Genomic DNA, 141349 nt, shown 5'->3' with positions numbered 1-141349 from the left:
TAGATGGGAAATGCACTTTTCAGAAGGGTTAATGTGGCACTGGGGCACCTGTCAGGTCATTGACATGGTCTCTTCTGGGAGCAGAGAACGCAACACACTGTTGATACAAAGGGAGGTTTTATTTCTCAGTCTGGACACTAAGAACATGTCTAAAATGGCTGTTGGGGAAATCTACAAGTTTAAAAGCTTCAACTCTTCTCCAGGCTGCTCTTTCCCATAGCAGGAGCCTCACAGACAGCCTGCAGAGAGAGCGAGAGAGTCAGGAATGATGACAGACTACAGGTTGGGGAAGGTACTACATTTATAAACAGCAGGTCCTGCTGTAATGTCACATGCCATGATTGAGTTATGTCAAGGTTACAGAAGATGACCATGTTTTCAGAGTCAGAAGCCAAGGCATCAAATCGAAGGGTTGAGCCACAGGCTATACCAGTACAGTTAAAGTGATGCACCCTAGTGTTGAGGCAGTTATGCTGGTACCGGAGTCCTAGTCCTGGGATAGCTATTCCTATACGAGAAGGTAAATAAGCTCTACTGATATAAACACGTAGAACTACATCCACACTAGGGGTGGTACTGGGGACTACAGTGCTAAAAAGTCACACCCCTCACTGACCTAATTGCCCCAGTACAAGATCTGTACACAGACCAGGCCGTAGGGTCACATGTTACTTATACAAGAGGGCACTATTTTAGTGTGCACTATATAGCCCCAGAGAGCTTCTGACTCAAAAGCAACATCAGCCTGTTTCTAGTGGAGGAAAGTCCTCTAGGACACCATGCTTTCAGGAAGTGACACTAGTTCAGTAACATTCACTTTGGGCAGGGAGCAGCTTTGTTGGAGTCCACCCTCATTTGTGATCTTAATGTCCTAGAGTACAAGACATGCCCAAGATAGGAGGACAGTAAGACTCAGGGCTGACCCAGTACAGCAGGGACATACAGGCTCTTGTGATAAACTGGATGTTATGTCATGACCCTTCCCCACCTCCCAGACAGTTATAACAGTTTAGTCCCACTCCCATGGTGTCCTGGCCTCATACCATTTCTCCAGGAGTGACCCTTTGGAGTCCATGCTGCTGCTGAGGTGCTCACGGCCTGCATTTGCTGGTTTCCATCCCAGCCTCTCTCACCAAGACTGGACAATGAGACGGAAATGGAGAGGAGTTAGTACACATACACCAGGATGAGGAGTTAGCATGGCCCATGTCAGGCTGCCAGATAGTCCCTGCAGACAGCTCCCACATGCTTTCTGCATAGGACATGCCTGCATCACAGGACCCTGCCTCCATAGGCCCCATCCGCACTGCCACATGCACCTTAGTCCAGGTTATCCAGCTCTGAAAGGCCAGTTCTAAATAGGACCCCATGGCATTCGATTGGATCTGCCACCTGTGTGTGCTTGAGGGTTCCCCCTTCTGCCAGCTGGACTTTCCCTTAGGGAGTCCTGGCAGGGTCTCTCTATCCTGTTCCAAGTCAGCGTGCACTGGATTGTTTCCCCACAATACCCCTGGTAACAAGTAAGTCTTGTCCCAGGAGCAGGGGCAATGCCTTGGTTGTAAGCTGCCATGTACCTTCCCAATGCAGCCCACATGTGAGCTTGGACCTTCAGCCCAGGTGAACGATGGCCCCCTCCCACCTTGGCAAACAGCAGCTGTTCAGACACCTGCATGGATTTTACTCCTGGCCAGGAGGGTTTGTGTAGAACGTGCCCACAGTGTCTGGATCATGAGCTCTCTGGGGTATGAGCAGTCTTGGCTTGTTTGCCCAGCCCCTAGCACAGCGGGGTCCTGCTCCCCATCTGAGGTCCCCAGGTGCTACCACCACTTGAACCCTGCTTAGAAAGCACATTTACATTAACTGGCATACGTCAGCATTTCCTGCTGCCATGTGTTTAAACGGGGGAAGGAGCTGGACATGTTCCACTCACAAAGCAAGGATTTCAGGGTGAAGCAGCCAACAGCTGACTGCTCCTGCATATCCAGTCTTGCTTTGGAACTCAGCCTGTGTTCCCCTAGAGGGACATTTCACTTCCAGAAGAGCCCCCCACATCTCTGGTGTTCAGCTGTTTGACCCCCAAAGCTACAGTGTGGCTTCCATTCCATTGAACTCCGGATCCCCTGCCCCTAGTGCCCCTGTGCTGCCAGGATTCAAGAGCTTGCTAACTTGCCACGCTGCATTGTCCGAGGCCAGGTGTACACCGCCCCCCCCCCCCCCGAGCCATGTAGCTATACCGCCCTAGCCCCCCAGGTAGACAATGCTGTGTCGACAAGAGGGCTTCTGCCATCGACATAGCTACCGCCTCTCGGAGAGGTGGATTAGCTACACCCTCCCATCTTCACTAAAGCACTACAGCTGTAGCACTCTAAGTGAAGACAAGCCCTAAGCCATGAGAAGGGTTAAGGACCAAGGAGCCCCAATGCTCTCGGTTACATGGGTATAAGCTAGGAGAAGCTTCATGGATGTCTGTGAAATTGCTAATGGAATTTAATAGACTCTGGCCCAGACAGATGTTTTGGATCCTGATGGACCCAAAGGAGCAGAAATTGGGTTGGGCTTCCTCCCTCACGCACGAGGGGGTGTGTGGACAGGAACAGAGCAATGTATTTCAGACATGATTGCTGCCTCCTTCCCACTCATCACACCACTCACAGGCCTTTCTGCCTGGAGCCTTACTTGCCTTGGCAGGCTGCTCCCAGTCCTACCCAGCTGGAGCCGCCTTCTTCTCTGCAGCTGCCCCAGGACTTTTCCTTACCTATCACAGAGACCTGATTGGTGGGTCACATGACCCAGTCACATGACTTTCATTTTCCCCACTTGGGGAAAAACATGTCACAGATGGGGCCAAGACCTATGGGGCCAGCTGCCCTGTGACAGTGTTCACATTATCTGTGAGACCTGGGCACATCAGTTCTTTCCCACCCCTGCAAACTCAGGCAGGAGTCTCCAAGCAGTTCTCTTGGTGGCTCCATTTATGCCCAGCAGAACCATGTACTGGCCCAGTTCTGACCTCAGTTACACCTGCACAGCCTGACTAAGGGCTGCAGATTGCATGGGTGTAACATGAGCAGAAGCAGGCCCATTATAGCCTTGGGTATTGCAGGGATGTTTCTAGGGAAGTTCCGTTAGATTTCTGGTCACCCACCTAGAACGGCAGTATCCACGAGTGACTATTGCAGGAGTGCACAGAGCTGTTAGAGGGGCAAGAGCCCAGCTGGCCAGACAGTGTGGCCAGCCCCAAGCGTTAAACACAAACCAGCCTAAAAATCAGGCCGAAAAACCCCATGAAATCCTAGGAGTTGGTTTCTTTTTGCCTGCTGGTTACTGAGCATTTAGGCTTACACAGTCCATGTTTTCAACCTTTCCTCTCAACTAGCAGGGCTAGACACTTGTTGTAAATCACTCAGCTTCCCAGCCGCTGGGGCTTTACACACACAAAAAAAAAAAAAAGCCACCAAGGATCATGAGACTTGCAATAAAGTTATCCCAGTTAGCAGCACTGCCAGTGCCATAGCTCTTGTCACTAGTAGAGCTGGGACATTCACGCCAGTGAGGGACCCGGCCTGATCTGAGAAGACGTGAGAGGAGAGTTAGCTCTTACCTTTGACTTGTGCTTAAGGTGTGATTTGTCTTGGAGCCAAGAACAAAAGGAGAAGTAGCACCAGACTCATCTGCGTCTGAGGAGGAAAAGCTTAGTGTGAATGCACAATGAAAGGCTTCTGGACAGGTTTAAACACACCATGACTTTACACCCTTAGGCCTGGTCTACACTACGAGTTTAGGTCGACTTTAGCCACGTTAAATCGAATTTAGCCTGGACACGTTCACACGACGAAGCCCTTTCTTTCGACTTAAAGGGCCCTTTAAACTGGTTTCTTCACTCCACCTCCGACGAGGGGATTAGCGATAAAATCGGCCTTAGGGGGTCGGAATTGGGTTAGTGTGGACGGAATTCGACGTTATTGGCCTCCGGGAGCTATCCCACAGTGCTTCATTGTGACTGCTCTGAACAGCACTCTCAACTCAGATGCACTGGCCAGGTAGACAGGAAAAGCCCCGCGAACGTTTGAATTTCATTTCCTGTTTGCTGAGCGTGGAGAGCACAGGTGACCACGCAGAGCTCATCAGCACAGGTAACCGTGATGGAGTCCCAGGATCGCAAAAGAGCTCCAGCATGGACAGAACGGGAGGTACGGGATCTGCTCGCCATATGGGGAGATGAATCAGTGCTGGCTGAACTCCGAAGCAGTAAACGAAATGGCAAAATATTAGAAAAGGTCTCCAAGGCCATGAAGGACAGAGGCCATAACAGGGACGCACATCAGTGCCGCGTGAAAATTAAGGAGCTAAGGCAAGCCTACCACAAAGCCAGAGAAGCAAACGGAAGCTCCGGGGCTGAGCCGCAAACATGCCGCTTCTACGCGGAGCTGCATGCCATTCTAGGGGGTGCAGCCACCACTACCCCAACCGTGTGCTATGAGTCCCTCACTGGAGAAACACACAGGGAAGCGGGTTCGGGGTACGAGGAAGATGAGGATGAAGATAATGTAAATAGCTCACAGCAGCAAGGAAGCGGAGAAACCGGTTTCCCCAACAGCCAGGATATGTTTATCACCCTGGACCTGGAACCAGTAACCCCCGAACTCACCCAAGACCCTGTGGGCACACAGGGGACCTCTGGTGAGTGTACCTTTGTAAATATTACACATGGTTTAAAAGCAAGCGTGTTTAATGATTAATGATTAATTTGCCCTGGCAATCGCGGCCAGTACAGCTACTGGAAAAGTCTGTTAACGTGTATGGGGATGGAGCGGAAATCCTCCAGGGACATCTCCAGAAAGCTCTCCTTCATGTACTCCCAAAGCCTTTGCAAAAGGTTTCTGGGGAGGGCTGCCTTATCCCGTCCGCCATGGTAGGACACTTTATCACGCCAGGCCAGTAGCACGTAGTCTGGAATCATTGCATAACAAAGCATGGCAGCGTATGGTCCCGGTGTTTGCTGGCATGCAGACAACATCCATTCCTTATCGCTCTTTGTTATCCTCAGTAGAGTGATATCATTCACGGTCACCTGGTTGAAATGGGGCAATTTTCTTAAGGGGACATTCAGAGGTGCCCCTTCCTGCTCTGCTGAACAGAAATATTCCCCGCTGTTAGCCATGTGGTGGGGGGGAGGGGTGAAGTGGATCATCCCAGAGAATTGGGTGTGTGGGGGAGGGGAATTAGTTGGGTTTGTGCTGCACGTTAACCCTGAAACCGCAGCCCCTCCTTTTACATTGCAAACCCATTTTAAATGGCCAACCCAACGGGTGCTTGGTATGGTTAATGAGAGCAGTACTGTTTTAAAGCATCCCCACATGTTAACAAGGTTAAAAAAGCCAAAAGACTGTGTCTTACCATGGCTGCCTGCAAGCTGAAATCTGTGGCCTGGCACTGCGTGAGTGATCTCTCACACCAAACCGGCAGGTCCTCAATATAAGAGGAAAAATGCGACCTTGTAACGAAAGCACATGTGCTGTGTGATGTGAACAGCAAAATTTAACGTGAAAGAGTGTACCCATTGTTCTCTAAAATGTATCTTTTTTAACCACCTCTCCCTTCTCCTCCACCAGCTGCAAATCTTTCTCCTTCACAGAGGCTAGTGAATATTCAAAAGCGGAAGCGAAGGACGCGTGATGAAATGTTTACAGAACTACAGACTGCCTCCCACGCTGACAGAGCACAGCAGAATGCGTGGAGGCAGTCAATGACTGATTATAGAAAAGCCCAATATGAGCGAGAGGAGAGGTGGCGTGCTGAATCGCGGGCTGAAGATGAGAGGTGGCGTCAGCTTGCACACAGAAGGCAAGAGTCGATGCTCCGGCTGCTGGAGCATCAAACTGATATGCTCCAGCGTATGGTTGAGCTGCAGGAAAGGCAGCAGGAGCACAGACCGCCGCTACAGCCCCTGTGTAACCAACAGCCCTCCTCCCCAAGTCCCATTGCCTCCTCACCCAGACGCCCAAGAACACGGTGGGGGGGCCTCCGGCCACCCAGTCACTCCACCCTAGATGATTTCCCGAGCAATAAGTGTTAAAGTTTTAAAGTTTTAAACTGCAGTGTGTCCTTTTCCTTCCCTCCTCCCCCACCCATCCCGGGCTACCTTTGCAGTTATCCCCCTAGTTGTGTGATGAATTAATAAAGAATGCATGAATGTGAAGTAACAATGACTTTATTGCCTCTGCAAGTGGTGCTTGAAGGGGGGAGGGTAGGGGAGGGTGGGGTGGTTGGTTTACAGGGAAGTAGAGTTAACCGGGTGGGTGGGGGGGCGGAGATTTCATCAAGGAGAAACAAACAGAAGTTTCACACCGTAGCCTGGCCAGTCACAAAACTAGTTTTCAAAGCTTCTCTGATGCGCACCGCGCCCTGCTGTGCTCTTCTAACCGCCCTGGTGTCTGGCTGCGCGTAATCAGCGGCCAGGCGATTTGCCTCTACCTCCCACCCCACCATAAATGTCTCCCCCTTACTCTCACAGATATTGTGGAGCGCACAGCAAGCAGCAATAACAATGGGGATATTCTTTTCGCTAAGGTCTGAGCGAGTCAGTAAGCTGCGCCAGCGTGCTTTTAAACGCCCAAATGCACATTCCACCACCATTCGGCACTTGCTCAGCCTGTAGTTGAACAGGTCCTGACTCCTGTCCAGGCTGCCGGTGTACGGCTTCATGAGCCATGGCATTAACGGGTAGGCTGGGTCCCCAAGGATCACGATAGGCATTTCAACATCCCCAATGGTTATTTTCTGGTCCAGGAAGAAAGTCCCTTCCTCCAGCTTTCGAAACAGAACAGAGTGCCTGAAGACGCGAGCATCATGTACCCTTCCCGGCCAGCCCACGTTGATGTCGGTGAAACGTCCCTTGTGATCCACCAGGGCTTGCAGCAGCATTGAAAAGTACCCCTTGCGGTTTATGTACTCGGTGGCTTGGTGCTCCGGTGCCAAGATAGGGATATGGGTTCCATCTATCGCCCCACCACAGTTTGGGAATCCCATTGCAGCAAAGCCATCCACTATGGCCTGCACATTTCCCAGAGTCACTACCCTTGATATCACCAGGTCTCTCATTGCCCTGGCAACTTGGATCACAGCAGCCCCCACAGTCGATTTGCCCACTCCAAATTGATTCCCGACTGACCGGTAGCTGTCTGGCGTTGCAAGCTTCCACAGGGCTATCGCCACTCGCTTCTCAACTGTGAGGGCTGCTCTCATCCTGGTATTCTGGCGCTTCAGGGCAGGGGAAAGCAAGTCACAAAGTTCCATGAAAGTGCCCTTACGCATGCGAAAGTTTCGCAGCCACTGGGAATCGTCCCACACCTGCAGCACGATGCGGTCCCACCAGTCTGTGCTTGTTTCCCGGGCCCAGAATCGGCGTTCCACGGCATCAACCTGCCCCAGGAACACCATGATTTCCACATTGCTGGGGCCTGTGACTTGGTCTAGGTCCATGTCCATTTCCTCATCACTCTCGTCGCCGCGTTGCAATCGCCTCCTCCTTGGCTGGTCCTGGTTTTGCTTTGGCATGTCCTGGCTCTGCATATACTCCAGTACAATGCGCGTGGTGTTCATAGTGCTCATAATTGCTGCGGTGATCTGAGCGGGCTCCATGATCCCAGTGCTAGCTATGGCGTCTGGTCTGAAAAAAGGCGCGAAACTAGTATCTGAAGGACCAGGGGAAGGAGGGAGGGAGGGAGGGGCGAGTGACGACATGGCGTACAGGTACAGGGAATTAAAATCAAGAAAGGTGGCTGTGCATCAGGAAGAAACACAAACAACTGTCACACAGAATGCCCCCCCGCCCCCCAGAGATTGAACTCCTAAGCCTGGGTTTAGCAGGCCGTTGATTTGACGGAGGGAGGGGGGAAGGAAATGAATACAGAACAAATCTATTTTTTACATCTTAAGACGACGGTGCAGCATGACTGATAGCCCTCGGCATTTTCTGGGTGCTTGGCAGCAAATACTGGGCGCTTGGCAGTTAGCCTTCAGGCCTATTGCACGATCTGATACCCACTGCAGTATGATGATGATGGATACCAGTCATAATATACTATCTACTGCCAAAAGGCAAGGGGTTGCTGCTGTGTAGCAATGTAGCCCCACGTCTGCCAGCCCCATGTCTGCCAGCACCCAGATCGCCCTCGGCCTCTTCTGGGTGCTTAGCAGAAAATACTGGGCGCTTGGCAGAAAATAGCATACTACGACTGATAGCCATCATTGTCAAGACAGTTCGATAGGACAGAGCATGTCTGCCCAGGTGCCCATGATTGACAGCCACTGCTGTACGACGAGGACGGTTACCAGTCGTAATAAACCATCTACTGCCAAAAGGCAAAAGGTAAGGGTCTGGTGCAATGCAGCCCTACGGCTGCCAGCCCCACAGCTACCAGCACCCAGATCGCCGATGAAAGCTACCAGTCATGCTGCACCGTCTACCGCCAAAAGGCAGTTAGCTGCTGCTGCTGTGTAGCAATGCAGTCCCACGTCTGCCGGCACCCGGATGACATATGGTGACGGTGAGCTGAGCTGAGCGGGCTCCATGCTTGCCGTGGTATGTTGTCTGCACAGGTAACCCAGGTAAAAAGGCGCGAATCTATTGTCTGCCGTTGCTGTGACGGAGGGGGAGGGGGCCTGACGACATGTACCCAGAACCCCCCGCGGCACTGTTTTGCATCATTCGGGCATTGGGATCTCAACCCATAATTCCAATGGGCGCCGGAGACTGCGGGAACTGTGGGATAGCTACCCATAGTGCAATGCGCCAGAAGTCGACGCTAGCCTCGATACTGTGGACGCGGTCCGCCGACGTAATGCACTTAGAGCATTTTATGTGGGGACACACACAATCGGCTGTATACAACCAATTTCTATAAAACCGGCTTCTATTAATTTGATCTAATGTCGTAGTGTAGATATACCCATAGATAACATGAACTAGAGGCCATTGGCCCTGCTCTCTCTCCAGCCCACTTACTTGGAACAGATCCTGTTCCACAGTTCTCCTGAGCTGTGTTTCAGAAGGAAGATGCAACTCCATGCTCTGGGCATCCTAAGCCTCTAACTGCTAGAAGCTGGGAGTGGACCACTTGAAAGTTGCCCTGTTCTGTTCATTCTCTCTGAAGCAGCTGGCGCTGACCACAGTCAGAAGACCAGATACTGGACTAGATGGACCATTGGTGTGACCCAGTATGGCCATTCTTATGAATGCCCACTGTGCTAGCCCTGCTCCTGCTGCCCTCCCGAGTTATAAGGGGAATGGGAATGTAGAGCAACCAAAATGCCAGGGGTGCTAGCTGGTCTGTTGGAAGGGGTTCTCTCTTGGGATTTGGGAGCACTGCCAACACCCTAAATGGCTACATGCTCAGGCCCTCAGTAACAGGCTAGAGAAGTTTTATACCTGCACAACAGTTAAGCTTGCAATTGACAGGGCTGGGGCCTGGCACAGAGGGTTGGAGCAGGACATAGACTTGTTTGCAAGAGACTGACAAGGCTGACAACTCATGAGATGTTTGCAGTGTTGGTGTAGCAGTGTCCGTCCCCGGATGTGAGAGAAACAGGGGAGGGGAGGCGATATCTTTTAGTGGATCAATGTCAGTTGGTGAGAGAGGCAAGCTTTGGAACCACAAAGAGCTCTTCTTCAGGGCTGGGCAAGGTACTCAGAGCATCACAGCTAAACAAGGTGGAACAGATTGTTTAGAATATGTGCTAACTACTTATACTAAAGGACCATTCAAGGTGAAGTGACTTGTTAAAACCTCTGGGAAGGCAGCTGGGGGCGGGGGGAAATGTTAGTGGGTTACAGATTGTTGTAATAAGCCATAAATCCAGTGAGGAGTCCGGTGGCACCTTAAAGACCAGTGTTGACAAGGCTAAGTCAATCAGGGTGGATGTGATCCACTCCCAATAACTGATGCTGATCAGGTGGTTCCTCAGTTTCTTTGAGAGTGTGTGGCACAATCTCTCACCATAGTCTGTATTTGTGCGAGTTTTTTCCATGAAGTTTATGGATTTCCACTTCATACGGCTAAATTCAGTGCCTTGCATGGTGCCAAGTATCAGAGGGGTAGCCGTGTTTGTTTTTGTGGATACAGACTATGAGGAGTCCAGTGGCACCTTAAAGACTAACAGATTTATTTGGGCATAAGCTTTTGCACAGATAGACAGACAGACATCATCTTCCTCTCCAAGTGCAAACAGATGGACAACATACCAAATGGACTGAAGGTAAAAAATTCATTGCCATACTACACTGACTATGGTGAGAGATTGTGCCACACACTTTCAAAGAAACTGAGGAACCACCTGATCAGCATCAATTATTGGGAGTGGACCACATCCACCCTGATTGAATGGGCCTTGTCAACACTGGTTCTCCACTTGTGAGGTAACTCCCTTCTCTTCGTGTCAATATATTTATACCTGCATCTGTAATTTTCACTCTATGCATCTGAGGAAGGGGGGGGGTTATCCACAAAGGCTTATGCCCAAATAAATCATAGAATATCAGGGTTGGAAGGGACCTCAGGAGGTCATCTAGTCCAACCCCCTGCTCAAAGCAGGGCCAATCCCCAGACAGATTTTTGTCTCAGATCCCTAAATGGCCCCCCTCAATGATTGAGCTCACAACCCTGGGTTTAGCAGGCCAATGCTCAAACCACTAAGCTATCCCTCCCCCGCATCCTCTCTTAGTCTTTAAGGTGCCACTGGACTCCTCATTGTTTTTGGGGATACAGACTAACACAGCTACCCCCTGATACATAACTGTAGTGTGACTCTTCAGTTCATGATTTTTAGTATCTAGCAAAGTTAGGAATTTAAGCTCTCAGGCCTGTCTTTTGAAGGGTGTGTGCAGGTTTCCTTTGAGGATGGGGACTAAGGTCAGATACAGAGTGATGACTTTGTGAAAATTGTTCACCCCCAGCCGATAGGTGTTTTTGCCTTAACACTTTTCTGAGAGAGTTCATTTGAGAGCACAGTGATGGTCTGTCTGAGTTTGCCCCAATAACTCTGGGGGTATTTAGTGCACCAAGTGGTCTGATAGGCACATGTAAGACCCCTGCATCTTGAAAGATGGGCGGGGGGGGGAGGGGTTGATCACTGTAGCAGTGGAGATGTTTCTACAAGTTTTGCAGCTGTTGTTCCAGAAGGGCCTGGTGCTGCTTTGAGGTGGTGTGTTCTGTCTGTGAGGACCTTGGAGAGTTTGGGGGAGGCAGAAGGGGTTCAGGAAAGATCTCTTTCAGGAGGGGCTCCCTACCTGGTATGCATTGTACTTGATTGGGTTGCAGCATGGGTTGGCAGGTGACAACTAGGGGTGTGCGGTCAGAGGGGTGTTTTATTTCCATATTGAAGCAGGTTCTCTCAGGCTATTTGGGTGCCAAAAAAGTCTTATCTACAGCTAGACATTCATAGAATAGAATATCAGGGTTGGAAGGGACCTCAGGAGGTCATCTAGTCCAACCCCCTGTTCAAACCAGGACCAATTCCCAACTAAATCATCCCAGCCAGGGCTTTGTCAAGCCTGACCTTAAAAACCTCTAAGGAAGGAGATTCCACCACCTCCCTAGGTAACCCATTCCAGTGCTTCGCCACCCTCCTAGTGAAAAAGTTTTTCCTAATATCCAACCTAAACTTCCCGCACTGCAACTTGAGACCATTACTCCTTGTTCTGTCATCTGCTACCACTGAGAACAGTTTAGATCCATCCTCTTTGGAACCCCCTTTCAGGTAGTTGAAAGCAGCTATCAAATCCCCTCTCATTCTTCTCTTCTGCAGACTAAACAATCCCAGTTCCCTCAGCCTCTCCTCATAAGTCCTGTGCTCCAGCCTCCTAAGCATTTTTGTTGCCCTCCGCTGGACTCTTTCCAATTTTTCCACTTGTAGTGTGGGGCCCAAAACTGGACACAATACTCTAGATGAGGCCTCACCAATGTTGAATAGAGGGGAATGATCACGTCCCTCAATCTGCTGGCAATGCCCCTACTTATACAGCCCAAAATGCTGTTAGCCTTCTTGGCAACAAGGGCACACTGTTGACTCATATCCAGCTTCTCGTTCACTGTAACCCCTAGGTCCTTTTCTGCAGAACTGCTTCCTAGCCATTCGGTCCCTAGTCTGTAACAGTGAATGGGATTCTTCCGTCCTAAGTGCAGGACTCTGCACTTGTCCTTGTTGACCCTCAGATTTCTTTTGGCCCAATCCTCTAATTTGTCTAGGTCCCTCTGTATCCTATCCCTACCCTCCAGCGTATCTACCACTCCTCCCAGTTTAGTGTCATCTGCAAACTTGCTGAAAGTGCAGTCCATGCCATCCTCCAGATCATTAATGAAGATATTGAACAAAACCAGCCCCAGGACCGACCCTTTGGGCACTCCGCTTGAAACCGGCTGCCAACTAGACATGGAGCCATTGATCACTACCCGTTGAGCCCGACAATCTAGCCAGCTTTCTCCGATACTACAGAATATGCTTGAAGAAGCAAGTCCAGGATATACACCTTAACATACTCAAAACTGCCTACTCCAGAGAAGTAGCTCCAATCATGGAAGGGGACACCCAAATACCCCAAGAGAACCCGCTTCAATAGAGAAATAACCACCCCTTCCCCCAACTGCACACCCCTGCCACCTCACACTGGAATCCATATTTGGTTTCAAACAACTGGCATACAGAGCACACGTATAAAGTTTGCTGACGATACCAAGCTGGGAGGGGTTGCAAGTGCTTTGGAGGATACAATTAAAATTTAAAATGTGGACAAACTGGAGAAATGGTCTGAAGTAAATGGTAGTTTGAGTAGTGAGTTCTAAAATGCCTAACCTGTCCTTGCTGGAGTAATTATCACTATGGTAAATTTATCTAGATATCTATATCTATAAAGAGATTTTGTTTCTACTGGTGGTGCACATCCACACATACCTCAGTGCATATAACAAATTTATTCTGCACATGGATGGAAAATAATTAAGAGGTAACATTGCCTATGAGTAAAGCTGTGAGTTTGTCACAGAGGTCATGGATTCCGTGACTTTCCCTGACCTCCATGACTTCTGCAGCAGCCAGTGCAGCTGGCTCCGGGGCTGCCCGAGCAGCTCAGGCAACACCTGAGCCAGTCGCACCAGCCAATGCTGGGTCAGTCTTGGGCACCCCCACCCAACAGCAAGAGGAGCAGTTTGGGTGTGGGAGGCAGCTCAGGGCTGGGGCATGGGAGGGGATGAGGGCTCTGGGTGATGTTGCTGCTTCCAGGGAGCTCCCCCAAGGTAAACATGTCCCTCAGCTCCTAGCAGCTCTCATTGGCCACGGTTCTCCACCCTCCAGCGCTCCCAAGATTTAGTCAGGGGTATAGTACAAGTCACAGGCTAGGAATTTTCTCTCTTTTTTTTTTTTTTAAAATGGCCCATGACTTTTAGTAAAATACCTGCAACTAAAACCATAGCCTTACTTATAAGGGAAGATTGAAAAAAAAATTGGGTTTGTTTAGGCCAGAGAAGAAAAGACGAGGAGAGAGATAGATAACAGTTTTCACGTACATAAAAGATTGTTACAAGGGGACAGGGGGGGAGAAGAGGGAGGAGAAAATTGTCCTCTTTAACCTCTGAAGATAGGACAAGAAGCAATGGGCTTAAATAGCAGTAAGGGAGATTTAGGTTAGCCATGGGGCGGGGGGAAGCTTCCTGTCAGTGCAGTTAAGCACTGGAATAAAGTTGTCTAGTGATGTGGTGGAATCCCCGTCATTGGACATTCTTAAGAGCAGGTTAGACAAACACCTGTCAGGGATGGTCTAGATCAGGGGTGGCCAACCTTGGCTCTGGAGCCACATGCGGCTCTTCAGAAGTTAATATGCAGCTCCTTGTATAGGCGCTGACTTCTAACTTTGCTAGACACTAAAAATAAAAAATCATGGACTGAAGAGACACTGGATTTATGGTTTATTACAGTAATCGATAATCCACTAACTCCTCCCCCCAGCTGCAATCCCCCCCTATGACTGGAGGGGTGTTAACAGGCCACTTCACCATGAATGGTCCCTTGAAATGTGTTAACTACTTGTGCAAGAGCCAGCAGGAGGGCTCAGTCCTGCCCTGGAGGAGCCAGTGGTTGCTCTCACTGATTTTAGCAGCAGGGAGCTGGCCTTGTCCATGCTATGGGGCTTCAGGGAAGAGATGCCCACTGCTTTGGATAAGCCAGCAGGACCCCAGCACAGGAGAAACCTCAGCAGCTGGAGACAAAGTGCCACCATATTCATTAAACCTGCAGCCCCAGAGCCTTGATGTCAAATTCCAACACTATTGAAGCTGTGGGAGCTCAGCAGGAGCAAAGGGGGGGGTAAGCCTGTCAGTGCCCCCAAAATTCCCCAAGTGGAGACAGACACAGCCTTGTCAGCTACAGCTTGCTTTGGCCACAGTAGGATTTTGGTGTGTTAACCACACACTCACCTTGCTTAGAATTTAAATGTGGCAAGTATTGCATTATACAGCTTAGTTTAATAAACTAGTCAAGACAAAGCAGTTGTACTTTAGCATGTGCTAAACTGGTCGAGTGAAACCCTAGCCACCACAATCTAACACCAAACCTTTAATCCTATTTAAAAGCAAAAGCCCACAGCTGTCTAAACTGGGTTATCTACAGGTGGAGTTGACCAGAGTAGCTATTCTGGGATAGTGCCCAAATGAGGTGGGGGCTGTTTCAGAACAAAGCATGATTTTATTCCAGGATTACTTCACTTATGAAGCAAACGAATTACTCTGGAATTGAAGTCACCGATTCTGAAATACTCAGGGAATTGTCACTGAACATCAGTCAGCTTCCATGTGTAGACAAGGTATAGTAGTGACTGGTAAAGCTAAAGGAGCATGGTGTGTGGTTTCATGCTCTAAGGCCTGGTCTACACCTAGGTTGCTTCGGAGTGTGAAAAAATCCCATCCCATCCCCCCCCCCCCCCCCCCCCCGAGAGAGATGTAGCTAAGCCAACCTAAGCCCTGGTATAGACACCAGTGGGTCAATGGAAGAATTCTTCCACTGATCTAGCTGCCTCCTTGAGGGGGTGGATTAAACTTCAGTGACTGAAAAACTCCTTGCACTATTGCAGTAAGTACCTACACTATAGCACTTGTAGTGTAACCATAGCCAAGTCCTGTGAGGCATAGGTACCACATGCCAATGACATCAGAGACAACAGCTTCTTCACCAACACTCACCTGCCTCCCAGTCCTCTTGGCAGGGGGGACACTGCCAGGAGCTTGGGGTCTCTTTCAGTTCCTTCTTGGGACTGAAAGTCATTGATGTCCCTGCAAGCAGAGGAGACATGTTACAGGACTTGGAAGGAAGAGGAGAAGCAGGGTAGCTGGTCTAAGAGTGAAACATGGTTGTCTAAGTGGATCATGGCTCAGTTCTGTTAGCCAGAGGCCCAGCATTACAGGGGGTCAAAGGCCACATTTAACTGGAGATGCTCCTTAATTGGGGGAAGATTCTCTGAACTCTCCTCAGAGCCAGGCTCAGGTCAGACTGAAGTGTGTCCAGGGTCTCTGCTCTCCTGCACTGGCCCCAGCTCACTCCAGCCAGCTGGACAGCCTTTGTTCCCCAGAGCACAAGCTCACCCACCCTCAAGTTCCTGCCATGCACAGAATGGAGAAGCCTTTAAAAGCCAAACAGCTTGACAAGCTGAGAAGTGTTGGCTCCTACAACCCTAGTTGGGAAGACCAGAGAACTCTCCACAATCACCCTGACATTACACAATGGGGCCAATATGGTTCCACTGCTATAAACAGGGCTCACGCAGAGCTGATGCCATCAGCCCTTGTTACGGAGTGTGGGGGGACACAAGGCCCTGCACCCCCGGCTTCCTGCGATTCACCATGACTCTCAGCCAGCCAGTAAAGCAGAAGGTTTATTTAGACGATAGGAATACAGTCCAAGACAGGTCTTGCAGGCAGACAACAGGACCCCCTTCAGTTAGGTCCATCTTGGGGTCCCAGGGCGCCCCAGCCCCCTTGGGAGGTCAGAGCCCCGTCTGCCTCCCAGCCACATCACCAGCCAGCTCCTGAAACTCTGCCTTCAGCGACCCCTCCCACAGCCTTTGTTCAGTTTCCCGGGCAAAGGTGTCACCTGGCCTCTAACCCCTTCCTGGGTTCTCATGTTACATGCTCAGGTATTCTCCGTTGGTCAGTCTCCCATCCCCCAATGCAGACTATCCTAGCCACACTCCCCTGTCAGCATTCAAAGACCACATTAAGAACAGTCCCAGTTCGTCACATCTCTTCCCCCTTCGAGACCGAACTGAGCGGGGTCACTTTAGCCAGTGACCTGGGGAAGTTCGAACCTACCCCCGTTCCCATGGATGCCCCAGCATCCCTCCCATTCCTTGGTGAGAATTACACCAGGCCCCTCCAGTTTCACGCCCCCCCTTAGGTTGGGTGTGCTCGATGGCACTTGCAGTTCGCATGTGGGAAGGTTTATGCGGCCTGTGCCCTTTTCCCACCCCAATACCCCTGGGTTTCCAACTGGGCTGTGGTCTTCTCCCAGCGCTCCAGTCTGGAGGTCTGTGCTTCGGGCTCTCTTGGTTCAGAGCCCCCCTTTTAACCTTGGCCACCCTCCGGAAAGGCTCCTCTATGCTGGGCAAGGGTCCTAAAGCCGTTTTCTCCTTGTCCCGGGACTTCCTTCCCCTCTGACAGGGGTCACAGGATCGGCAGTACTGTCGGACAGTAACAAAGACCCCAGGCCAGTAAAAGCTCCGTAGCAGCCTCTGCTGTGTATGCCAGGTTCCCTGGTGCCCTGAGAGGGGGGTGTCATGGGCCCGGTACAGCAGCTGGCGGCGATACTTCTGGGGTACCACCAGCTGCCTCCTGATCCCCCCCGACTCCATTTTCCCTGGGGGAGCCCATTCTCAGTACAGGAACCCCTTCTCCCACAGGAACCTTTTCCAGCCACCTCTCCCCATGTTCTGTACCGCACTGAGGTTGGCCAGGTCCCTTATCTTCCGCAAGGAGGGATCTTTCTGCGCCTCGGCCTGGAACTCAGCAGCTGGGACAGGGATGGCCACCTGCTCTTTCTCGCCGGCTGGGTCTGAAGCTGCAGCCTCCCTGAGCCGTGTCCCTGGGTGTTCCCTCCCCACCAGGTTAGGGTCCTGCACCTCAGGCAAGGCACCCTCCCCAAGGCCAGGGCACAGTGCCCCCCGCCGGCTCTGACTCCGGGTCACAACCAGGGCACCCTGAGGGTTGCTTGGCCAGTCCTCCAGGTCCCCCCCCCCCCCCCCATCAACACCTCAGTGGGCAAATACGGGTGTACCCCCACGTCCTTGGGGCCCTCCTTGGCCCCCCACTTCAGGTGTACCCTCACCACGGGCACTTTGACTGGGGTCCCTCCCACTCCCGTCAGGGTCAGGTAGGTGTTGGGCACCACCTGATCTGGGGCCACCACCTCGGGCCGAGCCAGCGTCACCTCTGCGCCCGTATCCCAGTATCCATTGACCTTCCTCCCATCCACCTCCAGGGGAACAAGGTACTCTCTCCGGAGGGACAGCCCCGCACCCACCGTATAAACCAAAAACCCTGAGTCTGGAGCATCCAGCCCCCCAGAGGAGCTGGCCTGGAGCTCTCCTCCCTCCTTAGCAGGTGGTACTCTGCCAGCCCCCCTTCCCTGGGAATGCTGCCTCTCGCCCGGCTGGGTCTCTACCCAGTCAACCCTCTGTGGGTTCGGTCTGCTCAGTCTGTCCCTGAGCCTGGGGCACTGGGCCCGTATGTGGCCTCTTTGGCCACAGTGATGGCAGTCCATGTCCCATGGGTCCCCTTGAGTGGGTCGGATGGCCCTGACGCTGGATGTTCCCCTTTGATGGGGGTTTTCCATATTTTCCCACTGGGAGGTCCCATGGTGACTCTCTCTCTGCGTTGTGGTGGGACTGTTCCTTTGGGACTCCTCCCTGTTATCCCCTGACCGGCTCTTTACAAACTCATCAGCCAGCCGGCCTGCATGTCGCAGGTTCTCTGGTTTTTTGTCCCTCAACCACAGCCTCAGGTCGGATGGGCACCGCTCATACAGTTGCTCCAGTACCAGCAGTTTAACCAGGTCCTCCTTCGTCTGGGCCCCATCTGCCCACTTGCTGGCGTATCCCTCCATGCGGACGGCTAGTTGCAGATATGAGATCTCAGGGGTTTTATCCTGACTCCGGAACCTTTCCTGGTACATCTCAGGAGTCAGCCCAAACTCACGTAGCAGGGCCTTTTTGAACAGTTCGTAGTCCCCTTTCTCCGCCTCTTCCAGTTGGCGGTACAATGCCACGGCTTTGGGGTCCAGTAAGGGGGTGAGAACCCGGAGACTGTCCGCAGGATCAACCTGGTGCAGCTCGCAGGCCGTCTCAAAGGCATCCAGGAAGTCATCCATGTCCTCCCCCTCCTTACGTGGGGCCAGGATGCACTTATCAAAGCTCCGTGCAGTCTTGGGTCCCCCCTCACTCATCGCAGCCGGGATCTCGCGGCCCCTCAGCCTCGCCAGCTCGTTCATGGTGCCTCTGTTTCTCTTTCTCCTCCCGTTCATGCTGTCTCTGTTGTTCACGATCCTCCAGCTCTCTCAGTTTTAGCTCTCTCTCCTATTCCAGCCACTTCCGCTCCATGGATGCTGCGCGTCGCCGGGAGGATCCCCTGCTGGCTGGCGAGCTTCGCCAGGAGGATCTCCTGCTGGCCGGGGGGGGGTCACAGCGCCCTCGGTATTTGCTGGGCTCCTCCCCACCCTTCCCCTAGGCATAGGAAGGAGGGGTCTTGGGAAGCCCTCAGCAGCCGGCTGACCACTCCCAGCTGGGACAGACACTGGTGCCTGCGCTGCATCTGCCAGACTGCTTCCCTCAGAGACAGGGATCAGTTCATTTGAGCGATCTCCCTCCTCCAGCTGGGCAATGAGCTGTTCTTTGGTGAGCCTCCCACTGCGCAGCCCCCTCTGCTTGCACAGCTCCACCAGGTCGCTCTTAAGCCGCGTGGCATACATCTTTCTGCTGGCCACTCACAGGCCTGGGTGCTCACTGCTCCCCACAGTTTCCAGGGAGACCCCTAGTGTGCCAGCTCTTCTCGAGGTCACCACCTCTCTGCCAGGGTCGAGCTGCAGACTCCTCCGTCCCTGAGACCACTCGCTGCGATCCCCCCGGGGGGGGATCTTTTGTTACTGCAAAAGTCCTTCTCGCTGGTCACACACTCCCAGGGGTGATAACCGTCTCTCTCTGACTCTTCAGCATGCCTGGTCCCCGTCAATCCCCCTTCGTTTTACTGCTCCCCAGTCACTTACTGCAGGAAGCGCCGTCCACGGGGTGCAGTAGATCCCGCCGCTGCCACCAGTTGTTACGGAGTGTGGGGGGACACAAGGCCCTGCACCCCCGGCTTCCTGCGATTCACCATGACTCTCAGCCAGCCAGTAAAGCAGAAGGTTTATTTAAGACGATAGGAATACAGTCCAAGACAGGTCTTGCAGGCACAGACAACAGGACCCCCCTCAGTTAGGTCCATCTTGGGGTCCCAGGGCGCCCCAGCCCCCTTGGGAGGTCAGAGCCCCGTCTGCCTCCCAGCCACATCACCAGCCAGCTCCTGAAACTCTGCCTTCAGCAACCCCTCCCACAGCCTTTGTTCAGTTTCCCGGGCAAAGGTGTTACCTGGCCTCTAACCCCTTCCTGGGTTCTCATGTTACATGCTCAGGTATTCTCCGTTGGTCAGTCTCCCATCCCCCAATGCAGACTATCCTAGCCACACTCCCCTGTCAGCATTCAAAGACCACATTAAGAACAGTCCCAGTTCGTCACAGCCCTACAGGGCTCAGTACACACACTGATCTCCAGAGTTCTCATTACAGCTGTGGGGCCAGGTTCTCATCACAGCTGAGACAGGAAAACCAAGGAAATGTGAGTTTCCTGTCCGAAAGCAGGACAAAAAGTAAAAGCCACCACACAAAAACAAAAAACCCACCAAGTTTATCAGCTAGCCCCCCCTCCCCCACTTTGGTTCAACTGAAAGTGTTTTGTTTTTGACTATTTTGATTAACTACGATTAGTTTCAAACTGTCATTTTGAACCAGAAAACTGGATTTTCTTATTTCAAGAGAGTCAAAGAACGGGAGTAAGATTTTCCAAGTTGCAGTGTGTGTCAAAGCCCAAAGAACCCTTTCCCATGAGGTGTTCATGGAGATCAATGAAGCATTTTTGTCAGAAAACACTGAAGTTCCCCACTGGCTCTCCTCAGCACCTAGTTAGCCATTCAGCAGGGCCCAAACACCCTAAGCCTGGTGTTGGGCACTTCAGAAATGCTGGCCCCTAGTGCTCCGCTCTCTGGATGCAGGTTTGCAGGCCAGCCCCTCTCCCCCAGGAGATGTTAGGAGAGCTCCCGCCCCAAATGAGCAGACGGTAGAGACCAGGACTCTTCAGTGATGCCAGGTGACCTGCCCCCTGCTGTGCCAGGCAGTGAGCACACCCCCCAGCTAGCCATGAGGCTACTTCCTGAGCCAGCTGTTCATCTCCTGCAGGCTATGGGCACTGGGGAAGGAAAGGGATTTCTAGCCAGCTCCTGCAGAATCTGTCAATGAAGGAAGAGCAGCACAAGCCCAGCCTGTTCTATGCTGGGATGTCAGCCACTAGAGCAAACTCTGCATGTTCACAATTTATACCAGTGCAGCTAAGCCAGCACCTGCTGCTGCTGGTACAGAGGGATGTGCTGGGCGACAGCACTCAGCCTTGCTCAGACCAAGTGCACCTACAGTAGTTGTGATGAGTGCAGGGGATGCACACATGAACTACAGATTGCTCGGGGCTTGCGTTGGTGTCCAGAGCAAAATGCCCTAGAACAGACTCCCTTGCAGTCTCCCTAGGCTGGGACAGGTCAAGTCAGTCAGCAGGAGCAGGCATGTATTAAAGCAGGTGTGCTACCGCCAGCTCCCCCCACTCCCCCAAGCTTACCACTGAACAGCTCTGGCGCCCTGTTGTCTGTGCAGGTGGAGATGTGCAGCTGGAGCTCTCGCTTTGGGACTCTGTGGCGAGCATTGTAGGGGCACGTGGCCAGCTCTTTGGCTCTTTTCTTGTTATTCTGGAAGAGAAGCCACAAGATGCCACTATGCAAAGACAGCAGGGAGGTACCGTCATGGGTTCTGCTCACTGCTTCCACAGCTGCTTGTAGGGGGAGGCAGCTGAGAGGATCTCTAGGGATGCATCAGAGCCAGAAGGCTGGCGAGCTGGAAACAAATCATTGACTTGTCGAGTGCTTAATGAGAGAGCACCCCTCAGTAGGTCCACACGCTGCAGCTGGGAGCAAGCCTCCAGACTGGACAGAGACTTGAGCTAGTGGTGCTCGAAGTAGCACACTAAAAATAGTAGTGTGGACACGATAGCATGGACTGGTGCTTGGGCTCTCAAACCTCCAGAGTGAAGTGGGCTTAAGAGCCCAAGCCACACCATCCACATTGCTATTTTTAACTGTATTCGCTCAAGCCCCACTACTGTAAGCCCATCTACCTGGGCCGTGAGACTCTCCCCTAGCTGCTGCGTAGACATACCTGTATGTGCAGGAAACCTGGTGCATCTGCAGCAGTGCTGAATTTCTTGGGTTTGATTCTTGGTTGCTCCAGCCCAGGAGGAGGTGGGGAGCAGAACAGGGGGACTGTCTTCAGGCTACCTTAGCTCTTCCTAGACTTGGGCTGAGCCACTCCTGCCCTTGTTGCTGCAAATTAGAGCAACCTTTGGGCTGCTCTGACTTATGTGGCTCTACTTCTCACGGCCCTTGGGCAGCAGAGCATAGCTATAGCACAGATACTCTAGCTACACCCAATGCAGCCACAACCTGTCCCCTACGTCGGGGCATGGCACTGGGCTAGCTTGGAGCCTGCATCCAACCCAGGGAGGCCCCTCTGCAGGCTGTTGTCCCAGGAGACCATTTCCACACACTTCAGGTCCTTTTGTGCAGCCAGAGTATTCTAAAGGGACATTAGTGTAACCTCACTAAGGCACCAGGGCCCCTCAGTGACACAGGGCAGACTTGAATCCAAGCTGCCCTGAAGTTCAGGAGCTTTTGAAGCCTGGGTATCTCCAAGGGTTAACTCTGCAGTGAAGACGTAACTCAGGTGATCAGCATTTGGGCTGGCCTAGCTCAGGTGAACAGCCAGACCAGAGCCCTGCCCAAGTTGCTGAGGCCACACTCACTTATGCAAGGCTCTCAGACTTCAGGGGGGAGGGGGCACAGAGGAGGGGGAGGAGGTGTAGCTGCTGGCTCTCAGCTGGGCTGCTCTATGTTCCCCCCAGTGAATTGTGGGACAGCATTAGAGGACTATCAGGTTAAGTCTGGATCTTCAGTGCAGATTAGGCAGATTACCAAGAGAGGCAATCAGACTCTCGCCTACTCCAGCATGGGCCAAGAACCTCCACACATGGGCCAGAGGGTTTGTGTGGATGGACAGGAGCCAGGGTAGGGGCAACACCGGAGTTAAATGGGCAGTGAAAATAAGCCCCAAGTGTGAGTTTCACATAAATGTAGGTCTGGAAGGGACCTTGTAAAAGGGTTTGCGCCGGGGCTCGACCCTTCAGGACAGGAGGGGAGCCACACCGACTCCCTACTGCACAAATTAAACAGTCAGTTAGCTCAGGTCTCAGGCCCTCTGGTCCAGGGGGCTGAGTAAACCACAGTCAAAGAACCCAGGCCCTCTGGCGCAGGGCTGGGCGAGCAAGTAGTTTGGGGGCCCAGGCCCTCTGATGCAGGGGCTGAGCACAAGCAGTCAATAAGCTCAGGCCCTTGGATGCAGGGGCTGAGCACAAACAGTTAATTAGCTCAGGCCCTCTGGGGCAGGGGCTGAGCACACAAGTAGTCTATTAGCTCTCGCCCTGGGTCAGGGCGGAGCACAAACAAGCAATTAGCTCCGGCAGGTAAGGGGCTCAGGTTCCTACCTGATCGGTGGGTGAGGGGGAAGCCTGCCACCCGTGTGTAGGGGTGGCAGGGGGGGGACACAGGCCCACCCACTCCACTGTGTCCCAGCCCGGGGCCCTAGCAGCGATTAGTATCGCTGCCGGTCAGTGGGGTATCCTGACCGAAAACACACTGCCATGGGCTCACAGGCCTCTGTAGCCTGACTGGGGTCGGCTACCCCCGGGCTACTTCCATTATCCCCCTCGGGGCCTACCTCGTCCGTGGCACCGGGTGCGGTCCAGTCCATCAGTGGGGCCTCCTCTCAGCCGGGGCTTGGTGGCAGATCCGGTAGCTCCGTAGGGAAATCTGGCCACTGGCCCTCGGGCGGCTCCTCGGGATAACAGCAGGGCTGCAAGGGTTCTGGCGGGGCCTCCCCTTCAGGGTTGCTGTGGGGGAGTTCCACGGGCGCCTCCCAGCGACGGGAGCGGACGGGCTCCGGCGGCTCCTCCTCGTAATGAGCTCGGGGCAGCTCCGGCCAGCTAGGGCATCCACCTCGGGCCTCCGAGGTATCCTGGCGGGGAGCTCCCGACTGCACGTCTGCTCCCTGCGGTGGCCGGCGCCTGACTGAGCTCTGGCTGCCGGCCTTTATACTTCCTGTCCCGCCCCGTGACTTCCGGGGGGCGGGGACAGGCGGTGGTGGCTCCGCCCACTTGGGTGTTTGCGCCGGGGCTCCCTCTTCAGGACAGGAGGGGAGCCACACCGACTCACTACACACACCCCCCCTCAAGACTGGCTCCCGCGTACCGGGGCCAGGTCCGTCCAGTTCCCCTAGCCGGGACAGGAAGTCCGCGTTCGCATGGTCCTTGCCAGCCCGATGCTGCACGGTAAACGCATAGGGCTGCAAGGCCAGGTACCACCGCATGATGCGCGCGTTATTGTCTTTCATCCGCATCAGCCACCGGAGGGGGGCATGGTCCGTGACCAGAGTGAACGGGGCCCCGAGGAGGTAGAAGCGGAGAGCATCGCAGGCCCACTTCACGGCAAGAGCTTCTTTTTCTACGACCGCGTAATTCCTCTCCCGGGGGAACAGCTTCCTGCTGAGATATAGCACGGGGTGGTCCCTTCCGTCCACCTCTTGGGATAAGACTGCCCCCAATCCCACCTCGGAGGCGTCGGTCTGCAGGATGAACGGGCGATTAAAGTCCGGGCTGTATAGAACCGGCTCCTGGCAGAGGCACTTCTGAAGCGTCCGGAAGGCGGCCTCACACTCTGGGGTCCACTGTATCTGCCGGGGCCGGTCTTTAGTCAGGAGCCCAGTTAAGGGCGCCGCTATGGATGCGAACTGAGGAACAAACCGTCGATAGTAGCCAGCTAGGCCCAGGAATTGCCGAACGTGTCGTTTAGTCGTTGGGGTGGGGCAGTCCAGAAGGGCCTGGACCTTTCCCACAAGGGGTTTGACGCACCCACCCCCAACCGTATAGCCGAGATATGTGGTTTCCTTCCAGGCTATATGGCACTTCTTGGGGTTGGCGGTCAGGCCCGCTTGTCGCAGGGACCTCAGGACTGCCGCGACCCGGGGTAGATGGTCTTCCCAGCGGCGACTATAGATAACCACATCGTCAAGGTAGGCTGCCGCATAGTCCTGATGGGATTGTAGAAGATGGTCCATCAGTCGCTGGAAGGTGGCCGGGGCTCCATGGAGACCGAACGGCATCCGCGTAAACTGGTATAACCCAGTCGGGGTGGCAAAGGCGGTTTTCTCCTTCGAAGCCTCGTCGAGGGGGATTTGCCAATAGCCCTTGCTGAGGTCGAGGGTGGTAATAAACTGGGCCTCCCCCAGGCGGCCCAGTAACTCGTCTACGCAGGGCATCGGGTAGGCGTCGAAGCGGGAAACGGCGTTTACCCTCCGAAAGTCGATACAGAAGCGGCGGGTGCCATCTGGCTTGGGCACCAGGACCACCGGGCTGCGCCACTCGCTCTGGGATGGCTCAATGACGCCCAGAGCAAGCATGGCCCTTACCTCTTCCTCGACCTCTTCGCGCACCCGATATGGCAGAGGTCGGGTCGTCTCTCGAATCACCTTTCCAGGCTCGGTCAGGATCGAGTGCTTGACCAGGGACGTGTAACCCGGTACTGCGGTGAAAGTTTTTTTGAAGGCCTGCAGGAGGCAGCTGGCCTGTTTGAGTTGCTCCTCGGTAAGTGAGTCGCCTAGCAGGGGTAGCGGGTCGTCATCTGTTGAGGGCACACGGGGTCCCAGTTCCGGCTCGGGCGGGTATGGGTTAATTAAGAGGCCCTCCCGGTCATGCCACCGCTTCAGCAGGTTCACATGGTACCGTTGGGTCCCCTTACGTTTCTCCGGTTGCCGTACCTCATAGGTGACAGGACCCACCTTGCGCACCACGTCGTAAGGCCCTTGCCAGCGGGCTAGCAGTTTTGACTCACTAGACGGTAAGAGGAGCAGGACTCGGTCCCCGGGTTGAAACTCGCGGACTTGGGCCCCCTTGTTGTAATTCCGCTCCTGGCGCCCCTGTGCTGTCTTCAAGTTCTCACGTGCCAGGGCCCCGGCCTGGGTCAGGTACTCCTGTAACTGGAGGATGTACTTTAAGAGGCCCTGGGCGGGAGAGGCCAACTGCTCCCAAGTTTCTCGCATCAGGTCCAAGAGGCCCCGTGGTCTGCGCCCGTATAATAGTTCGAATGGGGAGAATTTCGTCGAGGCTTGCGGAACCTCCCGGACGGCTAACAATAGGGGCGGCAGGAACTGGTCCCAATGGCGGAGGTCCTCTGCTGGGAACTTCCGCAACATTCCCTTCAGAGTGCGGTTAAACCCCTCCACTAACCCGTCCATCTGCGGGTGGTAGACGGAGGTGCGGAGTTGTTTGATGCCGAGGAGGGCGCAGACCTGTTGCAACAATCGGGAGGTAAAGTTCGTTCCCTGGTCTGTGAGGATCTCTCTAGGCAGCCCTACCCGTGCAAAGATCTTTACCAACTCTCCCGCGATGGTCCGGGCGGTAATACTCCGCAGAGGGATGGCCTCCGGAAACCGGGAGGCATAGTCTACCAGCACCAAGATGTATTGAAACCCCGCGGCACTTTTCGGGAGCGGGCCCATGAGGTCCATAGCGACCCGCTCGAAGGGGGTTTCCATCAACAGCATAGGGACTAGGGGCGCTTTGGGTACCCCGGGCGGAGCGACCAACTGACAGTCGGGGCAGGAGGTGCAGTATTTCTTTACCTCCTGATAGACTCCCGGCCAGAAGAAACGCGACAGGATCCGGGCGAGGGTCTTCTCCTGCCCCAAGTGTCCGGCGGCCGGCACATCATGGGCCAGCTTCATTACGGCCCGCCGGTGACACAGGGGCACCAATAGTTGGGTCTGTGGTTCCCGGGTGTGGGGATCACGGTCTATGCGGTAGAGGCGGTCTCGGCGCAGCTCGAAATGGGGCCATTGGTTAGCTCGCTGGGGGTCCGTGATGCTCCCGTCCACTGCAGCGAGCTGCTCGTAGAAGGGGCTGAGGGTTGGGTCTTCACGTTGGTCCCGACAGAAGTCGGTGTTGAAGCGGGGTTGAGGGGCGGGCTCCGGCTGCCGCCGCGCCTCGTCTGTTCCGTTTACCTCAGTCTCCGCGACCTGCTTGGTGGCCTCGGGGGAAGACTCCAGCCGATCGGCCTCCAGGGCCGCTGTGGGACGAAGAACTTCCTCGAAGGCCGGCCAGTCCCGACCCAGGATCACGGGGTACACGAAGTGAGGAGCTACTCCGACCACCAGATTTCGGGTGACCCCCGCGATAGTCAGGGAGACCTGGGCACTGGGGTAGGGTCGGACGTCCCCGTGGATGCACTGTAAATAGATCCACCCCAGGCGGGCATCGCTCGGCGGTACTAGCTCCTTCCAGACCAGTGTCTGTCCACAGCCAGAGTCGATCAACGCCTGGGTAGTTCTCCCCCCAACGGCCGCCGGGACCGTCAGCTTGGGGTTCAGGGCTGGCCGGGCCCGATTTTGGCCCGCCCACACTTGTGCATAACTGCACTCCATTTCCGGACAGTCTCGCTGGAGGTGCCCCATCTTTCCACAGCCGAAACAGGGGCCGAGTTCAAGCCACCTGCTCCGGGGTCCCCCTCGACTCGGGCTCCGGGGGGGGCTCCGCCGAGCCCTCGGGGGCCCCTGGCCCGGGGCCGGTGGCCCTGTCCGAGGGGTCGACTCCGTGTGCCGGACGCAGGGCTCGCGGCGGGAGTCGGGTCGGGGTTCGGGGTGCCTCGGTTCGCTCGGGGGGTTCCCCTTTTCGCCGCGGGCGGGTTCGGATCCCGCGTTGGGGCGTCAGAAGGTGGGACCCACTGCATTTTCGGCGGCGAGGAAATCCTCCATCAGTGATACCGCGATGGCCAGCGTCGCGGGCCGGTGGCGGAGCACCCAGGCTCGTCCCCGGGAGGGTAGAGTGTGTATGAACTGTTCTAGTATAACCTGTTCGGTTACTTCCTCCGCCGTCCGGGTGTCGGGTTTCAGCCATTGCCGGCAGGCCTCTTTTAGGGCCTGGGCCACCAACCGTGGTCTGGCTCCGGGAGGGTAAGTTTGACTCCGGAACCGTTGTCGGAAGGTCTCCGGACTGACGTCGAGAGCGTCCAGTATGGCGGCCTTCACTTGGTCATAGTCCCGGGCTTCCTCTGCCGCCAATCCGCGGTAGGCCACCTGGGCTGCCCCGGTCAGATAGGGGGCCAAGAGGGTAGCCCATTGGTCTCTGGTCCACCCGGCGACGATGGCTACCCGCTCGAAAGTGACCAGGAAGGCCTCAGGGTCATCGTCCGGGCCCATCTTGGTCAAACGAAGGGGAGCAGACAAATGCGGCATCCCCGCAGCCTCCCCCGCTGGCCCCGTCACGGGGTGGGGGAGCGTAACCAGCAGCTGCTGCAGCTGGTTCCTCAACTGCTGGACCAACCGCTGTTGTTGCTCAAGCTGAGCCGTGTGTTGCTCCTGTTGGAGTTGGAGATGGGCGGCATCTCGCTGCTGCTGCTGGGCGAGCTGAGCGGCCTGCTGTTGCTGCTGCTGCAGTAGCTGGGCCGTCTGCTGCCGCTCCTGACTCTCCGTCAATAACTGGAATAAACGCTCCATATCCATTCCTTGGTGAAGCGGGGGGAGGGCAACGGCCACTCCCCATCTAGCCCCTTCTCACAGGGGCAGGGGCTCGCAGGCCCCACGTTGGGCGCCACGTGTAAAAGGGTTTGCGCCGGGGCTCGACCCTTCAGGACAGGAGGGGAGCCACACCGACTCCCTACTGCACGAATTAAACAGTCACTTAGCTCAGGCCCTCCGGTAGCAGGGGCTGAGCACAAGCAGTCAATAAGCTCAGGCCTTCGGTCGCAGGGGCTGAGCACAAGCAGTCAATAAGCTCAGGCCTTCTGTAGCAGGGGCTGAGCACAAGCAGTCAATAAGCTCAGGCCCTTTGCAGCAGGGGCTGAGCACACAAGTAGTCTATTAGCTCTGGCCCTGGGTCAGGGCGGAGCACAAACAGTCAATTTAGCTCAGGCCCTCTGGGGCAGGGACTGAGCAGGCAGGCAGTTTACGAGCTCCGGCCCTGGTTCAGGGCGGAGCACAAACAGGCAAGTAGCCCCGGCAGGTAAGGGGCTCAGGTTCCTACCTGATCGGTGGGTGAGGGGGAAGCCTGCCACCCGTGTGTAGGGGTGGCAGGGGGGGACACAGGCCCACCCACTCCACTGTGTCCCAGCCCGGGGCCCTAGCAGCGATTAGTGTCGCTGCCGGTCAGTGGGGTATCCTGACCGAAAACACACTGCCATGGGCTCACAGGCCTCTGTAGCCTGACTGGGGTCGGCTACCCCCGGGCTACTTCCATTATCCCCCTCGGGGCCTACCTCGTCCGTGGCACCGGGTGCGGTCCAGTCCATCAGTGGGGCCTCCTCTCAGCCGGGGCTTGGTGGCAGATCCGGTAGCTCCGTAGGGAAATCCGGCCACTGGCCCTCGGGCGGCTCCTTGGGATAACAGCAGGGCTGCAAGGGTTCTGGCGGGGCCTCCCCTTCAGGGTTGCTGTGGGGGAGTTCCACGGGCGCCTCCCAGCGACGGGAGCGGACGGGCTCCGGCGGCTCCTCCTCGTAATGAGCTCGGGGCAGCTCCGGCCAGCTAGGGCATCCACCTCGGGCCTCCGAGGTATCCTGGCGGGGAGCTCCCGACTGCACGTCTGCTCCCTGCGGTGGCCGGTGCCTGACTGAGCTCTGGCTGCTGGCCTTTATACTTCCTGTCCCGCCCCGTGACTTCCGGGGGGCGGGGACAGGCGGTGGTGGCTCCGCCCACTTGGGTGTTTGCGCCGGGGCTCCCTCTTCAGGACAGGAGGGGAGCCACACCGACTCACTACAGTCGTCAATAGGTTATCTAGTCCATCCCCTGCACAGAGTCAGGACCAAGTGTTATAAACACCTGGGATGGGCTAGATCTTAAAAGTCTCCCTAGATAATCCCTAAATCTCCCTTGCTGCAATATAAACCCATTATTTCTTGTTCTGTTGTCAGTGGATAAGGAGAACAATTTATCACTCTGCTCTTTATAGCAACTATTACCTACTTCAAGACCTATTGCCCCCCCCCCCGCCCCGCCTTCCTCCAGACTAAACAAACCCAGTTTTTTCAATCATTCCTTGTAGGTTATATTTTTTAGACCTTTAGTCACTTTTGTTGTTCTCCTCTGGACTGTCTCCCATTTGTCTACATCTTTCCTGGAGTGCAGGGCCTAGAACGGGACAATACTCCAGCTCGGGCCTTATTAGTGTTGAGTACAGGTGAAGAATTACGTCTTTTGTCTTGCTTACAACACTCCTGCCATTACATCCCAGAATAATGTAATACTATTGCAAAAAAAACCCCCCCCCCAAACATTGTGACTCATATTTAGTCTGTGATCCACTATAACCCCCAGATCCTTTTCTGCAGTACTCCTTCCTAGGCAGTCATTTCCCATTTTGTGTTTGCACTGGAGGCAGAGGAAAATAGTTTGCAGGGAACAGAGACAGGTGGCCATCTCCTCTCTGGGCACTTCAGACTCTGTCCCACTGCGTAGCTTGCTCTTCTTACCTCTCCGCATTTGACCAAGTGGTAGGGGAACCTGGAGGCTCGGATCTGGTGGTTTTTGTCATAGGGGCATGGGATGAGCCGCTCAGGATCCATCACACCTGCACAACAGAAGGCACACGATACACAGATAGTGAGGCCAGGAGGAGGGGTAGACTGCTAGGGGTGATGCCTTCAGCAGCTAGCACCCCCATATTGAAGGCCCAGTTCTCCCCTTCCACACACAGCTGATCCCAGCAGAGAGCAAAGGGGAGCCCCAGCACTGTTTATGTGGCGCTTGGGCTGTTTCTGTTCCCAGTGTTAGAAATTTGGCCAGAGGGTACAAGTGATGACCTCAGGCATGGCATGGCTGTGGCTTGGCCAGTAAGCTCTTAGCGTTTCAGTTGGCAGCACATGGAAGCAGGGAACTGTTAGTCCTCCAGTTAGAAACAGGCAAGAAATGGGGGGGGTGGGGTGTTATCAGGGTTAAAGTAGCACCCATTGTGCAGTGGGAACTTTCCTGACACTAGGACAGTCTCAGGTGATAGAGGGAAGGGGACACACATACACACACACACACACACACACACTCTTGAGGAAAACTGCAGGGGAAAACTGGGTCTTTAAGATAGACTTTAATGTGGATGGGATCAGGGCCTTGAGGGTAAGTTCAGGGAGATCACACCTGGTAACGGCCTCCTCCAAGCACTCAGAGACCATGAGATTTTAAAGAGTAATAAATGATAGGATCAGAGACTTTAAGGATCATGTTTTCAGATTTTATCTGCAACCACAATGCAAGCAGGGAAATGTGGGGAACTTTCCTGGCTGCTGCACTACCCCAGTGGAATCAGACAGCAAATGGATCTGAGTCCTCGCTCCCACTCCCTTTACCCAGATGCCCGCCTGACCTGAAGGCCTCCCTTTCTGCTCTCCCATGCAACAGAGTCCTCGTAACCCTGACAGAGCTGGGCCCAAGCTCCCTGGGAGGCTTCACCCCTAGTCTTGTCATGGTCTTTTAGGCCAGGGTGCCCCCCCTCCGGGGCGCTCTCTCCACACCAGCCACTTCCCTGGTTCAAACTGAATAGGATTTATTACACAGCAAGGAACAATAAGAAAAATAATGCAGAAATGGAAAGACGAAGACACAAGGACCCCACCCTGTGGCACAGGGACACCACAACCAGCCATCTCTGTGGCTTCAGGGAAGTTAACAGCCTGTTCCTCGCCCATCCCAGGCCTCCTCGCCAGGCCCTGGCTGCGCTGCAATGACACTGCGGGTAGACACTTGCTCTGGCGGTGGCCCTGCACCCTCAGGCTCTAGGGGGCAGGACCTTGCTCCCCGGCATCGCCCCCCGTTGGGGTCATGACCAGTGATGAGCTGCCAGAATGTTAATAACCAGTTCCCTACCGGGTCTTTGGCAGCACTTCGAAAACCCGGAGCGAGTGACGGACCCGCCGCCGAAGTGCTGCCAAAGACCCGGTAGGGAACCGGTTATTAAGTGCCACCCGGAGAGTACAAGTCCAAGAAGCCCCACCCTACCCACCCCCCCCAGGGCCCCACCCCCTACCCAACTTGCCCCGCTCCCTGTCCCATGACTGCCCTGACCCCATCCACCACCACCCCCGACAGACCCCCAGAACTCCCACGCCTACCCAACCCCCCTGTTCCCCATCCCCTGACCACCACCCCCAGAACCTCCGCCCCCTCCAACCGCTCCCTGCCCTTATCCAACCCCTCCTCCTGGCCCCGGCCCAGCCCCCTTACCATGCTGCTCAGGGCAGCGTGTATGGATGCTGCGCGGCTCGCTGGAGCTCGCAGCCCTACCCCCTTACCATGTGGCAGGAGCTGCCCAGGAGCAGTCCAGAGTGCTGGCGCCAGGCTCTGCGAGGGTGGGGGAGCCTCCCCAGCCGGGAGCTCAGGCGGGCTGGACAGGTCGGTCCCGTGGGCCCGAGTTTACTCACCCCTTTACCAACCGGTTCTAAACCGGCTTCTAAATTTAACAACCGGTTCGCGCAAACCAGCTCCAGCTCACTACTGGTCACGACCCACCTCCAAGTCCGGCCTGCGAGGCTTCGCGCCTGGGGGGGGGTGTTTCCCTGCGCTGGGCCTGCTGCCCCCTCGCTCTCCCCAGCCGCTCATCGCACCCAGCCCTGGTGTTACTGATGGCACAGCCGGCATCTGCAGCTCCCCCTGCCTTGCCTCTGGCCCAGCTCCGCCCACTGCTCTCCCCTTAGCTCCGCCCTGCGCTGGCTCAGGCAGCTCCAGCTCACACAGAGGACAGGACCCCAAGCTGGACTCCCTCATTGGCCCACCTGCCCTGTTAATCAGGCTGACCTAGAGCATTGGCCTCTCCCTATTGGTCTTGAGGACTGTCAGTCTCAGGATCTTGATTTCTCATTGGCCCTTCCCTTGGGTATTGGGAGAGGCCAACCCAGGAACCCCAATGAGGGGCCAGCTGCCCCCTTACAGCAAGGCTAGGCCTTAGGTAACTGAAGACCAGCAGCATCCTCCCAGTGTCACATCTCCAGGAGCTGGGGTGTTAGCTAGACACCAGGCTCCACAGATTCAAGGCAAGAGCCACAGGCCTTGGAAGCATTGCCCACCCGCCATGGGGACGGTGCAGGAGCTGGCAAAGAGCCGTCCCAGACACACCGGCAGGCGGGCAAGGCTGGGAGCATGGTTATCACCAAGAGATATTGACACTTCAGCTGGCACCCGGCTGGGGATCCAGACAGCTGTTGAAGCGCGAGGGCTTGTCTACACTACAAGGTCTATAGCAGTGGCTCTCAACCTGCAGCCCACTTGCAGCCCAATCAGCACAGAGAGCTGCAGCCCATAGGACCGCCTCAGGGCCATACAGGTAGTATTGGACGTGGCCCACATAAACACATTGTGGGCTGCATATGCAGCTCACAATAGGTTGAGAAGCACTGGTCTATAGTAGCGTAGCCACAGTGCTGTAATTATGCTGGCGTAACTTCATAGCTCAGGCCTGGTCTACACTACGAGTTTAGGTCGACTTTAGCAGCGTTAAATCGAATTAAGCCTGGACACGTTCACACGATGAAGCCCTTTCTTTCGACTTAAAGGGCCCTTTAAACCGGTTTCTTTACTCCACCTCCAACGAGGGGATTAGCGATAAAATCGGCCTTAGCCGGTCGGAATTGGGGTAGTGAGGACGGAATTCGACGTTATTGGCCTCTGGGAGCTATCCCACAGTGCTTCATTGTGACCGCTCTGGACAGCACTCTCAACTCAGATGCACTGACCAGGTAGACAGGAAAAGGCCTGCGAATGTTTGAATTTCATTTCCTGTTTGCTCAGCGTGGAGAGCACAGGTGACCACGCAGAGCTCATCAGCACAGGTAACCGTGATGGAGTCCCAGGATCGCAAAAGAGCTCCAGCATGGAAAGAACGGGAGGTACGGGATCTGCTCACCATATGGGGAGATGAATCAGTGCTAGCTGAACTCCGAAGCAGTAAACAAAATGGCAAAATATTAGAAAAGGTCTCCAAGGCCATGAAGGACAGAGGCCATAACAGGGACGCACAGCAGTGCCGCGTGAAAATTAAGGAGCTACGGCAAGCCTACCACAAAGCCAGAGAAGCAAACGGAAGGTCCGGGGCAGAGCGGCAAACATGCCGCTTCTACGCGGAGCTGCATGCCATTCTAGGGGGTGCAGCCACCACTACCCCAACCGTGTGCTATGACTCCCTCACTGGAGAAACACACAGGGAAGCGGGTTTGGGGTACGAGGAAGATGAGGATGGAGATAATGTAGATAGCTCACAGCAGCAAGGTAGCGGAGAAACCGGTTTCCCCAACAGCCAGGATATGTTTATCACCCTGGACCTGGAACCAGTAACCCCCGAACTCACCCAAGGCGTGCTCCCAGACCCTGAGGGCACACAGGTGACCTGTGGTGAGTGTACCTTTGTAAATATTACACATGGTTTAAAAGCAAGCGTGTTTAATGATTAATGATTAATTTGCCCTGGCAATCGCGGCCAGTACAGCTACTGGAAAAGTCTGTTAACGTGTATGGGGATGGAGCGGAAATCCTCCAGGGACATCTCCAGAAAGCTCTCCTTCATGTACTCCCAAAGCCTTTGCAAAAGGTTTCTGGGGAGGGCTGCCTTATCCCGTCCGCCATGGTAGGACACTTTACCACGCCAGGCCAGTAGCACGTAGTCTGGAATCATTGCATAACAAAGCATGGCAGCGTATGGTCCCGGTGTTTGCTGGCATGCAGACAACATCCATTCCTTATTGCTCTTTGTTATCCTCAGGAGAGTGATATCATTCACGGTCACCTGGTTGAAATGGGGTGATTTTATTAAGGGGACACTCCGAGGTGCCCGTTCCTGCTCTGCTGAACAGAAATGTTCCCTGCTGTTAGCCACGCGGTGGGGGGAGGGGTGAAGTGATCATCCCAGAGAATTGGGTGTGGGGGGGAGGGGGGGTTAGTTGGGTTTGTGCTGCATGTTAACCCGGAAACCGCAGCCCCTCCTTTTACATTGCAAACCCATTTTAAATGGCCAACCCAATGGGTGCTTGATATGGGAAATGAGGGCGCTGCTGTTTGAAACCATTCCCACATGTTAAGAAGGTTAAAAAGCCAAAAGACTGTGGCTTACCATGGCTGCCTGCAAGCCGAAATCTGTTGCCTGGCACTGTGTGAGTGATCTCTCACACCAAACCTGCAGGCCCTCAATATAAGAGGAAAAATGCGACCTTGTAACGAAAGCACATGTGCTGTGTAATGTGAACAGCAAAATTTAACGTGAAAGAGTGTACCCATTGTTCTCTAAAATGTGTCTTTTTTAACCACCTCTCCCTTCTCCTCCACCAGCTGCAAATGTTTCTCCTTCAGAGAGGCTAGTGAAGATTAGAAAGAGAAAACGGAGGACGCGGGACGATATGTTCACGGAGCTCCAGATGTCCTCCCACGCTGACAGAGCACAGCAGAATGCGTGGAGGCAGTCAATGTCAGACTACAGAAAAGCACAATATGAACGAGAGGAGAGGTGGCGGGCTGAATCGTGGGATGAATAGAGCAAGTTGCGGGCTGAAGATGATAGGTGGCGTCAGCTTGCAGACAGAAGGCAAGAGTCGATGCTCCGGCTGCTGGAGCATCAAACGGATATGCTCCAGCGTATGGTTGAGCTGCAGGAAAGGCAGCAGGAGCAGAGACCGCCGCTACAGCCCCTGTGTAACCAACAGCCCTCCTCCCCAAGTTCCATAGCCTCCTCACCCAGACGCCCAAGAACACGGTGGGGGGGCCTCCGGCCACCCAGTCACTCCACCCCAGATGATTGCCTGAGCATCAGAAGGCTAGCCTTCAATAAGAGTTAAAGTTTTAAACTGCAGTGTGTCCTTTTCCTTCCCTCCTCCCCCACCCATCCCGGGCTACCTTGGCAATTATCCCCCTAGTTGTGTGATGAATTAATAAAGAATGCATGAATGTGAAGTAACAATGACTTTATTGCCTCTGCAAGCGGTGCTCGAAGGGGGGAGGGGAGGGGAGGGGAGGGTGGGGTGGTTGATTTACAGGGAAGTAGAGTGAACCGGGTGGGGGGGGGGGCGGAGGGTTCATCAAGGAGAAACAAAAACAGAAGTTTCAGACCATAGCCTGGCCAGTCACAAAACTCGTTTTCAAAGCTTCTCTGATGCGCACCGCGCCCTGCTGTGCTCCTCTACGCGCAGCCAGACACCAGGGCGGTTAATCAGCGGCCAGGCGATTTGCCTCAACCTCCCACCCCGCCATAAATGTCTCCCCCTTACTCTCACAGATATTGTGGAGCGCACAGCAAGCAGCAATAACAATGGGGATATTCTTTTCGCTGAGGTCTGAGCGAGTCAGTAAGCTGCGCCAGCGCGCTTTTAAACGTCCAAATGCACATTCCCCCACCATTCGGCACTTGCTCAGCCTGTAGTTGAACAGGTCCTGACTCCTGTCCAGGCTGCCTGTGTACGGCTTCATGAGCCACGGCATTAAGGGGTAGGCTGGGTCCCCAAGGATCACGATAGGCATTTCAACATCCCCAACGGTTACTTTCTGGTCCAGGAAGAAAGTCCTTTCCTCCAGCTTTCGAAACAGAGCAGAATGCCTGAAGACGCGAGCATCATGTACCTTTCCCGGCCATCCCACGATGATGAAACGTCCCTTGTGATCCACCAGGGCTTGCAGCAGCATTGAAAAGTACCCCTTGTGGTTTATGTACTTGGTGGCTTGGTGCTCCGGTGCCAAGATAGGGATGTGTGTTCTGTCTATGGCCCCACCACAGTTTGGGAATCCCATTGCAGCAAAGCCATCCACTATGGCCTGCATGTTTCCCAGAGTCACTACCCTTGATATCACCAGGTCTTTCATTGCCCTGGCAACTTGGATCACAGCAGCCCCCACAGTAGATTTGCCCACTCCAAATTGATTCCCGACTGACCGGTAGCTGTCTGGCGTTGCAAGCTTCCACAGGGCTATCGCCACTCGCTTCTCAACTGTGAGGGCTGCTCTCATCCTGGTATTCTGGCGCTTCAGGGCAGGGGAAAGCAAGTCACAAAGTTCCATGAAAGTGCCCTTACGCATGCGAAAGTTTCGCAGCCACTGGGAATCGTCCCACACCTGCAGCACGATGCGGTCCCACCAGTCTGTGCTTGTTTCCCGGGCCCAGAATCGGCGTTCCACGGCATGAACCTGCCCCAGTAACACCATGATTTCCACATTGCTGGGGCCTGTGCCTTGTGAGAGGTCTATGTCCATGTCAATTTCCTCATCACTCTCGTCGCCGCGCTGCAATCGCCTCCTCGGCTGGTCCTGGTTTTGCTTTGGCATGTCCTGGCTCTGCATATACTCCAGTACAATGCGCGTGGTGTTCATAGTGCTCATAATTGCAGCGGTGATCTGAGCGGGCTCCATGATCCCAGTGCTAGCTATGGCGCCTGGTCTGAAAAAAGGCACGAAACTAGTATCTGACGGACCAGGGGAAGGAGGGAGGGAGGGGCGAGTGACAACATGGCGTACAGGTACAGGGAATTAAAATCAACAAAGGTGGCTGTGCATCAGGGAGAAACACAAACAACTGTCACACAGAATGGCCCCCCCCCCAAAGATTGAACTCAAAACCCTGGGTTTAGCAGGCCGTTGATTTCACGGAGGGAGGGGGAAGCTAATGAATACAGAACAAATCTATTTTTTACATCTTAAGCTGGCAGCCGACGGTGCAGCATGACTGATAGCCACTGCAGTACGATGACGATGGACACCAATCATAATATACCATCTTCTACCAAAAGGCAAGGGGCTGCTGCTGTGTAGCAATGCAGCCCCACGTCGGCCAGCCCCACGTCTGCCAGCACCCAGATCGCCCTCACCCTCTTCTGGGTGCTTAGCAGAAAATACTGGGCGCTTGGCAGAAAATAGCATACTACGACTGATAGCCATCATCGTCAAGACAGTTCAATAGGACTGAGCATGTCTGCCCAGGTGCCTCTGATCGAACCACTATATGACGACGACGGATACCAGTCGTAATATACCATCTACTGCCTAAAGGCAAAAGGCAAGGGGCTAGTGCAATGCAGCCCTACGGCTGCCAGCCCCTCAGCTACCAGTCATGATGCACCGTCTACCGCCAAAAGGCAGTTAGCTGCTGCTGCTGTGTAGCAATGCAGTACCACGTCTGCCGGCACCCAGATGACATATGGGGACGGTGAGCTGAGCTGAGCGGGCTCCATGCTTGGCGTGGTATGTTGTCTGCACAGGTAACCCAGGTAAAAAGGCACGAATCTATTGTCTGCCGTTGCTCTGACGGAGGGGGAGGGGCCTGATGACATGTACCCAGAACCCCCCGCGACACTGTTTTGCATCATTCAGGCATTGGGATCTCAACCCATAATTCCAATGGGCGGCGGAGACTGCGGGAACTGTGGGATAGCTACCCATAGTGCAATGCTCCGGAAGTCGACGCTAGCCTCGGTACTGTGGACGCGGTCCGCCGACTAGAGCACTTAGAGCATTTTATGTGGGGACACACAATCGGCTGTATACAACCGATTTCTATAAAACCAGCTTCTATAAAGTCGACCTAATTTCATAGTGTAGACATACCCTCAAAAACAGCCTACGCTGTGAGAAGGGCTCCTCCTGTCACTGCAGGAAAGCCACCTCCTCCAGCACTTTCGCTGCTGTTTTAAGTGTAGGCCACGCCTCAGTCTCCAGTCTGTCTCCAAGTGGAGAGTGTTTACAGAGTGCTAAGTGCTGCTTTCTGCATGGTAAGGACTCCTGAGTATTCTTCAGAGACACGGGGTGGGGCTCAGCCCTAACGTGTACTAAGGTTACCATATTTCAGCAAGCAAAAAAGAGGACGGGAGGAGCCCCACCCTAGCCCCGCCCCTCCCACTTCCCACCCCCCTCAGAACCCCCAACCCTCCCCCCGTTTCTTGTCCCCTGACTGCCCCCTCCTGGGACCCCTGCCCCTAACTGCCCCCCAGGACTCCACGCCCTACCTAAGCCTCCCTGCCTCTTGTCCCCTGATGCCCCCTCCTGAGACCCTCCCCCCATCCTAACTGGCCCCCTAGGACCCTACCTGTACCCTGATTGCCCCAACCCTTATCCACACCCCCACCCCCACAGACCCCTGGGACTCCCATGCCCCATCCAACCACTCCCCACCCCCTGACAGCCCCCCCCCAGAACTCCCGACCCATCTAAACCCCTCTGCTCCCTGTCCCCTGACTGCTCCAATCCCTCTCCCCACCCCTGACAGCCCCCCCAGAACTCCCAACCCCCCCCCCTCGCTCCTTGTCCCCTGACTGCCCCCTCCTGGGACCCCTGCTCCTAACTGCCCTCCAGAACCCCACCCCCTACCTAAGCCTCCCTGTTCCTTATCCCCTAACTGCCCCCTCCTAAGACCCCCCCTAACTGCCCCCCAGGACCCTACCCCCTACCTGTACCCTGACTGCCCAAAACCTTCTCCACCCCCCCCAAAAGCCCCCCCCGAACTCCCAACCCCCCCCCCCCCCATCTCTTGACTGCCCCCTCCAAAATCTCCCTGCCCCTTCTCCTGCCCCCTGGCCCCCTTACCCTGCCGCTCAGAACATGGTGTTGGGCTCAGTGCGGAGCCGGACACGTGGCTGCGCTCCCCAGCGCAACACACAACCCGGTCCCACCCCACCCAGTGCTGCCAGAGCGGGGCGCTGGGCAGCAGGGGAGGAGGAGCTGCCGAGGCCCGATGCAAACAGCCCGGCAGGCCGGCCGGCTCAGAATGCGGGGGGGGGGGGGGGGGGGGGGGACGGACGGGGGACGGACGGGGAGGAGGAGCTCTACAGCTGCTCCGGAGTCCAGCCCGGCAAGCTGCGGGGGAAGGGCTCTGGCTGCCAGAGCCCCATGCGAGTGGCTGAATTTCCTGCAGCCCTCCCAGCCGTGCCTCGCTCTGCATGGGGGGGAAATCCCGGACATTTTTAGTGATTTACAAATTCCCCCCCGGACGCTATTTTTAACACAAAAAGCAGGACATGTCTGGGTAAATCCGGACGAATGGTAACCCTACGTGTATGCAAAGCACCAAGAGAACTTTGCTCCATTTGAGCAGTGTTGCTTGGCTACACTGGGAAGCTGACTGGCAGGACTAGTCTAGTGTTATACCATTATAGCTATGCCTGTCAATGCCCATCCTGGGCTAGTGGCATTTCACAGCCACTTCACCTCAATGCCGGCCTGCAATGGCACAAGGGGCCAGGCAAGGCAGATCAGGTCCCCAGTGCCTTACAGCAGTGGTTCTCAACCAGGGGAACAGACCCTTTGGGGGGGCCACCAGCAGGTTTCGGGGGGGGGCACCAAGCAGGGGCAGCATTAGGCTTGCCGGCACCCAGAAAGCCAAAGCTCCACTGCATGAGGCTGAAGCCAGGGGCTCCAAGCCCCACCAACAGGGGCTGAAGCCTGAGCAACTTCGCTTCATGGGACCCCCTGTGGCATGGGGCCCTGGGCAGTTGCCTGCTTGCTAAGCCCTAATGCTGGTCCTGGCTTTTATATGTAGAAAAACTGCAGGCTGTGGAGTTTTTAATAGGATGTTGTGGGAGCCTCAGAAAGAAAAGGTTGAGAACTGGTGAGGCCACGTCTGGAGTATTGCGTCCTGTTTTAGGCCCCCCCACTACACAAAGGATGTGAACAAATTGGAGAGAGTCCAGCAGAGGGCAACAAAAATTATTAGGGGGCTGGGGTACATGATTTATGAGGAGAGGCTGAGGGAACTGGGCTTATTTAATCTGCAGAAGAGAAGAGTGAGGGGGATTTATTTGATAACAGCCTTCAACTACCTGAAGGGAGGATTCCAAAGAGGATAGAGCTAGACTGTTCTCAGTGGCGGCAGATGACAGAACAAGGAGCAATGGTCTCAAGTTGCAGTGCGGGAGGTCTAGGATGGATATTAGGAAAAAACTATTTCCTAGGAGGATGGTGAAGCACTACTAGAATGGGTTACCTAGGGAGGTGGTGGAATCTTTAAGGCCTGGCTTGACAAAGCCCTGGCTGGGATGATTTAGTTGGGGTTGGTCCTGCTTTGAGCAGGGGGTTGGACTAGATGGCCTCCTGAGGTCCCTTCCAACCCTGATATGCTATGAACTCCTGCCTTACAGGGTCAGCACAAGGACCTGGCTCATAGAGCTAAGAAGCCCAGCACACATACTGCAGCATTACAGCGAGGAAATGGGGACAGCATTGCACTGCTGTTGCCAAGCACCAAGCACTTTGAGCTGCATAGTGTTTTGGCTCAGTAGAAAAGCTAGGTATTGCGGTTATCACAGCTTCAACAGGCTAAGGGGGCTAGAAAGCCTCCCACTGAATATTTTATAAGAGCCTTTGCTAGCTCTCTACCCCCCTTCCCAGGATCTCAACTCAAGCTGCAATGCTACTCAGTTCAGAAGCTTGGGCTGCCTTTAGATTTTTCCAACTCCCACCTCCAGTTTTCGCAGGAGGAGGTTTCCACAGCAGCTACTTCCCCTCCCAGCCCCTAACCCTCTGAGTAAAGAGAGACCAGCATTGGAGCTAGAAACCAGATACCTGATTAGGGAATCCCAGAGACACAATCTCTTTAAGTGTCTTTCAGGCTAATTTTAAGCACCAAACCCTGATTTTACTCCACCATAACTCTTCCCACAGAGTCTTGTCTGTACTCACCACCTCACAGAAAGTCCTTCTCTGGAAGTTGTGTCCTCCCAGCCACTCCTGCTCTGCTCATTAAGCAGTGTTCAGCTCCTTTTATAGGCCACTTATTTAGCACAGGTGAGGGCAAATTCCTACCTTATCTCTCAGATAAAATCCTCCCTTCAATCTATTCCCAAGTATGAAAACAAGCTCCCCCCGGTGGTGGCTATGGCTGGCTTATATGGCTCCTTACGTGGCTCAGACTGGGGGTCACTGTGCAATGATGGGGCCCTGCCATTCCCATGGAATCAAGGCCAAACAGTTGCATGGTTTAAGTTCTGGAACTGGGTGCAGGTGTCACTGAGGGCCTGGCCAATGGCAAAGGAGCTTTCAGAATGCTCAGTGACATCATCCTACAGGAGCTGACGCAGACAACACAGGGGGGATCCTTAATGCTAGCTTGGGCTGGGGCCTGGGTGCTCCCCTCGTTCAGTAGGGCTGTACTGGGTCAGTGCCTGGATGGGAGACTCCTGATGGCGCTGAGGACTCTGGAGCTGGTGGTTTCCCTAGAGAGCTCTGGTGGGTGCCATGCTGGGAACACTTGCAATTGTGATAGATTCCAAGGGAATGCAAGTCAATCCTGGGATCCTGGCTATTGACAATCTGGCTCCCTACTGCCTCTTGGGCTCAGCAAGTGAGTCAAGCAGGCAGCGATGCCCATGGCCTGGGACTCGGGAGTTCTCAGACCTGGCTTCTATTCCCTGGCCTGCTGTGTGACTTAGGCAAGTTGCTTGCCCTGTTTCCCCACCCACCCTGTGTCTGTCCTGTCCATTCAGACTGTGAAGCCCCTGGAGCAGGGACATCTCTTGCTCTGTGTCTGTGCAGCGCCTGGCATGACAGGGCCCTAATCTCAGTTGGGCCCCTAGGTGTTCTTGTGATGTACATCATGATCAACTGGCCAGTAAGCCACTGTGTGTGGTGGTCTTGATGGTGGGAGGTGCTAGAGAGTCAGCGCTGGAGGCTCATTCATCTCCTTATCTCCCAACACGCAAATGGCAATGGAAGATTCTCGCACTGCCCCGCAAACAGCTCAGCTCGGTCCTCACCTCTTTCCTGGCACTGCCAGCCAGGCGGCCAGTTAGGGCCCGTGGCAAAGTGCAGATATTCTGATGGCACTCTCACTGAAGGACTATCCGGATATGTGGACTCTCTACTCAGACCTTACACCACCAGCACTCCCAGCTACTTCCGTGACACCACTGATTTCCTGAGAAAACTACAATGCATTGGTGATCTTCCAGAAAACACCATCCTAGCCACCATGGATGTGGAGGCTCTCTACACAAACATCCCACACACAGATGGAATACAAGCTGTCAGGAACAGTATCCCTGATGATGACACAGCACAACTGGTTGCTGAGCTCTGTGACTTTATCCTCACACACAATTATTTCAAATTTGGTGACAATATATACCTCCAGACCAGTGGCACCGCTATGGGCACCCGCATGGCCCCACAATATGCCAACATTTGTATGGCTGACCTGGAACAACGCTTCCTCAGCTCTCGTCTACTCACGCCCCTTCTCTACCTATGGTACATTGATGACATCTTCATCATCTGGACCCATGGGAAGGAGACTCTGGAAGAATTCCACCACATCAAAAACAACTTCAGGACCAAACTTCAAAGAGAAACTGCTGAGCTTCAGTTCATTTGCAAATTTGACACCATCAGCTCAGGATTAAACAAAGACTGTGTATGGCTAGCCAACTACAAAAGCAGTTTCTCCTCCCTTGGTGTTCACACCTCAACTGCTAGAAGAGGGCCTCACCCTCCCTGATTGAACTAACCTCGTTATCTCCAGACTGATTCTTGCCTGCATATTTATACCTGCCTCTGGAAATTTCCATTACATGCGTCTGACGAAGTGGGTATTCACCCACGAAAGCTTATGCTTCAATACATCTGTTAGTCTATAAGGTGCCACAGGACTCTTTGTTGCTTGTAATATTTTTGTGACTCCTACCTGTACTGTGGTTTCCCTCTGTACTTTGCGTTGCTACCCAGTGGATGCAAAAGAGTTAAGTCACTGTCTGGGGTGGGAGGATGGGTCCTTAAAGAACTGGTGGGAACCCATCCCTAACAACAGAGAATCTGAAAAGACAATAGAAGCCCCAAGTACTGAACAGTTGACACTACAGTGTGAGAAGTTGCCAGGCTCTGCCTGAAGACAAAGGACTAACTCCACTAAGAGGTGGAGGAAGGGAATCCGAGCTGGCTTTTGGAAGAGGCTGGCTTGCTCTCACCTGGGTCGAACGGAGTGAGATAGAGAGCCAGAATCAGAACTGGCGTCCTGAGCACTTGGCTGGTGGATTGCTCTGGCTTGGCCAGATGGACTCTGTCTTTAACTTTATTTCTCTCTGCTGACCTAAGGACTTCCCATGCTGGGTTCCAGTTCACTAAAAAACCCTGCTCTGTTTTGAAAGGCTGCTGGTGGTGCTTCAAATCCTCCCTGAGGGCGCTGTGCCCTGAAGCGGACAATGTCAGTACAAGCCTCCGGCAGGGGTCTGGCTTGGCTGTTTTCTCTGTGGGGAGCCAAGGAGAGAGACAAGGATTGAGTTCTCGAGTTGTGGAAGCCATGGGCTTGGCCCTGTGGAACTACCAGGGTCACTCCCAAGGGACAGGTTACAGGCCGGCCATAGACCCTGTGGATCCGCAACAGGGCCACTAGGAATTAGACTGATCCCCACCCTCAAAGCAATGACTTTCTGCGGCTGTGGGGCTGCTCACATTATGAGAGGGAGCTGTCTGGTAGGAGCAGGTTAAGATCCCAGGCTAGAGCATGGTGTTCTAACCTGATTAGGCCTCATCCACAGGCCGTTGTCCTAGCAGAGGGGGTGCTCTTGAAGCAGTGAGGTAGGCCTCAGAACCTGCACAAGAGGCCATAACCCTCCACGAGGCCAGTCAGTTCCCCCGGAAGCATTTGTTCCTGGGAGAGTTTCCCTCTTTAGCCAGCTCACGGGCAGCTCTCCCATCCATCCCACAGACTGGAAACATCTTGCCCCTGGGTTCCCTGCAGGGCCGGTTCTAGGTTTTTGGCCGCCCCAAGCAAAAAATTTTTTGGCTGCCCTGGGTTCTCTATTCCCCCCTCCCACCCGCACCCCCCGCCACCCCAGCCCTGGGCTCCCCCCCACCAGTGATGACTCTGCCTGCTCCCCCCTCACCTCCAGCCGGTCCGGCGCTGGCAGGGTCGGGGTAAGCAGCGGGGCTCCCGGGCCGCGTCTCAGCCCAGGGTCCCTCCATCCAGGGCTCCCGCCTCCAGGACTGGCCGGGACCTGGGAGGGCAGAGCCGGGGGACCGCCCCCACAGAGGGCTGAGGAGCCGGGGCAGGGTAGCCCCAGAGGCAGCGGAGCCCCGGAGAGCGGGATGCGGGCCCCGCACGGCAGCGCCCAGCCCTCTATGGCCCCGCTGCTGCTGCTTCTGGCCGCCCTGCCACAGTCCCTGGGTGGCTTGGGCCGCTTCGCCCAGCCCCGGCTGCAGCGCTGGGGGCGGCCGCCCTGTGGCACCTGCAGGCGGCTCCGTGTGCCCCGTGGGGTGTCCCCCAGCCTGAGTGTCCCCCGCTCGAAGCCTGCCCGGCCCAGCCACAAAGTGTGGGCGCTGCTCCCCCGCGGCGTGAACCGCAGCGGCTACAGGGCGCCCCCCCCGCGCGCACGACATGCTTCTGCTGCCAGGGCCGGCTCTAGGCGTTTGCTGCCGGAAGCACACAAAAAAAAATGGCCAGAATGTTGCCCTTGAAAATGTGCTGCCCCAAGCACGTGCTTGGTTTGCTGGTGCCTAGAGCCGGCCCTGGTTCCCTGGCTCCATTGTGTCTGTAGTGTGGTGGATGGACCCTTGTCTACCATCCTTCATTTGGAAGGGTTCCAGGTTTCCCAAAGTGCGGGAGCGCCCCTTGCTGGGGGGCAAAGCAGGAGCTAGAGGGCGCCGGGAGGTGTCACAATTGTTCCCTAGAATCTCTGCTGTCATTTAAAAACACCGGTCTCTGGCTGTTACGGTTGCAGAGGAAATTGTCAAAAGATGACTCAAGAGATGCAGCACCGGCTGCCTGAGTTCGGGTGACTAGAGGGAGCTGTCCTGACAGGGGCCTCTGACTTTCCAACGCCTGAAGCCATAGCTGGGAAAGGTGTGAACTGCCCCATCATCTCATTGTGGGCTCACCCAAAGGCCAGTGCTGGGACTTTGAATGTCAGCACTGTTAACTATTTCAGTGCTGGTCAAATCATGGGAGAAGGGAGTGGGAAGCTTTGATTACCAAGATTGCACTAACGAGGAGTCCTTGTGGCACCTTAGAGACTAACAAATTTATTTGGGCATAAGCTTTCGTGGCCTAGAATCTTATGTCCAAATAAATCTGTTAGTCTCAAAGGTGCCACCGGACTCCTTGTTGTTTTTGCTGATACAGACTAACACGGCTACCCCTCTGAAACCTGTCAAGATTGCACTGTTGTCCCTGTGGAGCAGCTCCTTGTGAGTCGGCTCTTAGTGCTACATGGCAGAGCTGGCGCGTTTGGGTCTGCGATCCCCTGGGGGAACTCCCACAGGTTTCACAGGTTTGGGGGAAATGGGCCATTGAAACAGCTGCCTCAGCGCCACAAGGCGCCCTGGTCCATAGCTTGGAGCTGCCATGGGCTCAGATCCAGTAGAAGAGCAGGATGCCTTGTGCTTTATCAGTTGTCTTGTCTTGTCTAGAGGCCATACTGTGCTGGGCTCTGCACACTGAGCTGGGCAAATATTTTGTCTCAAAGAGTAAATTCAGAGAAAAATGCATTTTTGGGGACAGAACCAAGACTATTTGGCAAACTCAGCCTGAATTCGCAAATAGTTTTGGTTGGGAAAACAATGGAAAATGTCAAAATATTTCATTCAGTGTTGTCAGTTCTCCATTTTGATAAGAAAAGCAAAAAAAAGTTGTTTTGGTTTGAAATGAACCAAAAATATTTTTTCGGATTTTTCGGTTTGCCACCGAAGAAATCAATGTCTCGCTGAACTCAGCCTGCGTGCACGTGCACGTTCTCTCACACACTTAGCAAAACTGCTGCCTGTGTTAAAACCTCCAGCCTTGCAAATCGTGCCAAGGGGTTTCTAAAAGCTCCTAGTGGGAGAACCGTGAACACATCCCATTTGGAAGCCAGTACCCACAGAGGCAGTGACTGTAGTGACCCCTTATACTGCCCCCCAGCAGCTCCACTCCTGCGCCCGGAGCTGCTCAGAGATGTCAAGGTTGCTCACATCATCCAATCTGCCCTCCTGCAGACAGGCCAGAGAGACGCTCACAGAATCACCACAAGCAGGGTTGTCCATGCCGATCCAGCCTAGGCCCGGCCTGCTGGTTCTGGGTTCTCTTAGCACAGCACAGGCCAGGTTGGATCTGACACCTCAATGTTCTGGCTCGAGGAAACATCTTACGTCCCTCTAGTGGCTCAAGAGGTGACGTGTGTCGAACTGGGTTCATGATGCATGGATTATGAAGCACCCCAGGCCCTGGGGTATTTAGAGCTGGGGGTTTGGTTTGGCCCATTGGAAGACTGTGGGGCAACAGTTGAATCTGAGTTTGGGTTTTGAACTCTTAGATTCTAAGGCTAGAAGGGAACATTGTGATCATCTACCTCATCTGACCTCCTGCATAGCACAAAATACCTACAACAGAACTAGCAGAAAAACATCCTATCTTGATTTAAAAATTGTCAGTGAAGAAGAATCTACCACGCCGCTTGGTAAATTGTTACTATGATTAATTACTCTCACCGTTAAAGATGTACACCTTATTTCCAGTCTGAATTTGTCTAGTTTCACCTTCCAGCCACTGGATCGTGTCAGACCTTTCTCTGCTAGATTGACGAAACCATTATTAAATATTTGTTTTCTATGTAGATGCATATAGACTGTAATCAAGTCACCCCTTAGCCGTCTTTTTATTAAGCTAAATAGATTGAGCTCCTGTAGTCTATCATTATAAGGCAGGTTTTCCAATCCTTTAATCATTCTTGTGGCTCTTCTCTGAACCTTCCAATTTATCAACATCCTTCTTGAATTGTGGACACCAGCACTCAGCATGGTATTTCAGCTGTGATCACAGCAGAGACAAATACAGAGCTACAATATCCTCTCCTCCTACATGAGATCCCCCTGTTTGTGCATCCCATGATCACATTAGCTCTTTTGGCCACAGAGTCACACTGGGAGCTCATGTAACTCATGTTCACCTGATTATCCACCTTGACCCCACATCTTTTTTCAGAGGCCCTGCTTCCCAGGATAGAGTCCCCCATCGTGTAAGTGTGGCCGACATTCTTTGTTCCCAGATGTATACATTTACATTTAGTTGCATTAAAACTCATATTGTTTGTTTGCACCGGTCACCAAAAGATCTAGATCGCTCTGTATCAGTGACCTGTCCTTTTCATTATTTACCACTATTATTATTTTGTTATTCATCATTGTTATAATTTACTTACCGTTATTGACCATTATTTAATGTGTGCCATGTTGCTTTTATATTGTTCTACTTTTTGACCAAAATGTCATGGGCATCAAGTCAAATGTCTTTCAGAAGTGTAAGTCTGTTACAGCAACACTATTACCTTAATCAACCAACCTTGTAATCTCATCAAAAAAGCTATCAAGTTAGTTTGACAGGATCTGTTTTCCATAAACCCATGCTGATTTGCATTAATTACATAACCCTCCTTTAGTTCGTTATTAATTGAGTCCTGTATCAGCCGCTCATGGCCCTGGTTCTCTGTGGCCTTGTACTTCAAGCCATCATCCAGGGCCAGGGCCAGGGCCATGCCACATGGGTGTCATGCATAGCCAGATCAGGGCAGGGGCACCAGAATGGGGGGCGGGGTGAACGACCAAGAGGCCTGTCCTGTCCACTTTTCACCAGGGGCCTGGCCCTCTGCTCCTCCTCTTCCCCCCAAGGCCCCGCCTCCCAGCCAGGTCAGAAGCAGAGCCCAGCCCAGGGAGCCTGGGCAACTGTGGGGAGCTGTGGACCCTTCACTTGCCCTGGGTAGGGGGCCCAGGGGGTGGGGACACAGGCTGAGGACTGCTCTCAGGCAGGTGGAGGGGTCTGGGTTCCCTGGCCCAGCCCAGCTCTGGATTCTGGCTTGGCGGGGGGCAGGGCTTTGGGAAAGAGAATGGGTGGGGCCACAAAGGAGGGGGGGCCTCATGCCCTCCCACTTCTAGGCAGAATCCGTCGCCCCTGGATCAGGGTGTTGGTGTTTTCACTTGTTTTGCACTGGTGTGAATGGCAGGGGGCATTGAGGAGCGAGCCCTGCACCCCTGGGTCCGGCTCAGGCCCCGCTCAGCCAAGAGCTGACGGCGAATGTTCAGGGGACGTCACACAGCCGGGGTTTGGCAAGAGCAGAGCAGACTGTTGCTCCGTGTGATGGGGTTGCCGCAGTTCACGGAGGCCCTGCTGAGGCCCCGCCCTTGAGCCCAGCCCAGGAAGCCACGGCCCAAAAGGGGAAGCTGCTGTCAGCGCTTGGGGAAGTGTCAGTGTGGAGTGAAGCTCTGCGGTGGCTTCGAGTGCCTGGACCAATCAGATGGTGGGATCGCTGCCGTCTTCCTCCCCCCCCCACCCCCCCACAGTCAAAGAGGAAGCACCAGTTGAAGGAGCGGCAGCAACGCAGCCCCATCTCCCCCCGCGCAGACGTGCCATTTTGGTGACTTGGTGCCTGTCAGGTGTGTAGCCGTTGGGAGGCCTGGTCTTCTCCCTCCAGCGGGTTATTGGGTGCGGAGCGGGGGCGAGATCTCACCTGGAGAGATGTCTCTGCCCTCCATCTATCAGCACAAGTTCGCGGAGAAGCTGACGATCCTCAATGACAGGGGGAAGGGCGTCCTCATCCGCATGTACAACATCAAGAAGGTGGGTGCGGTCGACCTGCGGGGCGGGGGAGGATGAGTTTGCATCAGTCTTACCTTTGGCTTGATTGGGAAAGGATGGTTCTTCAGTGAGTAGAGTAGGGGGCTGGGTGCCAGCATGCCTTCATTCCTGGTCCATGGAGGAGAGTGGGGTCTAGTGGTTAGAGCAGGGGGGCGTGGGAGCCAGGATGCCTGGGTTCTAATCCTGGCCTAGGGAGGAGAGTGCGGTCTAGTGGTTAGAACAGACGGCATGGGAGCCAGGATGCCTGGGCTCTACTCCTGGTCCAGGGAGGAGAGTGGGGTCTAGTGGTTAGAACAGGGGGCGTGGGAGCCAGGATGCCTGGGTTCTACTCCTGGCCCAGCGAGGAGAGTGGGGTCTAACAGTTAGACCAGGAAGAGGTGATCAGGAGTCCCAGTGCTGCCAGACATATTCTAGGACTTAGGGGAAGTTGATTTCTTTCACTCTCCCATGGGCTAACAGCTCCTTCGGGGCAGCTGTGAGGGTTCATTCCTGAGGTGCCCGGGAAGGGAGGGGGATTCAGATTGGGGTTCAGTTGAGAATTCAAGGCCAATGCAGGGCGAAGGTTCAGGCTCAAACCCACTGAGTTGCTCTCTGAGATTTTGGTCCCAGCTGGTGGAAACCTCAGGAGACTGACTGCTTCCAGGAGGGCCCACCCCTTGGGCTCATATCTCCTGCGAGCCACACCCAGTGCACAGCCCGGAGGCAGGCTCCTCTGGCTATAGATCCTGCTGCAAGGGCCGAGGCAGGGGCAGGAGCTGTGACTCCCAATCCCCAGGGATCCCAGCTCAGTGTCTGACCTGCCCAGAGCACGGACAGGCAATCAGTGAACTCACCCCGAAGCCCGGCTTGGCTGTTCCCTGAACCCTTTCCTCAGGGCCGCCCAGAGGATTCAGGGGCCCTGGGGCAAAGCAATTTCGGGGGCCCCTTACATTAAAAAAAGTTGCAATACTGTAGAATACTATATTCTCGTGGGGGCCCCTGTTGGGCCCAGGGCCTGGGGCAAATTGCCTCACTTGCCCCCCCCTTTGGGCAGCCCTGCCTCTCCTTGTGGGCTGCCCCATCCTATGCTCGGCTGGTGGCTCCAGCAGTTTCTTGGGTTCCTCAAGATTGTAACATGCTGATCAGACACCCACATTCCCCCTCCCACCCAGCAATGGATGGAGGCAAAAATCCTAGCTTGTGCTGGAGCTGGGAGCATGGGCCTAGCAGACTGCAGCGGTGGGAGACAGGACTCCTGGTTCTCTCCCAGGCTCTGCCCCTGACTGGCTGTCGTCCCCCCCCCACACACACACACACACTGTGCCTCAGTTTCCCCAGACGGATCCAGCTTTCTTAAGTGCCTGAGGATCCTTGTTGGATGATGAATGTTGGACATTACTGGGGCAGTGATCAGGGTGGGGGTTAGCATGGGGGAGGGGGCCTTCTCTCTCGGCTTGGGGGGTCACCTGATCTGGCTGTTGCTAGGTTGCTGCAGTTAGACTGGGTAATGTGCCAGTGCCCTGGGGGTCAGCACCCAGCTGGGGCAAGAGGCTGCTGCAGGGGTAGGCAACCTTTCAGAAGTGGTGTGCCGAGTCTTCATTTATTCACTCTAATTTAAGGTTTTGCGTGCCAGTAATACATTTTAACGTTTTTAGAAGGTCTCTTTCTATAAGTCTATAATATATAACTAAACTATTGTTGTATGTAAAGTAAATAAGGTTTTTAAAATGCTTAAGAAGTTTCATTTAAAACTAAATTAAAATGCAGAGCCCCCGGACCGGTGGCCAGGACCAGGGCAGTGTGAGTGCCACTGAAAATCAGCTCGCGTGCCGCCTTCGGCACGCGTGCCATAGGTTGCCTACCCCTGGGCTGCTGGGTAGAGGCTGGAGGTGTTCCAGCCACAACCGGAAACAGCTGCCGCCTGCCCCCTTCCTGGTGGGACTGGTTGGCAGCTTCCTCTTTCCCAGCTGGGCCTGGTGATAGCATCCCCTGTGCACGGATCATGGCCCGTCCTGCTCCAATTCGGGACTGTTTTCCCCAGGGCTCCCTGCTGGGCCTCCCGGAGCTGGGGGGAGGAGTTCCTGCCCTTTGTTTACACAGATTGAGTTAACCCACTGATCCTGAACTCATGGTGTGCCACAGCAGCAGGAGAGCCCTACCAGGCCTGAAAGCTCTCACAGGGGACTCTTCCATCGCTGCTTGCCGTACGTCAGGGGTAGCCAATCGACAGACTGCAAGCCACATCTGGACCACCAGACGCTTTTGAACCGAGCCCAAAATCTTATTTACTTATTGTTATCACTATTATTATTTTTTATTCGTTTCTCTGGAGTCTGGACCTTGACCAAGAATTTTGGACCTTGACAAAAAATAATTGACTACCCCTGCAGTACATGGTCTATGCCACACAGTTGAGCAGCTCTGTTTCAACCCAGGAGAGGGCAGTGATGAACAGACACCCCAGCCAGCTCCTTCCATTAGCCAACCTATGGAAAGTTAAATGGCATCATGAGTTCACCGGGCCCAGTCCCTGCATCCACCCACTGTGAGGGGCTGTAGGCCAGGGGCACCATTTAAGATTTTTTTGTTGAGGGAGGGGGGCAACTTTAACTATGATGCCAGGGGCTACTTAGGCACCTGAAAACTCTAGTTCTTTTGCAGATTAATTTAGAAATTAGCTGACAGCAGCACTGTATCTAATTCCCATATAAAGAAAGAAAACTAAATAACTATTAGATCCACTAGGCTCTAATACAGAGGTGGGCAAACTACGGCCCGTGGGACCCTCCTGCTCGGCCCCTCAGCTCCTGGCCTGGGAGGCTAGCCCCTAGCCCCTCCCCTGCTGTTCCCCCTCCCCCACAGCCTCAGTGCGCCGGCGGCCGGGCAGCGCAGCTGTAGAGCCCGGCCTGACCCGGCTCTGTGCTGTGCTGTGGCGTGGCTGGCTCCAGCCCGGCGGTGCAGCTGTAGCACCGCCAGCTACCGGTGCTCCAGGCAGCGCGTTAAGCGGGCAGGGAGCGGGGGGGTGAGGTGGATAGAGGGCAGGGGAGTTTGGGGTGTGGATAGGAGTCAGGGTGGTCAGAGGGCAGGGAACAGGGGGGTTAAATGGGTGCAGGGGTCCTGGGGGGCAGTAAGGAAGGAGTGGGGGTTGGATGGGGCGGCGGGGGCAGTCAGGGGTGGGGATTCCGGGGGCGGTCAGGGAGCGGGGAGTGGTGGATAGGGCAGGGGTCCCGGGGGGGGGCCCCATTAGGGAACAGGGGGGTTGGATGGGGCAGTAGTCCTGGGGGGGGCCATCAGGGGCGAGAAGCAGGGGGCGGGGGATAGGGGACAGGGGCCGGGTCATGCCTGGCTGTTTGGGGAGGCACAGCCTCCCCTAACCGGCCCTCCATACAATTTCTGAAACCCGATGCGTCCCTCAGGCCAAAAAGTTTGCCTGCCCCTGCTCTAATACTAACATGTTCCAACATCTTGTGTCAAGACACTGGTTAGCTTTAAAATTTTAATGTATATTCTTATTCTTGAATACAACAATTTAAACAATTGTAGAAAAATCTAGATTACTTCCTATCACTTTTTTGTAGTTCGCCAAGCTTGGTTAACCTTTTAACCTTTGGAAACATCCTACTAGGGCAAGGCCCTGTGAATTTATACTGCACCCACCTTGGGGTGACACTTTCAAGTCACTTTCACAGTATTGCCAACCCCAAATGTTCAAAACTCATGAATCAGGCTCACCAAAATAAAGAGATTGGCTTTAAAATCATGAGATTATGTAAAAATAATAGCGGTGTTCTTTTTATTTGCCTTCTGCTTTTTGAGCCTTTAGGGTGCACTGGGGTCATATTTCGAAGCTTTCTCCACAGCCATGGGGGCTAGAAACTTCATTTTTCTTTAACAAAGAAGACTGAAATCATCACATATTCACTTAACTTGAAGAACTGGGGCTTTAAGGAAAACAATAATTATCATGACACTTATGACAAAATCATGAGAGTTGGCAACCCTGCTTTCACTTCTGTTTAAAAGCTAGTTACTTTCCAGAAGGCCCTTAAACACAACACTACAATGACTGAGTTGCAGTTTTCACAGGAGAATATAAAAAACTAGAGCTGTCAAGCAATTAAAAAAATTAATCGCAATTAATCACGCTGTTAATAATAGAATACCATTTATTTAAATATTTGTGGAATTTTTCTACATTTTCAAATATACTGATTTCGGTTACAACACAGAATGTAAAGTGTACAGTGCTCACTTTATATTTATTTTTATTACAAATATTTTCACTGTAAAAAAGAAACAAGAAATAGTATTTCATTTAACCTAATACAAGTACTTGAGTGCAATCTCTTTATTGTGAAAGTTGAACTTACAAATGTAGAATTATGTACAAAAAAAACCCTGCACTCAAAAAACAAAACAATGTAAAACTTTAGAGCCTACAAATCGGCTCAGTCCTACTTCTTGTTCAGCCAATCAGTAAGACAAACAAATTTATTTACATTTACGGGAGATACTGCTGCCCGCTTCTTATTTACAATGTCACCTGAAAGTGAGAACAGGCGTTCACATGGCACAGTTATAGCCGGCGTCACAAGATATTTACATGCCAGATGCTGTGACGATGCAGTTCTGGCGGAACCCAACTGAGAGTGCCAACTCAGGAAAAATTGCTCAAACAGGGCAATTACAGCTCAAGGCTGGGGTTTTTCCACCTCTAAGGCAAACCAAACCAGCCAGACTAAGAGGACTTCGGTCTCACCCCACTGTCTAACCGCAAGTCTCACAAGCAATTTCCTTAGACACTCCAGTTTCCCAGTATCACCACCAGTACCACTCGTTATGGGGACAAATGGTTATGAAAACCAATAGCCCAGTAAAAGAAAAAAAAGGTTCTCCTGATCCCAAAGGACCAAGCCCCAGACCCAGGTCAATATACAAATCAGATCTTACCCACAAATCACGCTGTTGCCAATCCTTTAGAATCTAAAATCTAAAGGTTTATTGATAAATGAAAAAGATAGAGATGAGAGCTAGAATTGGTTAAATGGAATCAATTACATACAGTAATGGCAAAGTTCTTGGTTCAGGCTTGCAGCAGTGATAGAATAAACTGCAGGTTCAAATCAAGTCTCTGGAATACATCCCCCGCTAGGATGGGTCATTCAGTCCTTTGTTCAAAGTTTCAGCTTGTAGCAAAGTCCTTCCAGAGGTAAGAAGCAGGATTGAAGACAAAATGGAGATGAGGCATCAGCCTTATATAGTCTTTTCCAGGTGTAAGAACACCTCTTTGTTCTTACTGTGGAAAATTACAGCAAAATGGAGCCTGGAGTCACATGGGCCAGTCCCTGCATACTTTGCTGAGTCTGAAGGCATATTTGGCTTCTCTCAATGAGTCCATTGTATAGCTGATGGTCCTTAATGGGCCATCAAGCAGGCTAGGCAGAGCTAATCCCAGCTTGTCTGGGATGTCACCCAGAAGCATAGCATAAGTTTGCCATACAGACAGTATAGAGCCAATATTCATAACTTCAACTACAAAACTGATACACACATATAGACAGCATAATCATAACCAGTAAACCATAACCTTGTCTTAGACACCCCATTTGACCCCCTTTATAGAAGATTTGGGTGCCACTACAGGACCTTGGTTGCAACAATGATCTATATGGTCCCAGTTTATGTCAATAACGTCACAGATGCGCTAAAGATTTATCCACCATTCGAGAGGCAGGGACGGCTCCAGGCACCAGCCGAGCAAGCTCGTGCTTGGGGCGGCAGATTCCCTCCAATCCTAGGGTGGCACGGCCGCCCTTTTTTCCCTTTTTTTTTTTGGTTTGCCGCTCCGGACGCCCTGTAGGGGGCGGTGGCGTGGAGGAAGGGAGCGCCCTGCTGGGAGTAGGCTGCACGCTCCGTCTACCCCAGCCGGTGCCAGGTCTGCAGCAAGCCCAGCAGCCCACGTCCTTCCCTCCCCGCCGACCTTCAATTCACCTGCAGGCGGGAGCGGCGTGGAGCCCTCCCAGCAGGCGGCGCGGCGGGAGGGGCCGAGTGGCGAGCGCCCCGGCTGAAGGAAGCCCTGGCCACCCCCCTTCTCTCTCTTCCCCCACGCTCCCCCCCCCATCCGCTAGCTGGGGCGCGCACTCCGCTGCCCGGGGCACGTCTGCAGCGCAGGGAGTCCCGCTAGCCAGCGCGGCCGGGGGAGGGAACCGTGAGCCGCCAAGTAAGTGGCACCGACAGTTTGCACCCTGGCTCCGGTCGCCCTGCACGTTTTTTGTTTTTTTGTTGCTTCGCCGCTCCGGCCGCCCTGCAGGGGTTTTTTTTTTTGCTTGGAGTGGCAAAAAAGCCAGAGCCAGCCCTGTCGAGAGGACATGCATCCATGCTGATGACTGGTTCTGCTCAATAACGACCCAAAGCAGTGCAGACCCACGTATGTTCATTTTCATCATCTGAGTCAGATGCCACCAGCAGAAGGTTGATTTTCTTTTTTGGAGGTTCGGGTTCTGTAGTTTCCGCATGTGAGTGTTGTTCTTTTAAGACTCCTGATCGCATGTTCCACACCTCATCCCTCTCCGATTTTGGAAGGCAATTTAGATTCTTAAACTTTGGGTCGAGTGCTGTAGCTATCTTTAGAAATCTCACATTGGTACCTTCTTTGCGTTTTGTCAAATCTGCAGCTAAAGTGTTCTTAAAATGAACAATATGTGCTGGGTCATCATCCGAGACTGCTATAACACAAAATATATGGCAGAATGCGGGTAAAACAGCAGGAGACATATAATTCTCCCCCAGGGAGTTGAGTCACAAATTTAATTAATGCATTCTTTTTTTAGCAAGCATCATCAGCATGGAAGCATGTCCTCTGGAATGGTGGCCGAAGCATGAAGGGGCATATGAATGTTTAGCATATCTGGCACTTAAATACCTTGCAAGGCCAGCTACAAAAGTGCCATGCGAACACCTGTTCTCACTTTCAGGTGACATTGTAAATAAGAAGCGGGCAGCAGTATCTCCTGTAAATGTAAACAAATTTGTTTGTCTTACCGATTGGCTGAACAAGAAGTAGGACTGAGCCCACTTGTAGGCTCTAAAGATTTACATTGTTTTGTTTTTGAGTGCAGTTATGTAACAAAAAAATCTACATTTGTAAGTTGCACTTTCATGGTAAAGAAACCAAAACAATCTGGTGTGTGACACCTACTGAGCAACATACAAAACAATCTAGTGTGTCACACTCACTGACCACCATACCAAAACAATCTAGTGTGTAACACTCACTGAGCACCCTACCAAAACAACCCAGTGTGTGACATCCCCTGAGGAGTATACCAGAAAAATCCAGTGTGTGACACCCACTGAGCACCCTTCCAAAACAATCCATTGTGTGACACCCAAGTAGGGTGACCAGATGTCCCGTTTTTAAAGGAACAGTCCCGTTTTTTGGGACTTTTTCTTATATAGGCGCCTATTACCCCTCACCCTCTGCCCCGTTTTTTCACAGTTGCTATCTGGTCACCCTACACCTATGGAGCCCCCAACCAAAATAATCCAGTGTGTGACTGTCACGGAGTCCCCGGGCGATGCTCTGGAACTGCTCCCCACAAAGCCAGTCAGGACTTTGGGGAGCCTCCTCTCCCTCGGAGCAGACCGTCTTCAGGGCAAGAAGCTCACATGGCTTCACCTCCTGGGTCTCTCCTGGGAGCATTCAGCATATGCCCCTCCGTGCGCTTCCCACAGCGAGTCCGCCCCGGCGGGGTCCTAGGGAAGCCAAAAGGTTCTGCACCCCCCACTTCGCAGTCAGATGTGACTCTCAGCCAGCCAGTAAAACAGAGGTTTATTAGATGACAGGAACACGGTCTAAAACAGAGCTTGTAGGTACAGCGGCGAACGGGACCCCTCGGCCGGGTCCATTATGGGGTTCAGAGAGCCAGATACCCACGTTTGCCCTCACTCCTCGTCCCCAGCCAGCTCCAACTCTGAAACCCCCTCCAGCCCCTCCTTCTCCCGGCTTTGTCTCTTTCCTGGGCCAGGAGGTCACCTGATCTCTTTGTTCACCTTTAGCTTTGTTCACCTTTCCCCACCACCTAGAGACTTAAGAAATGCATAGGGGAAACTGAGGCACTCACACAGTATTCAGAGGAAACATTAAGAACAGTCCCACTTTGTCACAGTGACATCCACTGAGCACCCTACCTTAACAGTCCAGTGTGTGACATTCACTCAGCACCCTGCCCTAACAATCCAATGTCTGACCCCCAATGAGCACCCTACCTTAACAGTCCAGTGGGTGACAACCACTGAGCACCCAACCCTAACAATCCAGTATGTGACACCCACTGAGCACCCTACCAAAACATTCACAGATTGAGACAATCTGAGACCTTTTCAAAGCTATCCACCCTGGATCTTTCAAAAGGAAAGTCAGTGGATCCATTTACAACAGAAAATTTCTGGCTGTTAGGAACTGAAACTTCCTTGATTAACTCACTTGCACATAGGGTGACCAGATGTCCCGACTTTATAGGGACAGTCCCGATTTTGGGGTCTTTTTCTTATATAGGCTCCTATTACCCCCCCACCCCCGTCCCGATTTTTCACACTTGCTGTCTGGTCACCCTACTTGCACACCATTCAGTTGTAGCAAGCTGCTTGTACAGTTTACCATGAGGACTCCTTTCCCTAGCGGCTTTTCTAAGCAACAATTCATCCCTCACAGAAATTCTGCCTTTACCCTCTTCACCTAGGGCTTGCTCGCTAAAGGAACACTTTCCTGAGCAACAACAGACTCTTTCTGGGTCTCACTTACATCCAGGATCACCTCTGGCTCATCAGGTGGATTTCTACACAATCCCCTTTCAGGCCAACGGCTAGATTTCATAGTCAAAAGGTTAGAAGCATTCTCCTTCCCTTTGCCACACACAAGTTCAGGAATCTTTTTCTTCTTGCTACAAGTTTCCAAACTGTCAGTAGGTAACACAATCAAATCACCTTTATGCTCTTCTTGTACCCTGGCTAGGATATCACCCTGATCAGACAGTGTTGTTACATCCTTTTCCAACCACACACTGGCAACAGGCAAAATACAAGCACCAGAATTGTCTGATCTCTGGGATTTTGCTAAGACACTAACTGGATGCAACCTAGTTACAGTGCCATTCTCCCTAGCAGACACAAACTTAGGACCATTCCCTTCCCGGGCTTTAGTTGAATCCAGAACGAACTCTGAGACAACTGCATTACCCTCAACCATCACAGGCTGAAAGGCATCTTCTGTCTACTTCACAGATGAAGAGCTGGACACACATTCTCCTTTACCAGACACACAGCTTGGGATCTCATTTCCCTTCTCCCAGCACACAGGGCTGTTCACAGACAACTGCCTGGAGACCAGCATAGCTTCCTCCATAGGCAAGTCATTACCCCCAACAGACACAGGCACATTTCCTTCACTGTCACAATTCTCCACACAGGTAACAGGTAAGGTATAAGGACACTCATTTCCCACTATCCTTGCCTTCCCAAACTGCTGACTAGACAAAGCCATCAGCTCACAAGGCTGCCTAGGCTCCTCCAAAATCTTGTCCTCCTCTTCCTTGTCTTGATCTAATTCCAGATTTATCTCTGAGACATTAGATAGACATTCAGAAACTTCATTCACAGCTAAACAGCTACTTTCCAAAGACAAACTTTTGGAGAAAACCTCCATAGACACAACCTTAGGATTAATCCTCTCCTGTGCATGGTTTATGTTAACTTGACTGAACACAGCTTTAATATCATTCCCAATCATAAGATCCTTAGGGATTGTGTTTTTCACTCCCACAATCATGATGCCCTCAAATCCCTTCCATTTAAGGTGGATTTTAGCCAAAGGCACCCTGACAAAATACTCAGAGAAGGCTATAACTGTTACACTTTCACCTGGCAAATAATCTTCCTTCCTGACAAGACTTGCTTTAACCAGAGTAATAGCTGCTGCGGTGTCCCTCCATGCCATACACCTTACTCCATTCACTTCTGCACTGCTAATAAACTCTGCATTATTTTCCCCATATTTAGCTTTAAGGTCAAATTCTTCAGAGACAATAGAAACAGCATTTGCACACAGGGCACCAGCGCTGGGCTCTGTGTGGCTTGCCTGTGAGTTTATAATAACAGGATTAGCATTTACCGTGGCATTTGGGGTTGCTGGTTTTGGACTGCCCTTCAGGGTCGGGCAATCTGGTCTCATGTGGCCAAGCACACCACAGTGATAGCATTTAACCTGTTTATTCTTGGGGTGAGAGCTTCTGCCCTCTGGGCCCCCATGAGTTCCCTTAGAAGAGTCAGGGCCAGTTTTACTTTTAAATCCTTCCCTCCTCTTGAACTGGGGAGAATGGTGATTAATTTTTCCCTGGGGTTTATACCCTTCTCGAGCCCTGTTTTGGGCATAGGCATCTGCAACCTCTGCAGCCTGTAGAACTGACTCAGGGTCCCTATCACACACAGCTGCTCTCAATGGTCAGGCACAATATCTAAGAACTGTTCCAAAGTTATTAAATCCAGCAGTTTTTCAAAACTCCTATGCGCCTTTGCTCCCACAACCCACTTTTTAACAAAACCCATCAGCTTATGAGCACATTCTACAAAAGAACAATCATTAGACGTTTTAAACTTTCTAAACTTAACCCTGTAAGAATCAGGAGTAACCTTGAACCGCCTTAACACAGAATCTTTAAACCGCTCATAATCCAAGGCTTCTTGTTCCCCCAGTTCATTAAATACCTCCCTGGCTTTTCCAGTCAGTCTGGTCAGCAGGACAGGCATTCGCTGATCATCGGGGATCTGGTAGAGATTGCAGAGGCATTCAAAGGTAGACAAAAACTCCTCTATATCCTCAGTATCATTGTAAATGGGACACATCCTCATCCAGTTTTTCTCGTGGCGGTGGGGAAGTGGAGCACCAGGCGGTGGTGACTTTCTCTGCTCTTCCAATACTAATAGCTGAAGCCTGGCCGTTTCCTGTTGCATCTGTTGAGCTCTATTCTTCCTTTCATCAGCTTCTTTTTCTAATTCAGCTATCTTTTGCTTTTCCAGCAATAGAAGATCTGCTAGCTTCTGTTCATGCTCAAATTGCAGTTTACTTGTTGCCTTTTGCACTCTAATTTTTTCTGCATCTTCTGTAGCCTCAGGTAAGGGCTGTGCTCCTGCCTCCTGATCACTGGCCATTAACAGATCTCTCAGTTCTTGATTTGTAGCTTTCTTTCTAAAGCTTATCCCTTTCTCTGAACACAAATCTTCCAGGGCTTTTTTGTCAAGACCCTCATATGCTCTTTGCTCACCTATTGCAACTGCTCTTTAACCAACCAAACTCTCAATACCAAAATTTGGATAGTGTGGGGTTCTGACCCAAAGCTTAATTGACCTAGTTCTGTGGATCCTTGCACGACTACGCCACTGTGACGATGCTGCCTGTGGGAACCAGCTGAGGTCACTCAATTAGGGAGAACTTAGGGTTACCATACATCCGGATTTCCCTGGACATGTCCGGCTTTTTGGTCCTCAAATCCCCGTCCGGGGGGAATTTCCAAAAAGCCGAACATGTCCGGGAAAATAGGGAGGCATAAGCCAGGGTCTGCCTGGCCCCAGCACGACCCGTCGGGTCCGCAGCCCAGCCGCCTCGGCTACATTGTAGCGAGCTCGGGGGGGGGGGCGCAGCTGCAGAAGGTGGCGGAGGGGCCGCTGCTGCCCCCGCAGGCCGGGCGGACCGCACACCCCAGCCGAGCCCGCAGGACCACGGGGAGGCGGGCCCAGCCAGCGGCTCGGGCTTCCCTCGCGAGCGGGGACCCCCGGCCACTGGGGGACCCTTCCTGCGGCCCCGTCGCTCCGCGAGGCTCGGAACCTGGCACTGCGGGAGCTGTTTCCAGCGGGGACAGACAGGCCGGGGAACGTGCTCGGCGGCGGCAGGAAGGAGGCTGCGGCGCGGGGCAGGGAGTGCGGCATGTGCCGGGGCTGCAGGGACCCGCGCCACCCCGGTCACCGCTGAGCGTCCGAAGCCCCCGCCAGGCAGAGGCTGCCGGGTGAGCGGGGGAGCAGGGCAGGCGGGGGGGGGGGGTGCAGAGGCTGCAGGGCGAGGAGGAGCAGGGCAGGCAGGGGCATAGAGGCTACAGGGGCAGGGGCGCAGGGGCAGGGCAGGCGGGGGGCGCAGAGGCTACAGGGGCGGGGGGGTGCAGGGGCTGCAGGGCAAGAGGGGAGCAGGGGTCACAGAGGCTGCAGGGGCGGGGGGGTGCAGAGGCTGCAGGGCGAGTGGGGAGCAGGGAAGCACTTAGCAACCCCCAACCAAGATCAGAGCGGGAGGGAGGAGGGGGAATGTGGGGTTCTCAGAGGAGGAGGAAGAGTTGGGGCAGGGACTTTGGGGAAGGGGTTGGAATGGGGGCAGGGAAGGGGCGGGGCCAGGGGTGGGGAAGGGGCGGAGTTGGGGCAGGGCCAGGGCCCCTGTGGAGTGTCCTCTTTTTTCAGTGTTGAAATATGGTAACCCTAGGAGAACTGCAAACAAAACGGGGCAGACAAACCCCAAAAGCTGGTGGATATTCCAATACTTAGATTTACCAAGCCAGCACTAAACAGCTCCTGTATTACTACCTCACTGGTTACTCAGAAGTCCAAACAACGCAGTTCCCTTAAAATGCCCAGCCTCAGGCCTCCATCCAGACACACATGCCAGATAAGATTTTCAGTAATCATCATCATATCTCATCATATAAAAGAAAAGGTTCTTCCAATCCCAAAGGATCAGTCACACACCCAGGTCCAATTATAACTTAGATCTTACCCAAAATACACTCTTATAGCCAATTCTTAGTAACTAAGCTAAAATTTATTAAAAAAGAAAAGAGAGAGAGTATTGGTTAAAAGATCAATATACATACAGACTTGAATTCAATTCTTGAGGTTCAGATACATAGCAGAGGTGAGCTTGTAGTTGCCAAAAGTCCTTTTAGATATAGTCCATAGGTTATAGTCCAATGTCCATATTCAGGGTGACTCCAGTCAGTGACTGGGGATCTCAATCCTTATGGCTTAAGGTTTCCCCCTCTTGAAACTCAAAGCAGATCTGAGATGAAGAAGGATCATGTCCCAGAGTTTTTATACATTTCCTGCAGTCTTTTGGCCTTAGAAAACAATAGGCTTAACTTTCCTTCTCCTAAACATCATGGGAATTAGCACAGGATAATTTATCCATTAAACAGTTCAGATACAGGTTACCACAACCTTCAAAGAGACATATAGACAATAATACTATTTCCCTCAAGTGTCTTCCTAAATGTTAATACTCCTTTTTGATCTTTGACTCAAAGCTATAGCAATAGACAAGACTTGTTTGCTTACATCACAAGACCTGAGCAAACATCTACCCTTCTGTCTCTAACACTGCAGGCTTGCATGTTAAAGCTCTATGCATTTACATATCTTCCTAACCAGTCTCTAAAGTTCCACGATGGGTCAGGTCAGTCTGTGAGTTAACTCTTTCTGGCCCTGTCGCCTTTCAATGAGATATTATATTACACTCACAACGTCACAGGTGCTCAGTGGCTGTCACAGCCAGGATTGTTTTGGTAGGGAGCTCAGTTGGTCTCACACACTGGATTGTTTTGGTAGCGTACTCAGGGGGTGTCACACACTGGATTGTTTTGGTAGCGTACTCAGGGGGTGTCACACACTGGATTGTTTTGGTAGCGTACTCAGGGGGTGTCACACACTGGATTGTTTTGGTAGCGTACTCAGGGGGTGTCACACACTGGATTGTTTTGGTAGGGAGCTCAGTTGGTCTCACACACTGGATTGTTTTGGTAGCGTACTCAGGGGGTGTCACACACTGGATTGTTTTGGTAGGGTGCTCAGTGGGTGTCACATCCTGGATTGTTTTGGTAGGGTGCTCAGTGGGCGTCACACACTGGAATTTGCGGTAGGGTGCTCAGTGGGTGTCTCACACTGGATTCTTATTGTAGGGTGCTGAGTGGGTGTCACACACTGGATGGTTTTGGTAGGGAGCTCAGTTGGTCTCACACACTGGATTGTTTTGGTAGCGTACTCAGGGGGTGTCACACACTGGATTGTTTTGGTAGGGAGCTCAGTTGGTCTCACACACTGGATTGTTTTGGTAGCGTACTCAGGGGGTGTCACACACTGGATTGTTTTGGTAGGGTGCTCAGTGGGTGTCACATCCTGGATTGTTTTGGTAGGGTGCTCAGTGGGCGTCACACACTGGAATTTGCGGTAGGGTGCTCAGTGGGTGTCTCACACTGGATTCTTATTGTAGGGTGCTGAGTGGGTGTCACACACTGGATGGTTTTGATAGGGTGCTCAATGGGTGTCTCACACTGGATTGTTAGGGTAGGTGCCCAGTGGGTGGCACACACTGGATGTTTTGGTAGAGTGCTCAGTGGGTGTCACAAACTGGATTGTTTTGGGAAGGGTGCTCACAGGGTGTCACACACTATATTGTTTTGGTAAACTCCTCAGGGAGTGCCACACACTGGATTGTTAGGGTAAGGTGCTGAGTGGGTGTCACATACTGGATTGTTTTGGTAGGGTGGTAAGTGGGCGTCACACACAGCACTACAGTACTTGTATGAGGTGAATTGAAAAATACTATTTTTTAAATCATTTTTACAGTGCAAATATTTGTAATAAAAATAATAATATAAAGTGAGCACTGTACACTTTGTATTCTGTGTTGTAATTGAAATCAATATATTTGAAAATATAGGAAAACATCCAAAAATATTTAATAAATTTCAATTGGTATTCTATGATTGTTTAACAGTGTGATTAAAACTGTTTTACAGTTTTAGGCACCCAAAGAGGAAGCTACGCATCTAGTGGGGTTTACAAAGCACCAAACCTAGGTGCTTTTGAGAATCCCACGAGGTGCCTAATACCTTTGAAAATTTGCCCTTTAGTCTATGTGTGCCTCAGTGCCCCACCTGTACAATGGGGATAACAGCACTGCTCGACCTCAGTGAGGCTGTGAGAAGAAAGAGGTTAGACATTGTGAGGCACTCAGATACTATGGTGATGGGGCCACATAAGTACCACAGGTAGAGTGGGAACTTCTCTATACCGCTGCTATCCCTTCCCTGGGTATTGGCCCCTTATTTTCACCTACACCCTCAAATCTACCCCTTTTCTGAATGTAACCTTGGCTTAGAGGGCTTGGCTGTATGTCTTCTGAGTCCCCTGTTCTCTCTTCATAGAATCATAGAAGATCAGGGTTGGAAGGGACCTCAGGAGGTCATCTAGTCCAACCCCCTGCTCAAAGCAGGACCAATCCCCAACTAAATCATCCCAGCCAGGGATTTGTCAAGCCTGATCTTAAAAACCTCTAAGGAAGGAGATTCCACCACTTCCCTAGGTAACCCATTCCAGTGCTTCACCACCCTCCTAGTGAAATAGTGTTTCCTAATATCCACCCTTGACCTCTCCCACTGCAACTTGAGACCATTACTCCTTGTTCTGTCATCTGCCACCGCTGAGAACAGCCAAGCTCCATCCTCTTTGGAACCCCTCTTCAGGTAGTTGAAGGCTGCTCTCAAATCCCCCCTCACTCTTCTCTTCTGCAGACTAAATAACCCCAGTTCCCTCAGCCTCTCCTCATAAGTCATGTGCCCCAACCCCCTAATCATTTTCGTTGCCCTCCTCTGGACTCTCTGCAATTTGTTCCAACCCCCCTCCCCCATCTAAGGACTTCCAGATCCTTAATTTAATTACCAGCCCTTTCTTATCTTAATCACTCTGCCTCTGTTTGTAAACAGAATCCTGACGCCCTGCCCCAGGGGCACAGGCTGGGAGCAGCAGGTCTCCTCTGCCAACTCACATTCCACACTCATGCTGTGCAGTTAAGAGCACACCTCCTGTCCGAAACTGTCCCTCCTTACTAAAAAAATAACAGGAGTACTTGTGGCACCTTAGAGACTAACAAATTTATTAGAGCATAAGCTTTCGTGGGCTACAACCCACTTCTTCGGATGCATATACGAAAGCTTATGCTCTAATAAATTTGTTAGTCTCTAAGGTGCCACAAGTACTCCTGTTATTTTTGCGGATACAGACTAACACGGCTGCTACTCTGAAACCTGTCCCTCCTTACTGGCGCCCCTGCGGCAAGCCAGGGTCGAGGGGCATTGACAGAGCTGGAGGGGAGGGTAGGGAGGAGCCCAGGGCTGGGATAGCAGGAGCTGTGGGTGCTCATTGAGGAGCACCACTATTGGGCAAGGGATAGATTTCTCTGGCAGTCAGGTGGTGCCTGTTTGGGTGAGTGCAGGACAGTTCTGACTGTGGACAGCAGGAGCCCCTGGAGCTGTCCCTGCCCTGCCTGGAGGCTCATCCCTGCTGACACCCTGGGGCTTTCTCTGTTACAGACGTGCTCAGACCCCAGGTCCAAACCCCCCTTCTTCACCGAGAAGACCATGGAGCCGTCCATCAAATACATCAACAAGAAATTCCCAAATGTGGATGCACGGAGCAGCACGGTGAGCAGACTCCCTCAGCCAAAGGCTCAGCCCCTGCCCCATAGTACAGCTCCCACTTAGATCAGTACAAGCTTCCTGCCCTGACACGGCACTCAGATACATACAGCCTCCCCCCCGCCAGCGTGGTGCTCAGACCTCTACAGGCACCCCCTCACGCTGGCACGGTGCTTGGATCCATATAGCCCCCACCCCCGCCGGCGCGGTGCTCGGATCTGTACAGGTCCCCCCTGCTGGCGCAGTGCTCAGATCTGTACAGGTCCCCCTCCCTCCCGCTGGCACAGTTCTCAGATCCATACAGCCCCACCACTGCCGGCACGGTGCTCGGATCTGTACAGGTCCCCCCTGCTGGTGCGGTGCTTGGATCTGTACAGGTCCCCCCTCCTCCCTACCGGTGCAGTGCTTGGATCCGCACAGCACCACCCCGGCATGGGGGCTCTCAACCCAACTCCAGCTTGAAGGCTGCAGATGCCCAGGGGTGAGTGCGCCAGGGCAGCTGCGTCCAGCCCTGCGTGTGTCAGTGATTTCTGTCCCCAGCGGTGACGGGTTGGGTAGCTGGTGCCGTGGCAGGGCTCTGCATTCTCAGCCGCACGGCTGGCTCCTCTCATGGCCAGTCAGGGTGAAATCTGCTCCCCTTGTCTGCCCTTTGCTTCAGCAACACCTGGGCCCGGTGCACAAGGAGAAGGCAGAGATCATCAAAGTGCTCAATAGCTACTACCAGTCCTTTGTGGACGTGATGGAGTTCCGGGTGAGTACCTGCAGGGGGCCCCACAGCCCTGGGGAGACGGTGGGTGTCGGCCAATGGCTGGGAGCATGGAGGCTCCACGCCATGCCTCCTGGCTGCACTCACTGGTCCTGCTGGGAGACCGGGCTGAGCCAGCGGCGCAGCCAGAACTGCTCCAGCCCCTTGGGAGTGGTGCGATCTGCCAGGCCAGGGCCTGCCCCAGCCAGGCTCCCTCAGAACCCACTTGCCTGGAGGGGCCCAGGCAAGCCCCCGCCCAACATCCCCCCACTTGGCTGAAACTGGCCAGGCTTCTGCACCTGTCCCAGGTGGCTCAGCTCTGGGGAGACAGGTGGGGCCCCACAGGTGGTGCGAAGCAGAGACTGCTCAGAGCTGGAAGTGCACTGGGGTCTGGCCAGGAGGCAGAGAGGAGCTGGCGGGTGGGGCCAGCGGCAGAGAGGAGCCCTCGGCCGGCTGGCGGGCAGGCCGAGAGGAGCAAGTAGTGGGTGGGGGGAGCCAGCGGCTGGCAGGGTCTTGGGGCGCAGAACAAGCGGAGCAGGCCGGGGTCCCTTCTGAGCATGGGCCCGGCTCCATGGCGCCACTGTAAACCCGGGACTGAGGGGGGTAAATCTGTTGAAGACTGTTGGATGCCCAGATGCTGTGGTCATGGGCACACGTGGGGGGATGCTGGACCCAGCTCTCACCTGCTTTACACCAATCTGAGTCGCTTCATGATGGATGGAGCAGGTGCTGCTTAAACCTGCTGCCTGTGTCACGGAGGCTGCGGGGGCTGTGGCCGGCCCCATGGCCCTAGCTTCCATGTGAGCGCTTCCCCATGGCTCATTCCCTGCACCCTGGGCACCAGTTACACCAGGGCCCGTTGCTCCTGGAGCAGAAGGGGGGTGTTGGGGAGACTCTTTACCCTACTGTAAGTGCCAAATCTTGGGTGAGGAAGCCACCTGCCCTCCTTAGCGTACCCAGGGCTTGTACGTGTGTAGCGGAGCCCTCTGCCCCTACTGACACAGCCCTCGGTCCTGGAATGGCGGGCCCGGTGTGGGGCTGAGGCCTGGGGGAGGGCGAATCACAGCTGGGGGCTCTGAGCCCCTGACTCTTAGGTGCGACTGACACAGCTTCCCTTGGCAGGACCATGTGTACGAGCTGCTGAACACCATCGATGCCAGCCAGTGCTACTTCGACATTGTGAGTCCCGGGCAGGGCCCCTGGCTGCAGCACGTGGGCAGGGGCACAGCAGGCTGTGGGGGAGGTGCATGGACAGGGGGCTGCAAGGGGCGGTGCGTGGGCACGGCACAGCAGGCTGTGGAGGAGGTGCGTGGGCAGGGGGTTGCAAGGGGCAGTGCGTGGATAGGGGCACAGCAGGCTGCGGGGGAGGTGCATGGACAGGGGGCTGCAAGGGGTGGTGTGTGGGCAGGGCACAGCAGGCTGTGGGGATGGTGCGTGGGCAGGGGGCTGCAAGGGGCGGTGCGTGGGCAGGGCACACAGCAGGCTGCGGGGGCGGTGCATGGACAGGGGGCTGCAAGGGGCGGTGCGTGGATAGGGGCACAGCAGGCTGCGGGGGCGGTGCATGGACAGGGGGCTGCAAGGGGCGGTGCGTGGGCAGGGGCACAGCGGGGGACAGACTGCTGGGGTGTCTGCTTCCCTGGGGAGGCAGGAAGATTGTGGGAATGATGCACTGGGCTGGGAGTCAGGGGATCTGGCTTTGAGTCCCAACTCAGCCACAGATCCCTGGTGTGACCTCTGGCTAGATCCTCAGGTGCTTGGCTAGGCACTGCCCCCAACGGTGCCACCAGCACCTGCCATCCCTTCTCAGTCTCTCTGTGCCCCAGCTGCCCACTGGCAAAGTAGGGATAATCCTGAGGGTAAGTTACCAGAGGCACGGCTGGCCTCTCGCTGTGTCCATGCAGCACTTGGGGCCCCGATCTCCGGTGGGCCCGTAATGCACCGACCACCGTCCCACCCTTTGGGGGCTGCTGTTCTCCCAGGAATGTCGCCCAATACCGACAGCCAGCAGGGCTGTGTGCAAGGAGCAGCCTGGGGGGTGCTGGGCTGGGGGCGAGTCCCCACTGCGTGCCTGGGTTTGCAGCTCTCCTCTCTGCAGGACCCTCCATCTCCATGCGCTGCAGACAACAGTGCGATTGCATTGCAGGGCTCATCCCCTCCAGCAGGGGGCAGCACACACATGCCCCCCCCCTTGCACATGCAGACACACACAGAGCAGGGCTCATCCCCTCCAGCAGGGGGCAGCGCTTGCACATACACACACACTGTTGCTCCTGGTCACTGACACCCCCCACTACGCTGCCCCCCCCAGCATGTGAACTACGACCTCACCAAGAACTACCTGGACCTGGTGGTGACCTACACGTCTGTCATCCTGTTGCTGTCGCGCATCGAGGACCGCAAAGCCCTGATTGGGATGTACAACTGTGCCCATGAGATGATCCAGGGCAGCGGGTGAGAGGGAACTGGAGGGAGGGGACTGAGGGGGGTTATGCAGGAGAGGGTGGTTCACACAGTGCTGGGCCGGGCCACGGGATGAGTTAACCAGTGGGACTCCCTGCTGCAGGGTATGCGTGGGTCAGAGGGCTCCAGGGGGCAGTGTATAAATCCCAGAGGTAGCGCCCGTGTGGAGGAGTGAGGGGCACTGGCAGAGCCTGCAAGGTCATTTGCCATGAGGTGCATGACCCGGGCATTGCACTGCTGTTTAGTGAGGGGTGCACAACACAGGCAGTGGGGGGCAGTTTGCCATGACGGCATGAACCAAATCTCTGCCCTTGCTGTCCCCGTGCAGCGACCCCAGCTATGCCCGGCTGGCACAGATGGTGCTGGAGTACGACACCCCACTCAAGAAACTCACAGAGGAGTTCGGGCCTCACACCAAGGTGAGTGACACTGGCGATGGGCTGTGTTCGGGGGGGGAGGGGCGGCTGGCACCATCAGTGATAACCACTGGGCACAGCGAGGGGCTGTGGGGAGGGGGCGGCTGGCACTAGTGACAACCACTGGGCTCAGCGAGGGGTTGTGGACCACGGGGAGGGGATGGCTGGCACTAGTGATAACCACTGGGCACAGCGAGGGGCTGTGGACTGGGGGGAGGGGGTGGCTGGCACTAGTGATATCTGCTGTTCCCTGTGCATGAGAGCAGAGTCTGGGCCACATGCATGGTCCTGTGAGAGGGTGCCCCCCGCCCACCCCTCACCCCTGGCCTTTTCAATGGGCCCCTGCCCCACAAGCCCCCTCCTTTCCGCAACCTGATACGGCTCCGCGCCCTGCAGCTGATTCGTTCTGAACCGTGCCTAGGGAACGACTCTACATGCTCGTGCTGCACACATTTCACTTCCTCACCCTTGTGCCCCTCCCCGATACCAAGTGGCCGGACGAGGAACCCCGGTGGGCCAACCTGTACTCCACCTTGGTCCCTCGGCCCGCTGGGGACATCGGTTGGCCACTCCTTCATGGAGCCGTGAGCACAGGCGTGTACCTGGTGCGGTTCGCCCCCATCCTGACGCCTGTCCATTTTGCAGCGTGAGGGAGACCCTGACGCCCACCTATCTGGAATGCACCAGGTTGCAGCCCCTTTTCCGGCTCTTCCAGAACCCCCTGCTGAGGTTCTGGCTGCAGTTTTCCCCACACCTCTTCATATACACACACCCTGTCCGCAGCCCCACGAAGTCACGAGACCTCCTCAGCAACCTCCTCCTGGTGCTGGCCAAAGTGCCCGTCTACAACACCAGGAGGAGGATGCTAGACGAGGGGGTGCTCTGCGACTGTGGGTCCTATTTCCGTTCCTCCCTTGTCTCACGCATCCGGGCAGAATTCCTATAGATAGTGTCTGCTGGCTCCCTAGACACCTTTGAGGAGCAGTGGGCGCTGTCCGGGGTACTCTCCTCGGTGTTTCCCCCTCTGGATCCCTGAACCTATGACCCTGTGATGGGCTCCCTAGGGTGCAGCTTGGGACTGTGGGACTGCTGTGCCCCCTTTGCTCTCTGCAGCCTGGGAGGTATAGAAAGTCATGCCTCCCCCCTTAGGTTACTGCAGGAGGGTTGGTCACTGACTAACTCAAAGGCAGTTTGTGTTATAGTTCTCTTGGCATCCAGCCATCAAGGCCATGAGGTGGCGTGCCTCAGTTTCCCCATTCACACAGCAAACCAGGTTTGTTATGGTTTCTCTGCTGTGATAAGCTTTAAATCTGTTTACAGGTATTAACTGAGAACTAGCGTTACCATAAGGCAGGGGTGGCCAACCTGAGCCTGAGAAGGAGCCAGAATTTACCAATGTACATTGCCAAAGAGCCACAGTAATACATCAGGAGCCCCTGATCAGCCCGCCCCCTCCTCCCAGTGCCTCCCACCCACCAGCAGCCCAACCGATCAGCGCCTCCCCATCAGCTGTTTCATGGCATGCAGGAGGCTCTGGGGGTGAGCGGGGAGGAGTGAGGGCACTGCAGGCTGAGGGGAGGGGGCGGGAAGGGATGGAGTGGGAGCAGGGCCTGTGGCAGAGCCAGGGGTTGAGCAGTGAGTACCCCCCGGCACATTGAAATGTTGGCGCCTGTAGCTCCAGCCCCAGAGTCCGTGCCTATACAAGGAGCCGCATATTAACTTCTGAAGAGCCGCATGTGGCTCCGGAGCCACAGGTTGGCCACCCGTGCCATAAGCTTTAATGTCAGTAAACAAAATTCTTATCCCAAAACTTAACATTAATACCAATTTTTTGTTATCACAGATGGGTGTTTACAAGTATCTTTATGATACCACGCCCTCTGTTCAGATAGTGTAGTTTGAGATTAGTTTGTTCATTACCCAGGGTGTCCTTTGACTCTCTCCCATGTAGTCACTGGCTTTTCTTTCCCTCCAGCGTTCCCCTCTGTGTGGGCTCTTAATTTAATCACGTTTCTGGGATTTTGATATCTCAGAGTCTGGGCAGATAAGGGTCCAGGTGGATCCTACACACTGGCTGACCCTTTGGGGGGCTACCTCCCAACCCCAGGACTGTACACTATGCAAAAAATTCAGTTTCCTTTTTGGAGTTACCCAGTGTTTCCCCCTTCCAGCACTGAATCCTTCTCTGCCCCCTAGAGGGCTGTGATCTGTGCTCTCTGGGCTAGGTGTGTTTACCCTTTGATCAGATGCACCTTTTCCCAGCAGCTTTCCCATAACTGCTCCCTGTCTCTCACCAGCCTGGCGGAAAACACCCCCTTCTCTGTCAGTGGGGTCATTTGCACTCTCACAAACTACCACCTGGCAATTTCCTGGTCTCAACTCCTCTGCTGTCACAGGCGTTGGAGCTGCATCTTGGTTTAAAGAGATAGTTACGTTTCAAACACGTATCAGAAATAGCATCCTGAAAAACTGGGACCTGGATTGGGGTATGCTCTGCCACCCCTTTCTCTGCCCCTGAGAAGTCAGCTGTGTGACTGCTCCCCTCCAGGAGGTCAGTTACACAGTTCCTTCTCAAAACCTGGGTCACAGGCTGAGTGCCTGGGTGCACAGATACTGACTCAGCCATTCTGTCCTGGGCATCCTCTCCCAAGTGACCAGTGAGGAAACATTCCTGTACTCCCACTATTCCTTCCCCAGTCTCCTCCTCTGGGCCCCCTCCCAAGACACATTTCTCTGTGCTCCCTAGGAAGGGGTCTCCTCCCTTGTTCAGCTGCAAAACTCTGCCAGCTAACAACTGGGACAGTTTCCTTAATCACTGACAACACCTCTCCTGCCCCTGCACCTGAGGGGATGTTGTCTTCTGCTGGAAAGGAGCTAGTCTCTGGCCCTCCCATACTTGGAAGCACCCTGCTTCCCTGTGTTACAGAGCCACCGGAATCCTCACCCACCTCAGTAGTTTCGGAGATCCCTGCCCCTTCTCTGGGCTCTCCTCTGGGACACATTTCTCTATGCTCCCTAGAGCCGGGTTTGCCTCTGGTTCAGCTGCGACCTGCTGGCAGCTAACAACCTGGATAGTTCTCTCATGGCAGGCATTACACCCCCATCCCTTCCTGAGGTGGTGTTTCCTCCAGCTGCAGAGCAGGAGTTGGTCTCAACCACCCTCCCCCCTGGAAGCATGTGGCTTCCCCCTGCTGCAGAGGAATCAAGGAGACTCTCTCCCATTCTCTCAGCAGTTCCCGAGACCTTACCCTTTCCCTCAGGGGTCCCAGCATAAAATTCCTTCTTGCTGCAGGCAAATACCTTAACCTTAACACAGAAAAAATCATTACCAAGAAGCAGGTCGACTAGGAGGTGTTTCACTACCCCCACTGTCAAAACACTTTCCAAATCTTCCCACACCACATGTATTTTAGCTAGTGGTACGAGGAATCTGCTTTCGCCCACCCCCACAATCTCTGCCATTTCATCAGGTAACATACTGGCCTTTGGGACCACACTCTGCTTAACCAGAGAGATCTGGGCCCCTGTATCCCTCTGCCCCAAGTACTCCCTGCCATTAATTTCGATAACCTTAACATGCTCCATTTCTGGTTCTGCAGAGGCTAACCTCACAAAACCAATATGATAGGTTCCAATTGCTTGGGGGGTTTCTCTGTTGAGGACAGCAGAACTAACATGAGCTATTAGTTGCCTCCTTCCTCCTAGCACAGGGCATTTATTTCTCAGATGCTCATTGGACTTGTATTGATAGCATCTTTTGGGCTGTTCTGCTTTTACAGGATGTTTGGGACAAGGGTTAGAGGAATGGTTTGGGGGAGGTGAGTACTTGGCCTCCCAGCCACCCTCCCTCTTGCTAGGGATAAAATGGGATCTTCCCTTCCCACCAGCTTTAAACACCCTCTTTCAGTGGTTTGTTTTCAATAGACACCTGGGTCCGTTCAAAGGCATCAGCAAGAGACGTCATCTCATTCACAGACTTTACATCTTTGTCCCATAGACACTGCTTTACATCAGCCTAGGAAATGCTCTTGAGCAACCAGATCCAACTTTCCCTCAAAGCTTGTAACACCTTTGCCCCTCACCCACTTTCCCCATCAAATCTTTCATTTTGTTCTCATATTCCCCATTACTCATACCAATATCCCTCTTAACATTCCTAAATTTAACTCTATATGTTTCAGAGGTGTGTTTTTAAATTTACAATAGTCTAAAGCATCCTCAATAGGCATTTCATTGAATACATTTAGAGCTTTACCAGTTAATTTTGCAATCAGGGTAGGAACTCTCTTGGCATCAGGGATCTCATGCACTGCACACAGCCTTTCCATAGTGCTCAGATATTCAGCAGTATTGTCTTCCTCATTGTATTCAGGACATAAATGGTCCCAATTGGGGATTTTTGGAGTGATGGGAATTGCTGGGGCTGGTGGGTTCTGGTTCTGCTTCTCTAGCAGGTTCAGTTGGTGTTTTCGCTCTCTCTCTCTTTCTTCCCGCTCTCTTTCCCTTTCTTCCTACTCTCTTTCTCCCTTTCTTCCCACTTCTCCTTTACCTCCAGTTCTTTCAGGTCCAGTAGTCTCTGGTGCTCCCTCTCCTTTTCTGCAACCTGCAGCTTCAAAAGCTCCACCTTTGCAATCGTTTCACTGCTTTCACTCATTTTCCTGATTTTCTGTCCCTACTTCCCTCGCCCAAAATAAGCAAACAGAAAATAACAAACCGGTAGCCTCCTCCTGACGCTCCTTAGCCACCACACTTAAAGCCTTCACTTAAAATCTTTACACCAGTGTATGAAGTGCAAATCTTGCTCAGTACAACAAGCTGTGCATTTCACCCTGCTCGCTGCGCCACTGTGATGGAATCCCCGGGGTGCAGCCTGGGACCGTGGGACCATGGTGCCCCCTTAACTCTCTCCAGCCTGGGCTGTCTCTCACAATGCCTTGTTAGTGACCAACAGCAAACCCCTCCAGGTGCTGGTATCACTCAGCACAACAGCATGTGGAGCCCCACACCCAGCTAGATTGCATGGGTGCTCCCAGAGCCACTCACGAATTACACAGAGAAAGGCACCAGAGCCAAATCCCCACAGCTCCCAGCACTGTACCCCAGGAGAGAGGCTGGGGACAGGTATTTGTACCTGATGGCATGGGCCCCTTTTGAGGGCCTGAAACACCAATTGCACCTCCTCCTCTCTCCACTGTGGAATATCAGAGCTAATCTTGATTCTATTAAGAGTCTAGTTACAGGCTGCTGAGCTGAATTCACCTTGGGCCAATGGTGCACTAGCACTGGGGCTCCCCCTACTACAAGCTGCATTCACTAAAGAGCTGAAATCACTGAGTGCTTTGTTAAGTAGTGGGGGGGCCTGAATTTTTTTTTGGGGGGGGGGAGGGATAGCTCAGTGGTTTGAGCATTGGCCTGCTAAACCCAGAGTTGAGTTCAATCCTTGAGGGGGCCATTTAGGGATCTGGGGCAAAAATCTGTCTGGGGATTGGTCCTGCTTTGAGCAGGGGGTTGGACTAGATGACCTCCTGAGGTCCCTTCCAACCCTGACATTCTATGATTGAATAATTCTATGATTGAATATACCGTCTTGCACTGCTCAAGATGGGCAGTGCAGATTTATTAATTGGTTCACCACTTCATCAATGGAAAGTGGACATACACCAGCCTTTGTCAAAACTTGAGCAGATTTGCCCCACGCTTCATACAAACTCACTGGTAAAGATAAACAATTAAACATATTTATTGACTGTAAAAGGTAGCTTTTGAGTGATATTGAGTGATAGGCAAAAAGTCAGAGTTAGTCACCAAAAGAAAAGAAAATGTAAACACGCAGTCTAAACTCTCAACCCTATTAGACTGGGCAACATCTAGCTTAAGCAGTTTTTCTCACCTCACTGGATATTGCAGTCCATAGTCAGGGGCGGCTCTAGGCACCAGCAAAGCAAGCAGTACTTGGGGCAGCCCATTTGCAGGGGCAGCAGCCGGCAGGGAGCCAGCATGGGAGCTGAGAACCAACAGGGGGCCCTGAGAGCTGTAGTTCCTTGGTTAGCTCCCTGCCTATAGAGCCAGCCCTGGAGCAGGGAAAGAACTACATTTCCCAGCATTCCCTTGGCAGTGATCAACAGGAAAGGGAGGGGGAGGGAGTGAGGTATTTGAGCCATACTGCAGCTTGCTGTGAATGGAGAGCTTACTGCTAGAACGGGGTGGCACTGTGAACGGGGAACAAGTGTGCCCAAGGAGTAGAAGGCTTTGCCCCAGAGATCCCCTTCAGAAGACATCCCCAGCCTGGATTAGGGATACTGGTGTGACCTCACCTTGCAGCCCACAAAGAAAGAATTGGGTGGACTAAATGGACAGTGCCCCTCTCTATCTGAAGCCTAGCAAGGGAGGTATGTGGATCCCACTAGAATTTAAAATGAAAAGTAAGGGAGGGGAGGCTCTGGACCTGGGCAGCTTTAGATACAGTACCAGGCACGTAGGAGGATTTCCACTTCTGAGCCATGGAAGCAGAAATTGACTTTTCCTTTCCAGATATAGCTAATATTCAGAAAGGGAATCTAGCACCTGCCTTCCAGATTTGAACACCTCAAAATTCAGGAGTGCTCAAGCTCAATTTGGGCAGCTGTTACTTCATTTCTCCCAAATGAAATATACTGATCCACTGTAACTTGCTGTAGAAAAAGTAGGATAAAATTGAGCAAGAAATGCTTCCCAGTGGTTCTTAGGACTGGAATTGCTATTTTCAACAGCTATTGCCTTTTTTTTTCTTTTTTTTTTTTAGTTTTATTTGTTTAAAAGGAAGACAGTGATATTGCATTGGCAAATTCCCCATAGAAAGAAAGAATGGAACAAAAGAATAATAAAGGCACCTCAACTTTTCCTCATTTCTGTTAGTCTTAAAGGTGCCACAGGACCCTCTGTTTCATTTATGGAGGACAGTCTTATAATATGCATCCAGATATCCTCCAATCACACAAGCTGAAAATTGTTCCACTTTACTGAGTTCTGTAACCATATGGGAACCAATCCTGTCTGTGTTCTGTGCACATCTAAAATTCCTGCTGAATGTGAGGAAGAAGGGTGCAGTTGGCAGGGGAGAGCCCAGGGCTGGGGCGGCAGGGGGTGCGCGTGGAGGGGGGAGAGCCCAGGGCTGGGGTGGCAGGGGGTGCGGGTTGGGGGGGGAGAGCCCAGGGCTGGGGTGGCAGGGGGTGTGGGTGGGGGGGGGGAGAGCCCAGGGCTGGGGCAGGTGGCGGGGGGGAGAGCCCAGGGCTGGGGCGGCAGAGGGCTGCGGGGGGTAGACCAGGGCTGGGGTTGGGGGCAGCCAAACATTTTTTTGCTTGGGGTGGCAAAAAACCTAGAGCCAGCCCTGTCCATAGTATACAGATTTCCCCCTTGAAATCTGGGCCAGTCCCCTCAGTTGGAGTCTGCAGAGTGTCCTTGATGCTTGCAGCGTAGGTGGGTGAAGGAGAAAGGCCCAGTATGTCTGTTTTATACCCTCTGTCTACTCTATCTGTCCACTCTGTCTGTTTTATACCCTCAGTCCATGTGCTCGGGGAGCACAAGTCCAGGCATGTCTGGGGGCATTGCTGAGTCTCCAGGCAAGGTTGAGCAATTCCCCTGGTGTGGCCTCGTGCAGGTGAATCATTGCATTGTAGCTCCCTTGCTGGACAATGGTGGTTGATTGACACCCCGCCCAGGCATTGGTTACTTTCCTTGCTGTTGCTTCTGGGGAGCTACTGTCTGGTTGATTCCCTAACTTACAGCATGTTTTAGTGACCACCATACAACACAATTCTCATAACTTCATATGCATTAATGATACACGTATATGGATAGAGAAATGACTTTCAGCAGATCCTAACCTTTCCCCTGATACCTTACAAGGTGTGCTTTATACGATTATATGAAAATGAGGAATATGGGAGTTACAGGACCTTTAGATCCGGACGGGCTTGTGCCCACCCGCCACCTGGAATTCAATAAGGCACAGCCGGCATGCAGTTGTGCCAGCCTGGCCTGGTGTGCATGTGTGCTTACACTGATGGTGCGTGTGAGGGGCCGGACGCTGCTTGTGGGGCAATGTGTGCGAAACTGGAGGTGTGGTATGGACAGCTCCCGGCTCGCTCCAGATTCGCAGCCAGGGGCAGCTGAGATCTGAACCTGCCTCAGCAGGCCTGGCCCCGCATCCAACCCCAAACCTAGCTCCACATAATGCTTTATGCCTGGCCCCAGGCCCCCTATGGTGCTATCCTCACCTGAGAGCAGCACATGGTTACGGGTCCATTCCTGGCTCCCGGCCTTCCTGCTATAAGGCTGTGTAGTTGTAGCTGTAGCTGTTGTATTGCTGCTGCTGCCCCTGCTAACTGCTCCCTGCCCCCCTCCAGGCCGTGATCAGCGCCCTCCTGTCTCTCCATTTCCTCTTTGCCCGGAGGAACCAGTCGGCCGAGCAGTGGCGCAGCGACCAGCTCCTGAGCCTGATCAGCAACGCGGCCACCATGCTGAGCCCGGCCAGCTCGGACGTCGTGAGTCTGGCCTTCTGGGGCCTGGGGGCCGTCGGGAGGGGCCCTGAGCGCAGAGCTCAGGGGGGTGTTGCCCGCAGGACACCATACGATGGCTCTGCCTGCAGCCGGCTCGCCCAGCTGAGGGGATCCCAGGGGGCTGGGGCAGACCCCAACCCCTTGTCCAGCAGCGTAGGGACTTCCAGCATGCATGGCCGATCCCTGTCCGTGGGGAGCCGGGGGCAGGCCGCCATGCCAGGGTGCCTCTTGGTGCCCGTGACGACGGGGCTGGGAGCCACCAGGTCCTGCTTGCTACAGCCGGGCTCATGCCAAGATCCGGACGGGCAGCCATTCAGGTAGGACCCGGTGATCCCAAGTGCTGGGCCATGGGGGCTGGGGATGGGAGGGCAGGGGCTGGGCCAGCTCACAGGGCCGAGGCGGCTGTGAGGGTCGAGAGCCAGGACAGCAGCTCTGCCCCAGTGCCCGTTCCCGGTGGGGAGTGGCTGGGAAGGGCCATGGAGAGCAATACTGAGGAATGGCCCCTCTCTCCCCAGATGGCCTGCGAGTACCTGTCACTGGAGGTGATCGAGCGCTGGATACTGAGTGAGTCACGCTGCACCTGGCAGGAAGGGCCCTCTGGGGGGGCCCATCCCCCACCTGGCATCCACCCCTCCCCATATGCACCCACCCCTCCCCATCCCCATCCTCACCCATCCCTCCACCTACCCACCCCATACACACCCACCCCTCCCTATCCCCATACACACCCACCTATCCCCATACTCACCCATCCCTACCAATCCCCATATGCACCCACCCATCCCCATACACACCCACCTCTCCCCATCCCCATACGCACCCACCCACACAGCCATCCCCATCCTCACCCATCCCCATCCTCACCCATCCCTCCACCTACCCACCCCATACACACCCACCCCTCCCTATCCCCATACACACCCACCTATCCCCATACACTCCCATCCCTACCAATCCCCATATGCACCCACCCATCCCCATACACACCCACCCCTCCCCATCCCCATACGCACCCACCCACACAGCCATCCCCATACGCACCCATCCCTCCACCCACCCACCCCATACACACTCACCCCTCCCCATCCCCATCCTCACCCATCCCTCCACCTACCCACCCCATACACACCCACCCCTCCCTATCCCCATACTCACCCATCCCTACCAATCCCCATATGCACCCACCCATCCCCATACACACCCACCCCTCCCCATCCCCATGACCAGACCTCTCTGGCTTCAAGATTAGGCTTGATAAATTTATGGAGGGAATGGTTTGATGGGATAACGTGATTTTAGTCAATTAGGCATTAACGTGCCATCGCGGGTAAAATGAGGGTCCGGCTGTAGAATCTTGCCTATATGCTCGGGGTTCTACTGATCGCCATATTTGGGGTCGGGAAGGAATTTTCCTCCAAGGTAGATTGGCAGAGGCCCTGGAGGTTTTTCGCCTTCCTCCGCAGCATAGAGCAGGGGTCACAGGCTGGAGGATTCTGTTGTGGGTGGGTCAGCTTTTGTGGCCTGCATCATGCGGGAGGTCAGACTAGATGACCATATTGGTCCCTTCTGACCTTAAAGTCTATGAGTCTATGAGTCTATACGCACCCACCCACACAGCCATCCCCATCCGCACCCATCCCTCCCCATCCGCACCCACCCCTCCCCATACACACCCACCCCTGCACCCACCCATTCCCATACACACCCACCCCTCCCCCTCCCCATATGCACCCATACGTACCCACCCCTCCCCATCCCCATATGTACCCATCCCTCCCGTTCCCCATGAGCACCCACCTCTCCACCCACGCATCCCTATCTATCCATCCATCCATCCACCCACCCACCAACCAGTAGAATCCAAGGGAAAGTCTCCACTGATATTAATGCCCCCCCCATCTGTCTAGGGGTCTCTCTCTCTCCCAGTGCTCATGCCCTGCCCAGTGACTCACAGGCTGGTGCTTTCTGCCCCCTTCACAGTACAAGGCCCCCAGTGTGGTGGGCAGGCAGTTGGCAGGGAAGGGTTAACACTCATCACATCACCTGCCTGGTCCTGGGGGATCAGGCAGGTCCCACCTCTCTGAAAGTCACAAGCACCAGAGACCAGAGAGAGCCCAGCCCGCCCAGGAACCCAGCCTGGGAGCCCAGCCCAGCCAGGAGCCTGGCCCCGGAGCCCTGCCCAGCCCTGGTCATTACCTCACACTAGCAGCCCCAATCTGGGGCCTCAGTGCTGGGGATTGCTGCCCCGTTTGGCCCAGCAGTACCCGCGTCTGCTGACTTCTGGATGCCTGGCAGTGCCTGCTCGCCCCCTGGTGATGGGAGGGGGCAGGATGGAGAGTTGAGGTTGGCAGCTCCTCTGTGCCCCTTGCACCCCTGACATTCCCCTCGCTGCGCCCCTTCCCCTCCTTCTGTACCCTTGTGACCTTCACCCCTGCCACCTCCTCCCCATGCCCTGCCACCTACTATATCCATGCCATGCCCCACCCCGGGGCCCCTCGTCCCCTGCCGCCCCACCCTCAGTGCCCCTCATCCCTGCTGCTTCCTCCGTGTGCCCTGCCATGCACCTGCCACCCCACCCCCTGTGCCCCTGCCCCCTGCTGCCCCACCCCCTGTGCCCCTCACCTCTGCCGCCTCCTCCCTGTGCCCCCTGCCACCTACTGTATCCCTGCCATGCCCTATCCCGGGGCCCCTCGCCCCCTGTAGCCCCAGCCCCTGTGCCCCTCATCCCTGCTGCCTGCTCCTGGTGCCCTGCCACCTACTGTATCCCTGCCATGCCCCACCCCGGGGCCCCTCACCCCCTTCAGCCCCTCTGCCCCTCGCTCCTGCTGCCCCAGCCCCTGTGCCCCTCGCTCCTGCCACCTCTTCCCCTGACCTGCCACATTCTGCATCCCTGCCATGCCCCTGTGCCCCTTGCCCCCTGCTGCCCCACCCCCTGTGTTCCTCACCTCCCTGCTGTGCCCCTGACCCCTCCCCTCTGCCCCTCCCTGCAGTTGGCTTCCTCCTGTGCCACGGCTGCCTGAGCGCGAACCCGCAGTGCCTGGAGCTGTGGAAGCTGGGCCTGCAGGGCTCGCTCTACATCAGCCTCATCCGCGACGACGCCCTGCAGATCCACAAGGTCACCGAGGAGTTCTTCGGCAGTCTGAAAGGGTAACGGGGCGCTGGGGGGGCAGCAGGTGGGGGGTGCTGACATGGGTGGGGGCTGGCATGGGCATGGAGGGTGGCTGCTGGGGCAAGGCAGGTGGGGGGTGGAAGGCAGGTGGCAGGGGGGCGTCTGGCAGGAAGGCGGAGGATAGCTGCTGAGGGCAGGGCAGCGGCAGGGACGCAGAGGGCGGGGGCAGCTGGTGGGAGTGGGTGGCTGGTGGAGGTTGGAGGGGGATCCCCACCAGACCCAGGGGAAGGGCAGGGAGGGCCCAAAGTGACTAGTACAGTGTCCCGGATCCCAGGATCGGTGCCACACCCCAGCTTTGGGACAGGCCCTTGGAGGGACCCCTTTAATGTGCTGGACTCCCAGGGGGTCTCACTTCCTTCAGGGCAGCCATGGGGCCTCACAGCCTCCTGAGACTGACCCTCGGGGCTCCAGCCCTCCTGCCCCACCCGGGAGCTCTGCTCAGCAACTCCCTGAGCCAGGCTCCTGGTGCCGCCGGGTCCCCTCCTCAGGGCCGGACACCCCTCCCCCGCTTCCCCCAGCCCAGCTGTGTCCCCTGGAGCCCAGCACTGGAGTCCTCAGCAGAGCGACCTGAAGGGGAAAGCACAGGCCGACCTGGCCAGGCCGGGGCCCCCGGGAGCCCCTTTTTCAGGCCTTGTGTCTCCCTCTCTGACTTCCTCCCTTCCTCAGCTCCCAGGGGCTGGGGGTTCCTTCCAGCAGCCAACACTCAGGCACCCACCTACCCCCACCCAGGCCTGCTCTCCGGGGGGGCTGGTCCTCCCACTGGGCGCTGGGCACGAGGTGTCACTGTCCTGGTGACTGGGTTTTCCATTGAGATGGGTCAGCCTCAGCTAGACTTTTAGTGACCCATTCAGGGTCAGCTAGCCAGGCGAGCCTCCCTCCCCGCCCCATCCCTTAGCCAGCCCGAATGCAAACTTAACCCTTGTCCCCCTCACAGGGTAGCAATGCACAGTCTGGGGGAAACTGAGGCATGTGCAGGTGTCATAAAAATATCACAGAAAATTCCCACTTTGTCACATGCAGCGAAGTCTGTGCTGGAGTCCAGTGGGTCGGGGACGGGAGGGGGCTGAGCTGCGCTGGGAGCTGTGCCAGGGCTCTGCTTCAGGGGGCTGCACTGGGGGCTGTGCTAGGGCTGTGCCGGAGCTTGGGGCTGGCTGGGGGCTGCCCTGGTGATCAGCACTCACTCTCGTCCCCTCCGCAGGTATGGGAAGAGGGTGGCTGATATCAAGGAGTGCAAGGAGCATGCTGTGGCGCACAGGTACAGGCTGCCTGGGCCTCGAGCCCTCCCATCCCCAACCGCACCTGGGTCCTGGGTCATCCACGGGGACGGGGTTTAGTGCCCGTGGTGGGGAGGTCCCCTTGGCACTGGCCAGTGCCCATTGCAGTGTGGGCAGGGCAGGCTTCCAACACGCCTCTGGTAACACGCGGCACCTTGTGCTGCTCCAGTCCTGCCCCACCGCCCTACCAGTGCCCTGAGTCCCACCCCGCAGCCCCTGCTACCGCATCCCTGGGCTCCTCCCCCACTGCCCTACCAGTGCCCCCAGTCCCGACCCGCGGCCCCTGCTATCCCAGCCCTGGGCTCCCCCCACCACTGCCCTACCACTGCCCCCAGTCCCGACCCACAGCCCCTGCTATCCCAGCCCTGGGCTCCCCCCACCACTGCCCTACCACTGCCCCCAGTCCCGACCCACAGCCCCTGCTATCCCAGCCCTGGGCTCCCCCCCTGCTCTGCCAGTGCTCCTCAATCCCGACCCATGGCCCTTGCTATCCCAGCCCCACACTGGTTTCAGGGATGTGAGATATTTGCCCCTCATTACTCCCCTGATGCGGCTGCCCCATGCAACCCCCCTGCATGGCCCTCCTGTAGCTGCATCCACAGTGGAGTGAGCAGCCTTAGACTCCCTGGTGCTGGGCCGGGCTGTGGGGTGGGCATGGGACTGGGGTGGGGGTGGGCAGTGCAGTGTCCAGCTCAATCACCTGCTCCCCCTTGCACAGTGGCCAGTTGCACCGGAACCGGCGGGCTTTCCTACGCAACGCAGTGCGGGAGCTGGAGGCGCTGCTGAGCGACCAGCCCGGGCTGCTGGGCCCCAAGGTGAGGGGGCGGGGAAGGGCTGGAAGGGGAGTGAGTGTGTCTGTGTGCATGCGTGTGAACATGTATGGTCACTGTGGTGCCATGTGTTTTTATGTCCAGTGTCCCTCTGCCCCACATCCTGCCTGTCACACTGACAGGGAGTGCTCCGGTCTCTGCCCTGCAGTCCCAGGACCGGGTGGACAAGGGGTCTCACCCAATGGTTTGACCTTGCAGTGCTCCTCCAGCTCCAGCCGTTCCAGATGGCTGGCGAGTCTCCCGCTTGTGATGGGGACAGAGCACACAGCGTGCTCCCTCTCATCTCTTGTTCAGTCCCAGTCGTGTCTGAGCCCCAGGCCCTCGGCCAAGACCTCCCCTGGGGTTCCTTTGTCTTGGGTAGGCTCAAGGGTGCATCTTCCCTTTACAGCGAGGCAGCGGGCTCAGCCCCGGGCTGTCTCCGGCCCTGTGATAGGTTTCCTCCCTCACGGGTTCAGAGCCTAATAGCCCACACGTCCCACAGCTCGGACATCATTTCCCGTACCAAGGTCTGACAGTACCAGGACAATCAGCTAGTTCTTAGCTCTCGACAGATCCCTCCTCGTCCCTCTGCAGTGTCATAGGGAGGAAATGGTCAGACACAGACGTAATCTACCCGCCAGGGTACGTGTGGGCCTGCCTGTGTTGCGGGGCCATGCTGTGAGGTTTGTTTCCTCTCCGTTGTCCCTGTGAAGTGATTCCCCCCATCCCAGGTAGCCCTGAACGACCCCTTGCCCCCTGGCTGCCCGTGGGGAGCGGTTATTTGGCTCTGATGGCCCCTCCCCCATTTGCTGTCTGGTTTGTGGTGGTGCCTGTGAGCCCCAGGTGCCCGGCATGCAGCCAGGCCAGAGCCGTCCCTGTCTGGAGCTGACCTCACTGATCTCTGCCCTGCCAGGCTCTCTGCGTCTTCATGGCGCTCTCCTTGTGCCGTGACGAGGTGAACTGGCTGGTGCGTCATGCTGAGCATGTCACCAAGACCAAGACCCCTGAGGACTACGTCGACAGGTCAGGGCAGGGCCAGGCTTGCAGGAGGCGGGGTGGGCACTGGGGGGATGGGGTCTGGGGTGTCCTGGGCAAGGGGTGGTGGTCCAAGGTGAGGTCTGGTTGTCGGGGGTGGGGTGGGGGTGGGGACAGGCTTTGGGGTGGTCTGGATCTTGGGGGCGGGCCAGACCCTGGGTGGGTCTGGTTCTGGGGGTGACAGGCCCTGGTGGATCTGACTGTTGGGGGCAGGACAGTCCCTGGGTGAGTCTGGCTATTGGGGCTGGGGGATCCTGAGGGCGCCTGGCTCTGCTGGGGGGGACAGGCACTGGGCAGGTCTGGCTCTGGGGAGGGGAGGCAGTGGGGGTGTGTGTCTGGCTCTTGGGGGGTAGGCACTGGGGGGGGCTGGCTCTTGGAGGGGGAGACAGACACTGTTTGCTGTGAAACATGGGAGGCCGTGTGGGCCCCATGCTGAGTGGGGTGCACTGAACCCATGGGCCCCCTGGGCAGAAGAGAAGGTCAGGGTCTCCGCTCAGGGCCCGGCAGCGTGGGGGCGTTGGTTTGGGGGTAGGAAATGGAACCAAGTGACATGGCAGCAATTTGTGGCTCTGGTGACAATCCTGTGCCCAATTCAGCCGGCAGCGCGTGTCCCATACCCCAGCACAGGTGTACAAAGGGGGCGCGGCTGCTGCAAGGCCCAAGCGGCACCCGCTCTGCCTGGCGCGGCCTGACGGGACACGGGCCAAGAGCGAGCGAGGGAAGATGGGAAATGACCCCTGCGGGGAAGGGGAGACGCTGTGGATCCTACCCTGGGGGTTGGGGAGTTGGCAGCCCCAGCACCGCAGGCCAGACGGCTGCCAGGAGAGCTAAAGCAACTCCCTGTAGCATTGGAAAATACTCTAGCGAAACACTGCAGGAGCTCCGCGGATTATCTTCACAAAGAGCAGGTCAAAGGGCGACTAGATCACGGTCCCTAGTACCTGCAGCTGGGGAAACTGAAAATGGTGCATGGAGGCTCCTCAGTCTAGCAGACAAACGTCTGACGTGCTCCAGCAGCCGGTAGCTGAAGCTAGAAACATTCAGGCTAGAAATAATGAAATCTTTGGAGCAGGTTACCCAGGGGCGCGGGGGGTTCTCCACCACTGGCAATTTCGAAAAGGTCTACTCGAGTTCGAACAGGAATGAACTCGGGGAAGTCCTGTGGCCTGCGCTATGCAGGAGCTCAGACTCAGTGGTCAGAGGGGTCCCTTCTGGGTGTGGAATCTAGAGGGGAAGGTGACGTGCGCTTGGCTGGTGGGTTGGTCAGCACTTGCCTGGACACTTGTGTGGGGGCGTGGCAGGAGTCCCGTGGCACCATGCTGGGCACGGGGCTGCCCTGGGTACCCTGTTTCCAGCTGGAGCTGTCAGATTCGGATCCAGCCCTGCCCACCCCCAGGCGCGGCGATATGGGGGGAGGGTTGTGGGATTGGTTCCCCAGTGACTCTTGGCAGCAGGAGCCCGGGTGCAGCACTGTCTCCCTCAGAGGAGCCTGACCCAGCCCCGTGTCACCCCTGCAGTCACATCGCCGAGCTGCTCTTCCTCATGGAGCAGCTGCGTACCCTGGTGCACAGGCATGGCCCAGTGATCCAGCGCTACCACGTCCAGTACCTGGCTCGCTTCGATGCCCTGCTGCTCAGCGATATCATCCAGGTACGGTACCCGGGGGGAAGGGCTCTGAGCTGCAGCCAGGACCCTGACAGTGAGACACGCAACCCTGGGAGGGGAAAATTCCCTGGGGTGTAGGAGCCCTGCACTAGCCAGCCCCATCTCTGGGCAGGAACACTGCCATCGCCATGGGCTCTCCGCACCCCAGAATGCGCCTGCCCAGCTGCCTGCGAGAAGCCCCACTAAGCTGTGCCCGTCTCTTTCAGAATCTGACCGTCTGCCCCGAGGAGGAGTCCATCATCATGTCGTCCTTCGTCAGCACCCTGTCGTCTCTCACCCTGAAACAAGGTACGCAGGTGCCCCCACGGCTCCCTGCTGTGCCCGGAGCAGCAGGTCCCTCCATGGGGTGTGCAGGCCACAGCTCCAGCCCAGAACATAAGAATGGCCATACTGGGTCAGACCAAAGGTCCATGGAGCCCAGTATCCTGGCTTCCGACAGTGGCCAATGCCAGGTGCTCTAGAGGGAATGTACAGAACAGGTAATCACCAAGTGATCCATCCCCTGTCACCCATTCCCAGGTTCTGACATACAGAGGCTAGGGACACCGTCCCTGTCCATCCTGTCTAATAGCCATTGATGGACCTGTCCTCCATGAACTTATCTAGTTCTTTTTTTAACCCTGTTATAGTCTTGGCCTTCACAACATCCTCTGGCAAGGAGTTCCACAGGTTGACCGTGCGTTGTGTGAAGAAATACTTCCTTTTGTTTGTTTTAAATTTCTGCCTATTAATTTCATTTGGTGACCCCTAGTTCTTGTGTTATGAGATGGAGTAAATAACACTTCCTTATTTACTTTCTCCACAGCGGTCATGATTTTATAGACCTCTATCGTATCCCCCCTTAGTCATCTCTTTTCCAAGCTGAAAAGTCCCAGTCTTATTAATCGCGCCTCATATGGAAGCTGTTCCATACCCCTAATCATTTTTGTTGCCCTTTCCTGTACTCTTTCCAATTCCAATATATCTTTTTTGAGATGGGGTGACCACACCTGCATGCAGTGTTCAAGGTGTGGGTGTACCATGGATTTATATAGAGACAATATGATATTTTATGTCTTATTATCTATCCCTTTCTTAATGATTCTCAACATTCTGTTAGCTTTTTTGACTGCCACTGGCGCTGCACATTGAGTGGATCATTCAAATGAGTGGGAAAGTGGGCAGCCCGGATGCCTGGGTTCACCACCCCCTCCGAGGCCCTGTCTCTGCCCCTGCCGCTGGGGGGCAGGAACACAGAAAGTAGGGTTGCCAATTTTGGTTGGATGCATTCCTGGAGATTTCATCACATGACATAATCTTTAATTAAAGATTAATCTTTAATTCTTGGAGACTACAGGCACATCCTGGAGGGTTGGCAACCCTAGCACAGAGGGGAGAGCCCCCCCCGCCCATGGGGCCACTGCCACCTCTCTAAAGCTGCTTCTCTTTCCTGCAGTGGACAAAAAGGAGAAGTTCGACTTCTCGGGGCTTCGCCTGGACTGGTTCCGGCTGCAGGTAATTCCCCCGCCAGATGTTTGCATCCCCATTAAGGGCTGGGCATCTGCCAGGGCGCACACACCCCACCCAGCCCCCTGCCAGGCACACACCAGCAATACTTCCCCTGCCCAGCCCACTGCCAGGCCTGCACCAACAACCCCTCCCCTGGCCAGATCCCTGCCAAGCCTGCAGCAGCAACCCCTCCCCTCCCCTGCTCAGCCCCCTGACAGACTGCAACCGGCAACCCCTGACCTCCCGCACCCAACCCAGCCCTCCCGGTTTGGCTGAGAGTCTCCCGGAATCGGGCTCCATCTCCGGGAGGCAACTGAACCAATCCGGGAGATTTTAGGCCGCTAAAGTCCGGTCGGCTGCGCAGTGGGGCTAAGGCAGGCTCCTTACCTACCCTGGCTCCGTGCTGCTCCTGGAAGCGGCTGGCATGTCCCTGTGTCCCCTAGGCGGAGGCGGGGCCAGGGGGTCTCTGCGCGCTGCCCCCGCCCTGAGCAGCAACTCTGCAGCTCCCATTGGCTGGGAACAGGGAACAATGGGAGCTGTAGGGTTGGTGTCTGCAGGCAGTGGCAGCGCACAGAGCCACCTGGCTGCCCCTGAGCCTAGGAGCTGCTGCCGGACATGCCACCACTTCCAGGAGCCACACAAGGTAAGTGCTGCCCGGCCGGAGCCTGTACCCCGCACCCTCTCCTGCACCCTAACCCCCTACCCCAGCCCCCTCCCACACCCAAACTCCCTCCAAGAGCCCACACCCCCTCCTGCATCCCAAACCCTGCCCCAGGCTCAGCACGAAGCCCCCTCCCACACTCTGAACCCTCGGCCCCACCCTCCAGCCCAAAGCCCACACCCACTCCCGCACCCCAACCCCCTGCCTCAGCCCGGTGAAAGTGAGTGAGGGTGAGGGAGAGCGAGCGATGGGGGGGAGGGGGGCGCGGCTGGAGTGAATGGGGACAGGCCTCGGAGAAGGGGTGGGGCAGGGGATGGGGCAAAAGCGTTTGGGTTTGTGCGACTAGACAGTTGGCAACCCTACCCCCCGCCACATCCACATCAGCTCTGCTCCATTTCTGTTCATTAACTAGGGCCATGGCCTGGCTCTGGGCTCCCCTGCCCTGGGAGCAGCCCCTACCCAGCCACAGGCCCATGGGGAAGACAGCTGGGAGTGGGAGCTGGTGGAACCACTCCTGGCGGGGCTTGACCCCGGAGCCGGCAGCACCAAGCGCACAGCACCCTGCCCTTGCAGCTAACAGAGTCGCTCTGCTTGACTGGGGGAGCCGCAGGGCTGATGGTGGAGGAGGGGTGATGTGGTTGCCCCAAGCCCTGGGGCTGGGCTCTTTCTCACCCTCTTCTCTGCCTCCCCTAGGCTTACACCAGTGTGGCCAAGGCCCCCATGCAGCTGCGCGAGAGCCCGGATGTGGGCCGTGTGATGAACCTCATCATGTTCCACTCCAAGATGCTGGACTCACTGGAGGAGTTGGTAGTGGAGACTTCGGACCTGTCGGCCTTGTGGTGTGTATGCGCAGCGCCCGGCGCAGGCAGGCCAGCACTGCCTGGGGCTGGTGCTGGGCCTGCCTCAACCCCATCAGTGCCTCAGTTTCCCCGTCGCACCATGTGGTGCGGGAGAGGATCTGCTGCCCTCGGAACCGTGGTGTGAGGCCTGTTTGCTGACTTTTCTGGGCAGGGGTCGCTCTGGGGGCACTGGACAGTCAGGTGGCGGGTGGGGAGAGTTGGTGCAGCTAGACCAACAGCGTTGCTAAGGCCTGGCTTCTGGCCCTGTGGTCGGCCCATTCAGACCCACGCCCCCCAGAACCTGGCTCTGATCCAGGGTATGAGGGACTGAGGTGGCAGCTGCAGAGGGCACAGCAGCCAGTGGGATCCAGGCCTCTGAGCGGGACATGAAGGGGCTGGGGTGATGCTGCTCACATGGAATCACATGCACACACACACAAACACAGAATCACACACACACACAAACATAGAATCACACACACAAACACGGAATCTCACACACATGGAATCACACATACACACAAACACAGAATCACACACACACAAACACGGAATCTCACACACATGGAATCACACACATACACACAAACACGGAATCATACACACACACAGACATACAAACACAGAATCATACGCACATACCTACATGGAAAAGCATGTGCACACTCACACAAACACGGAATCACATGCACATGCATACATATATAAACATAGAATCACATGTACACGGAATCACACACACACACAAACATGGAATCACACGCACATGGAATCACACACATACACACAAACACGGAATCACACACACAGAGACATACAAACACAGAATCATGGAACACACCTACATGGAAAGGCAGATGCATGCGCACACAAACATGGAATCACACGCACATGGAATCACAGACATACACACAAATACAGAATCTCACACACACAGAATCACATGCAAACACCTACATGGAAGAGCACATGTACACGCACACAAACATGGAATCACATGTACATGGACTCGCGCATACATACACAAACACAGAATCACATGTACACGGAATCACACACATACACACACACCTACATGGAGAGACATGTGTGCACACAGACTCTCCCTGCCCCACCTGCGCTGATGTGTCCTTCTACCCCAACAGTTTCTACGTCCGCCCCTTTGAGAAGCTGTTTGCTCTGACCATGGAGGAGCCGGCCATGCTGCGCTTCACCATCGCCTTCCCGCTCGTCTGCAGCCACTTTGCCCACTGCACCCACTCCATGTGTCCAGAGGAGGTGCGTGCCACTGTAGCTGGGGGGGTGGGGGGGTGGGGAGGTAATGCATGAGGAGGGGCACCGCCTGGGAAGAGCCTGGGGGCATGCATGGTGATGCATGGGGGAGGTGGGGGGGCATGCATGGGGATTGGGGGGGGCATGGGAACACGGGTGGCAATATAAAGGGGAAGAGAACCCCCTGTGGGAGGGCCGGGGGCGTGCATGATGATCCATGTGGGGAGAACTGTGGGGGAGGAGGGGTGGGCAGGCATGCATGCAGATTCGTGGGTGAGGAGCAGGCGGGGGACACACAGGACAATGCATGGGGGAGGGGCAGGGTTGCCTCCCCGATGGGGTAAGAAGCTCAGTGGCTGGCGTCTGAGATCTGTGGCTGGAAGGTGCCAGGTGGGGGGGCAGAGCCGTGAGCCATCCCTGGCCTCTCTCCGCAGTATCCCCACCTGAAGAGCTGCAGCCTGGGTCTGTGCAACAACTTCCTAGAGGAGATCGCCAAGCAGGCTGCCAACTGCATCATGGACGCGTGTGCCGAGCAGCGCAAACTCAGTGAGCAGGTGAGGGGTGTGGCACGGTGCCCGGGGGATCTGCCAGTGTGGGGGCCCCTCTGTGAGCAGGTGAGGGGTGTGGCCCGGTGCCGGGGGGTGCCCGGGGGATCTGCCAGTGTGGGGGCCCCTCTGTGAGCAGGTGAGGGGTGTGGCCCGGTGCCGGGGGGTGCCCGGGGGATCTGCCAATGTGGGGGCCCCTCTGTGAGCAGGTGAGGGGTGTGGCCCGGTGCCGGGGGGTGCCCGGGGGATCTGCCAATGTGGGGGCCCCTCTGTGAGCAGGTGAGGGGTGTGGCCCGGTGCCGGGGGGTGCCCGGGGGATCTGCCAGTGTGGGGGCCCCTCTGTGAGCAGGTGAGGGGTGTGGCCCGGTGCCGGGGGGTGCCCGGGGGATCTGCCAGTGTGGGGGCCCCTCTGTGAGCAGGTGAGGGGTGTGGCACAGTGCTGGGGGGTGCCCGGGGGATCTGCCAGTGTGGGGGACCCTCTGTGAGCAGGTGAGGGGTGTGGCCCGGTGCCGGGGGGTGCCCGGGGGATCTGCCAGTGTGGGGGCCCCTCTGTGAGCAGGTGAAGGGTGCAGCATGGTGTCGGGGGGTCCCCTCCCCGGGGCAGCCGCCAGACTGGGGGTACGGGGGCCCCTCTGCGAGCAGGTGAGGGGCGTGGCATGGTGCTGGGGGGTGCCTGGGGCAGCTGCCAGCCTGGGGCCACTTTGTGAGCAGGTGAGGGGCATGGGCATGGTGCTGGGGGGTGCCTGGGGGATCTGCCAGACTGGGGGCACGTCAGTGAGCAAGGGAGGGTTATGGGGCGTGGCATGGCACTGGGTGGGGTGCCGGGGGAGCTTCCAGCCTGGGGTTCGGTGGGCAGGTGAGGGGCACAGGGTGTGGCATGGTCCTGGGTGGGGTACCTTGTTGAGGCGCCAGCTGAGTGCACAGCAGCAGTCGCATGTACCAGGATTGCTCACCATCCACGCGCTGACTGAAGGCTGTGGCCGGCCCCCCGCAGGCTGCTCTCCAGGCTGGCAAAGCCCCATGGGGCTGCTTGGTGCTGGGGGCTCTGGAGATGGCCGTGGGTGGAGTCGTGTAGCCTTCCCAGGGAACCCGATGGCTACTTGCTGAGCCCTGGCGGCGTTGGGGGGTGGGCATCAGTGTGGCCAGCGGCTCCGTGGCAAGGAGAGCCAGATGCCAGGCAGGCGGGATTCGCCCTGGGGCACAGCCGTGCTGTCAGAGTCCGGGGTGTATCCTGCACCAGGACTGGGGTGTGGGGGGAGGGGACCCTATGTGCGTCTGGGGGGCCGCCAAATCCTGGCCCACCAAGCCCCCAGCTCCTCCCTCGCTCAGTGCCCCTGTCTCTATCTCCTGGGAAGCTGCTGCCCAAACACTGCGCCTCCACCATCAGCAAGGCCCGGAACAAGAAGGCCCAGAAGCAGCCCCCCAAGAAGGGGGAGCCGGAGCGGGACAAGCCGGGGGCCGAGAGCCAGAGGAAGGACCGGATCGTGGTGACCAAGTAAGCCCACAGCACGGGAGCTCCCAAGGGGCATTAGAGCTGCTCTGCCATCCCTGGGGGCGGGGGGGGGGGGGGGTTCTCCCCATTCAGAGGACTCCTCCCCCTGTGCCTCAGATGGCTGGAGTTACCGGGGCAGTGGGGGGACAGTTTCTGGGTCCCCAGAAGGGCTGATGGCTCAGATCCAGGAAGCAATACTGGTACCTGGCCCTTCATAAGCACTCCCAACCTGCCCGCTGCCCAAGATACACTTGGTTCATTGGACTGCCCATTGCCCCTCGGAGCAGAGGTGGCGGTGAACCCAGGCATCCGGGCTGCCCGTTGCCCCTTGGAGCGGAGGTGGCGGTGAACCCAGGCATCCGGGCTGCCCGTTGCCCCTTGGAGCGGAGGTGGCGGTGAACCCAGGCATCTGAGCTGCCCGTTGCCCCTTGGAGCGGAGGTGGCGGTGAACCCAGGCATCCGGGCTGCCCGTTGCCCCCTGGAGCGGAGGTGGCGGTGAACCCAGGCATCTGAGCTGCCCGTTGCCCCTCAGAGCGGAGGTGGCGGTGAACCCAGGCATCCGGGCTGCCCGTTGCCCCTTGGAGCGGAGGTGGCGGTGAACCCAGGCATCTGAGCTGCCCGTTGCCCCTCAGAGCGGAGGTGGCGGTGAACCCAGGCATCCGGGCTGCCCATCGCCCTTGGAGAGAAAGGGGTGGTAAATGCAGGTGTCTGGACTGCCCATCGCCCCTCGGAGTGGAGGTGGGGTGAACCCAGGCATCCGGGCGGTCCATCGCCCCTCGGAGTGGAGGTGGGGTGAACCCAGGCATCCGGGCTGCCCATCGCCCCTTGGAGTGGAGGTGGGGTGAACCCAGGCGTCCGGACTGCCCATCGCCCTTGGAGAGAAAGGGGTGGTAAATGCAGGTGTCTGGACTGCCCATTGCCCCTCGGAGAAGAGGTGGGGTGAACCCAGGCATCCGGGCTGCCCACTTTCCCATTCATTTGAATGATCCCACTGCATTTGGGGTCTGGGAGCTAGTGTGCATTGGGCTGACAGGTGTGGGGGAGGGTCCCGGGCCCCAGAGCCATTTGCGGCGAGCGGTGACCATGCTGGCGTCTCTGCCCCCAGCATGGACAAGCTGCACCAGATGCTGAGCGAGCTCTCCCTGAGCGTCAACCACATCCCCAGCTTCACTGTGTTCGAGCACATGGTCACGCCGGCCGAATACCTCAGCAGCCACCTGGAGACGCGGCTCAACAGGTACGTGGGCCCTGTGGCTGGCTGAGTGCGGCGTGTCCCTGCCCATGGCCCTTGGGCGGGCAGGGATGGGAGCGTGGTGTGTTGCTGCCCATGGCCCGTGGGCCTCGGGCGGGCGGGGATGGGAGCACGGCGTGTTCCTGCCCATGGCCCTCCAGTGGGTGGGGATGGGGACACGTTGCGTTCCTGCCCACAACCCTTGGGCAGGTGGGGACGGCGGAGCGGCATGTGCCTGCACATGGCCCTCAGGTGGGCGGGTGGGAAGGGGGACGCGGCGTGTCCCTGTCCATGGCCCTCGGGCGAGCGGGTGGGGAGGGGGACGCGGCGTGTCCCTGTCCATGGCCCTCGGGCGGGCGGGTGGGGAGGGGGACGCGGCGTGTCCCTGTCCATGGCCCTCGGGCGGGCGGGTGGGGAGGGGGACGCGGCGTGTCCCTGTCCATGGCCCTCGGGCGGGCGGGTGGGGAGGGGGACGCGGCGTGTTCCTGTCCATGGCCCCTCGGGCGGGCGGGTGGGGAGGGGGACGCGGCGTGTCCCTGTCCATGGCCCTCGGGCGGGCGGGGTGGGGAGGGGGACGCGGCGTGTCCCTGTCCATGGCCCTCGGGCGGGCGGGTGGGGAGGGGGACGCGGCGTGTCCCTGTCCATGGCCCTCGGGCGGGCGGGTGGGGAGGGGGACGCGGCGTGTCCCTGTCCATGGCCCTCGGGCGGGCGGGTGGGGAGGGGGACGCGGCGTGTCCCTGTCCATGGCCCTCGGGCGGGCGGGTGGGGAGGGGGACGCGGCGTGTCCCTGTCCATGGCCCTCGGGCGGGCGGGGTGGGGAGGGGGACGCGGCGTGTCCCTGTCCATGGCCCTCGGGCGGGCGGGTGGGGAGGGGGACGCGGCGTGTCCCTGTCCATGGCCCTCGGGCGGGCGGGTGGGGAGGGGGACGCGGCGTGTCCCTGTCCATGGCCCTCGGGCGGGCGGGTGGGGAGGGGGACGCGGCGTGTCCCTGTCCATGGCCCTCGGGCGGGCGGGTGGGGAGGGGGACGCGGCGTGTCCCTGTCCATGGCCCTCGGGCGAGCGGGTGGGGAGGGGGACGCGGCGTGTCCCTGTCCATGGCCCGCGGGCGAGCGGGTGGGGAGGGGGACGCGGCGTGTCCCTGTCCATGGCCCTCGGGCGGGGCGGGTGGGGAGGGGGACGCGGCGTGTCCCTGTCCATGGCCCTCGGGCGGGCGGGTGGGGAGGGGGACGCGGCGTGTCCCTGTCCATGGCCCTCGGGCGGGTGCGGGTGGGGAGGGGGACGCGGCGTGTCCCTGTCCATGGCCCTCGGGCGGGCGGGTGGGGAGGGGGGACGCGGCGTGTCCCTGTCCATGGCCCTCGGGCAGGGAGACTGAGTCGACTATTGGTGCTGTTACATCCACAAGCTCCAGCCAGCTTCTGAGCTGAGTTGTGCTGGGAGATGCCCATTCGCAGGGAACACGGGAGGGGGGCTGGGTGCTTTCACAGGGGAGGTTGTGGGCTCAGCAGATCCACCCGGGGGAGTCTGTGCTGGGCCCCCTCTGAGCCCCCCATCCACTTACAGATCTTTCGTGTGGATGGCCAACTACAACCAGGCTACGCAGGAGATTGCGCGGCCCTCTGAGGTGCTGGCCAGCCTGCGCTCCTACCTCGCCTTCATCCAGTTGCTGGGGCAGTTCACGTGCATGGACTCCAGCCGCATCATCCGCAACGTCCTGCTTCAGCAGACACAGCCCCTGGACTCCAGCGGGGAGCAGACCCTCACCACCATCTACACCAACTGGTGGGTGCCTGGGCTGAGGGCAGCCTGGCCCGGGCCACCAGGCAGGAGAGAGCCCTGGGTACCCCTGAGCCGTGGGACAGGAGAGCCCGAGAGATGCCTGAAGGGATGGGGGAAGTGGGAAAAGCTGACCTATGAGGAAAGGTTGAAAGTCTTGGGCATGTCGAGTGTAGAGCAGAGAAGGCCAAGGCAGGACTTGACAACAGTCTTTAGCTACGGTCAGGGCTGTTCTGAAGAAGGCCGATGCCCAGTTGTTCTCCATGTGCATTGATGGGACATGAAGGAATCTGCTGTTTGCAGCCAGGGAACTCTTGGATAGATAGTGGGAAAAGCTTCCTGACTCTTGGGGTCGCTGGGCTCTGGAGCAGGCTCCAAGGGGGTTGTGGAATCCCCATCACTGGAGGTTTGTAGGAACTGGTTGGACAAACCCCTGTCAGGTGTCCTGCCCCACAGCCCTCTGCTATCCCAGCTCTGGGGTCCCCCCAGCTCTGCCAGTGCCCCTCAATCCCATCCCATGCTCACACACCGGTCCAAGGGAGTTTGGGCTCTGGCAGGGCAGACTAGGAGCAGGCTGGGAGAACAGTGCTGGGCCTGGCTGTCCGGTGTAAGTGGATGCTCTTTGGCTCCATGCAGGTACCTGGAGGCGCTGCTGCGCCAGGCCAGCACTGGGGCCATTGTGCTGTCCCCCGGCCATGCAGGCCTTCATCAGTGTCCCCAGGGAGGGGGAGCAGAGCTTCAGTGCAGAGGAGTTCTCAGACATCTCAGGTGAGCCGCGGCAGCTCCATGTCCTGATGATGGGGCCGCACGACAGCGGGATGCAGAGGGGGCTGCATGGCAGTGGGACAGCTGGCTCTGGCTGGTTCTGGGGACGGGAGTGAGGATGCATGGCGGCAGGACAGCCGGCTCTGGGGACGGGGGCAGGAGACGCACAGCGGTGGGCTGGCTCGCTCTGGGGGCGGGGACGGGGATGCATGGTGGCGGCTGCTCTGGGGATGGGGGTGAGGACACACGGCAGCGGGACGGCTCTAGGGATGGGGATGGGGATGCGTAGTGGCAGTACGGCTGGCTCGGGCTGAGGATGGGGACGGACGGTGGCGGGATGGCTCTGTGGATGGGGCTGGGGATGCATGGTGGCGGGACAGCTCTGGGAATGGGGCTGAGGATGCGCGGTGGCGGGACGGCTCTGGGGATGGGGCTGAGGATGCATGGCGGCTGGCTCTGGGGCTGAGGGTGAGGATGCATGGCGGCGGGACGGCTCTGGGGCTGGGGCTGGGGATGCGCGCTGGTGGGACGGCTCTGGGGATGGGGATGGGGATGCACGCTGGTGGGACGGCTCTGGGGATGGGGATGCGCGGTGGCGGAATGGCTCTGTGGACGGGGCGGGGGATGCGCGGTGGCAGGACGGCTCTGGGGATGCGGATGGGGATGCGCAGTGGCGGGACGGCTCTGTGGATGGGGCAAGGGATGCGCGGTGGCGGGACGGCTCTGTGGATGCGGATGGGGATGCGTGGTGGTTGGACGGCTCTGGGGATGGGGATGCGCGGTGGTGGGACGGCTCTGTGGATGGGGATGCGCGGTGGCGGGACGGCTCTGGGGATGGGGCAGGGGATGCGCGGTGGCAGGACGGCTCTGGGGACGGGGATGGGGATGCGCGGTGGCGGGACGGCTCTGGGGATGGGGATGCGCGGTGGCGGGATGGCTCTGGGGACAGGGCAGGGGATGTGCGGTGGCGGGACGGCTATGGGGATGGGGATGTGCGGTGGCGGGATGGCTCTGGGGACAGGGCAGGGGATGTGCGGTGGCGGGACGGCTCTGGGGACGGGGCAGGGGATGCGCGGTGGCGGGACGGCTCTGGGGATGGGCAGGGCTTGCGCGGTGGCAGGACGGCTCTGGGGACGGGGATGTGCGGTGGCGGGATGGCTCTGGGGACAGGGCAGGGGATGTGCGGTGGCGGGATGGCTCTGGGGACAGGGCAGGGGATGTGCGGTGGCGGGACGGCTATGGGGATGGGGATGTGCGGTGGCGGGATGGCTCTGGGGACAGGGCAGGGGATGCGTGGCGGTGGGACGGCTCTGGGGATGGGGCTGGGGATGCGCGATGGCGGGACGGCTCTGGGGATGGGGCTGGGGATGCGCGGTGGCGGGACGGCTCTGGGGATGGGCAGGGCTTGCGCGGTGGCAGGACGGCTCTGGGGACGGGGATGGGGATGCGCGGTGGCGGGACGGCTCTGGGGATGGGGATGCGCGGTGGTGGGACGGCTCTGGGGATGGGGCTGGGGATGCGCGATGGTGGGACGGCTCTGGGGCTGGGGCTGGGGATGCGCGGTGGCGGGACGGCTCTGGGGATGGGCAGGGCTTGCGCGGTGGCCGGACGGCTCTGGGGACGGGGATGGGGATGCGCGGTGGCGGGACGGCTCTGGGGATGGGGATGCGCGGTGGTGGGATGGCTCTGGGGACAGGGCAGGGGATGTGCGGTGGCGGGACGGCTCTGGGGACGGGGATGGGGATGCGCGGTGGCGGGACGGCTCTGGGGATGGGGATGCGCGGTGGCGGGATGGCTCTGGGGACAGGGCAGGGGATATGCGGTGGCGGGACGGCTCTGGGGACGGGGCAGGGGATGCGCGGTGGCGGGACGGCTCTGGGGACGGGGCAGGGGATGCGCGGTGGCGGGACGGCTCTGGGGATGGGGCAGGGGATGCGCAGTGGCGGGACGGCTCTGTGGTTGGGGATGGGGATGCGCGGTGGCGGGACGGCTCTGGGGATGTGGCTGGGGATGCGCGGTGGTGGGACGGCTCTGGGGAGGGGGCAAGGGATGCGCGGGTGGCGGGATGGCTCTGTGGATAGGGATGGGAATGCGTGGCGGCGGGACGGCTCTGTGGATGGGGATGGGGATGCGCGGTGGCAGGACGGCTCTGGGGATGGGACAAGGGATGCGCGGCGGCGGGACGGCTCTGTGGATGGGGATGGGGATGCGCGGTGGCGGGACGGCTCTGGGGATGGGGCTGGGGATGCGCGGTGGCGGGACGGCTCTGGGGCTGGGGCTGGGGATGCGCGGTGGCGGGACGGCTCTGGGGATGGGGCAAGGGATGCGTGGTGGCAGGACGCTCTGTGGATGGGGCTGAGGATGCATGGCGGCTGGCTCTGGGGATGGGGATGGGGCTGGGGATGCGCGGTGGCGGGACGGCTCTGGGGATGGGGCAGGGGATGCGCGGTGGCGGGACGGCTCTGGGGATGGGGCAAGGGATGCGTGGTGGGAGGACGGCTCTGCGGATGCGGATGGGGATGCGCGGTGGCGGGACGGCTCTGTGGATGGGGCAAGGGATGCGCGGTGGCGGGACGGCTCTGTGGATGCGGATGGGGATGCGTGGTGGTTGGACGGCTCTGGGGATGGGTATGGGGATGCGCGGTGGTGGGACGGCTCTGTGGATGGGGATGCGCGGTGGCGGGACGGCTCTGGGGACGGGGCAGGGGATGCGCGGTGGTGGGACGGCTCTGGGGATGGGGCAGGGGATGCGCGGTGGCAGGACGGCTCTGGGGATGGGGATGCGCGGTGGCGGGACGGCTCTGGGGATGGGGATGCACGGTGGCGGGATGGCTCTGGGGACAGGGCAGGGGATGTGCGGTGGCGGGACGGCTCTGGGGACGGGGATGGGGATGCGCGGTGGCGGGACGGCTCTGGGGATGGGGATGCGCGGTGGCGGGATGGCTCTGGGAACAGGGCAGGGGATGTGCGGTGGCGGGATGGCTCTGGGGACGGGGCAGGGGATGCGCAGTGGCGGGACGGCTCTGGGGATGGGGCAGGGGATGCGTGGTGGCGGGACGGCTCTGGGGATGGGGCAAGGGATGCGCGGTGGTGGGACGGCTCTGGGGATGCAGATGGGGATGCGCGGTGGCGGGACGACTCTGGGGATGGGGATGAGCGGTGGTAGGACGGCTCTGGGGATGGGGATGGCGATGCGCGGCAGCGGGATGGCTCTGGGGATGGGGCTGGGGATGCGCGGTGGCAGGACGGCTCTGGGGATGGGGCTGGGGATGCGCGGTGGAGGGACGGCTCTGTGGTTGGGGATGGGGATGCGCGGTGGCGGGACGGCTCTGGGGATGGGGCAGGGGATGCGCGGTGGCGGGACGGCTCTGTGGATGGGGATGGGGATGCGCGGTGGCGGGACGGCTCTGGGGATGGGGCTGGGGATGAGCGGTGGTAGGACGGCTCTGGGGATGGGGATGGGGCTGCGTGGTGGTGGGACGGCTCTGGGGATGGGGCTGGGGATGCGCGGTGGCGGGACGGCTCTGGGGTTGGGGATGGGGATGGGGATGCGCAGTGGCAGGACGGCTCTGGGGATGGGGCTGGGGATGCGCGGTGGTAGGACGGCTCTGGGGATGGGGATGGGGCTGCGTGGTGGTGGGATGGCTCTGGGGATGGGGCTGGGGATGCGTGGTGGTGGGACGGTTCTTGGGATGGGGCTGGGGATGCACGGTGGTGGGACGGCTCTGGGGATGGGGATGGGGATGCGTGGTGGCGGAACGGCTGTGGGGATGGGGATGGGGATGCGCGGTGGCGGGACGGTTCTTGGGATGGGGCTGGGGATGCACGGTGGTGGGACGGCTCTGGGGATGGGGATGGGGATGGGGATGCGTGGTGGCGGAATGGCTGTGGGGATGGGGATGGGGATGCGTGGTGGTGGGACGGTTCTTGGGATGGGGCTGGGGATGCACGGTGGTGGGACGGCTCTGGGGATGGGGATGCGTGGTGGCGGAACGGCTGTGGGGATGGGGATGGGGATGCGCGGTGGCGGGACAGCTCTGGGGATGGGGATGCGCGGTGGCAGGACGGCTCTGGGGATGGGGCAGGGGATGCGCGGTGGCGGGACAGCTCTGGGGATGCGGATGGGGATGCGCGGTGGCGGGACGGCTCTGGGGTTGGGGATGGGGATGCGCAGTGGCAGGACGGCTCTGGGGATGGGGCTGGGGATGCGCAGTGGCAGGACGGCTCTGGGGATGGGGCTGGGGATGCGCGGTGGTGGGACGTCTCTGGGGATGGGGCTGGGGATGCGCGGTGGCGGGACGTCTCTGGGGATGCGAATGGGGATGTGCGGTGGCGGGACGGCTCTGGGGATGGGGATGCGTGGTGGCGGAACGGCTGTGGGGATGGGGATGGGGATGCGCGGTGGCGGGACAGCTCTGGGGATGGGGATGCGCGGTGGCAGGACGGCTCTGGGGATGGGGCTGGGGATGCGCGGTGGCGGGACGTCTCTGGGGATGCGAATGGGGATGTGCGGTGGTGGGACGGCTCTGGGGATGGGGATGCGTGGTGGCGGAACGGCTGTGGGGATGGGGATGGGGATGCGCGGTGGCGGGACAGCTCTGGGGATGGGGATGCGCGGTGGCAGGACGGCTCTGGGGATGGGGCTGGGGATGCGCGGTGGCGGGACGTCTCTGGGGATGCGAATGGGGATGTGCGGTGGCGGGATGGCTCTGGGGATCGGGATGGGGATGCGCGGTGACGGAACGGCTGGCTCAGAGTGAGTTGGGCTGGCTGGCTCGGGACTGGGAGGCCCGGTGCTGGGACATGCCGTTCTGGGGTGTGCGAGGGCCTGGGTGACCCAAGCAGGCCAGAAGGAGTTAATGCCCCATGTATGATCCACTCCCCTCCCCCAGAGATGCGGGCGCTGGCCGAGCTGCTGGGTCCCTACGGCATGAAGTTCCTGAGCGACAACCTCATGTGGCACGTCACCTCGCAGGTGGTGGAGCTGAAGGTAGGAGGCTGGGGCGGGAGGAGCCACTGCTGGCTGCACTCAACTCAACAGGGCTACGGGCAGGCAGCGGGAGTCAGTGCTTAGAGCAGAGGACCCAGGACTCCTGGGTTCTCTGGGAGCGGTGTGGGGTTAGCGGGGTAGAGCAGGGGGTCTGGGAGCCAGGACTCCTGGGATCTCTGGGAGCGATGTGGGGTTAGCGGGGTAGAGCAGGGGGTCTGGGAGCCAGGACTCCTGGGTTCTCTGGGAGCGGTGTGGGGTTAGCGGGGTAGAGCAGGGGGTCTGGGAGCCAGGACTCCTGGGTTCCCTGGGAGCGGTGTGGGGTTAGCAGCAGGTTAGAGCAGGGGGACTGGGAGCCAGGACTCCTGGGTTCTCTGGAACCAGTGTGGAGTTAGCAGGATAGAGCAGGGTGGGAGCTGGGAGCCAGGACTCCTGGGTTTTATTGCCAGACCTGTCACTGACTTGCTGTGTCCCCAGTGAATATATCCCATCAGCTCCCAGCTAACTGCGGGGAGCACAGGGCCACCGCTCCTAGGTTCATGTGATTGTTATATGGGGCTCAGTACATCAGTGTCTGGGAGTTCCCTTCAGAGCCGGAGGTGCTGACGTTGGGCAAAATACTGATACCAGGGAAGAGTCCCATGGAGGCAGCCCCTGGCTCTGGGTGAGTTGGGCTTGGCTGGGTCTGGCTCTGGCTGGGTCTGGGTCTGGCTCTGGGTGAGTTGGGCCTGGCTGGCTCTGGCTGGGTCTGGGTCTGGCTCTGGGTGAGTTGGGCCTGGCTGGCTCTGGCTCTGGCTGGGTCTGGGTCTGGCTCTGGGTGAGTTGGGCCTGGCTGGCTCTGGCTCTGGCTGGGTCTGGGTCTGGCTCTGGGTGAGTTGGGCCTGGCTGGCTCTGGCTCTGGCTGGGTCTGGCTCTGGGTGAGTTGGGCCTGGCTGGCTCTGGCTCTGGCTGGGTCTGGCTCTGGGTGAGTTGGGCCTGGCTGGCTCTGGCTCTGGCTGGGTCTGGCTCTGGGTGAGTTGGGCCTGGCTGGCTCTGGCTGGCCCCCGTTTACCATGGTGATTGTTTCTGTTGCAGAAGCTGGTGACCGAGAACATGGACGTGCTGGTGCAGATCCGCTCCAACTTCTACAAACCTGAGCAGATGGTATCACTGCTGCCCAGGCTGTTGTGTAAGAGTCATCCCCCCCCCCCCCCCATCGCCCCCTCCCTGGCATCTGCATTAAACCCCCTGCCCAATCCACGGCCGGCTGAGGATGGAGTTCAGGGCTGAGCTGCAATGAGCGCTGAGTGGAGAGGAGACTCAGGTGGGGAATAGTGGGTGGGGTGGGGAACAGGACAGGGGGTTGGAGTGATGGACACTGGCAGAGTTCGGGGCTCAGGAGGGGGGCTGTGGGTTGGGGTGAGGGGCACTGGCAGAGCTGGGGGGCTGAGGGTTGGAGTGATGGGCACTGGCAGAGCTGGGGGCTCAGGATAGGGCTGAGGGTTGGGGTGATGGGCAGTGGCAGAGCTGGGGAGCTCAGGAGGGGGGCTGAGGTTTGGGGTGAGGGGCACTGGCAGAGCTGGGGAGCTCAGGAGGGGGCTATGGGTTGGGGTGAGGGGCACTGGCAGAGTTGGGGGCTCAGGAGGGGGGCTGAGGTTTGGGGTGAGGGGCACTGGCAGAGCTGGGGAGCTCAGGAGGGGGGCTGAGGGTTGGGGTGATGGGCACTGGCAGAGCTGGGGGCTCAGGAGGGGGACTGAGGTTTGGAGTGAGGGGCACTGGCAGAGCTGGGGGCTCAGGAGGGGGGCTGAGGTTTGGAGTGAGGGGCACTGGCAGAGCTGGGGGCTCAGGAGGGGGGCTGAGGGTTGGGGTGAGCGGCACTGGCAGAGCTGGGGAGCTCAGGAGGGGTCTGTGGGTTGGTGTGAGGGGCACTGGCAGAGCTGAGGGGCTGAGGGTTGGGGTGATGGGCACTGGCAGAGCTGGGGGCTCAGGAGGGGGCTGTCGGTTGGGGTGATGGGCACTGGCAGAGCTGGGAAGCTCAGGATGGGGGCTGAGGTTGGGGTGAGGGGCACTGGCAGAGCTGGGGAGCTCAGGAGGGGGGCTGAGGGTTGGAGTGAGGGGCACTGGCAGAGCTGGGGGGCTGAGGGTTGGGGTGATGGGCACTGGCAGAGTTGGGGCTCAGGAGGGGGGCTGAGGTTTGGGGTGAGGGGCACTGGCAGAGCTGGGGAGCTCAGGAGGGGGCTGTGGGTTGGGGTGAGGGGCACTGGCAGAGTTGGGGGCTCAGGAGGGGGGCTGAGGGTTGGGGTGAGGGGCACTGGCAGAGCTGGGGAGCTCAGGAGGGGGGCTGAGGGTTGGGGTGAGGGGCACTGGCAGAGCTGGGGAGCTCAGGAGGGGGGCTAAGGGTTGGGGTGAGGGGCACTGGCAGAGCTGGGGGCTCAGGAGGGGGGCTGAGGTTTGGAGTGAGGGGCACTGGCAGAGCTGGGGGCTCAGGAGGGGTCTGTGGGTTGGGGTGAGGGGCACTGGCAGAGCTGTGGGGCTGAGGGTTGGGGTGATGGGCACTGGCAGAGCTGGGGAGCTCAGGAGGGGGGCTGAGGGTTGGGGTGATGGGCACTGGCAGAGCTGGGGAGCTCAGGCGGGGGGCTGAGGTTTGGGGTGAGGGGTGCTAGTGGAATGTAAGGAGTTCCCAGGCATAGTCCCAGGGGTATGTTGTAGCCCGTGTGTTTTGAAGCCCCGTCTCCTGTGTGTCCTCGCCATTCACCCCCCACCCCCTCTCTCCCCCAGCTGCTGACAATGTGCTGAAAAGAATGACCATCATCGGGGAGATCCTGAGCTTCCGCTCCATGGCACAGAGTGGGCTGCGTGAGGTGGGTGCCGGCCTGGCGGGGGGGGGGGGGGGGGGGGGAGGGGAGCTGAGCAAGGCCTAGGCCGGCCTGTCTGTGGGGGGGCCATGCAAGGCCAGGGCGGAGGAGTTGGCTGCCCCCACTGTGCACCAGCCCGGGAGGCAGCATCGGAGCTGTGTGGGGTAGGGCTGGGGGGCTGGCCTTTCACACTCTTCGTGGAGCATTATGGGACTGCGATGGAGGGGAGTCACTGACCTCCCCCCCCCCCCCCATGTATGCCGGGGACGTGGCTGGGCGGGAGTGGTGAGTGTCCAGCGTCCCTCCCTAGGACAGGTCTCTGGGGCCAGACACTCCTGCAGCTGATCCAGCTCTGCCCAGGTGGCCTCTGGAAAGCAGGGACAGTAACTGGCCTCAGCCCCGATCTGAGGGAGGGTTCGTTGGCTAACACCTGTGCGGTGCTTGGAGAGCCTCAAGCATTGCATTGCTCACTTCCTGCACTTGGCTGCTAGGCAGTTGTTAAACAGCTGCCATGTCCCACCCCAGTGGTGGCTGCATCTCAGTGGTGGGTGAAGTGCTCCTGGCACAGTTTGTGCAATACCATTGGAGCCTGTGGGGTGGAAGGGCAGAAGGAAGGGAGCTTGGCACCTGTATGGGCATCTTCATAGGTACCGTTATGCAGAGAGGGAGGGCAGAGCAATGGGGCAGGTGCCAGGGTCTGCTACATGAGAGGGGGCGACCTGTGTCCATTGCCATCTCAAGGGCTGGCTCTCGCCTTGCTGCAGGTCTTCTCCAACCGCTGCCCGTTCCTGATGGGCCCCATTGAGTGCCTGAAGGACTTTGTCACCCCAGACACGGACATAAAGGTGGGGACGACCCTCGTGCTTCTCTCTGCTGTGGGTGGGCTCTGCGGCTAGGCAGGCAGATCAGAGAACAGGCTGGGCTGCTGTCCACATCCGGGCCCTGGGGCGACTGGCCAGGGCGGCCCTCCTCCTGCCAGGGGCCTTTACCTGAGCTGGGGATCCAGAGTGCGGCAGCACGTGCCAGGCCCCACAGCCCCCTAATCCTGGGCTGGGGGGTTTGTCCAACCACATGGGAGATGCTCCTTCCCCCAGGAGACAAAAGTCCCAGCGCCCCTCCAACCCACAGCACAGCGTGCTTTGACCCTACTATCTAGCCCCCATGTGGCTGTCTGGCTCAGGTTCTCAGGAGCAGCCACCGGGGGTCTGCAGACCCAGCCGAGGATGGGTGAGGGGTGTTGCTGCATGAACCAGAGATCTCTCCTCGGCACCTGGGTTAATATTTATCCATGAGCGTGATGGAAACTCTGGGCCTGAGTTCAGCCCCTGCACATGCTGCAGAGATGGCGATGCTGGACGCCTGCCTGCCACCGAGGGGGGTCTGGGTCTGTCCGAGCTGTCGCCTTGCAGGGCCTGGGCCCAGCGTGCTGCAGTGTCCACAGGGCTCTCAGCATCGTCCCAGCCAGCAGCAGCCTCCCCGGATCACTGCAGTCTCCAGGCGGGGAGTGCCGGGGGCTAGTGGCTGCCTGTGCCTGGGCCAGTGATCTCGGCTGCTCTGGGCTGCTGCAGAGGGGAGGAGCGCTCAGAGCTCGCCGCGAATCCTCTGCCCTGCCCTGAGGGAACCCAGGCCTCGAATGGTGCAGAGACCCAGGGTAAGAAATGGAGATACCCCCCAACTCCCACTCCGGTGCCAGGGCTGGATGGGCCTCGCTGGGAGGCTGTGCTGGGGGCATAAGCCCCGGGGGGCTCCGCTATCAGAGGGTGAATGGACAAAGCAGCACTCTGGGAATGTGTCATCTCGGCCCCATGGGCCTCGGTGGCAAAACTCCCCTGACATCAGTGGGTTGCGGTTCAGCCTACGGTCCCCAGGGCTGCCCTGGCCGGACAATCTTGTGTCCGGGGCCCTGGCAGGATCGTTGGCCTCCAGCCCTGGGTGGGAGTGGAGTCTCCTCTGGAGAGCGGGTGCCCAAGCAGCCTGATGTGCAGGTCACCTGGGGGCCTCTCTCGGGTTAGGTAGAGCTGCACCGAGCGCTGCTGAGGCCTGTGGCGTGTTGTGCTCAGCCCTGCGCTGTGCCCCCAGGCCGGCCAGCACCGTTACTCTGAACAGGGACGCTGCGCTGCCAGGGTGGCAGGGTGTGGGGATGCTCTGTCGTGAGGAGACGCCTGAACACACGCTGTGTCCTTGGGGTTGGAGCACATTGTGGGACTCGATGAACTTAACCCTGTGAGCCAGAGTTTGCCCTGGGCTCAGCGCGGGCGGCTCCTAGATGGGCAGAACTGGGATGTGCAGATACAGTTGGGCACTGACTGGTCCATACCGCTCTTGCTGCCCCGCTGGTCCCTGGGGGCGTGGCATGATGTGTGAGCACGGTGGGCTCCTGCTGGCTTTGGGGGACAGGCATGTTCTGGCGTGGCGGGTCCCTCCCAAGGTGGCGGCTCACAGGGTTGTGTTTAGTGGCTGTCAGTTCAAATTGTGCTTTCCTGGCTGGGCCCCATTTTCAGCCCAGAGGAGCTGGTGTTGCGGTGTCCTAGTGGAAACCAAGGGGACATGCCTGTTAGATGGGACCCATCCTTAGTACCGATATTTGAAAGGTCGGCCTGAAGGTAGTGGCAGAGCAGATCAGGTGTTTGTTAATAATGCAGGGTGTGAATGCAGAGCTGGGCAGCGTGTGTGTTAATGACACAAATTGTGAATGCAGAGCAGAGCAGGATGGGTGTCTTGATGCAGGGTGTGAATGCAAAGCTGGGCTGTGCATGTGTTAATGACACAAGGTGTGAATGCAGAGCTGGGCAGGGAGTTTGTTAATGCAGGGTGCGAATGCAGAGCAGGGTGTGTGTTAAATCACACAGGGTGTGAATGCAGAGAAGAGCAGCATGTGTGTTGATGCAGGGTGCAAATGCAGAGCAGAGCAGGGTGTGTGTGTGTTGACGCAGGGTACAAATGCAGAGCTGGGCAGTGCATGTGTTAATGGCGCAGGGTGTGAATGCTGGGCAGGGTGTATGTTAACTACGCAGGGTGTGAATGCAGAGCTGGTCAGGGTGTATGTTAATGACGCAGGGTGTGAATGCTGGGCAGGGTGTATGTTAATGATGCACGGTGTGAATGCAGAGGTGCAGTGAGGTATTTACTGTACAGCAGTCCATAGACAGTGGACAGTAGTGGTGTGTGGTGGCCAGGCATTGGGCTGGCTGGGTATGAACGTGCCCACGCTGCCAGAGAGGCACATGCCAGCACTTGCCCATATTTCAGAACCATGGACAGAGGGCTGGGAACCCCACTCCAGCTCCATTTAGCAAGATGGGTTTCGCAGCTCCGAGAGGAGGGCATTGGATCTGGCCATGTGGCCTGCTAGCCCGCACCACACCCTGTGTGGGGGTGACTGTCACCCTGGCTGGATTCGGGCAAATCACACAGGGGCACCGGCCACCGGATCTTGTGATGGCAGCACACACCTGCCATCTGCAGGCGGAGCTAGTCTGTCATGCTGAGGCCTGTGATGTGGAGGTGCTCAGCAGGCTGGGAATGAGTCACTCCGGGCCTGGATGCCGCTTGCACCTGGCAGATGGACCATGGGGCTGGGCTAATGCAGCTGGAGCCGGGGATGATCAGTGGGAGATGGAGGGGAGCCAAGAACCATAGAGCATAGGAATGAGCTGCCTGGGGCTGCTGGCTGGGTCCTGTCCTCCATGCCCCCATTGACCCCCAGTGTCCTTGTGCAGGCAGGACTGGGCTGGCCCAGTGCTTCGAGAGCTGGGCTTGTGGCACTGTCCCGGGGGATGAGCATGCAGGAGCAGTGGGGAAGGTGCAGCTGGGATTGGCAGCTCTGTCCCCAGCATGCCCGGGGCTGCTGTATCCATCCCTCCTCCCCTCAGCCAGAGCCAGGCTGTTCCCCAGGGGGATGGGCTGCACACTCAGAGCATGGAGAACCTGCGAGGAAGGAACTGGCTGCTGCAGTAGACCTAGCGCGGTGTCAGCAGCCACTTGGACAGAAAGAGCAAGGAGGCTCAGACGGTGCCTCTAGCAGCCAGAGGGCCCAGCCCAGACTGAGGGATCTGGAGAGGGAGATGCCATGAATCTGCCAGCACACTGCATGCAAATGCTGGGGTCCAAGCAGTGGTGGGGAGTGGACAGGGGCATTGCTGGGAGCAAGACCCAGGTGTGCGGGGCTGGGAGACACAGCCCCGTGTCCTGATCCACGTGCGAGGGGATGGACGCCACCGCCGCGGATCCCCAGGAGTTTGGCCAACACAGGCAGGAGGGATGGATGCATCTAGGTGCTGTCCTGTTTTACTGCTTGTGCTTCCCAGGGCCATTGATGGGGACCAGCCAGGGGACAGGCCTGAGAAACACCCAGGGAGGGCTGGGTCTCTGGGCAATGTGGGGTTATCTGCAGGGAAGAGCCCAGGCAGAGCTGGGAGAATATCAGTACCTGGGTAATTGGGTCAGGGCGGTCATACCCTGCATGAGCCCCAGGGGGCAGTAGCAGACAGCACATTAGATGTCTGGCTAGGTGCTGCCTTGTGCTATGGCAGGTTTAAAGACAGGGCCGTCTGGGGCTGCGTTTGCTGGGCAGAGCTGGGGGGAGCCCCTCTCTGTACAGCTGGGATGGGCACTGTGTTACAGGCGGGAGCATGTTCAGAGATGGTGGGATGGGTCCGGCAAGCTGCCATGCTGGCCCCTTTGGGCTCACCTGGGGTTTTCGGGCAGGTCGGAACTGTGCGGTGGCGCTGTGGGGCTAGATCTTCAAACAATGTCAAGCTGGAAATGGGAGGGAACTGAGTTATTCTGCTCCATGATCTCCGGGGAGACGCTGGGCTAGGATGTCAGGCTGGGCCAGGGATGTTCTGATTCTCCATTTTGGACCCATGGATGTGTAACTAGGTCAGTATTTAGTTTGGGTTTGGCCCTGCGGTGGGTGTTTGTAGAGGGTCTGGACTCTCTCCTGCGGCGCCTCCTGCTGGTTGTCCAGGGAATTAGCTCACCAGCCTCTGGAGCGCCCTCTGCAGGCCGGTGATCCGCCTTGTCCTCTGCACTGGCCCCCATGTCCCTCCCAGGACCCCGATGCCCCTTGCTCTGTGTGCTGCCCCCCTGGCAGTACCCGCACGCTAGGTCTCCCCTCCCAGGGGAACCCCCACCCACTAACCCCACCTCACCTCAGGATAAGGCCACTGCCAGTCACCATCTAGCTCCCACTCTCTGGGGCAGACTGCAGTATAGGCAAGGTTGGGTTTGGACCTGCTGCCTTGGCCTAGCCCTGGGCTGCCCTCTGCAACCCCCAGTACCCCTTAGGCTTCTCCTAGGCCGCAGCCTGGGGCTTTCCAGGCTGGAGCTCCCCAGCCTTTCCCCAGCCCTGCTCCACTCAGGTACTCTTTGTCTAGCTCCCTGCAGCCAGGCCCTTCTCTCTCTGAAGACAGAGAGAGACTCTTGAGTGCCTGGCTCCCAGCCTCTTATATAGGGCCAGCTGGGGCCTGATTGGGACGTCCCAGCTGTGGCTACTTCCCCAATCAGCCCAGTAGCTTTTCCCTTTGCCAGGGCTGTTTTAAACCCCTCAGGCAGGAGTGGGGTAGCCACCCCGCTACAGTGTTGATTTCAGCAACATCACCAATATTCCCTTGTGCGCCCAGGGGGCTTTTCCTGTTGTGTTGCTGCTGTGTTCAACCCCAGAGGTGGCTGCATTAGAGTGGTGGACAAAGCGATCCTGTATTTGCACACCCGGTGAAGCCAGTGGGTGGGGAAGGGCGAGAGGGATGTAAACAGGGTGATTTTTCATTGCCGAGTTAATGGCTTTATTATCAGCAATGCAGCACAGATAAGGAGTGAGTGCAACTCATTTTGCACTGGTAGTGAGGGAGCGAATGCCTCCAGAGCCACAAAGCAATTACAGGGAAGCAGGACTGGAGGTTCCCAGCAGAATGGAGGGGTGAGGAGAATGGTAATGGGGTTACTCACCTCCAGCAGGCGTGGAAGGACAGTAATCAAATGCTCAGCACTGCCAAATGGGCCTTATCAGATCGCGGGGCGATAACGCGGCTGGGGCTGAGGCTGAGAGCTGGACGTTGAGGTCAGGAAAACCCACCCCACCCAGGTGTGACTTGGTGCTTGACACAGGGGCAAAGGAAGTCAAGCTGCCGAGGGGTCTGCGTCATGCTGGAATTTGCAGTTGGCTCAGCTGCCAGGCAGGGGCTGTGCTGGAGCACACATGGGGGATCAGCTCTCTGATGTACGCGCTGGGGCCGTGGCACATCTGATGCTGTGGAGCTTCCAGCTGAGCTGGGCGAGGACGACCTGCTGCTCGGCGGCACAGTGCAGACAAGCCTGGGCTTCGGGGCCCTGGCGCTTGGGGATGTGAATGAGCCCATGGGGAGGGGCTCCCTTGTTATCCCCATGTTACAGTGGGGGAAGTTGCAGCACAGAGGGAGGGGAAGTGACTCGCCCAAGGTCGCCAGTCAGTCAGTGGCAGAGCCAGGAATGGAACCCAGGAGTCCTGCCTCCCTCCTCCTGGCACAAGTGCTAGGCCCCAGATTCCTGTAGGTGCAGCTGAAAGGGAGGAGCGATCGTGCGAGCTCATTATCTTGCTCCATACCATGAGCTCGGCTCCTGAGACATGAAGGGAGCTGTCCGTCCGTCTGTCTGTGTGTGTGTGTCATGGCTGTCCATCTGCCTCTCTCAGTGTCAGGTGGGTCTGTCTGTCTCTGGGCTGCCTGCATCTCTCCCTTTACCTGTCTAAAGAACAAGCCCATCTGAGTGATGTGAATTCAGGGCCCTGTCCTTGGGGAGCCTGGACACCCCCTTCTCCCCCTTCTCCCTAGTGAGCCACACAGCGAGTGCAGCCCATCCAGCCCCCATCAGCCTCCTCCTCCCTGAGGATTAGGCCTTGCTCACAGCCAGCAGGGAGGCTGAGATCCCAGCCAGGAGGCCAGATAGTGGGCACAGGCCACCACCACGGACACTAGAAGCTGGACTGAGACCCTGGGACCCAGTCCACCCAGCAGTCAGGGCTGTGGGATCACTGGGAGTCACTCATGTCCCACCAGCTCTGGATCCTACCACTGCTGCACCGCTCCATCCCATCCCACTGCCAGCCCTGCTCCCAGCCCTGCCCTGGATTTACCTGCCACACTCTGGTACCAGCTCCTGGCAGGTTTCTCGGGTCCATGATGCAGACGGAGAAACAGCCAGCTCCCAGGAGCAGCCAGTGTGTCTGTCTCTGACAGAGATGGAGGTGGAGGAGGAACCTCCAAGGGCTGGACCTAGGGCCAGATCACGCTAGGCTCTCCCCTTCTTACTGGGAAGGGGCTCTGCGGGTCACACTGGGCCATGGGCAAATCTGGGGCAGCCTAGTGCCCAGTTGCATTGGTGCACAGAGGGACGGAATGCAGCTCACTCGGCCAGTGTCAGCAAAGCGCCATTTCCCTAGTGTAGCCAGGCCCCTGTGTCTGGGACAGGTGCTGGCTGGTGGGCTGCACTGATTGGGCTGAGCCTTCCCTCTCTCGGTGCCATTCACAGTCCTCTCCAGTGTCGCTGGCATGTCCTACCCAGTGACAGCCTGTCAGCTCAGCAACTGCCATGAGGGTGACAGCAGGTTGCCGGATGCCTTAGAGCCGAGCCGGTTACCAGAAGGAGGCTTGCACAGAAGAGCAATGCAGCTGGCACCGGCACTGCCTTGGCTGTCCCTTCTGGGGGGCATTTCCTCTCTGCCCCCTCTCTTTGGATCCAGGCCCAGCCTCCTCGCAAGGCAGGTGGGGTCCCACTTCCACTTATTGCCCTGCCATTCGCGCTGCTTCCCCCAGACAGCTGGGATTCAGAGGCTCGAAGACCTGGTGGACTGGAGACAACTGACGGCTCCCGCTCTGGCACACTCCCATACGTCACGGGGGCTTGGAGAGGACTTGGAGAGGTTCCATCAGCCGGCGACTGTGATAGCTGGGATGGGTCATGAATGGCCTAGTGCTGGGAGCCAGAGCTGGGCAGCATCATGCCCTACAGAGCAGACCCGAGTCCCCCAGTGCATCTCAGTCTGAGGGCAGCTGCCATAGTAGGTCCGGGGCTGCATCCTTGGGGGGTTAGCTTGGCTGGGCTAGGTACCTTGGGCTGGGTAGGGGTGTCACCCCTCCTGGATCCGGGCTGGATCGGCATCCCCTCCCACCCTGGGGGGCATGTCAATTGCCCGTTTATCACGCTTATCGCAAATAAAGGGCAGCCGTCCTCCAGGTATCGATTCCCAGAGTTCCCAGCGGGTGAGACTCACCAGCCCTCCGTGGCCCTAGATCCCTGTGTTCTTGGTGAGGCCTCTGGGATAGGCTGGACCCTGCCTCCTTCCCACAGTGAGGACAGAGCACATGGGGGATCAGTGGGATCCTTTAAGGACTAGAATCCTCTCCCAGCCACATGTGGCCAGAAGGCTGCACTCTGCCTGTGCCAGGGTCACCTTTAATGCCCAACATTAGTTCTAATTAGGGAGGCCACCTGTCCTGTTTGTTAAGGGATGTCTCTTATTTGGTGTGTAATGTCCCATTACCCTGGTCTAATTAATGCTGCTAAGAAGTGTTTGACCAGATGCAGTGTTCCAAAGGACTGGTCCTACGCTGGGGCACAGAGCTGGGATCTGGGGTAATGAACACAGAGCCCTAACGTTAGCTCTGCCCATTTAGTTTCCATCCACGTGACCTTTGTGACCTTGAGATGTAGATGGTCACTAGTCCTACTCATTGTTAGTGTCGGCATGGGCTCTCGCTCCCCATGTGCTGCTTTTCCTTTAGGGTGTAATAGACAATGATCCACCATGTAGGATTTGAGAGAACAGTGTTCCTACTGTAAAATGGAGCTGAAATCCTCGAGACAGAACCTTGTTATCTAGGAAATCCTACAGGCTCTGAAGAGCCCTTTCAATGAGCACACATGAAATCCCAATAAACCCGACCATGGTTTCTGGAGCCCTTCCACAGGAGCTCACAGCCCAAAGAACCCGACCGCGGTCTCCGGGGCGTTTCCACAGGTGCTCACAGCCCAAAGAACCCGACCACGTTCTCCGGGGCTCTTCCATAGGAGCTCACAGCCCATAGAACCCGACCACGTTCTCCAGGGCTCTTCCATAGGAGCTCACAGCCCATAGAACCCAACAGCGGTCTCCGGGGCGCTTCCACAGGCGCTCACAGCCCATAGAATCTGACCACGTTCTCTGGGGCTCTTCCACAGGAGCTCACAGCCCATAGAACCCTACCACGTTCTCCGGGGCTCTTCCATAGGAGCTCACAGCCCATAGAACCCAACAGCGGTCTCCGGGGCGCTTCCACAGGCGCTCACAGCCCATAGAATCTGACCACGTTCTCCGGGGCTCTTCCACAGGAGCTCACAGCCCATAGAACCCTACCACGTTCTCCGGGGCTCTTCCATAGGAGCTCACAGCCCATAGAACCCAACAGCGGTCTCCGGGGCGCTTCCACAGGCGCTCACAGCCCATAGAATCTGACCACGTTCTCCAGGGCTCTTCCATAGGAGCTCACAGCCCATAGAACCCGACCACGTTCTCTGGGGCTCTTCCATTGGAGGTCACAGCCCATAGAACCCAACCACGTTCTCCGGGGCTCTTCCATAGGAGCTCACAGCCCATAGAACCCGACCACGTTCTCCGGGGCTCTTCCATAGGAGCTCACAGCCCATAGAACCCAACAGCGGTCTCCGGGGCGCTTCCACAGGCGCTCACAGCCCATAGAATCTGACCACGTTCTCCAGGGCTCTTCCGTAGGAGCTCACAGCCCATAGAACCCGACCACGTTCTCTGGGGCTCTTCCATTGGAGGTCACAGCCCATAGAACCCGACCACGTTCTCCGGGGCTCTTCCATAGGAGCTCACAGCCCATAGAACCCGACCACGTTCTCCGGGGCTCTTCCTTAGGAGGTCACAGCCAGCACTTAGCTGTTCAGATTCCAGGCACCCTCTTCTCTTTCCTGGATGCTCAACTGCGCTTTCCTCTTTGTTAGTTTCTGTTTTTAACCTGTGAAGGGATTTGTCTGGGGATTATGTTGCAGTGAAATGACCGTTTCCTAGGGGATGGAGGAGGGTGGCTGTGTGGTTAAGGCTTCGGACTAAGATTTGAGAGATCTGGGTCCAATTCCCAGTTTAGCCATAGACTCTGTACGTGACCTTATGCAAGGCACTTAATTCATCGTGTGCCTCTGTGTAGAACGGGGCTAGGAGTTCCCTCCTCACGGGGTGGGGGAGGGCGAGAGGGGGGCATTGGAGGAGAGGCTGTTAAGCAGGTGCTCGGTATGAGGCTGATGAGCTGGATAATTGCCTAGGTAGAGCTGATGTTGGGATGTTCTGGTGTCCATTGCTCTGGTGCTGCAGGTAACTCACGTGTTGCATGGACAGAACTAGCTTCAGGCATCTCCCTGCCAGCTGTTGTCTCAAGCAAGGTGAGAAGGCGCATGCTGTCAGACAGAGCTGCCGTGGGCCAGGTTCAGATTATGCCATTCACCCTCCCCCATGTATGACCAGCGTTTCCTGTGTCATCTCACGTCTCACTGCTGCATTGCCAAGCTGTGACCTTCCTTCTCTGCCCACCTGGCCAGAACTCTTGCCTAATGCCGCAGCTACCACATGCCCCTTCTGGCCTGGATGCCTGCAGTTCCCCTATGCTCCCCCATCCATTTGGAATGCTGCTGCTAAGGTCATCTGCCTTGGTCATCGCCCCGGCCACGGCACCCCTCCCTTGGCCACCCCTCTTCCAACACAGACGTCTCCCCTCACCCTGGCAAATCCTTCCCCCCTCCCCCCTGTACAGCTTAACCCCGACTTAGAATCATAGAATCATAGAATATCAGGGTTGGAAGGGACCTCAGGAGGTCATCTAGTCCAACCCCCTGCTCAAAGCAGGACCAATTCCCAACTAAATCATCCCAGCCTGTATTCAGTTTGATTAGACATAGATTTGCGCATTTTATTTTATTTTGCTTGGTGACTTACTTTGTTCTGTCTGTTACTACTTGGAACCACTTAAATCCTATTTTCTGTATTTAATAAAATCACTTTTTATTTATTTATTATCACTTTTATTTTTGCAGGGCAAAACGGATTCATTTGGGTTTAGACCCCATTGGGAGTTGGGCATCTGAGTGCTAAAGACAAGCTCACTTCTGTGAGCTGTTTTCAGGTAAACTTGCAGCTTTGGGACAAGTGATTCAGACCCTGAGTCTTTGTTAGAGCAGACTGGAGTGTCTGGCTCAGCAAGACAGGGTGCTGGAGTCCTGAGCTGGCAGGGAAAACAGAAGCAGGGGTAGTCTTTGCACATCGGGTGGCAGCTCCCAAGGGGGTTTCTGTGATCCAACCCGTCACAATGTGTAATCCTGTGTTTCCAGTCCTCGTACCTACTGTCATTGGCATCTCTGATAATAAACTCCTTCTCGTTTTCACTGTGGCTGTAGCTAAGTGCGGTGTGTTAAGCGGAGTGGTGATCCGTTCAGCCCACTGAGCTGGTGTGCACTGTTCCTTGGGGAGCACGACTCGGAGGGTTTGGTGATTGTTCTGGATCGGGGCTCAGAGGACTCAGGGCTGGTGTGGGCCTATCGCTGACCTGTACAGACAGAGCAAGGCCAGCGCAGGCCTGGGAGGCCATACTTGTGCTGTCAGAGGCTGGTGGAGTTCTCACGCTAAGAGCAGGTGGTAGCGAAGGGCCTGGGTACTGCTGGGGAGCGTCACAGTGGCATAGTCGGCCGGCTCTATACTCAGTTTGCTGGTTAGCGAAGGGTCACACTCCAAGCACTTACATAGAATAGAATATCAGGGTTGGAAGGGACCTCAAGAGGTCATCTAGTCCAACCCCCTGCTCAAAGCAGGACCAATTCCCAACTAAATCATCCCAGCCAGGGCTTTGTCAAGCCGGGCCTTAAAAACCTCCAAGGAAGGAGACTCCACCACCTCCCTAGGTAACGCATTCCAGTGCTTCACCACCCTCCTAGTGAAATAGTGTTTCCTAATATCCAACCTGGACCTCCCCCACTGCAACTTGAGACCATTGCTCCTTGTTCTGTCATCTGCCACCACTGAGAACAGCCGAGCTCCATCCTCTTTGGAACCCCCCTTCAGGTAGTTGAAGGCTGCTATCAAATCCCCCCTCATTCTTCTCTTCTGGAGACTAAACAATCCCAGTTCCCTCAGCCTCTCCTCATAAGTCATGTGCTCCAGACCCCTAATCATTTTTGTTGCCCTCCGCTGGACTCTTTCCAATTTTTCCACATCCTTCTTGTAGTGTGGGGCCCAAAATTGGACACAGTATTCCAGATGAGGCCTCACCAATGTCGAATAAAGGGGAACGATCACGTTCCTCGATCTGCTGGCAATGCCCCTACTTATACAGCCCAAAATGCCGTTAGCCTTCTTGGCAACAAGAGCACACTGTTGACTCATATCCAGCTTCTCGTCCACTGTGACCCCTAGGTCCTTTTCTGCAGAACTGCTACCTAGCCATTCGGTCCCTAGTCTGTAGCAGTGCATGGGATTCTTCCGTCCTAAGTGCAGGACTCTGCACTTATCCTTGTTGAACCTCATCAGGTTTTTTTTGGCCCAATCCTCTAATTTGTCTAGGTCCCTCTGTATCCGATCCCTACCCTCTAGTGTATCTACCACGCCTCCTAGTTTAGTGTCATCTGCAAACTTGCTGAGAGTGCAGTCCACACCATCCTCCAGATCATTAATAAAGATATTAAACAAAACTGGCCCCAGGACCGACCCTTGGGGCACTCCGCTTGAAACCGGCTGCCAACTAGACATGGAGCCATTGATCACTACCCGTTGAGCCCGACGATCTAGCCAGCTTTCTATCCACCTTACAGTCCATTCATCCAGCCCATATTTCTTTAACTTGGCGGCAAGAATACTGTGGGAGACTGTATCAAAAGCTTTGCTAAAGTCAAGGAATAACACATCCACTGCTTTCCCCTCATCCACAGAGCCAGTTATCTCATCATAGAAGGCAATTAGGTTAGTCAGGCACGACTTCCCTTTGGTGAATCCATGCTGACTGTTCCTGATCACTTTCCTCTCCTCTAAGTGTTTCATAATTGATTCCTTGAGGACCTGTTCCATGATTTTTCCAGGGACTGAGGTGAGGCTGACTGGCCTGTAGTTCCCCGGATCCTCCTTCTTCCCTTTTTTAAAGATGGGCACTACATTAGCCTTTTTCCAGTCATCCGGGACCTCCCCCGATCGCCATGAGTTTTCAAAAATAATGGCTAATGGCTCTGCAATCTCATCCGCCAACTCCTTTAGCACCCTCGGATGCAGCGCATCCGGCCCCATGGACTTGTGCACATCCAGTTTTTCTAAATAGTCCCGAACCACTTCTTTCTCCACATAGGGCTGGTCACCTTCTCCCCATATTGTGCTGCCCAGTGCAGCAGTCTGGGAGCTGACCTTGTTCGTGAAGACAGAGGCAAAAAAAGCATTGAGTACATTAGCTTTTTCCACATCCTCGGTCACTAGGTTGCCTCCCACATTCAGTAAGGGGCCCACACTTTCCTTGACTTTCTTCTTGTTGCTAACATACCTGAAGAAACCTTTCTTGTTACTCTTAACATCTCTTGCTAGCTGCAACTCCAAGTGTGATTTGGCCTTCCTGATTTCATTCCTGCATGCCTGAGCAATAGTTTTATACTCCTCCCTGGTCATTTGTCCAATCTTCCACTTCTTGTAAGCTTCTTTTTTGCGTTTAAGTTCAGCAAGGATTTCACTGTTTAGCCAAGCTGGTCGCCTGCCATATTTACTATTCTTTCTACACATCGGGATGGTTTGTTCCTGCAACCGCAATAAGGATTCTTTAAAATACAGCCAGCTCTCCTGGACCCCTTTGCCCTTCATGTTATTCTCCCAGGGGATCCTGCCCATCTGTTCCCTGAGGGAGTCAAAGTCTGCTTTTCTGAAGTCCAGGGTCCGTATTCTGCTGCTCTCCTTTCTTCCTTGTGTCAGGATCCTGAACTCGACCATCTCATGGTCACTGCCTCCCAGGTTCCCATCCACTTTTGCTTCCCCTACTAATTCTTCCCTGTTTGTGAGTTAATGTAGATACCCGGAGGCTCACAGGTAAAGAAAAGGTTGTGGTTTGTTCTCGGTGTGTTTCTTTTGAGTAAGGGAATGGAGCAGCAGGAAAGGCAGGGTCATGCTGGAGGCACCAGGAAGCAGCGAGAAGAGTCGCTCACTCCCAGACACAGCACAGACACACCTGTACAGTGCACAGACTCCCAGAGCTGCTCTCCCTGGAGCCCTGGCCAGCTCCCACGGGCTGCTCTCTGCAGCCCCACACTCCCCAGGCCCTCCAGCTAGGAGCTAAGGTGAGTCTCTCTGTACAGAGCAGCCTGCCTGCTCCTTTGAGTCTCTCCCTGAGCTGAGCCCTTTATATGGACCAGGCCTCTGCTGGGAGGCAGCTAATCAGTCCAGGTGGCGTCTGGGCCTTGTCTCCCCTTAAAGAGCCTGTCAGCCTGTGACAGGGCCTAGGGCTGGACCCTCGCAGCCTGTCTCTAGGGAATGCTGTGAGGCTGCACCTTGCTCATAGGGCTCCTTGTCCCTCACTAATCCCCGACTGTTGTACGGAGATTGATCTCAAAGGCCTGAAGAGTGAAAGGGGTTTTAAACCCCGTTGCTGTCCAGAGTTAAACAGCACGAGATAGCTTCGGCGGGCGTTGGGCATACCCAGGAGCATGCGTTCACATTGGAACCTTATCGATTAAACACATGAAAGAACAAGAAATCAAAGCCAGCATTTCCATTGAAACTGTGGTTGAGTGATTATGCAAAACGAACGTAGTCAGATCTGCCACAGTCTCTCTCCTTCTGGGGCCAAAATATCAGTCTCCTATTTTCAGAACAATCTTTCTTCAATGAAAAGGAAAAGGTTAATTTTACTGGCAGGCCGGATGTGAGGGGAACTCATGTGGCCTGTTCTAACAGACAGACCCAAGGTGGAGGAGAAACAGGATAGAAAAGATGGATGAAATGCAGCTTTTGCTGATGTTTTTGGAACACTGGACTGCTGGTTAGTTACAAGTAGGTGGCTTGGCTGGCAAGTCCTCCATGACACCTGCTGCTTGGAGGCTGGTTAGTTACAATCTGGTCAGGGCTGTCATCGGGTTGGATCCTTTCTCCTTAGGCAAGGCAAGTTTGGATGAATGCAGTATAGTTACTTCAGGACTCAAAAACCAGTGGGAGAACACTTTAACCTGTCTGGCCATTCTTTGGCAGACCTGCGGGTGGCTATCTTAAAACAGAAAAACTTCAAAAACAGACTCCAACGAGAGACTGCTGAGCTGGAATTGATATGCAAACTAGACACAATCAACTCAGGGCTAAATAGGGATTGGGAATGGCTGAGCCATTACAAACATTGAATCTATCTCCCCTTGTAAGTATTTTCACACTTGCTTCTTATCAAACTGTCTGTACTGAGCCATCTTGATTATCACTTCAAAAGTTTTTTTTCTCTTACTTAATTGGCCTCTCAGAGTTGGTAAGACAACTCCCACCTGTTCATGCTCTCTGTATGTGTGTGTATATATATCTCCTCAATATATGGTTCACTCTATATGCATCCGAAGAAGTGGGTTGTAGCCCACGAAAGCTTATGCTCTAATAAATTTGTTAGTCTCTAAGGTGCCACAAGTACTCCTGTTATTTTTTCAGGATTCAAAGAAAAGCCAAGAGAGTGAGCTAGGATAGGAGAGACACTGTGAGGCAGAAAATAACCCAAGAAGGGAAGGGAATACAATGCAGGATCTTACGTGCCTTTTGGTAATTAGCTATCCCCGCTTGCGGGCTGAGGGCTGGATGCCAGGATAATGGGATGACTTTCAGCACTCACAGGTAGAAACAACGTTCCTCAAACAGGAGCAGGGCCAGCCGGCCTTCCCCAAGGAAGAGCCTTTTAGCTGAGTTGCAGAGCTGCAGGCAGGGGAGGAGCTGGGGGAAGGTTATTCTTTATTTTCAAAGTCTCTTTTTAAGAGTCCCAAAAAGGAGTACAAGTTGGTGATATGTTTTATCCTCATTATTTTGTCCACCAACTAAATCCATTTCCGTAAGGCCAGGCTTGGCATGGCAAACTTTGTTCCCACATTTGCTTGTTCACCAAGTCTGATCTCTCCACAGTCCTTGATTTAAGCCGAGCACTGGTTTGTTTGTGTTCTGTTGCAACATTCATTGTTATAAACACCTCGATCTAGTTTCCGTGGTTATTGTAACCAGGGCCGGCTCCAGGCACCAGCCGACCAAGCACGTGCTTGGGGCGGCACCTTGTAAGGGGCGGCCAACCTTGGGGTGGTGGGGGGCACTCGGGTTTTGTTTGTTTGTTTGTTTGTTTGTTTTGTTTCGGCGGGGCGGCGCTCGGGGGTATTTATTTATTTATTTATTTTGGTTCGGCCGGGCAGCGCTCAAGGTTTTTTTGTTGTTGTTTTTGTTTCGGCGGCGCAGCACTCGAGTCGGGGGGGTGTTTCGGCGGGGCGGCACGGCGTTTGGGGGGGTGTTTTGGCGGGGCGGGGCTCGGGGGGTTGTTTCGGCGGGGCTGGGCGGCGGGGCGCTCGGAGGGGTGTTTCGGCGGGGCGGGACGGCGCTCGGGGGGGTTGTTTTAGCGGGGCAGGGCGGCGCGGCGCTCAGGGGGGGTGTTTCGGCAGGGCGGGGCGGCGCTCGGGGGGGTGTTTCGGCAGGGTGGTGCAGTGCAGCGCTTGGGGGGGGTGTTTCGTTGGGGGGGTGTTTGTTTCGGCGGCACGGCGCTCGGGGGGTGTTTTGGCAGGGCGGCGCAGTGCAGCGCTCGGGGGGGGTGTTTCGGCGGGGGGGTTGTTACGGTGGGGCGGCGCTCTTTTTTTTTAACCCGGCCCTGATTGTAACATCTTATGAACTCATTGAGCTTAGGGTAACTTTGTAGGTGCAGTAATCGCAGCACCCCCCAGACAGTCAAGCACCGAGGACTGGGCAGTCAAACAGCCTCAGCGGAGCTGGTCCATTACAAAGCCACCAGCTGGAGCTGCCCAGCAGCCAACCCACTGCTCGCCCTCCAGACTGGAGGGAAGGAATGGGAACACTGCTAGTGGCAGGGGCTGCAAAGTGCCAAGGCAGTGCTCCGAGACCGTGCCGGGGGGAGAGCGGCGGCCACAGTGCAAGCGCTCAGCATCTTTAGATGCATTGCTGAGAGAGAGCCCCAGCCACGGGGTGCAGAGCTCCTGTGCCAGTGCTGAGCAGATCCCCAAGTTGTGCCCTGCTGCCTTGGTCAGCCCTGCCTACCCACAGAGAGCTCAGAGTGCTGACCAGCCAGGAGCTGCCCAGAGCAGGGTCCTGTGTGCCAATGGCCCGGGCAGGAGACCCCTCAGTGCAAAGGATGCTGTAGAAGACATTAGAAGAGAGGGGAACTGCTTGGAAAGAAGAATACAAGAGCCATGGTTCTGGAGTAGAAAAGCATGTATGGGCATCAACATCAGAACGAGGTGGCACTGGACAAAACTGAAACACGTTTAAACTGAGCCAGGCAATAGTCTTATATGTACTGCACGTTTAGCCTGTGGAACTCCCTGCCACAGGGTGTCAGTGAGCCCAAGAACTCAGCAGGGTTCCAGCAAGGAGCATGTATTTGTACGGATAGTGAGAACATGCCCCATTGCACAGAGCGGCCATGTAGGTGTGCAAGGGCTATCAGCCTCCCTGCATAAAACAACTACTAACAGGGTCTTGAAGGCATTGCCCTTATGACAGAGGTGGGCAAACTACGGCCCGCGGGCCGCATCCGGCCCGCCAGCCGTTTTAATCCTGCCCTTGAGCTCCCCCTGGGGAGTGAGGTCTGGGGCTTGCCCTGCTCCGGCACTCCAGCCAGGGAGCAGGGTTGGGGGCCGCTTCACGTGGCTCCCAGAAACAGCGGCATGGTCCCGCTCCGGCTCCTACGTTTAGGGTCAGCCATGGGGCTCCGCTCTGCACGCTGCCCCCACCCCAAGCGCCGCCCCCGCAGCTCCCATTGGCCGGGAACTGCAGCCAATGGGAGTTGCAGGGGCAGTGCCTGCAGACGGGGCAGCATGCAGAGCTGCCTGGCTGTGCTCTGCATAGGAGCCAGAGAGGGGACATGCCGCTGCTTCCGGGAGCCGCTTGAGATAAGCACCGCCCGGAGCCTGCACCCCTGAGCCTCTCTCCACACCCCAACCCCCTGCCCCAGCTTTGATCCCCCTCCCGCCCTCAGAACCCCTCAATTCCAGTCTGGAGCATCCTCCTGAACCCCAAACCCCTCATCCCCAGCCCCACGCCAGAGCTTCCACCCCAGCCGGAGCCTGCACCCCTTCCTGCACACAAACCCCCTGCCCCAGCCCTGATCCCCCTCCTGCCCTCCGAAGCCCTCGGTCCCAGCCCGGAGCACCCTCCTACACCCCAAAACCCTCATCCCCAGCCCTACCCCAGAGCCCACACCCCCCAGCTGGAGCCCTGATCCCCCACAACCCTCCCACTCTCCCAGCCCAGAGCCCCCTCCCGCACCCTGAACTCCTCATTTCTGGCCCCACCCCAGAGCCTGCACCCCCAACCAGAGCCCTCACCCCCTCCCACACCCCAACCCCAATTTTGTGAGCATTCATGGCCCGCCATACAATTTCTATTCCCAGATGTGGCCCTTGGGCCAAAAAGTTTGCCCACCCCTGCCCTATGAGCAGGTTATGCCCTGATCTCCCCCAGGGGTTCCCGCACTTTCTCCTGAAGCAGCTGGTGCCCCTGCTGGAGGCCCAGGTCTGATCCGCTCTGGCAGTCCCTGTAGGGAGCTATATCCTGGTGCTCTGTCCAGACCTGGGGCCAGCTCCTGAGCTCCTAATGTCACCATCTTTCCAGCCCCAAATCCCCTCTCTAGAGTCACAGAGCTTGGTGGCTGTTGGAGCAGCCAGCGCCCAGCCTGGCTCCCCGCTTGGGGCTGTGCATTTGATCACTCTGCTCCCCAGCCACAATCCCAAGAGCTTGGAGCTGCCTGTGAGGGGCGTTCAGGGCACTGTTGGGTCAGAGTGCCGGGGGGGGGGGGGGCGGCGCCATCCAGCGACAAACACAACTTGGGTTTAAGATGCTCGGTGCTAAGGCTCTTATCTCCCAGCCTCAGCCCTTACCCTCCTGAGGAGTAAAGGGTTCTCTCTGGGGCTCGGGGGGCAGCTAATTGTGACACTTGGGGGTTACCAGAGGTGTCCGAGGGGAATCACTAATCTGCTCAGTGGAGAAAGCCCTGTTTGCGCCCACGAGCAGAAATGGTCCCCAGCCACCAGCTGCTGGCAACATCTTGCTCTTTCCCTCCGCGGCTGGCAGCTGACACCCCACCTTGTTACACTTGAGTGCCCAATCCCTTGTCCTCCAGACACCCGCAGCGTACACTGGTCCGCTGCCTCCGTGGAAACAGGGCCCAGGGCGCAGGTCTCACCTCAGTTACTCTGTGTAGCACAAGGCACTTGGACGGAGGTCTAGTAAAAGCAAATGGAAGTTTCTTTAACAGATCTTGAGACAGATTCAGCCAAAAGCAAGTCCAAGGAGTTGGAAACAAGGTTACAGCTAAAAGAAAACATGGAATGTGATCCACAGCCAGTGCGTGTTAACGAGCGACGTCCTAATACGGGCTCTCTCCCCCTTGCGGCGCTCGTCCAGTCCAGAGAGCTGGGCTCCCTTACACGCCCGCTGGCAGAGTTTCTCCTGTGCAGTGGATAACACCTCGTGCCATTTTGTCTGCTCTCGTACAGTTACAGGCTCTTCCGATTGTCTCTCTGCCCAGAGCATTCTCCTGGGTTGGTTGGGTTTTGTAAATGCTGACGTCTTCACCTCGCGGAGCCAGTGAGCCAAGGGCTGTCTGCACGGGTGTCCAGTGCTCTCAGCGTGGATGGCGTTAGCTCTGAGACACCCCCTCATCTCAGGTGACAGGTTTCACTGCAGCAGCTTTGCAACCTAAGAGTCTACATTTTGCATCTCTCGCAAACTGTTTCCTGTACAAACATCTGGCCGTAGCCACGGCCCTCTGCTGGTTCCTAGCTTTTGGCAGAGACCACACACAACCCCCCTTGGGGAGATATTGAGCAGATGGTTGGACATCGGGGTGACATACCTGCCTGGCTCGCTCTGTGTCACACTGATGCTGTGACGGGGATGTGGCTTCTCTGACGCTGGACTTGATAGAGGTGGAGGAACGACCTGCTCGCTGATGCACCCCTCCCCCACAGTGGCCCTCACCTGTGATGAGACGCGCCTTCCCGCGGAGATCCCAGAGCCGTTTCACAGCAGCTTCTTCCAATGGCAGTCTGTGTAAATGCAACCATTGCTAGCTAGGCACGGTATTAGACCAGGCACATGTTCCCAGCTGGACACAGGGCACGGCGCGGTCAGACCAGGCACGGGTTCCCGGCTGGACTCAGGGCACGGCATGGTCAGGCTGGGCGCAGGCTCCCGGCTGGATACAGGGCATGGTGCGGTCAGACCAGGCACGGGTTCCCGGCTGGACACAGGGCACGGCGCGGTCAGACCAGGCACGGGTTCCCGGCTGGACACAGGGCACAGCATGGTCAGGCTGGGCGCAGGCTCCCGGCTGGATACAGGGCATGGTGTGGTCAGACCAGGCACGGGTTCCCGGCTGGACACAGGGCACGGCGCGGTCAGACCAGGCACATGCTCCCAGCTGGACACAGGGCACGGCGCGGTCAGACCAGGCACAGGTTCCCAGCTGGACACAGGGCACGGCGCGGTCAGGCAGGGCGCAGGCTCCCGGCTGGACACAGGGCACGGCGCGGTCAGACCAGGCACAGGTTCCTGGCTGGGCACAGGGCACGGCGTGGTCAGACCAGGCACGGGTTCCTGGCTGGACACAGGGCAGGGCGCGGTCAGGCCAGGCATGGGTTCCTGGCTGGACACAGGGCATGGCAAAGTCAGACCTGGGGCAGGCACCTGTCTCAAGTGCCTTATCTTTAGTCCACTCCTCGGGGTCTGCACGGCCGCTGCGAGGCATAATTCCCAGCTCAGGGACATCTACATGCGCTAGCTTTCTACGAGCTAGGGCACTAAGAATAGCAGTGTGGTGGCACAGGCGGTGCAATGGGGGACCTACACTCCTGTTTGAAACCCTAGGTCCATACTTGGGGGGCCAGCCCTTTGTGACTCGGCTGTCCAGCCAGCTGCACTGGTGTAAATCATGTCTAAACCAGGGGCTTGTAGCAGGGGCTAATATCAAGCCACTTCTGCCACAGTTTGGGTCCAGCAAAGAGTCCTGTGGCACCTTATAGACTATGAGCTTTCGTGGGTGAATACTCCGTATTCACCCACGAAAGCTCATTCTCCAATATGTCTGTTAGTCTATAAGGTGCCACAGGACTCTTTGCTGCTTTTACAGATCCAGACTAACCCAGCTACCCCTTTGATGGTTTGGGTCCAGTAATTCCCTGCTGTGCTGCGAGACATCCCAGAGCAGCGCTCTCAGCAGCTGGTCCCAGCTTGCTGCTCCTCTCCACTGTGCTCTGCATGTTTCCAGGGAGAAAGTCCCGACTGCTGCCCCAAAGCCTCCTGCAACAGGGTTTCTGATCCCCACCAGGCTCCATTTGCTTCACCCTCTGGTGCCTCACACATTCCAGTGTCCACGTCCCAGTGGGCTCTGGGCCCCCAGCTCCTCTGCATGGAAGGGAGACGCTCCCGGGGGAACAACAGGTCTGTCTGTGGTCCCTGCTGGCCTGTTGCAGGAGGCTGTGCCAATATGTGGCAGAAGTGGCTTGTTTCTCCCTGGCTGATAGCTGCCCATGGCCTGCTGACCAGCTGCCGTGTTTTCCCCATAAACATGCAGCTGTTTCATTACATGGAGTGGAAGCGAGGGAGCCTGGGAGTTCTCCAGCCTTGCTGACACCCTCCCTTCTCCTGGCCTTTCCCCCAGGTCACCTTGAGCATCTTCGAGCTGGCCACGGCTGCCGGGATCCCATGCGACATTGACCCAGCACTGGTGACTGCACTTTCCAACCTGAAGACAGGTAAGAGCCAGGCTGGGAGCTGCCAGGCTAGGTCACAGCAGGGTCCCTCTAGCCCAGTCTCCCAGCGCTGACACTGCGCTGGGTTCTGGCTGCACTCGCGCATTCAGTCATGTTTTAACATGTGATTGTGAATCATGACACACGCTTCTGTCCCAGCTCACACACACGTATGCTAGAGACGTTTGTGTCTGGAACAATACTCAGCTCCCACAAGGGAGGGGCTCTGGAGGGGGTAGGCCCTGTCTACACTAGAAAGTGGTAGCGCTTTAACTATCCCAGTCTAGTCAAAGCAGTACATCCCCTCCCAGCATGAATGCAGTTATTCCAGTTTAAAGGGGCTTTATGCCAGTACAGTTATTCCCCCCAGGGCTGGTGCCAGTGTGACTATATCAATACAATATCACCCCCCACACCTGACAGACCCAAAACAGGACATCTTTCCAGTGAGACCAGGTCTTAGTTAGCCAAGTGCTTTGAAGATACAAGTGCTAAGGTGACCTTGATCAAGTCACTGCCCCGCTCTGTGCCTGGGTTTCCCCTCTGTAAAATGGGAATGATGATAGTGACCTTTGGGTTCTCTTCATTAAGAGCTTGTTATTAGCGGAAGCCCATAATAAGGGGGAATTGCCTTACCCTGAAGCATCTGTCGCTGGAGGCAGAACCCGTCGCTAGCTCTGCAGTAGCTGCCTCCATGAGCAATGAGCGAAGCCAATAAAGATTTGGGCAGGGATGACAAATACACCTTAATAACACACGTAGCATTGTCACAGGTGCTGCAGCTGATCCAGGGATGTTCCAGGGACACAGCCGGGATCCCCGTAGCTCTGGTCCCCCGGCTGTCTGCACGTCGCCCACCAGCCTGGGACACCCAAGGGAATTCTCCCTTCCCCCACCACTTTGGTAGTTTTTTCCATGGTGCACATGCAGCTTCAAGCGAATCTGAGCAGTGTCAGTTCTGTTCAGCAAAACTCAAAGCTCTGGAGCAGCAGGGACCTGGCTCCATCTATCAGATAATTTACTGGCCTGTCACAGCCGCTGGGTGATTTTATATATATATATATTTGTAAGTCTGTCGAGTAGCCAAGCCGGAGAGAAGAACGGAGAGCGTAAACCGAGCTTATTACTGAAATCTCTGGTTGTACATCTTCTCTCTCTCTGCCTGATAGACAGTTCGTCCCCTGAGGAGGAGTACAAGTCAGCCTGTCTGCTGCTGGTCTTCGTGGCTGTATCTCTGCCGCTCCTCGCCTCCGACCCCTTCTCCGTGTACAGCATCGAGCTGGACGGTAAGAGGCCGGGACGGGCTGTTTTCCAAACGCCGGAATCTATTCACCCGCCACACATGCCGATAAATGGCCCAGTGGCGCTGTCTGCGCTTTTGCAGTCACTGCTCCATGACTAGATCCCCATCCACGCCTGCCCAGGTGTCCCAGGCCACCACACTGCTTTCCTGGGGGAATGGCCCCGGGGCTGGGGGGAATGCTCAGGCTGCAGGGCAGTTTGTGGAAGTTCTTGTTACAAAACACACACTCCCAGGAAATGGGCCCTTGTTTCACGTGTTGTTCCGCACTCCAACCCCAACCTGCACTAGTGGAAAGGCTCAGTGAGGTTCCGGAGCTGTGGAACATGGGCCTGGCTCACATTTCAAGGGAACCTGCCCCAGCTGACATGTTTAATTATTTCCATAATTCATTTGTCAAGAAACGAACAAAGAAAAATGCCCAAGTCTCCCTGCTGGGACAGGGCTGCTCGCACAGGTCACATCAGTGACAAGCAGGGGAGTTTGCAGCATTAGGCCCTGACCCCGCCCCAGGAACACAGGAATGGAAGGACTCTCGTGTCCCAACCCCTGCTATTGCCAGCAGCCCCGTCAGAGCATCCCCTTCCTAAACAGCTCAAGCTCCATCTTCCAACTCACGAGGCTTCTTGCCTATGGGGGGGCTGTTCCTGAACCTCCCTCCTCTGACGGTTAGAACCTGCTTCTCATTTCCAGCCTCCGTTTATCCCTGGCCAGGGGTTCCTGTGCCAGCCTTGTCCTTTGGCTTCAATAGCTCTCCCCCCTCCCTGGCATTTCCCCCTGAAGGGTTTGCAGAGAGCGGCCCCCTCCCTCTCCGCCTCACTTGCTAGGCCGAGCCAGTCTCCTCTGCAAGATCAGCTTGCCATCCCTGGCCATCCTAGCAGCCCTTCTCTGCGCCTCGTTCCCATCAACGAGGGTGGCCACAGCTGCACCCGGTATTCCGGAGGCGGTCTCCCCAGCGCTGTGCCGATGGCATTAATACTTCCCTAGCTCTGCTGCCAATACCTCCTCAGACCGTAAGCGCTGGAGTCACCCCAGTGACTTCAGTGGGGCTGAGATGCACGTGTGTAAGTGCTCCCAGGATCGGGCCCTTAGAGGCAGGGGTGGTGTCTTTGTAGCAGTGCGGCACCCGGCACGCTGTTGATCATGCAGGGCACTGGGGGTGCTGTAAGGAGACAAGCACAGCCTCCCTGCCCAGCCGCAGCTCAGTGCGCTGTGGGTGCCAAGCCCCCTGTCTCCTTCTGCCCGCAGGTTACAGCAACAATATCCACTGCCTGGCCAAAGCCATCATCCACGTGGCTGCCGCGCTCTTCACCATCCACAGCAAGAACATCGAGACGCACCTCAAGGAGTTCCTGCTGGTGAGAGGCTGCGGGCGGGTCTCATTCCATGCAGCGGGCTTGTGCGCCAGGTGTACTGCCCCCGAGGGCATGCTGGAGTACTGCGCCCTAGAGCATCCTGGGAGTACTGCCCCCGAGGGCATGCTGGGAGTACTGCGCCCTAGAGCATGCTGGGAGTACTGCCCCCGAGGGCATGCTGGAGTACTGTGCCCTAGAGCATCCTGGGAGTACTGCGCCTGAAGGCATGCTGGAGTACTGCGCCTGAGGGCATGCTGGAGTACTGCGCCCTAGAGCATCCTGGGAGTACTGTGCTTGAGGGCATGCTGGGAGTACTGTGCCCTAGAGCATCCTGGGAGTACTGCGCCCTAGAGCATCCTGGGAGTACTGCGCCTGAGGGCATGCTGGAGTACTGTGCCGTAGAGCATCCTGGGAGTACTGTGCTTGAGGGCATGCTGGGAGTACTGTGCCCTAGAGCATCCTGGGAGTACTGCATCTGAGGGCATGCTGGGAGTACTGCGCCCTAGAGCATGCTGGGAGTACTGCCCCCGAGGGCATGCTGGGAGTACTGCGCCCAAGGGCATGCTGGGAGTACTGCCCCTGAGGATGTATTGGGAGTACTGCGCCCAAGGGTGAACTGAATGGTTCTCTCCAGCTGAACTGGTGCTCGCAGGATGTGGGTTATGATGTGCTCAGTAAATTCAGAGCTGCCTCTCGCTGCTAGGTGGGCTGTGCCTGAAACTGTCTGTTTATCCTCCAAATGGTCCAGCCCAGGCACATGGGAATGTCTAAGATCACCATATCTGGGGCCGGGAAGGAATTTCCCCTCAGGTCAGATTGGCAGAGGCTGTGGGGGGTTTCGTCTTCCTCTGCAGCATGGGGCACGGGTCACTTGCAGGTGTAAACTAGTGTAAATGGTGGATTCTCTGTAACTTGAAGGCTTTACATCCTGATTTGAGGATGTCAGTAACTCAGCCAGAGGTTCCGGGTCTATTCCAGGAGTCGGGGGTGAGGTTCTGAGGCCTGCAATGTGCAGGAGGTCAGACTAGATGATCATGATGGTCCTTTCTGGCCTTAAAGTCTATAAGTCTCCTTGTGACAGCCTGTCAGTGAACCAAGGAGTTTGAAGTACGTTTGAGCCTGGTGCCGTCTCTCTGAGCTTCCAAGACACAGGAGGGCCCAATCTCGCTGCAGCTAAACTCTCAGTGACGTCAGCACCAATCTGCCAGGTCCAGGCATCAGCTCAGCTTCTGCGTCACAGAGTCAGTGTTAGGTCAGAAAGGAGCCTATGTAGTCTGAGCTCCTGCCTAGCCCAGGCCTTGGCACTGCCTGGGGCTAATTCCTGGTTGAGCCGGAGCAAGGTTTATGGCCCAGCGCATGGACCAGTCCAGTCACTCTGGCGGGGGAAGGGACTCTTCTGGGCAGTGCAAAGTGGTTGGTGGCTTCATTTAAAATCCAGGCGGATGGTTCTCAAATGAGTCCAGCTGGGCTGGCTGGGCAGCCAGTTCCCCCCCTGAACAAACAGGCTGCGGACTGAACACGGGGTAAAGGCTGGCTGGAGGCTCTGGCACAGACTGGTGGGTAAGGGCCTAGGGTAGGATTTGGGAAGAGCTGTGTTCTAATCCTGGCTCTGCTACTGACCTGATGTGTGACCTTGAACAAGTCACTTCACCTGCCTCTGTCCCACTGTGCCCCCTCCCCTGTGTCTGTGTTCTCCACTGTAAGGTCTTTGGGGAGGGGCTGTCTCCCAGTGTTTACCTGTCCAACCCTGCCCTTTGGGTCTCTAGGCGCTGCTGTACTATCACAGAAGCTAATTAACCATGGCCCAGGGGAGGGTAGCAGGGAGCTGCTGCTGCCGAGTCTGTCAATAAACAGTGATTCCTTCCCCAGGGAGTTCTTGTTTGATCTCTTCAGAGGCATTTAAATTCCTTTCGAGGAAAGAGAAACAAGCGAGAGCCTTTGAAGAGCAATAAAATGGCATATTGGATAAGATTGCAATTTACTCCTATCTGCACAGCTCAATCTTGGCAGGGCTTTGCCTGCCCATCTGTTAAGCTGGGGGAATTTAGCGAGGGACAAGCCACTGCCTGGTTCCCAGTGCCTCCCGGTTCTTTTCTCTCCGAGTGTTTCAGGCTTTCCATGCTTTTGAGCCCTTGCTACATGCAATTCTGGAGTCCCAAGGCCAGACACGAGGGAAAATCAATCCTGTGCCATTCTCCCTGGCGCGCGGTGAGTGATTGACGGAGGAATTGGGGGATTGGAAAAGGCTTGTGCGTCAGACTTATTTTTGGCCTGTGGGAAAACAGCCAGCTAGGGAGTGAACCTGATTCATTGTTGATTAGAAACGTCAGAGATCGCAAAACGAGCCAGTGGCGTCCTTTCTGTGGACTTTCACCTGCAGCCACAAACCCTGGCGAGAGCTCAGGGATCAGCTGCTGGTTTGGTCTGGCCTAGGATGGTAGTAACCAAAAGCTGGCATCTTCTGATGGCCCACAATGTGTAACGAGTTGTTAGTTCTCAGTTCACTTCCTACTGAAGAAGCATCACAGGGTAACAGACTTGTAAATTGTGCATCGGGCTAGCTTAGTCATTGCTGTAACATCTGGGCATCTCCCAATCTTTAATGTATTGATCCCCACACACCCCGTGGGGGCAGGGCAGGGCAGGGCTAGCATCCCCATCATACAGCTAGGGAACTGAGGCACAGAGAGACTAAGGAGATGTCGACACTGTTATTAAATGCCTGCGTGCCTGGCCTGTGTCAGCTGACTCGGGCTCAGGGTCTGGGGCTGTTGAACTGTGGTGTAGATATTCAGGCTCATGCTTGAGCACAGGCTCTGGGACCCACCCCGCTTGACACCACAGTTAAACAACCTCGTAGCCCGCGTCAGCTGACACAGGCCAGCTGTGGGTGTTTAACTGCAGTGTGGACATATCTCAAGTATCAGAGTCATGCAGGAAGTCTGGCAGAGCAGGGAACTGAAACTGCATTTCTCCTAGTGTTTCCCTGGTCCACCTAGAGGATAACAGACTACTACTGTTGCCAGCTAATAATACCTCAGTCTCAATCCTTCCTAGCTCTCCGAAGTGCCTTACAAAGGAGGGCAGTATCACAGTCTCCATTTTACAGGTGGGAATCCAAGGCAGAGAGTTTTGCCCAAGGTCACCCAGTAGGGTGATCATATTTCCCTATGCTGAATATGGGACACCTGGTAAAATTACTCCTATTCAAGCGAGTTCAGCTGCAATCAATCAGAACTATGCAGTACAAACGTTCAAATTAACATCAAGTTGACTGAGCCCCTGTTAAAAAGAAATACTGCGCAGTTGGATTCTTTTTATTTACCTTCTTATCTTTCAGGCTTTAGGGTTCACACAGGGAGAGGTGACACACACACACACACACACACTCCCACACACCTTTCTCACATGGGAGGGGCATCTTCCCAAGGCAATACGTGGGGCAGGGGGATGCAGGGTCACATGCCCCTTTCCCCCCCAGATTTCTGCCAGGGTTCGCAGCAGAATGTGGCCAGCAGCAGCCTTTCGGCCCTGTGCGGGAGGGAAGGGATGGGAGCTGCTCCCAGATGCGGTGTGTGTGTGCTTAGCTGAGGGGCGGAGAGGCTTCCCCGTGCCAGCGCTGTGCGGGGCTTTGGCACATGCAGGGCTCCGCTTCTCCTGGTCAGCGCCCTGGGCCGGAGGGTCTTGGGCTTTCCCAGGATGCCAGCCCAGCCAGAGGCAGTGCGGGAAGGAAGGAGCCTGCTGGCCAGGCTGCTGGTGAGCTGTGCACTCTGACCAGGGGCTGGTTCTCCGCACAGCGGGGGAAGCGAGACGGCCCTGTGGGGGGGAGATTATGCAGGAACAGCAGGGCTGGACGGAGGTGGGGGGGGGGCAAGGGGCAAAGCAGGGAGAGGACAGCGAAAGGGGGCACATGTAAAGGGCCGATGGGTGGGCAGCAGAGGTGACACGTAACCGGCTGGCGCTTGCCCGCACTCACCAGCCACTGCAGCTCACAGTGCGCGGCCAGTGCCAGCCAAAAACAAGACAGGGGACGGGGCCCTGCTGGCTGAGAGCCGGCACACAGCGGGGACTGCGCTGACAGACCAGCAGGGGAAGCAGCCAACCCTGCGTGCTGCAGCTTTGCCCTGCCACCAGCCTTGCACCTCACCCCCTCCATCATCGGCCACTGGACTCCCCACTCACCGCTGGTGGGCAGGTGGCTGGCGAGCAGGGTTCTGGCCAGCAGCAGGACCTGCCAGTACTGATGTGGGGAAGAGGGGGAGACAGAAGATACAGGACAATTTGCCCATTTTTAAGAAGAAGTCAGAACACCTGCAGGAGGGCTTAAATATGGGACTGTCCCTTTAAAAACAGGATGTCTGGTCACCCTATAACCCAGCAGGAAGCCAGGACTTCAGGCCTAGTCTCCTGGGTCCTAGTGCAGTGCTGTATCCACAAGGCCGGGTTCTCAAACTTCATTGCCCCGTGACCCCCTTCTGACAACAAACATCACTACACGACCCCAGGCTGGGGGCCTGTAACCTGAGCCCACCCGAGCCCCGCTGTATTCCAAAGCGTGGTGGGGCCAAAACTGAAGCCCAAAGGCTTCTGCCCCAGGCTGGGGGCCTGTAACCTGAGCCCCGCCATCCAGGGATGATGCTCTTGGGCTTGGGTTTTGGCCCCAGCAAGTCCAGCAAGCAGCCCTGGTGACCCCATTCAAACGGGGCCCCAACCTACTTTGAGGTCCTGACCCACAGTTTGAGAACTGTTGCACTAGGTTAAGGGTCTGGCAGGCCCGAGCCACTGAGTGACTGGCATGGCTCGGGGGGCTGGTTACTCAGGCCTGCTCCTGATCTCACTTGCACTGGTGTATCTCCATTTACTGCAATGGAGCTGCTTCTAACTGACCTGGGTGCGTGTGAGATCAGATATGTTGGTGTATTCTCGTGTGGCAGGGGGCAGACCCCAGCATCAATGTGCAATTTCTGCGGGGAGGAAATCCAGGCACTTTGCAAAGCCAAGACACCTGTGGAGGAGCTGAGGCCGCTCCTTGAAGAGCCTCACAGCTGGCTGGTAGTGAGAGCATGCCAGGGGCAGGCAGCGCTGAGCTCTCAGCTGCGGGGGTCTTGTTTGCCAGGGCAGCTGAAAGCAAACCATCTGTGCTCTGCATGCCCGTTCGCTGCCTGCTGCTGCACCCTCATCGGCCAGCACAGAGATCTGGAGACAGATGCAGGGCATGGGATGTGTCTGGGCATCTGCAGAGATAAATAATGCTAAGGACAGGTGCCAAGCCCAGGTTGCCCTTCACAGGGGGCATGAAGAATCACAGAGCCTGTTAGATCATCAGCGCTGTCCCCCTGGGCAGTGCACAGCCCACTGCAGCTGGGAATGTTTCAGCGATGGGGGTTCCATCATGCCCCGTGGCTTGGGGCCAGTGGTCAGGCGACTCACTAGGGGGCGCTGTTCTCAGCTACCCCAGCATCCCGGCATGGAGCAGAGGGGCGCTTGCTCGTGGAGATGGGTCTGTCAGTCTGTCTGTTTAGGCCTGTTCTACACTTAAAAGTTAGGTTGATGTAGCTGTAGCGCTCAGGAGTGTGTGACCGACCCCCCAATGGAGATGCAGCCAGGTCGAGGGAAGAATGTTTCCATCAAGCCAGCTAGCTGTAAGGGGGCTCCTAGCGCAATGGAAAAACCCCTTCTCTTGCTGTAGGAAGTGTTGACAATACGCCACTACAGCAGCTTGGCTACAGCACCGTTGTAGTGCCGGTAGTGTAGACATGGGCTCAGACTGTAATCTCCTCCTGCTTCAGGGCAAACTCCATGCACTGGCTGAGCGGGGTCAGGAAGGTTATTCCACCATTGCTCACTACGGGGGCTGCTACACCTTGCTCTGAAGCAGCGGGTGCCCCTGTGCTAGGGGGACCCTGCTCTGATCAAGCGTGGCAAGCCCCATGCACCTGTGTTTCCTTCAGTGCCCAGCACATGGCAGCACTAACCTCGCAGCTCCCAGGCTGTCGCAGGGGGCTGAGCTGGGAGGGGGTCCAGGCCTCTGGAAGAAGCAATTCTGACAGTGTGTGAGTGGCAGAGAGGGGCCGAGGAGGCCGGATCATGGCTTGCCCCCCCAATCCACGGCTGGCTGGGATCGGGGGGACGTTGTATCCCGCACGTGGACTGGCGAGGCGGGTGGAAGTGGAGGTGTGAGTCTTTCACCTGGGTGTGTGTCAACATCCCCCGAGTCTGGGAGCCTCTGGCTGCTCCGCTCTTTGGGCCCTGCATGGGGGGCTGACCCCGTTCTGAGATTCAGCTCATGGGATTGGACAGGTGGGGAGGGACTGTCAAAAGTGCTGAGCACCCAGCAGCTCCTCCTGAGAACAATGGAGAATTCCCCCTCCCCCTGCTGCAAACAATGGAGAATCCCCCTCCCCCGCACTAAGAACAATGGAGAATCCACTTCCCTGCACAGAGAACAATGGAAAATCTCCTCCCTCATTGAGAACAATGGAGAATTCCCCTCCCCCCTGCACTGAGAACAATGGAAAATCCTTCTCCCCCTGCTGTGACTAATGGAGAACCACCTCCCCTCACTGCAAACAGTGATGAGTCCCCCTCCCCCCCACTGAGAACAATGGAGAATCCCCCTCCTCTGCTGAGAATGAATCTCTCCCATTAGGAACAGTGGAGAACCCCTCCCCTGAACAATGGGAGCTGAGCCCTTTTGCAGATCTGGCAAAAGGGCTCACTGTTGGCAGCAGGCCAGGTGCCCCAGGAGCATTTTCACCTTGCTCCTCCCGCCCAGCTGAGGCTGGTGTCAGAGACAGGCTCCGAGCCCAGTCGTCTCTTTGGTCCCATTGATCCTGGTGCAGGCAAGTCACGGATTTGCTCTGTCGCGAGCTCCCTGACGTTCCAGTTCCGAGCCCCAAAAAGGCCTGGCGCCAGCTCCCTGCAGCTCGGAGCTGCCCCAGCTGGTCCCCAACCCAGGGGCCAGGAAAGGGGGCGGGTGAAGAGCCGCCTCCCTGCGCCTGGTGAGTCTCTACTTCAGTCAGGAACGCTTTCCCCGTCTCCAGGCTCGGTGCCGAGCTGGGGCTGGAATAGGAGCCGCTAGGACCCCTGCTCGGGGCAGGCCTCTGCCCTGCCCCATCCCCAGGCACTGGAGAAGCCAACAGGTCTTAATCCTTAGAGCCAGTTTTCATTACTGAGACGTGTTTAGCAAAGTTCAGCCCCTCAGGGGCCCTAGGCGCCCTTCACCGCAGACACTCAGCCCCATTCACCCCAGCCGCCCTCCTCCCCACGGCACAGAGGCATTGTCCCAGGGGCCTCTGTGGGTTTGCTTCCCTCATTAACTGGAGGCCCTGCTGAGGCACCATAGGCAGAGCCCGAGAGCTCATCTCTCCCTCCCTCCTCACAGCTGGCGTCCGTGAGCCTCCTGCAGCTGGGACAAGAGACCGACAAGCTTCGCTCCAAGAACCGGGAATCCATCTCCCTGCTGATGCACCTGGTGAGGCTCCTGCGCGCTGGGGCGGGCGCTGGGGGCGGGCGCTGGACAGATCCTCCTGGCAGACACTCGGGCTAAGAGACCCCCGCCGCGCACTCTGGGCCTGGTGCTGTGGAGCCTGGCTAGGATTTGGGTGGCCCGGTGCTGAGCTGCTCCCAGACTGGAGGTGAGGCTGGGCTCCCACAGAGCTTCCAGCCGCACCTGCCTCCTCCCCCGCTCTCATTCCCAGGGCAGGGGATAAAAGCAGTCAGCAGAGCAGAGACAGGCTCCCTTCCCAGGCCCTGCCAGCCTTGGGGTAGGTTTCAGGCTGTCCCCCTGCAGCCTGGGTTTTCCAGCGGCTCCAGTGCTGCTGGGGTCAGAGCAGGGCGAGCTGCTTCAGGCCGGTTCTCACACCCAGCCCCAGTGATGGGCCATTGCTGTCCCCTCCTGGGGGCCGAGCCGCTGTCTCTGGGGCGAGAGCATGGCCCCACAGAGGGACAGAGCCCCTGTCTCTTTGCTCCCCCAGCCCCCTGTGTAGGCGAGCGCTCCGGCACTCAGTGGGGGTCGAACCCCCAGCACCACACACAAGCCCCTGCCACTGTACAAGGAAAGCTGCTGTAGTCCCTGGGGCCAGCACTAGTGGGCACTGTACCCACGCCCCTCTGTCAGTGCGTTCCACAGTCACCCTGCCAGGCCGGGGCTTCCCTGAGCATTTGGAGAGGAGGTGGTAGGCAGGCTGCGTCTAGGGCAGAGCCCAGCAAATGGCTCATACAGCTACTGCCTCTTGCCCCTGCACTGCCAGGCCTGTGGTGTGTGCACTCGCCACTGGCCCCTGGTGGATGGTTTTGGAACTGCGGGTACCGTTGGCCCTTACTTGGATTTACCCTCAGTGAGGATGCTGAGCTGCTGTCAGGGGGTCCGGGCTTCAGTCCCTGCCAGTTTTGATCACCAGGTCCAGCCTCTGCTTCAGTGGGCTGAGATCACAGCACGCACCCAGCCTCCCCTGCCCCCCACTCCCTAGCTGCTCTCCATCGGGGAGAGACCCCTCTGTGCCTGTTTAATGCATCTGTCATTCCCCTGTCATGTGTGGGGCAGAGGGTGCCGGTGAGAGGGGGGTCTCTGAGAAGGCAGCTGCCACCCCTGGAGCTGCCCTATTGGCACCAGACTCTGTACCCCCTTGCGCCAGCCAGTCCCAGCCCCCGTGCAGACTGGGCAGCCAGCTATCTGTCTCCATTAGCACTGGAAGGATATTGATTCCTGCCCTGATGGGAGGAGACGGCTGTGTCTGAGGAAGGCGAGGGCTCCCCCATCCGCTGCCTGTGATTGGTATTCGGGGAGCAGGGGTGTTGGCAGCAAAGCAATTTAAATGCAAATGTTTCAATCTAGAGCGTGTGAATGAGGCTGCCTGGGCTCATTGTCCCCATCTGGGGAGAGCGCTGCTGAGCCCAGCGCATGGGCTCTGTGCCTAGCTCGGCTCCTGAGCCAGACTCATGGGCCTATGGCACCTAGGCGGGCACGCACAGAGCCTGGCAGCAGGGCTGCCGCCGGGTGAGAGGGAAATTCCACAGCCGGGTTAGGGGATGCTGGATTCTGTGGCTGCTGCAGGCCACGTCCACTCTGAGTCCCCACCGGCTGGCTGCGGGGGATGGGCCGCCCCATGCAGCATTGCCTGGGGAGCAGGGACAGCAGAGTGGGCACAGGCCCTGGACTCATCCCTGGCCTGGGGTGCTGGAACGAGAGGTGCTGGGGAACCAATACAAATTGTTCTTACACCCCTGTCCCTGGCTCCTTTGTCTGGTGAATGGAGGGTGCTGGGCCTGTCTCCCCTGACCCACATGCGCTAGATACAGAAGGAAACCCACTGGCCCCCCTCCCCTCCCGCAACGCTGGCGTCAGAGGCACCCCTCACCCAGCCTCTCCCTGCTGGGGAGATGTTCTGCCCCCGGCTCGATGCCCCGCCACCATCCCCCAGCCACGGGCGATGGTTAGGTGTGCTGTGAGGGAAGGGGCAGCTGCCAGTTATGATCCCAGGCCCACCTCCCAGTCTGCCCACCCTGCTCCGCTAGGGCTTTCACGGAAGGAAGCCCCATCCAAGGAGCAGCCTAGGCCCTTTTGAATGCTAACGCTGTGCTTCAGAGTAGCAGCCGTGTTAGTCTGTATCCGCAAAAATAACAGGAGTACTTGTGGCACCTTAGAGACTAACAAATTTATTAGAGCATAAGCTTTCGTGGGCTACAACCCACTTCTTCTGGAGACATGGCCCAGCTTTCCCCTGAGTCCAGCCATCACAGCCTCCTCCCCGCCCCTCATTCCCCAGAGGCAGCATTGTTCTCTTTCTTTCTGAAGCACTTTTACTCCAGGGCCAGTGTGAATTTCTGCCATAGCTGGAGCCTTAACATCTGCAGAGCAAAGGGGAGGGCAAGACACTCAGTTATGGACAGCGGCCTCCCCTACCTAGCTGTTCCATGCAAAGGGTGCCAGGACTCCTGGGTTCTATCCCCTGCACTGCCATTGCCTTGTTCCCTGACTTCAGGGAAGTCACCGCTCCCCTCTCTAGCCCGTTGCCCTGCAGGGTCACAGATTAATGAATTATCCCTTCTTCACTCCTGTAGGTCACCCCCTAGTACAGATGGGGAAACTGAGGCACAGAGCAGCGATGAGTTCCCCAGGGAGACAGGGGAGAACCCAGGTCTGCTGAGTCCCCAGGCAGTCCCTTAGCCACCAGCCCAGCCTTTCCCCCTGACATTCCCTGCAGCTGGTCCTTTATTGCTGGCTTGCAAGGATGCCCAGTCCCTCAGGTCTACATGCCCAGCCACATGGCTCTCTCTAGGGCAATTGCTGTTATTGCTGCCAATCCCGCTGCTGGCCACCCTGTGAAATACCCAGAGGTCTCCAGAAGGCCTGGGATTCCCCTGCTCTGTGGGGCCACACACTGGGACATGCGGTGGGGATGGGCCCTGATGCTGCTCTTCTGCGTGTCTCTTTCAGATTGTGGAGGAGTCGTCCTTCCTGACGGTCGACATGCTGGAGACCTGCTTCCCCTACGTGCTGCTCCGCAATGCCTACCGCGAGGTGCACAAGGCATTCCTGCTGAGCAAACTCCCTGCCCACTGACAGCTGCAGCCTGGGCTCCCAGCCTCCCTTCGCCCACCCCTTCCCTGACGCATTGCAAATGAGCACACCTTCCAGGTCGCAGAGCGGGCTCCCATATTGCCATAGGGCCTAAGGGCTGTACATATTTGCATACCCATGTGTGACACTGGCAGAGCAGGTGCCAGCTCATGCCAGAGCTCCAGGCCAATTCCCTTGTGTATCAGTGTAGATCAAAGTGATTGTTCAATGTATAAGAGTGTAGCTGGGGTTCAAACTTCATGAAAACTAGTGGGATGTTTCTTGTATTGTTTTCACGTCTCTGTATCCCATTGTAATGGAGTAGCAAACATTTATGTTGTGTGTTCCCCTGTAACTAAATAACCCAGCAAACAAGCCATCAAACGCGAAAGAAGCCTTGTGCAATGCTAATAAAAAACTTTAACAGAAAAGTGCTAATTTCAAACCAAGTGGTCATTGTGTGTGATGCTCAGAGGCCAAAGCCTCCAAATGCATTCCTCACTCACTGTCGTCAGAGGAAAAGCCCTCATGCGTTGTGACCCTGACAGCTTGTTTTCTGTGAGAAGCTGGAAGTCTGGATTCAAGGAAAGATCTCTCATCTCTGGACTGTTTGGACTCTGACAGGGAAGTGTAGCAGCTGCAAAGCAGCAATCCCCAGAGACAATCTGGGTACCCCGAAAAGACTTTTGGGAACCTGGAAGTTTATTCCATCACTGCCACCTTTTGGCATTACAAGCTGTGACTCACCTGTGCGTGTAGATCACCTGCTTTAACATCTCGGTAGCTCTCATTTCCTTTTCTTAGCTAATAAATCTTTAGTTTACTATGGAATTGGCTGCCAGCCTTGTCTTTCTTGTAAGATCTAGAGTACGATCTGGGGTAAGTGACAGACGGTCTCTTGGGACTGGGAGCAACCTAAATGTGATGTGGTTTTTAGTGTAAGTAACCATCTTATCACAAAGTCCAGTTTGTTTGAGCAGCAAGACAGACTGGAGAGTCTGAGGGGATGGTCTGTGACTCCATGGTAAGGCTGGTACAGCGATCCAGGAGGTCACATTTGTTACTGTCTGGCTTGGTGAAATCTAATTACAGAACATACCACCAGCTTGGGGTATCTGCCCTGCTTCTGACAGTCTGCCCTGACTCGGCACTCCCGGTTGTGAGCTGCTCCAGGCAGCATGACAACATGCATCCCTTTTCCAAAGGGAGGTAGCATGGTGGAGTGGTTAGAGCCAGAGGCTGGGAGTCAGGACTCCTGGGTTCTACCCCCAGCCCTGGCAGGGGAGTGTGGTCTAATGTGTTTGAACAGGAGATTGGGAGTCAGGACTCCTGGGTTCTACCCCCAGCTCTGGGAGGGGAGTGCAGTCTAGTGGGTTGGAACACAGGCGCGGGAAGCAGGACTCCTGTGTTCTATTTGTGGCCCTGCTGCAGACTTGAGTTAGTCCCAGCCCCTCTCTGAGCCTGTTTGCCCATCCCTATAAGGGAGACGATGATACTGACCCACCTACTAGCTAACTGCCCTTCCCAGCTGTTCTGTCTCCCTTGCTGGAAACTGCTCCTCAGCTGAGCTTGCCAGCAATGAAAGCGAAGCCCCACGGCCTGCGCAGAGAGATGGGATGGCGCTGGCCCCTCTCCTCTGGGATGAGCTATGACTTGGGCGGGTCCCATGGAGCCGCGGCCAAGGTGCAGACTCCTTCGCTTTGTGGCTTTGTGCCTTGCCAGGCGCAGGCCCTGCGGAGATGGGCCTGGTCCCAGAGCCAGGGCTGCCAGGCCACAGCCATTTCAGGGGGTTATTTAAAAGGAAGGATTTTGATTTATTAAAAAGTCTCCACCTTGGAATTCTCTGCCAGACTGAGGGTGTGTGGGGAGCCCAGCGCTCGGGGGGCCAGGATTCCCCCCAGGGCAGCCCCGCTCCACACCTTTCCTCCCACTGATGCCCCGGACTTACCCATCCTCCCCTGGGGGAGAGAGGTTGAGCTCATCCCCATTCCCAGTGAGAGCAGAGAGGGGCACGAGGGGTTGTTCATTCATAGATCTCAAGGCCAGAAGGGACCACTGTGACTGTCTAATCTCAGCTGCTATACAGCACAGGCCTAGAATTCCTGTGTGAGCTGGAGATCCCTTCATTGGCCTTCGGGCCCTGGGCCTGCCAGGGGGGCACTGAAACCAGCCACACTTGGCTCCTGGCACATTGAATCTCCACTGAGGATGGCGTCACCTGAGCCAGCTCCCAACGTGCTCCCTGGGAGCCCTGCTGACGTGGGACCCGATCCCCAGACCCACACGATCCATCACCACCACAGCCCGTGGCCCAGCCCCACAACAACAGCCTCCGCAGTGAACCTCTCTGCCTTGCCAAAGGAGCATGGGGCTGGCCGATCCAGATCAGACCAGGTGTCCAGCTAGTCCAATCTCCTGTTTCAGAGCAAGGGGTGAGAGCCCCCTGGGGGCAGTTATCAATAACCTGCCCAGCTTTCCCAGATCCTAAGCAGAGCCCCACTCCCTGGGAGACCGTGTAGTGGCATGGCGGAGGAGTAACTACCAGGGCTGGAGCATGTTAGAGAATCCACCTGTTTCCTTTAGGTGTCTCAACGGAGCTGAGCTTGTTTGTGAGTCTGGTCCTGATACCTGACTTCAGCTAGGAGTCCTTTATGCACCA

At 56.6% G+C, this 141349-nt stretch overlaps 2 protein-coding genes across 2 annotated transcripts; one reads left to right on the top strand and one right to left on the bottom strand.

Annotated features, from left to right (window-relative positions):
* Positions 1-228: 228 nt before the first annotated feature.
* Positions 229-30044, bottom strand: LOC135891993 (gametocyte-specific factor 1-like). Its single transcript, XM_065419673.1, has 6 exons — positions 29952-30044; positions 20951-21077; positions 15228-15317; positions 3602-3677; positions 1044-1138; positions 229-239 (listed from the first exon to the last, which is right to left on the bottom strand). The coding sequence occupies exons 1-6, from the start codon at positions 30042-30044 to the stop codon at positions 229-231; spliced, it is 492 nt and encodes a 163-aa protein (XP_065275745.1).
* Positions 30045-48901: 18857 nt separating this feature from the next.
* On the top strand, positions 48902-139501 carry NCKAP1L (NCK associated protein 1 like). The gene is given in 32 exon segments (XM_065419328.1): positions 48902-49003; positions 65398-65508; positions 66161-66253; positions 67370-67426; positions 68556-68698; positions 69036-69126; positions 77508-77645; positions 78176-78224; positions 80651-80807; positions 82028-82084; positions 82822-82918; positions 83826-83935; positions 85465-85597; positions 85819-85900; positions 87048-87106; positions 88455-88600; positions 89746-89878; positions 90307-90426; positions 91773-91912; positions 93015-93146; positions 94701-94919; positions 95550-95601; positions 95603-95681; positions 100571-100668; positions 101740-101833; positions 103423-103505; positions 104264-104344; positions 125384-125477; positions 126644-126760; positions 128023-128132; positions 135514-135603; positions 138568-139501. Coding segments are annotated over 32 exon segments (3393 nt in total). The 3' UTR covers positions 138694-139501.
* Positions 139502-141349: the final 1848 nt, after the last annotated feature.

The sequence above is a fragment of the Emys orbicularis genome, chromosome 19 (assembly GCF_028017835.1).
Source record: "Emys orbicularis isolate rEmyOrb1 chromosome 19, rEmyOrb1.hap1, whole genome shotgun sequence".
Taxonomy (NCBI): Eukaryota; Metazoa; Chordata; order Testudines; family Emydidae; genus Emys; species Emys orbicularis.
Note: the sequence above shows the minus strand (reverse complement) of the source record. Positions and strands in the feature narration are given on the sequence as shown.

Bases quoted from the DNA above. Each gene is read 5' to 3' on its own strand.
- LOC135891993 (XM_065419673.1), bottom strand. From the start codon at position 30,044: ATGGATCCTGAGCGGCTCATCCCATGCCCCTATGACAAAAACCACCAG. The intron at 21,078-29,951 runs GTAAGAAGAGCA...CTTCTCTTCCAG, and splicing joins ACTTGGTCAAATGCGGAGAG to AATAACAAGAAAAGAGCCAA. The intron at 15,318-20,950 runs GTAAGCTTGGGG...CTCTGCTTGCAG, and splicing joins GGCGCCAGAGCTGTTCAGTG to GGACATCAATGACTTTCAGT.